This window comes from Liolophura sinensis, chromosome 13 (genome assembly GCF_032854445.1).
Source record: "Liolophura sinensis isolate JHLJ2023 chromosome 13, CUHK_Ljap_v2, whole genome shotgun sequence".
In the NCBI taxonomy this organism is placed as follows: domain Eukaryota; kingdom Metazoa; phylum Mollusca; class Polyplacophora; order Chitonida; family Chitonidae; genus Liolophura; species Liolophura sinensis.
This window is the reverse complement of record NC_088307.1, coordinates 9,340,457-9,443,943: the sequence shown is the minus strand read 5'-3', so window position 1 is coordinate 9,443,943 and position 103,487 is coordinate 9,340,457. Positions and strand designations below refer to the sequence as shown.

Genomic DNA, 103,487 nt, shown 5'->3' with positions numbered 1-103,487 from the left:
CGCACCTTGGGTAGAAAATGCGATTGGACTCTGCGCAGGACTGAGACAAACCACACCAGGTGCTTTGAGGGTTCTGAGTGTACGTGGACGTGGGCCTTCAAACAACAGCAACATACAGACTTCTCTCCGACAGCTTGACACTGGAGTACTTCACCATAGATAAAAATACTGTAAGAGGATATTAGTGAAATTTAATGTGTATTTATTTTTGTCATTTAAATTAACTCGATTTGTATGTGTGTTTTTTGTTGCATGTATTTCTTTTGATTCTTTTTGTTTCTTTTTGCTTTTTTGTGATTGTCTTTTTTTTTTTTTTTTTTTTCTAATTTTTGTCTGTTTTGAGCGATAAATTAGTACGCATGGGTAGAAACAGGTCAATGGGCCTACGTCAGATAAACAATCACCCTATTTAAACAGCCTCTGCAACCAATATTTCAAAACATTCTGAGAGCTATGTGGTGTAGAGAACAAATTTGCAAACAGTTTATGGAGGTTGCATATCATTAGTGACACAAACAAGTCATTTTAGCATCATTTGATAAGAATTTTGTACGAATTTTACTGAAAAAAAAAGTGCTATGGAGGTTGAAAATGTTCAAGATTTGCAAACATTAGCACATGGCAGATTATACTGTGTTATTTAGACAATGTGTACACACCAAATGCCCAGTATTTTTTGTGGAAGTTTTCGACTTGAAACTAGTGGCTCAAACTAATCAATGTAACATCTCTCCGGTGTCCTAAAGATTCACACGAAATGGCCTAAGTCTAGTACATTTTTCAGCCATCTGCATAACTGCTGAAACGGCAGCGCCCTCTACCTAGTGGAATGAATAACAATGTCCCCTTTGATTATTCATGATGACATAATTGTCATGTCATTTATTCAGATAGGCAGAGGGCATTGGTGTTTTATGAGTTGCCAGATGCTTCCGTTTATAGAGGACCATATGACCTCCATTGTATGTTGGAAGTGCTTTCATCATTGAGAAGGCTTTTAAACTTGGGAAGTGCTTTTAAACTTGGGAAGTGCTTTCAATCTTGAGAGGGCTTTCAAACTTGGGAAGTGCTTAATGTCATTGTAACTGCTATGATTGTTTTTTTGGTGTATTCTGAGTTCTTTAATTGGTCTTTTAATTTTCTTTTGTTGTTTTGTCTTGAATGGAGCTAGGTCTCATATCATTAATTCTCGTCTCTCTTTTTGACAGGGCGTCATTGCACTAAAGCCTAATAAAACCCTTGATAATGCGGCACAGAGCCTTTTCTCTCTGGTTGTGGAGTTGAAAATGCCCAATCAGCCCAGCTGTGTCAGACAGGTGATTATATCCAAAATTGTAAGACTAATGTACTGGTCGTCTGTGTGCTAAGGGACACAATGACCCAGGAGTCCCTCACTATGGCAGTCGGGGTGAATTCAATGCTTATGCTGACTTCCTTTCTGGCCATATGTGGAAATGTATCCACATCATAATTCTGGTCCCTGTTGTATAAGTGAAATATTCTTGAGATCAGCATAAAACATCAATGAAAAAAATAAATCTAATATACCAGTACTGTAAATGACCTAAATCTTCGCCCCAAAAAATGCATTTTAAATAAATGCCATAAAATATTACTTTTTGTGCTGAAACTTACATTTTTCAATACCAGCAACTTGCAGATACTCTTGGGTTTCCTCAGACTCTGCCCAGTTTCCCATCATCGATACAGCTCTGTTAGTGTAAGCAAAATATTTTTGAGTATGGTGTAATAACACCAATCAAATGAATAAAGAAGTTTTCCAGAAGCATGTTGTCCCAAGCAAACATCAAACTTTCGAGAACTTTTGAAAGAATTTCTCAGAATCAGACAAAAAACTTTATAATGCATTAAATTTTAGGTTATTCAAGGTTTTTTTTTCATTTCTAAAATCATTTACACAAAATCGATCCCAACGATACAATGCGTATATGTTAGTCCAGTGTGGCCATATCGTTCACTGGGAGGAATGTAACTATGGTTACAGTAAGATGGCAGTCAGTTTGATAAGTGAAGAAATCAGGAGTACTCGAATATTCATTTATTTATTTGATTTGAGTTTTAAGACAAACTCAAGAATACTTCACTTACATCACAATGGCCAGCACTGTGGGAGGAAACCAGGTAGAGCAGGTTGTAGGTCGGCCTTCTTACGTATGTCCGAAGAGGAAGCCAGCATACAGACAAACATTCCCACGTGTGATGTACAGATAAGGATGACATATATTGGTGGAAGACTAATGATCTTCACCAAATGTTATACGGAATGAGTGCCACTCTAAGATAACAGAGTCTATCTTTCCTATGGAGTCTGTCTTCTGTCCCTGAGCAGCATCTGTCTTATGTCCCCTGTTTATCTTACATTTATGTCCTCTGAATTATGTTTAGATGTTATGTTCCCGGAACAGTAAATATATTATGTTCACCCCTGAACAATGTTTACCTTCTGTCCGATGAACAATGTCAATGTTAATATGTTCCCTGAAGTGTGTCCACCTGTGTGCCCTGAACAGTGCCTATCTCATGTGCCCTGAACAGTGCCCATCTCATGTGCCCTGAACAATGTCCATCTTCTGTGACCTGAACAGTGTCCATCTCGTGTGCCCTGAACAGTGTCCATCCTGCGTGCCCTGAACATTGTCCATCCTGCGTGCCCTGAACAGTGTCCATCGTCTGTGCCCTGAACAGTGTCCATCTTCTGTGACCTGAACAATGTCCATCTTGTGTGCCCTGAACAATGTCCATCTCGTGTGCCCTGAACAGTGTCCATCTGATGTGCCCTGAACAGTGTCCATCTTCTGTGCCCTGAACAATGTCCATCTTCTGTGACCTGAACAATGTCCATCTCGTGTGCCCTGAACAGTGTCCATCCTGCGTGCCCTGAACAGTGTCCAGCTCATGTGCCCTGAAAAATGTCCATCTTCTGTGACCTGAACAGTGTCCATCTTCTGTGCTGTGAGCAATGTCCATCTTCTGTGACCTGAACAGTGTCCATCTTCTGTGACCTGAACAATGTCCATCTTCTGTGCCCTGAACAATGTCCATCTTCTGTGACCTGAACAATGTCCATCTCGTGTGCCCTGAACAGTGTCCATCCTGCGTGCCCTGAACAGTGTCCAGCTCATGTGCCCTGAACAATGTCCATCTTCTGTGACCTGAACAGTGTCCATCTTCTGTGCCCTGAACAGTGTCCATCCTGCGTGCCCTGAACAGTGTCCAGCTCATGTGCCCTGAACAATGTCCATCTTCTGTGCCCTGAACAATGTCCATCTTCTATGACCTGAACAATGTCCATCTTCTGTGACCTGAACAATGTCCATCTCGTGTGCCCTGAACAGTGTCCATCCTACGTGCCCTGAACAGTGTCCAGCTCATGTGCCCTGAACAATGTCCATCTTCTGTGACCTGAACAGTGTCCATCTTCTGTGCTGTGAGCAATGTCCATCTTCTGTGACCTGAACAGTGTCCCATCTTCTGTGCCCTGAACAGTATTCATCCTGCGTGCCCTGAACAATGTCCATCTTCTGTGCCCTGAAAAATGTCCATCTTCTGTGACCTGAACAATGTCCATCTTCTGTGACCTGAACAATGTCCATCTCGTGTGCCCTGAACAGTGTCCATCCTGCGTGCCCTGAACAGTGTCCAGCTCATGTGCCCTGAACAATGTCCATCTTCTGTGACCTGAACAGTGTCCAACTTCTGTCCTGTGAGCAATGTCCAACTTCTGTCCTGTGAGCAATGTCCATCTCGTGTGCCCTGAACAATGTTCATCTTCTGTGACCTGAACAGTGTCCATCTTCTGTGCTGTGAGCAATGTTCATCTTCTGTGACCTGAACAGTGTCCATCTTCTGTGACCTGAACAATGTCCATCTCGTGCCCTGAACAGTGTCCATCGTCTGTGCCCTGAACAGTGTCCATCCTGCGTGCCCTGAACAGTGTCCATCTTGCGTGCCTGAACAGTGTCCATCTTATGTTCCCTGAACAATGTCCATCTCCTGTGCCCTGTACTGTGCCCTAAACACTGTCTTTTGTCCCCTGAACACTGTCTTATGTCCCCTGAACACTGTCTTATGTCCCCTGCATACCGTCTTATGTCCCCTGAACACTGTCTTGTGTCCCCTGAACACTGGCGTATGTCCCTGAACACTGTCTTATGTCCCCTGCATACCGTCTTATGTCCCCTGAACACTGGTGTATGTCCCCTGAACACTGTCTTATGTCCCCTGAACACTGTCTCACGTCCCCTGAACACTGGCATATGTCCCCCGAACTCTGTCTCACATCCCCTGAACACTGTCTTATGTCCCCTGAACACTGACTTATGTCCCCTGAACACTGTCTTATGTCCCCTGAACACTGTCTTATGTCCCCTGCATACCGTCTTATGTCCCCTGAACACTGTCTTATGTCCCTGCATACCGTCTTATGTCCCCTGAACACTGTCTTGTGTTCCCTGAACACTGGCGTATGTCCCCTGAACACTGTCTTGTGTCCCCTGAACACTGGTGTATGTCCCCTGAACACTGTCTCACGTCCCCTGAACACTGTCTTATGTCCCCTGAACACTGTCTCACATCCCCTGAACACTGGCATATGTCCCCCGAACACTGTCTCACATCCCCTGAACACTGTCTTGTCCCCTGAACACTGACTTATGTCCCCTGAACACTGTCTTGTGTCCCCTGAACACTGTCTCACGTCCCCTGAACACTGTCTTATGTCCCCTGCATACCGTCTTATGTCCCCTGAACACTGTCTTGTGTCCCCTGAACACTGGCGTATGTCCCCTGAACACTGTCTTATGTCCCCTGCATACCGTCTTATGTCCCCTGAACACTGTCTTGTGTCCCCGAACACTGGTGTATGTCCCCTGAACACTGTCTTACGTCCCCTGAGCACCGTCTTATGTCCCCTGAACACTGTCTCACGTCCCCTGAACACTGGCATATGTCCCCAGAACACTGTCTCACATCCCCTGAACACTGTCTTATGTCCCCTGAACACTGACTTATGTCCCCTGAACACTGTCTTATGTCCCCTGAACACTGTCTTATGTCCCCTGAACACTGATTTATGTCCCTCGAACACTGTCTCACATCCCCTGAACACTGTCTTATGTCCCCTGAACACTGACTTATGTCCCCTGAACACTGTCTTATGTCCTCTGAACACTGTCTCACGTCCCCTGAACACTGTCTTATGTCCCCTGAACACTGTCTTGTGTCCCCTGAACACTGGCGTATGTCCCCTGAACACTGTCTTATGTCCCCTGCATACCGTCTTATGTCCCCTGAACACTGTCTTATGTACCCTGAAGACTGTTATGTCCCCTGAACACCGTCTTATGTCCCCTGAACACTGTCGTATGTCCCCTGAACACTGTCTTATGTACCCTGAACACTGTCTCACATCCCCTGAACACTGTCTTATGTACCCTGAAGGACTGTTATGTCCCCTGAACACCGTCTTATGTCCCCTGAACACTGTCGTATGTCCCCTTAACACTGTTGTAAGTCCCCTGAACACTGTGTACCCTGAACACTGTTGTATGTTCCCTGAATGCTGTCTTATGTCCCTGAACACTATGTTATGTCTCCTGAACACTGTCTTATGTCTCTTGAACACCGTCTTATGTCTTATGTCCCCTGACCACTGTTACACGAACAGTGTCTATCTTATGTTTCACAAACAGTGTCTATCCTATGTTGCCTGAACAGTGTCTATCTTACATTACACGAGCAGTGTCTATCCTATGTTGCATGAACAGTGTCTATCCTATGCTGCCTTATGTCCCCTGAATATGTCTGTCTTGATATATCCTGTGAAAAAAGTCTGTCTTGTGTCACCCGAACAGAGTATATCTTATGCCCCTGAATAACATCTACCTTATCTTCCCTCAACAATGTATATTATCTTCCCTGAACAGCGGGTCTATCTTGTGTCCCCTGAACAGTGTCTGCATGCCTTATGTCGTGAACAATATCTATCTTATCTTCCCTGAACAGTGTGTGTCTTATGTCCCTGAACAATGTCTATCTTATATCCCCTGAACATTGCATGTCTTATGTCATGAACAATATCTATCTTATGTTCCCTGAACAGTGTGTGTCGTATGTCCCTGAACAATGTCTATCTTATGTCCCCTGAACAGTGCATGTCTTATGTCATGAACAATATCTATATTATCTTCCCTGAACAGTGTGTGTCGTATATGTCCCTGAACAATGTCTATCTTATGTCCCCTGAACAGTGTCTGTCTTATGTCATGAACAATATCTATCTTATCTTCCCTGAACAGTGTGTGTCGTATATGTCCCTGAACAAGGTCTATCTTATGTCCCCTGAACAGTGCATGTCTTATGTCATGAACAATATCTATCTTATGTTCCCTAAACAGTGTCTGTCTTATGTCCCTGAACAAGGTCTATCTTATGTCCCCTGAACAGTGTCTGTCTTATGTCTCTGAACAGTGGATCTATCTTATGTCCCCCAAATAACGTCCATATTCTGTCCTTGTATATCTTATTCCCCGGAATAGTTTCTGTCTAATATTTGCTTGACAATGTCTATCTTCTGTCCCCTAAACATCGTCTATATTTTGTATCCCAGAACATTGTCTATGCTCACTGACCATGCAGTGTCTACCTTATTTTAACTTTGATATTATAAATAAATAAAAAATAAACGTAATAAAATGGGTTAATAAATGAATAGTTCTTGTGTTTAGGCTTTAAATTGAGAATATTGTATTAGGTTGGTAAATGAGTTAAAAGTAAGTTGAAAGGACAACCAAATTTGGAACAGAATTGTGTTTTAAGTTGTGTTTCAACTTCACGTTTGCAGGTGGTGATCACTGTGGAGCGTTCTTTGGGGTGTGCCGTGCCGTTGTTCACCTTTGGCGTTCAAGAGTCCATCAGTAGTGGCAGTTTGATAGGCAAGGTGGCCGCCGGGGATCCAATTCAGGGGAGTGGACTCAAGTACCGTTTAAGTAAGAAAATTGTTTATTCCCACTATCCCGCTTACTATCCACCCCCCCCCCCCCCACCACCCACCGCCTCTCAAATAAAGGAAACCAAAAAATTAAATTTCATATTAAATGATCCAGCCACCTCAGCCACACCTTTTTGTCACATTTCACAGTAAATGTTATTGTAATTCTTAGACCTTTTCGCATGTTTAAATGCAAGGTGTTTGCTAAGGCATATTCTAAAGGCATTATTCTGTGTTGACTGATATAATTGTATTTTTTTGTGATTTGTGATTAAAGGTCTGAATCTGGCCAAAGTCAACCAATGTAGTTGTGTTTCACGGCAAAATCAAATTGAAAATGTGCATAGATTGCGCTGAAGGTTGCTCTTTCATAGGCGAAAAGGTTGAGGAATTAGGGTACAGGGATTTCTAGTCTTCAGTATAACAACACTGCGCACAGTGACCGCTCAGTGCAGAACGATGCCGGTGTGCACTTCACTGCAGGGCAGTTACTTGCCACGTGGGAGTATTCACGTTTAGATAGAACTGCCGACAAAAATGATCATACAAGAAAGTATTTGCAGAACATTATTCTGATTATATTGAATCAGCTTTGTATAGCACATATTTTATGTTATGTGCCTCCTCATATATTCACAAAATTTTTTAAAATGTTATTTGACTGTTTGACATTACACTCAAAAACTTTTCACCAATACGATTATAGTTAGTTTTGACTGTTCCAGAGGCACAAATGACACGTCTTTCCTTTAAGAATTTTCTCAAGCTCAAAAACATTCAGCTCCTCAATTTTCTCCATCATTTGTCTTCTGGTTTTGGAAAACTTTGTTTAGACACCAGTGTAATAGTAAATGTGTGATGGCCTACCAGGTCACATGATAAAGTGGGACTTTCTTTACCTTTAGCCATAGAAGAGTTCAAACCTATTGACAATCTTTCCTTATATTATTTCTGAAGGTGTATATAATTACATAAACATTTTAGTTTGTTTTGTCCAGCAAAGAATTTATCTCAAGCAAGATATCCTGTTCAGTCACAAATCTCATTTCAGGATGTTGATGCTAACTTGTTTATAATATACTTTTGACTGATATCTTACAATTTTGTCATTTTGCATTTCTCAGGAAGTAAACTAGACCTCCCCTTTCAAATTGATCCTTACAAGGGGGACATTTACCTGCAGAGAGCTTTGAATTACGAACAGATACCCTTCATACCTGCTTAATGTTGAGGTAAGTAAACATATAGGCTAAATAGTTGTCAGTGTTTAGTATCGTCTCCAGTCATAGTTTATTGACATTAATAACCAACAGATCATTCTAGAAAGATCATGAAGATAATTGGAATTTTTTAGAATGAATTGGGCATAACTAGTATAGTATTTTTGTGGTTATCAATATCCCAGGGCCTTTTGACTGAGGTGGTTGTCACGCCCGTGCGGGGCAATAACCCAGGAGCCTCTTACCAATGCGGTCGCTGTGAGTTCAATTCAAGCTTTATGCTGGCTTCCTCTCTGACTGTACATTGGAATGTTTTTCAGCAACCTGCAGATGGTCATGGTATCTGCCGGGTTACTTCTCACCATAATGCTGGCCATCGTCGTATAAGTGAACTATTCTTGAGTACAGCACAAAACATAAATAAAATAAATAAATCTAAAGCCCAAGAAAATAAATCTAAAGCCCAAGAAAATAAATCTAAAGCCCAAGAAGCCCATTCAAAAGTGTTGATGTCCAGGCGCTTAGTTTACATGACTGAAACCAAGTAGTGACTAGCAGACACTAGGGTGAAGAGTAACCAACGTGATTATTTATTTAGTTATCTGATTGTAGTTTTATGTCATACTCAAGATTATTTCGCGGGGGGGAAAGTACTGCATTCGAGTCAACTGGATTTCATGGAGGACGGTTATATTTTATGTATTGATCTTTACAAGAATAATTATAATTCAAGTGAGAATTAGTCACATCAAGGCCTTCATGTTTTGTGTATTTTCCCGGGAAACAGAAAACAAGTACTGATATGATAAACATGCATTTGAAACAGAGGCGTTCTTTTTTTATTTCAAGGTGATGTCAGGTACTAGTTCTGTCACATGTGAGGTGAAGGTTATTGTACAAAATGAAGATGACGAACCTCCACAATTTACGAAGAGGACATTCAAGTTCCAAACATATGAGGAAATGGAACCGAGTACTATTGGTGTTGTCTCCGCATTCGATGAAGACACGATGCCCTCAGATCTCTCCTACATCATTGTTAATTCACATTCATTGGAAAAGTTCATTAGTGTCGAGAAAGGGGGCGTGGTTAAATCTAAATCACCGTTAATAAGATCTGATTTATCCTCTTTCAACTTTTACGCGCCGAATACAAACTCTATAGAGTTCGATGTCACTGTCACCGACGACAAGAAAAGCGACACAGCCAGGGTTGTCATCGAAGTGAAAAATCTGGTCGTAAGACGCGAAGACTCACAATATGTCTACGGAACTATTCTGGAAAACAGTGTTGCTAATTCCATTGTCAATATTTCTTTTCCCTCGGAGGACAAAGATGGGGTTCTCAAAATACAAACTGTGTCTGAGGATTTCTACTTTGATGAGATTACGGTGAGTTATATAGGAACTGGTGGGGCCTCTGTGGCCATAGGGGTTAGTATGCCAACACGGCGCAGTGACCCAGGAGGCTCTCACTAATGTGGTGGCTGCGCTCATGCTGGCTTCCTCTCTGGACGTATCTGCCAGCAGCTTGCAGATAGTTGTGGGTTATCCGCGGGTTCTGCCCTGTTTCCTCTCGCCAGTAATGCTAGTCGCCGTTGTATAAGTGAAATATTCTTTAGTACAGCTTAAAACATCAATCAAATAAATAAATGAATAAATATATTAACTAGTGCCCTGGCTGACTCTGATGGTTGAAGAGCTGGCTCACTGAAACTGCCAGGCCCTTGCCCAATGTGGTTGTATGTTGGGTTCCAGTCGTCAGTGCTTCCACTGGGCCTATAAAATTCAGGAGGTCAGACGAAGGATCGTGGTTTCCTCCGGCATTCCCGTTTCCTCCACACACAAAATGGACTCTCACCCTAAAACATTGTTAAGGCAAAAATCTTTGAACATGGTGTTAACAATAATCAGTCAGTCAATCATGCATATCTATATTTACATGGGTGTTTATTAATTATTAATTAAAATTTGAGTGGTTCACAGGTTCTGAGCCTTGAATAACTGATTGTTCCGTTTTGCCACGTTGAGAAAACAGGCCAGTTGTTTGCGCAGATTGGTTTCAGGAACTTGTGGCTATTCAGCAATAGAATATCTCCCACCACACACCACCTCCACCCCCGTGTTAGTTTTTTTTTTCTTTTATTTACCGTAACGTCAGCAAAGCCAACAATTTGCTCACATTGGCAAGGTCAAAGAATATCGAGTAGAGGTGAATGTGAATGAGGATGTCAGATGATAATCTGTGTTGTAGCCATACAGGTCAAGTGCTGCATTTGTGAGAACGTTAAAGAGGACAGATCAGTGCAACCGATTTATCTGTCACAATTACACTCCACGTAATCAACACAGGAATGACCGTTTGCTTGTGCCAAATTTCGTGGCCTGAATAGTAATTGGAGCAGCATTGCAGAGCTTGTAAAAGCAATGCTGTTGGTAGTTGTCGAACTCTGCTCGGTTCCTTTGACCTCACAGTTGCTGGCCACAGTCTTATAAGTGAAATAGGGGCCTCAGTGGCTCAGTTGGTTAGCGCGCTAGCGCAGCGTAATGACCCAGGAGCCTTTCACCAATGCGGTCGCTGTGCGTTCAAGTCCAGCTCATGCTGGCTTCCTCTCCGGCCGTATGTGGGAAGGTCTTCCAGCAACCTGTGGATGGTGGTGGGTTTCCTCCCACCATAATGCTGGCCGCCGTCGTATAGGTGGAATATTCTTGAGTACGGCGTAAAACACCAATCAAATAAATAAATGAGTAAATAAATATAAGTGAAATATTCTTGGCTACGCTGGCACGCTAACCGGCCTAAGCTACTAGGGCACCCTGTTAGCCTATATACCAGTATGTACAGTAATAAATATTATATTATAAAAAATTAAAAGTATATATATATATATATATTATATGTATACATATGTATGTGTATATATTCTCCTATATTGGTCTGCACAATTATACACCACATAACCGACCCGCGAATGACCTCGTATAAATATACATATGTAGAAAGCATGCAAAGTAAAACGTAAGTAAAATTGCATGAAGCCACTGCCTTAGTAAACTATCCTATATTATATTTTTGAGTGGGGGCCGTGGTCTAGTGGCTTATGGAGGTGCTTGCATTGAGTAAGGGCCGTGGTCTAGTGGTTTATGGAGGTGCTGGCATTGAGTAAGGGCCGTGGTTTAGTGGTTTATGGAGGTGCTGGCGTTGAGTGATGGCTGTGGTCTAGTGGTTTATGGAGGTATTTATCTTGAGTGGGGGGGGGGGGGGGGATCGTTGTCTAGTGGTCTATGGAGGTGCTTGTCTTGAGTGGGGGCCGTGATCTAGTGGTTTATGTGGGGTGTTTTGAGTGGGGTCCATGGCCTAGAGGTTTATGGAGATGCTTGCTTTGAGTGAGGGCTGTGGTCTAGTGGTTCATGGAGGATTTTGCATTGAATGAGGGCAGTGGTTTAGTGGTTTGTGGAGGTGCTTGCATTGTGGAGGCCATGGTCTAGTGGTTTATGGAGGTTGTCTTGAGTGGGGCCGTGGTCTAATGATTTATGGAGATGCTTGCCTTGTTAGGGCAGTGGTCTAGTGGTTGATGGAGGTGCTTGCCCCGACTAAAGGCCGTGGTCTAATAATTTATTTAGGTTCTAACCTTGAATGGGGGCTTTAGTCTAGTGGTTTATGGAGATGCTTGTCTTGTTGGCGTGGTGGTTTAGTGGTTTATGGAGGTGATTGCCTTGAGTGGGGGCCATGGTCTAGTGTTGTTTGGAGATGCTTACCTTGAAAGGGGGCCGTGGTGTAGTGGTTTATGGAGGTGCTTGTCTTGAGTTGGGCAGTGGTTTAGTGGTTTATGGAGGTGCTTGACTTGAGTTGGGGCCATGGTCTAGTGGTTTATGGAGGTGCTTGCGTGGAGTGGTGGACGTGATCTAGTGGTTTATGGAGGTGCTTGTCTGAGTGGGGGCCGTGGTCTAGTGGTTGTCTTGAGTAGGGGTCGTGGTGCAGTGGTTTATGGAGGTGCTTTTCTTGAGTTAGGACCATGGTCTAGTGGTTATTTTGAGTGGGGGTCGTGGTCTAGTGGTTTATGGAGGTGCTGGCCTTGAATAGGGACCATGGTCTAGTGGTTTATGGAGGTGCTTGCCCTGAGTGGGGGCCATGGTATAGTGTTTTATGGAGGTGCTTGCCTTGAGTAGGGGGCCATGGTCTAGTGGTTTATGGAGGTGCTTGCCTTGAGTGGGGCTCGTGGTCTAGTGGTTTATGGAGGTGCTTGCGTTGAGTGGGGGCCGTGGTCTAGTGGCTTATGGAGGTGCTTGCATTCAGTGGGGGTCATGGTCTAGTGGCGGTTGTCTTGAATGGGTACGTACGTTTGAAGGCTGTCATATAAGTGAAATATTTTAGATTACAGCATAAAACATAGTCATATAAATCAAGTAAAATTGAAATGCTAGGGAACACAAGATGCAGGTTCAAAACCAACCTTAGACAGGGAATTTGTAGATTGCCTTGCTTTCAATTCTTGTCAAGCATTGGTGACAAAAATTGGTCGTCAATGCTCTTGTGATCATTTTCACGGTCTAATGTTCGTTACAGACCAGATGTCTTCCATCAGTATGGTGTTTATATCTGTCTGTCACACGTGGGAAAGTTGGTTAGCAAATTGCTGAAAATTCAGCATTTAGGCCTGGGTCTCCGGTTTCCTCCATCTGAAAGATTGACCAGTTCACGATCATTTAACTGAACATTTCTTCAGTATGGCATTACACTAGAATCAAATAAATAAATAAATAAATAACAAGGATAGCAAATATCCAATTAATATAAGGTATGTTTCTTTTTATTTTCTTGAAGGGCGAACTGAAAACAAAGAGGTCGTTTGATCGTGAAGCCCAGGCAGCCCAGAGGTTAAATGTGGCACTAGTTGACAAGAAGAACCTGTGCAAGGAAGTGGTAAGGGATGAACACGTGATAATTCTGTACAGATCCATTTTAGTGTGGACCAACATGGACTGGATTTTTTTTTTAGCTAAAATCTCAGCCATGTCTATTGACAGTTACTCATTTTGTCAGATTCTGAGAGTTCTATTAATCTGGTATATAATGACAAAGTGTTTTGAAGTTTATTGTAGGTGGGAAACATGCCAGTATCCAAGCATCTTTTGTGATTACAGACACGCCAATATTCAAAGCACCCTGTTATGTCAAAAAGATAATTATCATATTGTAACTACCCTGATTCCCCAACCATTTTGCATAGGAAAGAGCAACTTTCAGCGAAATCTTTGCACATTTTCTATATGATTTTGGAGACAGAATTGCATTGGTTGGATTAACCATTTACAGGGCTTCACATAAAGTGTATTTATTTATTTATTTGATTGATGTTTCATCAATACTCAAAAATATCTCACTTATACGACACCAGCCAGCATTATGGTGGGAGGAAACTGGGTAGAACTCGGGGAAACTCACGACCATCCGCATGCTGCTGGCAGACCCTCAGAGGTATGACCGGAGAGGAAGCCAGCAAGAGCTGGACTTGAACCCATAGCTACCGCATTGGTGAGAGGTTCCTGAGTCGTTACGCCACTCTGGCAGACTAACACCCTCTGCCATGGTGGGACAAAAAAGTATAATTTTACTAGTCTGCACTAGTCTATTGCCTTCAGAATATGCTTGAATACCCTACAAACACACGAAAAGGTTGATGAATTACAGTAATAATTCTCATGACTCTAGAATCCACTGATTTTTTGTGACATGGAAGCTAATATCGCACTCACCTGTATTGTGACATGGGAGGTAATATATCCCACTCACCTATATTGTGACATGGAAGGTAATATATCCCACTCACCTATATTGTGACATGGAAGCTAACATATCTCACTCACCTCTATTGTGACACAAAAGCTAATATTGCACTCACCTATATTGTGACATGGAAGCTTATATAACCCCCTCACCTGTATTGTGACATGGAAGCTAACATATCTCACTCACCTCTATTGTGACACAAAAGCTAATATCGCACTCACCTATATTGTGACATGGAAGCTTATATAACCCCTTCACCTATATTGTGACATGGAAGCTAACATATCTCACTCACCTCTATTGTGACACGAAAGCTAATATTGCACTCACCTATATTGTGACATGAAAGCTTATATAACCCCCTCACCTGTATTGTGACATGGAAGCTAACATATCTCACTCACCTCTATTGTGACACGAAAGCTAATATCGCACTCACCTATATTGTGACATGGAAGGTAATATATCCCCCTCACCTGTATTGTGACATGGCAGCTAATATATCCCCCTCACCTGTATTGTGACATGGAAGCTAACATATCTCACCTGTATTGTGACATGTAAGCTAATATCGCACTCACCTGTATTGTGACAGGGAAGCTAATATCGCACTTACCTGTATTGTGACATGGAAGCTAATATATCCCCCTCACCTGTATTGTGACATGTAAGCTAATATCCCCCTCACCTGTATTGTGACATGTAAGCTAATATCGCACTCACCTGTATTGTGACAGGGAAGCTAATATCGCACTTACCTGTATTGTGACATGGAAGCTAATATATCCCCCTCACCTGTATTGTGACATGGAAGCTAACATATCTCACCTGTATTGTGACACGTAAGCTAATATCGCACTCACCTGTATTGTTGCAGGGAAGCTAATATCGCACTTACCTGTATTGTGACATGGAAGCTAATATATCCCCCTCACCTGTATTGTGACATGGAAGCTAACATATCTCACCTGTATTGTGACACGTAAGCTAATATCGCGCTCACCTGTATTGTGACAGGGAAGCTAATATCGCACTTACCTGTATTGTGACATGGAAGCTAATATATCCCCCTCACCTGTATTGTGACATGTAAGCTAATATCACACTCACCTGTATTGTGACATGGGAGCTAATATCGCACTCACCTGTATTGTGAAACGAAAGCTAATATCGCACTCACCTATATTGTGACATGGAAGCTTATATAACCCCTTCACCTATATTGTGACATGGAAGCTAACATATCTCACTCACCTCTATTGTGACACGAAAGCTAATATTGCACTCACCTATATTGTGACATGGAAGCTTATGTAACCCCCTCACCTGTATTGTGACATGGAAGCTAACATATCTCACTCACCTCTATTGTGACACAAAAGCTAATATTGCACTCACCTATATTGTGACATGGAAGCTAATATATCCCCCTCACCTGTATTGTGACATGGAAGCTAACATATCTCACCTGTATTGTGACATGTAAGCTAATATCGCACTCACCTGTATTGTGACAGGGAAGCTAATATCGCACTTACCTGTATTGTGACATGGAAGCTAATATATCCCCCTCACCTGTATTGTGACATGTAAGCTAATATCGCACTCACCTGTATTGTGATAGGGAAGCTAATATCGCACTTACCTGTATTGTGACATGGAAGCTAATATATCCCCCTCACCTGTATTGTGACATGTAAGCTAATATCGCACTCACCTGTATTGTGACAGGGAAGCTAATATCGCACTTACCTGTATTGTGACATGGAAGCTAATATATCCCCCTCACCTGTATTGTGACATGGAAGCTAACATCTCTCACCTGTATTGTGACACGTAAGCTAATATCCCCCTCACCTGTATTGTTGCAGGGAAGCTAATATCGCACTCACCTGTATTGTGGCATGGAGGCTGATATCGCACTCAGCTTTATTGTGACATGGGAGCTAATATCACACTCACCTGTATTGTGACATGGGAGCTAATATCACACTCACCTGTATTGTGACATGGGAGCTAATATCGCACTCACCTGTATTGTGACATGGAAGCTAATATCCCACTCAACTTTATTGTGACATGGGAGCTAATATCTCACTCACCTGTATTGTGATGCTATTCTGTTGACAGGCTGTGTATGTTGTAACCGTTTATATACTGGACGTGAATGACAACACACCTGAAACATCAGTTGCTGATTATCACCACATGTTGTCGGAGAACTTTATAGGGAGCACCTCACTGGTGAGTTGACTTTACTATTTTATTTAGTGAAGATGAAAAAACCGAGAAAATATCACTCAGCCTTCTGAGACAATGACTGTCAGTTTTTTCTCTTTTTTATTTGGTCTCTCTCCATAGCTCGAATATGAACACACTTAAGAACTAATCAACTGTGCATTTAATTATGCAGACAATCCAAGATCAGTGTGTATGTTTCATGCCTGATGCTGAATAAGCTGATTGTGTAACACAGTACGGTAACGTTTCATTGGGATATGAGCCCAACTTCCCCAAGGCTCGCTTCTGGAATACACTAATATATAATGTTCTGTCACTGGTGTTCAAGGGCTAAGGCAGTAAGGCTCGTGAGGCCAGACTGCAAGTGGGCGCTACCTTTGAGCTATTGCCTATGCTAGTTACAATCTCACAGGGCTGCAGAGAGTAGACAGGTTATGTTGTCTCCAAGCAGTCACGTAATTTGTCGCCTGATTTGGGGTCCTGCCCTCAGCAAATTTGAAGGCGATGGTTCTGGGATGATGGTTCAGTTTTCCTGAGAACTTAGAAGGGGTCTGATCGCCTTGATAGTTGAATAGAGAACATGGAGAGGGGCAGGAATACCGTGCCACAGGGTCAAACTTAAAGCTCCAGAGCCTGGGCAAAGGATAAGGAGAAGACTGACCATTGGTCACTTGGAATAAATGACCGTGCATTCTCCTGTAGCAGTGTGATGAGGACATATGGAAACACTTAACTCTGGTTCTGGGCAGTCCAGCTGATTCTCATTTGGAAATTTGTTAACGACCGCTCGTTTTTCACCAAAATGGTGGGCATGCTTGTACGCCACGTATGGAAAAGCTTTTCGGTATCTTACCAAATATCTGTGGTTTTACACTGGGCCCTCTAGTTTAATTCCTTTTCCCATAAAAATGAATGCCACCACTTGTGAAATCTCTTGGAGCTCCACTGAGTGTTTAGTGCCTCCAGTGGCACTGTTTAGTGACCTTGATAAACCCTCTAAGATTCAAGCCAATTTTAACAGTTCATTGTTGTCCCACCAACAATAGCCTTGGTAACTACACAGGTGCATGGAAATCAAAGATGTTGGGAATATTTCACTGTAATAGAGAACAAGTCGGATCCAGATGTGCATTAAAAACACAAACTCATTCTGGGCCGTTTTGCTGCAGTTGTGGTGCCGTTGTTTTGAAAAAGTGTTTTTTTTTATTTCGCACATATTTCTCCAGGCTTAATTATCATGTACTGGGGCCAATTCCACAAAGATATCTCTGACTTAAGTCAAAACGTTGTCGCAATGTTTAAGTTTCGGTAATGGAAGATGAAATTTTTTGACACGTTGTGTCTCAGCATAACACTGATGAGGTGGTAAGAATTTTAATTTACACGGCCCAAAAATAAGCTCTAAAATCATATTTCAAATTTTTGAACTAACTCAAAACTGGCTAAGTGGAATTGACCCCTGATACTTTAAAATAAGCCTCTCTTTCCCTCTACGTGGAAAGGTCTTCCAGCAACCTGTGGATGGTGAGGGTTTCCCCTGGGCTCTGCGCAGTTTCCTTCCACCATTATGCTGGACACCGTTGTATAAGTGAAATGTTCTGGAGTACAGAGTGAAACACCAATCAAATAATAAATAAATTTAAAATAAGCTCGGCACACACATGAGCTTAAGACTCAACTCACCTCAACTGTTGTGTTGATCATTAGCGCTCATGTGAGCAAAATAATGATTTGACTTAAATGAGTTGTACTAGCTCCATTCCGGACTTAATTCCCCAGGATGACTGAGCGATATTAGACTTTCAAGTCTAAATTTCAATCTGTACACTTGGAATCTTCCTGTCCGTGATTTTAGGTGAAAGTTGTTGTATAACTTTCCCAGCAATTACGTCATCAAGCAATATTTTGACCTTGTTACATAAGAAACAACAATTTGAAAGAAATTTTGTATGCCGTTCCGTCTTAAAGTCATATGGCAATCAGAGACAGGAACCAACTCCTTACGAAAAGTTGAGTCGAACTCTCATGTGTGCTAGACTTTACATGTAGCTTTGAAATGCAAGCATCAAAAATTGTACACAGTTGCAGCACATTTGCCAAGCATGTCGTGTATGATTTTATATTTACGTACTATGATGTGTATTAATCAATAAATCTATGTTTAACACAAAAGATAATTGTGAATTTTTATCCATTGTCTTATGCAGGTGATTACCGGAAGCGATGCTGATGAAGGTGTCAACAGCGAAGTTGTAGTCGAAATTAGCGGAACTTTCAGTGAGCATTTCGATTTAACGAAGTTGGCAAACAGTGCTACAGGGCTGTTCAGATACAAGTTAGTGGTCAAAAAGGAGTTTGACTACGAAAAGCTTCAAGAGAAATCTCTGAATTTTCTTCTCAGTGTAAGGGATAGTGGGAGACCGGCACTCTCCTCGACCTCTAAGCTTGTTGTCGATATTTTGGATGTCAATGACAATACACCAGCATTCAAGATGGTTCCATCGAGTCCTGTTATGGTGGAAGAAAATTATGCGTTAAAGAAGACAATCGTCACTGTCAGTGCCACTGATGAGGACAGCGGGTACAATGGTGCTGTGACATACACACTTGACCAGTTTCAGGAAGGTGGGTTCACTATCGGTGAGAGCACAGGGGACCTGTCCCTTGTGGGATCTTTGGATTATGAAGAACGCATTGAGTACTCCGTTGAAATAAGGGCAGTGGATGGTGGGATACCTAGCCGCACAGCCACGGCGATTGTTACCATTAAAGTGGTGGATGTAAACGACAATGCACCTGTGTTTACGTCTTCCCATTACACCATAGAAGTGAAAGAGAATCGAACGAACGTTCACTCAGAAGTGATGCGAGTGTCAGCTTTCGACAAGGACAGCGGTGATTTCGGGAAAGTCATCTACAGCCTGAGCAATTTTGTGCAGAATTTCAGGATTGACAGCGACACCGGCAATGTCTCCACCACTAACAGGTTGGATTTTGAGCAACTTGAGAACCCAAATATCGAGCTGCTTGTGGAAGCACATGACAACGATCCGAACTTTTCAAGTAGACGGACGAGCACAGCAACATTGCTGATTCGCTGTTTGAACGTAAACGACGTGCCACCAGTGTTTGATAAAAAGTATTACACGGCAAAGGTTAACGCAGGGCAGGACCCGTTGGTCACTGTTGTGAGAGCCACAGACCAGGACACACCCGCTGACCAGCTCACATACACTGTTTTATCACCCACAGACTTTACCATTGACAAAGATGGAGTGATCAAAGGGAAAGGATCCATTTCAGCACCCCCATCACTTCGAGAAATCACGGTTGAAGTTCGAGATGGTGTATTCAAGGCAACAGCCTTAGTACAGGTAGGGTTGCATGGGTGACATACAACACGGGTGGCTTCAATCCACCTTATGACATACCGGTAACAGGTTTTTATTTTAGCTTCGACTTTATAAAGCAGCTTGTTAAGTCTCTCCTGCCTATCTGTCTGTCATCTGTATGCTGGTTGAAGTTAGACACCTTATTTTTTTCTAACTTAACTATCTCAAAACTTGAGTGCAAGCTTATCTGATACAATCACTATGTGCTCAAAGAGCTTAGCTGATACAAAGCACTATGTGCTCAAAGGGCTTAGCTGATACAAAGCACTATGTGCTCAAAGGGCTTAGCTGATACAAAGCACTATGTGCTCAAAGGGCTTAGCTGATACAATCACTATGTGCTCAAAGGGCTTAGCTGATACAAAGCACTATACAGTGGTGTGACTTAATTTTTTTGGTGCCTGCCATCAGGGCAGCCTGCACCTGAAGTCAGCCTGCACTCACTGGAAAGGGCCAGGTAATAGCCGTCAGGACAGGTAATAATCTTACCTTCCGCAGCCAATGTTCGACAGCCAAGTATTACCAACTAAAATGCCTTCAAGGGAATGGATGACACAGTCACAAGCATAACATATTATATAAATTGATCATTCTCCTGTCTTGTTCATACAACATGTAGTGAAATTAAATTAAAATTTAACCGAGCCATGGTGGGCTTTATGAGCCATACTGACGGTATCTCAGAACACTGACGTCGTATCAACTTTTTGCCTGATGTTCACAAGAAGGAAGGAATTTTGGGAACATTATTTCAGTAATCTTTTACTCATGGGTAAAAGAGTTATTCCAACATTCAGTGTCGTGATTTAGAGTTTAAAAAAAGGTCCTAAACTCTGAAAGTATTGTCCATAAAGCCCACCCTAGAATTCAAATGTTAAAATGCCTTTAAAAAATGCCTCGCAAAAATCGAAAAAAATAAATGATAGTATAGTTATGCAAAGGTCTTTTCCTTTAAATTACCAAGGATGTTCTGTGGAGATGAATTATTACAGAGCAATGATGAAATTATTCCCATTTCTGTTAAAGCGACGATTTACATGCATTGAAAACCACACCTTGTAAACTCACGTGTGGAAAAGTTTGTCAGTAATTTGGCAAAGGTCAGTGGTTTAATTACCCTGAGCATTCCGATTTTCTCCACCCATTATACTTACCTCCGTTATACTGACCTCCATTGTACTAACCTCCATTATACTGACCTCCATTGTGTTAACCTCCATTGTACTGACCTCCATTATACTCACCTCCATTGTGCTAACCTCCATTGTACTGACCTCCATTGTGCTAACCCCCTTTGTACTGACCTCCATTGTGCTAACCTCCATTGTACTGACCTCCATTGTATTGACCTCCATTGTACTGACCTCCATTGTACTGACCTCCATTGTATTAACCTCCATTGTACTGACCTCCATTGTACTAACCTCCTTTGTACTGACCTCCATTGTGCTAACCTCCATTGTACTGACCTCCATTGTATTGACCTCCATTGTACTGACCTCCAATGTGCTAACCTCCTTTGTACTGACCTCCATTGTGCTAACCTCCATTGTACTGACCTCCATTGTACTGACCTCCATTGTACTAACCTCCATTGTACTGACCTCCATTGTACTGACCTCCATCTTGTAAGTGAAACATTCTTGAGTATGGCAAAAACATTGGGCACATGAGTAACAGTGCAGCTTCTGTGGGAATGAGTCAGTGGGAAGGGAGGTCTGCTAGCAACCTGTGGATTGTTGTGGGTTTCCCCCAGGCTCTGCCCGGTTTCCTTCCACCATAATGCTGGCTGCTGTCGTATAAGTGAAATATATTTCAGTATGGCGTAAAACACCAATCAAATAATTAAATCTTGAAAAGTGTGTCAGTGTGGAATTGAACAACAATCAGATATGTAGGTAAATAATATTTTCAGCTTCTTGAAAAATTCTTCAGATGTCCCGGTGTTAAACAACATTCAAGTAAATAGATAGTTGAATAAATAAATCTTTTCAGGTGAATATAACAACTGGAAAACATGGGCCAACTGTGAAAGACAACTATACAGAGTTCATCTTAGAAAACCGCCCTGCCGACTCCCTCCTCCTGACCACAGAGAATTTCACCACTGGCTATGACTTAACATTCCAATTTTTTGGGGCTGCACAGTTCTACGTCAATTCTTCTGGCAATACGGTAAGAAACCAAACACGTTGTCTTGAGTGGATGGGAAACGTATATCTTTTAATTTTTAAAACAATGAGGACCAAGTGGCTGAAGAGTACGTCTTTAATATACCACTGTTTCTGTTTAGCTGTGTTGTAAAGCCACATGATTAAAGCAAAATGTTATTTCACTTTGCTTTAATAACTATTTGTATCCAAAAACCAATATTAATTTAAGATAAAACATCTCAAATTGTGACAGACCTGCATTTTGAGTGGGAATGGTAGGTTGTTATTACAAGAATGCCTGCCAAAAGTCGATGTTTTTTTCTAGGCACTCAGATTTCCTCCACCCATGATACTGTCTGCCATCTTGCCATAAGTGAAAAACTAAAGGGCATTTTAACAAGAAGGACATAAATAAAATAGAATACACTCCTTGGATCAAAGTGATATAACTGTTTCTGAAACAGTTATGTTAGCATTTCTGGTTGACTTGATAATTTAGAGAAATTCATTACTGCATTTCACCTGAAGTTTAACTGGTTTGTGAAAATGCACTTTCAGAAGCACATAAAGGCCTGAAATTGATACTTTCGATGCCAAGTATTTCTGATAAGAAAATAAATAAACTTCACCGAAGCTCTTCGTTGGACCCAGCTACCTGTATGAAAAGGTGGATGAATCAACAGATGAAAAACCCTAAACTTTAGGTGAAATAAGGTGACATTGCTGCTTTAATGGTATATGGTATGCTATGTTTAGCGTTTAAATAATTCTAAAGATTAATTCAGCCCGCTTTATTAACAATTTTAAACAGTAACTGGTGATCACACACGCCTGATATGTTGTGAAAGGTAATTGTCTGGGCTAGTCTAAGGCAACAGTAGAAATTCGATTGGATTTGCCCTGATCGATTTTTGCCCAAAATCTCCAGTATATTTTGTTGAATTGTGTTGTATTTTCTAATTTTAGGGATATCTGTGGACAACGCATGAATTTGACCGAGAACACACTGACAGCTACACTGGCTACATCATGATCTCTAACTCCCTTGTTGAGGATCAGTTCTCAAATGTTAAGGTGTGCATACATTCTTCCTGTCTCATACAATCATTGCTATGTTGGTTTTGTCTCCTACATGTTGCTATTCCTCTCCAGCCGTATGTAGGAAGGCCTGCCAGTAACCTGCGGATGGTTGTGGGGTCCCCCCGGGTTCTGCGCAGTTTCCTCTCACCATATTGCTGGCCACCGTAATATAAGTGAAATGTTCTTGAGTATGGCGTAAAACACCAATCAAATAAATGACTAAATAAATAAACAAAAAAAATAAGTAAATACATGTCGCTATGCTGGTTTTCCCTGTATACATGACACTATGTTGGTTTTCCCTGTATACATGACACTATGTTGGTTTTCCCTGTATACATGACACTATGTTGGTTTTCCCTGTATACATGACACTATGTTGGTTTTCCCTGTATACATGTTGCTATGTTGGTTTTCCCTGTATACATGTCGCTATGTTGGTTTTCCCTGTATACATGTTGCTATGTTGGTTTTCCCTGTATACATGTTGCTATGTTGGTTTTATCTGTATAAACGTGGCGATGTTGGTTTTATCTTGTATATGTTGTACTGTTGGTTTTGTCTCTTACATTTTGCTATGTTGATTTTACCTCATACATGTTCATACATCAATTTTGTCACATGCTGATTTTTGTCTCATATATGTCGCTTTGTTGGTTTTGTCTCATGCATATCACTGTTTTGGCCCTGTTTATTTTGGCCTTATATATATCTTAATGTTACCTGAATTTATATTGCTTTCATTGTCAGGTGTTCATAACTGTTTTGGACGTCAATGATAATGCTCCGAGCTGTAGTCAGCCCTTGTATAAGCTGAACATCAAAGAAGGAGAGGCTATGAATAGCAGTATCGGTCACATAGAAGCCAGTGACCCAGATGTCGGACAAAATGGAACATTTGATTACATCATCAAAGGAGATGAAGGTATGTGGATGAAGAGTATTTTGCATTGACGTGTTTAGGGCTCGTCATTACACCTCTGCCCATAGCTTTGTATTATTTGGCCTTTGTGGCCGAGCGGTTAGTCTGGCAGTGCAGTGACTCTGAAGCCTCTCACCATTGCTGTGGCCGTGAGGCTGCGAGTTCAAGTCCAGGTCATGCTATCTTCCTCTCCGGTCGTACGTGGAAAGGTTTGCCAACAATTTGTTAATGCTTGTGGGTTTCCCCCGCGCTCTGTCGGGTTTCCTTCCACCACAATGCTGGCTGCTATAAGTGAAATATTCTTGAGTACAGCGTAAAACACCAATCAAATGAATAAATAAATCAATGGTCATCTTGCAAGAATTAATTTGTACACATTTTTTTTCTGCAGGTTAAAACTTCTAAGCTCAATAACATGTAGGGGTATTGATTTGGAGGTGCGAGACAAATCAATTAATAATGCTGTTTTAGAATAGTTCAGAAAGTATGAAATCAAACGATAATTGGGTAAGGTGCAAACTTGTGCGCTTCAAATTGAGGAATTCGACTTCAGCTCTGTTCCATTATGTGGTGAAAATGTAAACAGGAATACTACTCCGTTCATTATAACTGTGTCAGTGTAGAAGAAAAAGATTTTAGAGCTATCGTGGAACTTTTACGCAACGTATTAGTCCTATTAGAAAGGAATTCCCACCAAACAGTCTTTGTCGAACCACATTGAACTTTTCCCCCACATCAGACAGAATACTTTGCTTTTCATTGTACAGCTTGGGTCATGTGGGTGGCATGCATATTACTGTATCCTGCAACCAACGCTGTATGTAGCTGCTGACTAGGTTATCTCCTTTTGTTTGGTTGTGATATCAGTGGTCACATAAGTGAAGCGATTTGCCTATACATCAGTCTTTTAAACTGAATTGATAGGTCTCTTACAGGATAAATTCATTACATAATTACCCAGTGATAGGTTACAGAAATGCATGGTGACAGTAATCCTATCATTGACTATAACCATGCAACTAAGAGAATCTAATTTATCTACGTTAATCCGATTAATTAATTAATTCCGATTAAATAGTGAATTATTTGAATCGATGCAAATTAAATAACACTGTATTTGGTGTGTTAACAGCATAATTTAGTGTATAGTTTAAACACTGTGATACTGTTACTTGTACCACGTGCTGATGCCTCTGATTGTTGAATATTCCTTTGTGGTGTGTCACAAGTATTTGGTACTGTTTCTGGTTGGAGCCACGTACCAAATCATCAGCCTCTACACCTCTTGGCCACTATCAGCGGACATACGTCCGCACAAAGATACTTCGTAGTTAATTACAAGGTCAGGTACTAGATTGCCTGGTGTATGTACAGTCAGTGTTGTACCCAGAAGGTGTAAATCCCTGTTAAAATTCCTCTACTAGTCATACTACTTACCCTAAATGACTTGAACTTTCGTCTGCAAAAGTACATTTTTAGAGGCAAGCAAATGTCACAAAATATTATTTTTGGTGCTACTCGAAACTTACAATTTTCCAGTAGAATATCATCCCTTGTTCCATGCAAACCTCTAAACACCTTTCTAAAATCAACAGAACTCTGAGAATCTGGAAAAATGGGGAAGTTTATGGTAGGGTAATTATGCTCATACATTCTACGACTTGGTGAAAACATGTTCTTTTTTTATGAAGTTTTAAATCTAAAACAAATATCATAAACATGTATCTGAATATTTGATCCTCCATAGACTTCTCAGTCTGTTGATTAAATGAGCTGTTAAAATATTTAATTTGTTCCACAGGTAAACTGTTTGCAATAAGTGAGGATGGATGGCTGAGAACAATAGTTGTTCTTGATCGGGAGCAAAAAGATATGTATACAATTGATATAGAGGTGAGATGTGAAGAAAACTGATAAAAAACTAATAAAAAACTGAAAATAAAAAATTAATAAAACCAACTTCAGACAGTCCTTAAAAGAGAGTTCCGCACAGCAAGATTTATAAGGGTATTAAACTGAAAAGTGTTAAATTCAGGTATGGGAAACAAAAATATTGTTTTCTTTATTGTCGAAAAACAAGATAATGTGGATCAAATTTATTGAATGAATCAGGCTGATGTTATCTTGTCATCACAACTGTGGCTACACAACATTGCGACCATGCTGGCTTCCTCTTCGGCCGTTCGTGGGAAGGTCTGGCAGCAACCTGCAGATGGTCATGGGTTTCCACCGGGCTCTGTCGGGTTTCCTCCCACCATAACGCTGGCCGCCGTCGTATAAGTGAAATGTTCTTGAGTACGGCGTAAAACACCAATCAAATAAATTAGTATATCAACATTCAGACAAGCATGTGCATATGAGAAAGTTTATCAGTAACCTGTGGATGGCCGGCCGTGGGATTCTCTCGGGTTCTGCCTGGTTTCGTCCCACCACATTCACTGATAATGCTGGCCGTAATTTGTGTAAGTGAAATATTCTTGAGTACGGCGTAAATTATCAATCAAATAAATTAATAAATAAGTAATGATAATTTTGGAAACTGCGCACAAGTATGTAAATCAAACTTCTTGTTCCTTTCTTCCTAAATAACATCTGGGTTGTTGTGCTATGAAGTCTCGTGATTTATGAGATAAGTCAACAGAGTGCAAAGTTTTGTAAAATTGGGTCCCTGGGTCTTCAGATGATTGCATTTCTCCATAGTTAAACGATCATGGCAATCCTCCGTTGACTGGCAGCTGTAAGGTCTTCTTGAGGGTTCTTGATCGGGATGACACGCCCCCGGAGTTCAGCCGGTCTGAGTATGTGGAACAGATCCGTGAGAACACTGCACTAAACACTTCTGTAAGTAAAGCTCATGTTAACTGCATAAATGTACATATGGCCCCTTTAAAGACAAGTCAATATCGCACAATGACCCAGACGTCTGTCACCAGTGTGATCGCTTTGAGTTCAATCCAGATAAATATGCAATCCAATAAATAAATAAATTGAACATTTACCCATGTTTTCTATGCCTACTCCCACTGGTTGTTTTCCATGCCCTAATCCCACTGGTACATGCAGTTGTCCCATGCCTAATCCCACTGGTTGTTTTCTATGCCTAATCCCACTGGTTATTTTCTATGCCTAATCCCACTGGTTGTTTTCTATGCCTAATCCCACTGGTTGTTTTCTGTGCCTAATTCCACTGGTTGTTTTCTATGCCTAATCCCACTGGTTGTTTTCTTTGCCTAATCCCACTGGTTGTTTTCTATGCCTAATACCACTGGTTGTTTTCTATCCCTATTCCCACTGGTTGTTTTCTATGCCTAATCCCACTGGTTGTTTTCTATACCTAATCACACTGGTTGTTTTCTATGCCTAATCCCACTGGTTGTTTTCTATACCTAATCCCACTGGTTGTTTTCTTTGCCCAATACCATTGGTTGTTTTCTATGCCTAATCCCACTGGTTATTTTCTATGCCTAATCCCACTGGTTGTTTTCTATGCCTAATCCCACTGGTTATTTTCTATCCCTATTCCCACTGGTTATTTTCTATGCCTAATCCCACTGGTTGTTTTCTATACCTAATCCCACTGGTTGTTTTCTATGCCTAATCCCACTGGTTGTTTTCTATGCCTAATCCCACTGGTTATTTTCTATGCCTAATCACACTGGTTGTTTTCTATGCCTAATCCCACTGGTTATTTTCTATCCCTATTCCCACTGGTTATTTTCTATGCCTAATCCCACTGGTTGTTTTCTATACCTAATCCCACTGGTTGTTTTCTTTGCCCAATACCACTGGTTGTGTTATATGCCTAATCACACTGGTAGCTGTCCATCACTAATCCCACTGGTTGTGTTATATGCCTAATCCCACTGGTTGGTTTCTATGCATAATCCCACTGGTTGTTTTCTATCCCTTTCCCACTGGTTATTTTCTATGCCTAGTCCCACTGGTTATTTTCTATACCTAATCCCACTGGTTATTTTCTATGCCTAATCCCTATGGTTGTTTTCTTTGCCTAATCCCACTGGTTGTGTTATATGCCTAATCACACTGGTAGTTGTCCATCACTAATCCCACTGGTTATTTTCTATGCCTAATCCCACTGGTTGTTTTCTAGCCGTAATCCCACTGGTTGTTTTCTATGCCTAATCCCACTGGTTATTTTCTATGCCTAATCACACTGGTTATTTTCTATGCCTAATCCCACTGGTTGTTTTCTATGCCAAATCCCACTGGTTGTTTTCTATGCCTAATCACACTGGTTATTTTCTATGCCTAATCCCACTGGTTGTTTTCTATGCCTAATCACACTGGTTGTTTTCTATGCCTAATCACACTGGTTATTTTCTATGCCTAATCACACTGGTTGTTTTCTATGCCAAATCCCACTGGTTGTTTTTCTATGCCTAATCACACTGGTTGTTTTCTATACCTAATCACACTGGTTGTTTTCTATGCCTAATCCCACTGGTTGTTTTCTATACCTAATCCCACTGGTTGTTTTCTTTGCCCAATACCATTGGTTGTTTTCTATGCCTAATCCCACTGGTTATTTTCTATGCCTAATCCCACTGGTTGTTTTCTATGCCTAATCCCACTGGTTATTTTCTATCCCTATTCCCACTGGTTATTTTCTATGCCTAATCCCACTGGTTGTTTTCTATACCTAATCCCACTGGTTGTTTTCTATGCCTAATCCCACTGGTTGTTTTCTATGCCTAATCCCACTGGTTATTTTCTATGCCTAATCACACTGGTTGTTTTCTATGCCTAATCCCACTGGTTATTTTCTATCCCTATTCCCACTGGTTATTTTCTATGCCTAATCCCACTGGTTGTTTTCTATACCTAATCCCACTGGTTGTTTTCTTTGCCCAATACCACTGGTTGTGTTATATGCCTAATCACACTGGTAGCTGTCCATCACTAATCCCACTGGTTGTGTTATATGCCTAATCCCACTGGTTGGTTTCTATGCGTAATCCCACTGGTTGTTTTCTATCCCTTTCCCACTGGTTATTTTCTATGCCTAGTCCCACTGGTTATTTTCTATACCTAATCCCACTGGTTATTTTCTATGCCTAATCCCTATGGTTGTTTTCTTTGCCTAATCCCACTGGTTGTTTTCTATGCCTAATACCACTGGTTGTTTTCTATGCCTAATCCCACTGGTTGTTTTCTATGCCTAATCCCACTGGTTGTTTTCTATACCTAATCCCACTGGTTGTTTTCTTTGCCCAATACCATTGGTTGTTTTCTATGCCTAATCCCACTGGTTATTTTCTATGCCTAATCCCACTGGTTGTTTTCTATGCCTAATCCCACTGGTTATTTTCTATCCCTATTCCCACTGGTTATTTTCTATGCCTAATCCCACTGGTTGTTTTCTATACCTAATCCCACTGGTTGTTTTCTATGCCTAATCCCACTGGTTGTTTTCTATGCCTAATCCCACTGGTTATTTTCTATGCCTAATCACACTGGTTGTTTTCTATGCCTAATCCCACTGGTTATTTTCTATCCCTATTCCCACTGGTTATTTTCTATGCCTAATCCCACTGGTTGTTTTCTATACCTAATCCCACTGGTTGTTTTCTTTGCCCAATACCACTGGTTGTGTTATATGCCTAATCACACTGGTAGCTGTCCATCACTAATCCCACTGGTTGTGTTATATGCCTAATCCCACTGGTTGGTTTCTATGCGTAATCCCACTGGTTGTTTTCTATCCCTTTCCCACTGGTTATTTTCTATGCCTAGTCCCACTGGTTATTTTCTATACCTAATCCCACTGGTTATTTTCTATGCCTAATCCCTATGGTTGTTTTCTTTGCCTAATCCCACTGGTTGTGTTATATGCCTAATCACACTGGTAGTTGTCCATCACTAATCCCACTGGTTATTTTCTATGCCTAATCCCACTGGTTGTTTTCTAGCCGTAATCCCACTGGTTGTTTTCTATGCCTAATCCCACTGGTTGTTTTCTATGCCTAATCCCACTGGTTATTTTCTATGCCTAATCACACTGGTTATTTTCTATGCCTAATCCCACTGGTTGTTTTCTATGCCAAATCCCACTGGTTGTTTTCTATGCCTAATCCCACTGGTTATTTTCTATGCCTAATCCCACTGGTTGTTTTCTATGCCTAATCACACTGGTTGTTTTCTATGCCTAATCCCACTGGTTATTTTCTATACCTAATCCCACTGGTTGTTTTCTTTGCCTAATTCCACTGGTTGTTTTCTTTGCCTAATTCCACTGGTTGTTTTCCATGCCTAATCCCATTGGTTGTTTGTCATGTCTAATCCCTCTGGTTCTTTTGCATGCCTAATCCCACCGATAGCTGTCCATGCCCACATGTAATCCCACCGGTATCTGTCCATGCCTACATGTAATCCCACCGGTAGCTGTCCATGCCTACATGTAATCCCACTGGTTGTTTTCTATGCCTACATGTAATCCCACTGGTAGCTGTCCATGCCTACATGTAATCCCACTGGTAGCTGTCCATGCCTACATGTAATCCCACCGGTAGCTGTCTATGCCTACATGTAATCCCACTGGTAGCTGTCCATGCCTACATGTAATCCCACTGGTAGCTGTCCATGCCTACATGTAATCCCACTGGTAGCTGTCCATGCCTACATGTAATCCCACCGGTATCTGTCCATGCCTACATGTAATCCCACCGGTATCTGTCCATGCCTACATGTAATCCCACCGGTAGCTGTCCATGCCTACATGTAATCCCACTGGTAGCTGTCCATGCCTACATGTAATCCCACTGGTAGCTGTCCATGCCTACATGTAATCCCACCGGTAGCTGTCCATGCCTACATGTAATCCCACTGGTAGCTGTCCATGCCTACATGTAATCCCACTGGTAGCTGTCCATGCCTACATGTAATCCCACTGGTAGCTGTCCATGCCTACATGTAATCCCACTGGTAGCTGTCCATGCCTACATGTAATCCCACTGGTAGCTGTCCATGCCTACATGTGATCCCAGCGGTAGCTGTCCATGCCTACATGTAATCCCACCGGTAGCTGTCCATGCCTACATGTAATCCCACTGGTAGCTGTCCATGCCTACATGTAATCCCACTGGTAGCTGTCCATGCCTACATGTAATCCCACCGGTATCTGTCCATGCCTACATGTAATCCCACTGGTAGCTGTCCATGCCTACATGTAATCCCACTGGTAGCTGTCCATGCCTACATGTAATCCCACCGGTAGCTGTCTATGCCTACATGTAATCCCACCGGTAGCTGTCCATGCCTACATGTAATCCCACTGGTAGCTGTCCATGCCTACATGTAATCCCACTGGTAGCTGTCCATGCCTACATGTAATCCCACCGGTATCTGTCCATGCCTACATGTAATCCCACCGGTATCTGTCCATGCCTACATGTAATCCCACCGGTAGCTGTCCATGCCTACATGTAATCCCACTGGTAGCTGTCCATGCCTACATGTAATCCCACTGGTAGCTGTCCATGCCTACATGTAATCCCACCGGTAGCTGTCCATGCCTACATGTAATCCCACTGGTAGCTGTCCATGCCTACATGTAATCCCACTGGTAGCTGTCCATGCCTACATGTAATCCCACTGGTAGCTGTCCATGCCTACATGTAATCCCACTGGTAGCTGTCCATGCCTACATGTGATCCCAGTGGTAGCTGTCCATGCCTACATGTAATCCCACCGGTAGCTGTCCATGCCTACATGTAATCCCACTGGTAGCTGTCCATGCCTACATGTAATCCCACTGGTAGCTGTCCATGCCTACATGTAATCCCATTGGTAGCTGTCCATGCCTACATGTAATCCCACCGGTAGCTGTCCATGCCTGCATGTAATCCCACTGGAAGCTGTCCATGCCTACATGTAATCCCACTGGTAGCCGTCCATGCCTACTTGTAATCCGACCGGTAGCTGTCCATGCTTACATGTGATCCCACTGGTAGCTGTCCATGCCTACTTGTAATCCCACCGGTAGCTGTTCATGCCTACATGTAATCCCACTGGTAACTGTCCATGCCTACATGTAATCCCACTGGTAGCTGTCCATGCCTTCATGTAATCCCACTGGTATTCGTTTATATAGCTACATGTAATCCCACTGGTAGCTGTCTATACCTACATGTAATCTCACTGGTAGCTGTCCATGCCTACATGTAATCCCACTGGTAGTTGCCTATACCCACATTTGATCCAACTGGTAGCTGTCCATGTCTACATGTAACCCCACTGGTAGCTGTCCATGCCTACATGTAATCCCACTGGTAGCTGTCCATACCTACATGTAATCCCACTGGTAGCTGTCCATGCCTACATGTAATCCCACTGGTAGCTGTCCATGCCTACATGTAATCCCACCGGTAGCTGTCCATGCCTACATGTAATCCCACCGGTAGCTGTCCATGCCCACATGTAATCCCACCGGTAGCTGTCTATACCTACATGTGATCCCACTGGTAGCTGTCCATGTCTACATGTAACCCCACTGGTAGCTGTTCATGCCCACATGTAATCCCACTGGTAGCTGTCCATACCTACATGTAATCCCACTGGTAGCTCTCCATGCCTACATGTAATCCCACTGGTAGCTGTCCATGCCTACATGTAATCCCACTGGTAGCTGTCCATGCCTACATGTAATCCCACTGGTAGCCGTCCATGCCTACATGTAATCCCACCGGTAGCTGTCCATGCCTACATGTAATTCCACTGGTAGCTGTCCATGCCTACATGTAATTCCACTGGTAGTTGACCATGCCTACATGTAATTCCACTGGTAGTTGTCTATACCTACATGTAATCCCACTGGTAGCTGTCCATGCCTACATGTAATCCCACTGGTAGTTGTCTGTGCCTACATGTGATCTTACTGGTAGCTGTCTGTGCCTATATGTAATCCCACTGGTAGCTGTCCATGCCTACATGTAATCCCACTGGTACCTGTCCATGCCTACATGTAATCCCACTGGTAGCCGTCCATGCCTACATGTACATGTAATCCCACTGGTATTTGTCTATTTCTACCTGTAATCCCACTGGTAGCTGTCCATGCCTACATGTAATCCCACTGGTAGCTATCTGTGCCTACATGTAATCCCACTGGTAGGTGTCCATGCCTACATGTGATCCCACTGGTAGCTGTCCATGTCTACATGTAATCCCACCGATAGCTGTCCATGGGTACATGTAATCCCACCGGTAGCTGTCCATGCCTACATGTAATCCCACTGGTAGCTGTCCATGGGTACATGTAATCCCACCGGTAGCTGTCCATGCCTACATGTAATCCCACTGGTAGGTGTCCATGCCTACATGTGATCCCACTGGTAGCTGTCTATGCCTACATGTAATCCCACTGGTAGCTGTCCATGCCTACATGTAATCCCACTGGTAGTTGTCTATACCTACATGTAATCCCACTGGTAGCTGTCTATGCCTACATGTAATCCCACTGGTAGCTGTCCATGCCTACATGTAATCCCACCGGTAGCTGTCCATGCCTACATGTAATCCCACTGGTAGTTGTCTATACCTACCTGTTATCCCACTGGTAGTTGTCTATACCTACATGTAATCCCACTGGTAGCTGTCCGTGCGTACATGTAATCCCACTGGTAGCTGTCCATGCCTACTTGTAATCTCACTGGTAGCTGTCCATGCCTACATGTAATCCCACTGGTAGTTGTCTATGCCTGCATGTAATCCCACTGGTAGCTGTCCATGCCTACATGTAATCCCACTGGTAGCTGTCCATGCCTACATGTAATCCCACTGGTAGCTGTCCATGTCTACATGTGATCACACTGGTAGCTGTCCATGGGTACATGTAATCCCACTGGTAGTTGTCTATGCCTGCATGTAATCCCACTGGTAGCTGTCCATGCCTACATGTAATCCCACAGGTAGTGTTTGTGATTAATATGTGTGACCAATAGTTTAAATCTTTTGTATTTATCTCTCTACCTGTCACAGCAAAGATGCATGTGTGTCACAGGAAAGTTAAACTTTTATTCTGTGTTTTATTCTCTGTATTTTCTTTCCATTATTGAAATAATTGTGAGACGGCATACTTACAACCATTTCCATAAAACTGATCATCGTGTAAGTGAAAAATGGTGGAATGGAATGTTCAACGTTTGTTTTAATTTAAAAAATTAAATCACACTTTTCCAGAATGAATGGAACTGAAATATCATTGTTTTGTGATTTGACAGATTTTACTTCTGGAAACCAGTGACCCAGACTCGGATATAAACACCATCCGTTACAGTTTGGTGAAATCCATTCCCGAAATCGGCATACAAGGTATGTACAGTGTTACGACCCAAACTGTCTGTATTATAAAGAGATGGCTTGTTCGAAATACATGACAGTTTAGCTGCACAAAAAAGTAACCAAAACCAGCAGATTTTATTTTACAACAATTTATTAGGTTTAACAAGAACAGATAACAAGACTTTTACAAGTACTAAAGTACTTAAGTTTAACAAGAAAGGATAGCAGTATCTATACAAATACTAAAGTACTTACGTGTACAACGGTGTCAAGTCCAAACGGACGCATGTATTCCACAATGCGGAAAACCATACAGGTATAAATGCACAAATAAGAAGGAAAATCTATATAACTGAATCAACGGGAATACCTCACTGTGCTCCAGTTGGTTACGCCTGCTGATAGACGTAGGCTCATAATATCAGCGGGAATAACTCACTGTGCTCCAGTTGGTTACGCCTGCTGATAGATGTAGGCTCATAATATCAGCGAGAATACCTCACTGTGCTCCAGTTGGTTACGCCTGCTGATAGACATAGGCTCATAATACCAGCGGGAATACCTCACTGTGCTCCAGTTGGTTACGCCTGCTGATAGACGTAGGCTCATAATATCAGTGGGAATACCTCACTGTGCTCCAGTTGGTTACGCCTGCTGATAGACGTAGGCTCATAATATCAGCAGGAATACCTCACCGTGCTCCAGTTGTTTACGCCTGCTGATAGACATAGGCTCATAATATCAGCGGGAATACCTCACTGTGCTCCAGTTGGTTACGCCTGCTGATAGACGTAGGCTCATAATATCAGCGGGAATACCTCACTGTGCTCCAGTTGGTTACGCCTGCTGATAGACGTAGGCTCATAATATCAGTGGGAATACCTCACCGTGCTCCAGTTGGTTACGCCTGCTGATAGACGTAGGCTCATGATATCAGTGGGAATACCTCACTATGCTCCAATAGGTACGCCTGCTGATAGTTGTAGGCTCATAATATCAGTGGGAATACCTCACTGTGCTCCAGTTGGTTACGCCTGCTGATAGACGTAGGCTCATAATATCAGTGGGAATACCTCACCGTGCTCCAGTTGTTTACGCCTGCTGATAGACGCAGGCTCATAATATCAGCGAAAATACCTCACTGTGCTCCAGTTGGTTACGCCTGCTGATAGACGTAGGCTCATAATATCAGTGGGAATACCTCACTGTGCTCCAGTTGGTTACGCCTGCTGATAGACCTAGGCTCATAATATCAGTGGGAATACTTCACTGTGCTCCAGTTGGTTACGCCTGCTGATAGACGTAGGCTCATAATATCAGCAAAAATACCTCACTGTGCTCCAGTTGGTTACGCCTACTGATAGACGTAGGCTCATAATATCAGCGGGAATACCTCAACATGCTCCAGTTGTTTACGCCTGCTGATAGACGTAGGCTCATAATATCAGCGGGAATACCTCACTGTGCTCCAGTTGGTTACGCCTGCTGATAGACGTAGGCTCATAATATCAGTGGGAATACCTCACTGTGCTCCAGTTGGTTACGCCTGCTGATAGACGTAGGCTCATAATATCAGCGGGAATACTTCACCGTGCTTCAGTTGGTTACGCCTGCTGATAGACGTAGGCTCATAATATCAGTGGGAATACCTCACCGTGCTCCAGTTGGTTACGCCTGCTGATAGACGTAGGCTCATAATATCAGTGGGAATACCTCACTGTGCTCCAGTTGGTTACGCCTGCTGATAGACGTAGGCTCATAATATCAGCAAAAATACTTCACCGTGCTCCAGTTGGTTACGCCTGCTGATAGACGTAGGCTCATAATATCAGTGGGAATACCTCACTGTGCTCCAGTTGGTTACGCCTGCTGATAGACGTAGGCTCATAATATCAGCAGGAATACCTCACTGTGCTCCAGTTGGTTACGCCTGCTGATAGATGTAGGCTCATAATATCAGCGGGAATACCTCACTGTGCTCCAGTTGGTTACGCCTGCTGATAGATGTAGGCTCATAATATCAGTGGGAATACCTCACTGTGCTCCAGTTGGTTACGCCTGCTGATAGATGTAGGCTCATAATATCAGTGGGAATACCTCACTGTGCTCCAGTTGGTTACGCCTGCTGATAGACGTAGGCTCATAATATCAGCAGGAATACCTCACTGTGCTCCAGTTGGTGACGCCTGCTGATAGACGTAGGCTCATAATATCAGCAAAAATACCTCACTGTGCTCCAGTTGGTTACGCCTGCTGATAGATGTAGGCTCATAATATCAGCGAGAATACCTCACTGTGCTCCAGTTGTTTACGCCTGCTGATAGACGTAGGCTCATAATATCAGTGAGAATACCTCACTGTGCTCCAGTTGGTTACGCCTGCTGATGGATGTAGGCTCATAATATCAGCGAGAATACCTCACTGTGCTCCAGTTGGTTACGCCTGCTGATAGACGTAGGCTCATAATATCAGTGGGAATACCTGACTGTGCTCCAGTTGGTTACGCCTGCTGATAGACGTAGGCTCATAATATCAGTGGGAATACCTCACTGTGCTCCAGTTGGTTACGCCTGCTGATAGATGTAGGCTCATAATATCAACGAGAATACCTCACTGTGCTCCAGTTGGTTACGCCTGCTGATAGACGTAGGCTCATAATATCAGCGAGAATACCTCACTGTGCTCCAGTTGGTTACGCCTGCTGATAGACGTAGGCTCATAATATCAGTGGGAATACCTCACTGTGCTCCAGTTGGTTACGCCTGCTGATAGACGTAGGCTCATAATATCAGCGAGAATACCTCACTGTGCTCCAGTTGGTTACGCCTGCTGATAGACGTAGGCTCATAATATCAGTGGGAATACCTCACTGTGCTCCAGTTGGTTACGCCTGCTGATAGACGTAGGCTCATAATATCAGTGGGAATACCTCACTGTGCTCCAGTTGGTTACGCCTGCTGATAGATGTAGGCTCATAATATCAACGAGAATACCTCACTGTGCTCCAGTTGGTTACGCCTGCTGATAGACGTAGGCTCATAATATCAGTGGGAATACCTGACTGTGCTCCAGTTGGTTACGCCTGCTGATAGACGTAGGCTCATAATATCAGTGGGAATACCTGACTGTGCTCCAGTTGGTTACGCCTGCTGATAGACGTAGGCTCATAATATCAGCGAGAATACCTCACTGTGCTCCAGTTGGTTACGCCTGCTGATAGACGTAGGCTCATAATATCAACGAGAATACCTCGCTGTGCTCCAGTTGGTTACGCCTGCTGATAGACGTAGGCTCATAATATCAGCAGGAATACCTCACCGTGCTCCAGTTGGTTACGCCTGCTGATAGATGTAGGCTCATAATATCAGCGAGAATACCTCACTGTGCTCCAGTTGTTTACGCCTGCTGATAGACGTAGGCTCATAATATCAGCGAGAATACCTCACTGTGCTCCAGTTGGTTACGCCTGCTGATAGACGTAGGCTCATAATATCAGTGGGAATACCTCACTGTGCTCCAGTTGGTTACGCCTGCTGATAGATGTAGGCTCATAATATCAGCGAGAATACCTCACTGTGCTCCAGTTGGTTACGCCTGCTGATAGACGTAGGCTCATAATATCAACAAGAATACCTCACTGTGCTCCAGTTGGTTACGCCTGCTGATAGACGTAGGCTCATAATATCAGTGGGAATACCTCACTGTGCTCCAGTTGGTTACGCCTGCTGATAGATGTAGGCTCATAATATCAGCAAAAATACTTCACTGTGCTTCAGTTGGTTACGCCTGCTGATAGACGTAGGCTCATAATATCAGTGGGAATACCTCACTGTGCTCCAGTTGGTTACGCCTGCTGATAGACGTAGGCTCATAATATCAGTGGGAATACCTCACTGTGCTCCAGTTGGTTACGCCTGCTGATAGATGTAGGCTCATAATATCAGCGAGAATACCTCACTGTGCTCCAGTTGGTTACGCCTGCTGATAGACGTAGGCTCATAATATCAGCGAGAATACCTCACTGTGCTCCAGTTGGTTACGCCTGCTGATGGATGTAGGCTCATAATATCAGCAAAAATACTTCACCGTGCTTCAGTTGGTTACGCCTGCTGATAGATGTAGGCTCATAATATCAGTGGGAATACCTCACTGTGCTTCAGTTGGTTACGCCTGCTGATAGATGTAGGCTCTATCGCCGTTAAAACATCTTGGTGACCAAGTTATCGGAGAGCCAATGAAATGGTCGAAATACCTCAGATACATGGAAAAATCCATACACAAAATATTATTGGATGGTTTACATCACACGGTACAAATTAAAGATCTAAAACAACACAACAGACTCCAGGTGTGAGCTGGACGAGAGAAGTGTGAAGGAAATTAAAACAGAACTAAAAGCTTTTCAGCAAGCTGGTCTCGCAAATATGACGGCACTGGGGAAAAGATAGGCTGGTGTGTGTGTCGACCGGCATTAAAAATTTAATTGTGCTTCACACTGCTCGCATCGTTGATAATATTCTTGTTCTTAAGACATGTCAAAATACAAAAGCATAAACTTCCATTTAGTTTCAAGCCACTATAGGGTTATGGGAAACTTGGCCAGGCATGTCATTATCACTGTCATGGTAAATATTCTTTGAACAAAAAAAAAAAATACAATAAAATACATTTAATTATTTGATTCTCCCACAAAAATGGCATAAAGTTAATGCCTAAAATGACCTGTGGAACTTGCTCGCCTTTAAATCGCTATCTATCTGATCATCTGAGTACACAGAACCACAGGTCCGAAAAAGTTGAATTTTTGGGGGAGTGGCAAGCATACACCCACACGTATACACTTATAGCTAGATTTCAAATACATATTTGTCACTAATAGCAGAGTGATGTTTCATTATGGGAATTCCTCATTCGTTGCAGTGCAGACGGGCACACGTTAGTGAGGGAATTTGTAAACCAAATTGTAGCCTTTCTGGCTGATTTTCCGAGCTGTTCTCTCACTTTGTTCAAGCTATACATACCCTTGCATCTAAAAAGGTATTGGCTGATAGGCATCGTGCAGGATTTTGTGTTTTGAGATCCTGGTCTCATTTTGTTTTATACAGAAGATACAGGCCGACTTTTTACGAAGTCCAGCATTGACAGGGAGAAGGTGGAAGGCTTCAATATAACTGTACGCGCATCGGATCCAGCAGGAAACATCGGTACCACTGAAGTCAGGTGATCTGTTTACCAGGAATCATGAATTTTGATAAGTGTTTAATGCTGTACTCAAACATTTTTTGGGGCCTCCAAGTCTCAGATGATTAGCGTGTTATCGCAGCGTTATGACCCAGGAGCCCCTCACCCATGCGGTCACTGTGAGTGCAAGTCCAGCTCATGCTGGCTTCCTCTCTGGCCGTAAGTGGGATGATCTGTCAGCAACCTGCGGATGTTCCTGGGTTTTCCCCTAAGCTCTGCATGGTTTTCTCCCACCATAATGCTGGCCGCCGTCGTGTAAGTGAAATATTCTTGAGTACGGCGTAAAAACACCAATCAAATAAAGAAATAAACCAAACATTTTCACTGTTTTTATGAACAGAGGAAAACCAGGATGCTTATGAAAAACCAGTAACCTGCAGCAGTTACTGACAAACTTGCCAGCATGTGACGCATTTCACATATACTGTATTACGAGGGAAAGCACCAGGCAAAACTCTCCATAAAATTGTTTTCAACTACCTTTTTTTTTTGGAATTTTTTCTGCACCATAGAAAGTATTTAAGTAGTTATTATAAAAGTTAAGGTGACCTTGTCAATCTCATTAATAAAGTGATGTGATTTTTTTTCACAAGAACTTTCTTTATTTCTCAATGGAATGAAGTCAATTTCTGAAAATTATTCATGTACTTATTTACTTAATTACCGTACTTGTTTTTTAATGCTGTATTCAGGAATTATCTTCAATGATAGAGGTGTGCTAGCAAAAATTGTGACAAGGAATATGCAGGACTGAGGTTTCTGTTATTTTTCAGGATTGAAGTGCAGGACGAGAACGACAACGCGCCTAAGTTTGAGAGCGACACTTACCGCTTTCAACTATTCGACAACGTCACTGAGGGGCAGTCTGTGTTTAGCGTTCATGCCACTGATGCCGACGCAGAGTACAATCGTGTTAGGTACAAGCTACAATCAAGTGAGTATCAAAAAGGCCACACCATATATCTCTTGAACGGTTTACCTCAAACTCATCCTAAAACTTACACCACACTTACACTTTAATTCACAAGGAAGAGTCCTGTTCTGTAAGATTAGTTGGAAGTTGGGGGTCACGTGACCACCCTTTCATGTCAAAAACAAAATGGCTGCCCAAGGTTAAAGCATTGAGGAAAAGGTCACTTTTTGCCACTTTGATATCGACCAGTAAGGTATTACAAAATAGCATCACCAAAGCTCTGCAGAAATACTCAGACTATCTGGAAAGCTGAAAATTATACAAATCTGACGAATACAAGATCGCTGACAGTGATTCAAAAATAGGCATTTTCCTATGCAATAATGTTAAGAGGACGGTTTTCTTCACCCACGCTGTTTGTTACTAAGGAGATCACGTGGTCTCTAGCTTCCGATCCGTCTTACAGGATTGATTTTCAGGGACATGAATCTATTTTGTCAAGATGATTGGGGCGTTTAAAGGTAAAATTTTATGAAAGGCTTGTTAAAACTACATGTACCTCTCTTGAAGAGTTCACCCCAAACTCACCAAACTTACACTTTGTCATCACAAAGAACCCATTGATTTTCAGCGATCTTGACTTATTTTTTCAAGATCATTAAAGTTAACTTTTGTGAAAGTTTGTTCACATATCACTTCAAATTTGTAACCAGAGTTTGCTAAACACACATGACATGTAAACCTTGGCATGTAGATGCATAAACACTTCTTTATTTCAAAGTTCCATGACCTATCAGGTGAACTTTAACCAAGCTACATGTATGTCACACTTACACTTTGTCTTGAGGAAGAACCTATGGAGTTCATTGACCTTAATTTGTTGTATTTTTCCCATTCCTTTGTCCATTTCCTTGTATACTTTTGAACTTTAAAAGCCGTGGAGTGCTGAGTGCAATGCATGGTATTTTTTCATTTGCCTTCAAATTTTAGACTTTGGATATGACCTTGATCTTTGCTAGTTACCTTGGTTGTTCAAAAAGTACCAGAAACCTCTCACCAATGTGATAGCTATGAGTTCAAGTCCAGCTCTTGCTGGCTTGCTCTCTGGTTGTACATTTGTATGTGGGAAGGTTGTGGTTTCCCCCTGGCTCTGCCAAGTTTGCTCTCACCATCGGCTGACGCTTCGCCCGATATGAGGACTATAGAAACCATATCCTATGTATGTATCGTATCACTGAGTCACTATGTAACTAATATTATATCCAACTTCAAATTTCAGACTCTGGTTACGATTTTGAGGTCAACTCTGTAACTGGCAATATCACGTTAAAGCGCAGGATACAGGAGGATAGAAGTTCTGAGGTTTTTTACATTGTGGCAACGGACGACGGACATGATGGAGGGCGCTCAAATTCAGCCACAGCCACAGTAAGTAGTTTTGATTACAGTGTACATGTAGCCTTACCATACGATGTCTGTATATAGCGCAAAATAAGATATATAGCATGACACAATCTTGTCCCTCCCCCCAAATCTGTGGTATACTTCATGTTAGAAGGCTTGAATTGGAATGACAACAGCTACAACAGTGCACAAACAAATTACAAATCTGGAGGTGAGGGGTAAAGGGGGGGTGGGGGTGGAGGCTTTCAAATACCAGCATGTTGACATGTCTGAGTTTTTTGTGTTAATAGCTACTAGTAAAATAAGATCAGCATTGATGAAGCTGTAATAGTTTAAGGTCATAATCGTAACATGTAACATCAACCATAAATACTTAACCTTGAAACCTTGAAAACCCTGGAATTTGAAAATAACCTCCAGGCCTGGAAATGCCTGGAAAATTTGGGGTGGGGGGTTGTAGTTCAGTCTGGAAAAGCCTTCAGATTGAAACTATAGAAACCAACAACTGGCACTATTGTTGGCTACTTGTGTGCTGATATTGTGTTTAAGAAATATGTCTTTTCTATTTAAGAAATGTGTGTAGTACAATGTCTTGTGAAAGACAGTTTAACTTCATGTGCGTGTAAATAAGGTCCTTTTACATTGCCCTGAACCTGAAGTGCGGACTGTTTATTCCAGTTAGCCTTGAAAAAGTGAATTTTGGACATGGAAACCTTGAAAAAGCGAATTTTGAGCATGGAATAGCCGTGAAAAAACCTTTACTGTAATGGGTCTCATTTAGAATGTGTACAAAACACAGTGCTAGCGTATAGCTAATGTCACACTCAGAGCAGCTGGGTTGTCACTGAAAGAAGCTTTTTTTCCCTTTGGGTCATCGCTTTTTTTTCATGCTATACATCATTTCTGAAACACGATAGTCTTGTTCTTTTTTTTCGTTAGATCATAGCTGAAAGTGAGATATTGGGGTATTTTTTGTGGTAGGTAATTCATAGCCACATGTTATAGCAAAATCAGATCAGGTCATAACTGAAATAAGATAGTTTTTTGTTTACTGCTATTCACAGCTGAATTAAGATTTTTTTCTGCAGTTCACACAAGAAATAAGATATTTTTTCTGCTAGTTCACAGCTGAAGTAAGATATTTTTTCTGCTGGTTCACAGCTGAAATAAGATGTTTTTTTGCTGGTTCACAACTGAAATAATATATTTTTTACTGGTTTACTACGGAAATAAGATATTTTTTGCTAGTTTACAGCTGAAGTAAGATGTTTTTTTGCTAGTTTACAGCTGAAGTAAGATATTTTTCTGCTAGTTCACTGCTGAAATAAGATATTTTTATGTATGTTAGCTGGTTTTTAGCTAAAAATAGGACAGAATCATAAGGTCATAAAGAAGATACATGTAGTTATTTTTTTTTAACTTTTACTGTGTTATTTTTAAAAATAAAAATAAGAAGTCAGATACCATAATTCTTTTTCTGTTTCTTTCCCAACAGGTGATAGCTGATATAAGGTACAACGTGTACGCACCTGCGTTTGATTCCATGTATTACGATGCGACCGTGGTGGAGGAACAGTATGGAGGGGACATTATTGTGATCAGTCTGGAGGCGACTGACAAAGATGAATTTGGACGAATCTCCAAATATTCCATAGAGCCGAATCTGTATTCAGGTAAATGGAGAAATGACCGGGTGTAATTAAATGCAGGCAGCTTTAATTGTGGCAGAGGAATGGCGGAAAACAACACAAAAGAAATCTCCACTATGTGCATAAAAATAATAATACTGCTGATATGGAGAAGGCCAATCACACGGGATTCCCTGTTTCCCATTGGAATATTTTGGGAAATTCCTGCAGGTGGCAGAACATTTTTCATTATTAATATTTTCGGCTATCATTTTATGACAATGTCATGTTTTTCTAGCAAAAAACAAAATAATGAGTTCCAGTATGGGTGATATAAGGGCTTGTGAACAGTGACTGGAACTAAGAATCTAGTGTGATTCAGCTCAGGTAGTTTTGAACGTTGGGTAATATAATAAGCAAACAGCAGATGGAATGGTTGGGAAATTCTGATACAGGATGGAAAAGGTTAGCTGAACAAATACACCTTGCCCTTGCCTTGTTGGCAATGGAGTGTGTTCCTGTCAGATAGGAGGGGACACATTTCAGGTGACCTTTGACACCGTGATCATGAATCCATCTTAGACTTAAGTCAAAATTTCAAATCGTTTTGAAATAGTTGTTTTTTTTTTGTGTAACAGGGTGAAAATATTTTTTGACGTCGTAAATTCTGAGGAGTTTATTATAAAACAAATTTCAGCTAAAATCATGGAAAGGGACATACCAAGTTTAAATCATTGAAATTTTGCCTTGCATATAAGATTGCTTTTTTGACCCTGAAGCCTGCTGGCTCAGTGCAGTGAACATTTGTCCTCCTAGACAGACTAAAGTAAAAGAACGCTAAAACATGAAGAAAGTTTCATCATACATAATGCTGAAAACTATGCGTAAAAATAGCTTCATTTATATTTTCAAATTTTTTAAAGAGTCTTGAAAGGCATTCAATTGTTTGAATACTATGGTGGGCTTTCTGAGTGGTATCTAGGACCTTTGACATCATATCATCTTCTTTCCTGATGTTCAACAGATGGAAGGAATTTTTGGAAATCTTCTATCAGTATTTTTTTTACTCATGGGTTAAAAAGTTATTCCAACATTCAGTGTCGTGATCGGACTTGGAAAAACTTCCTGTGACGTCTGAGTTCCGAAACTCTAATAGTATGATCCATAAAGCCCATCTGATACTGTGGTCCATCAAGCCCATCTGATAGTATGATCCATAAAGCCCACCTGATAGTATGATCCATAAAGCCCATCTGATAGTATGGTCCATAAAGCCCATCTGATAGTATGGTCCATAAAGCCCATCTGATAGTATGGTCCTTAAAGGCGATCTGACATTATGGTCCATAAAGCCCATCTGATAGTATGGTCCATAAAGGTGATCTGATAGTATGATCCATAAAGCCCGTCTGATAGTATGGTCCATAAAGCCCATCTGATAGTATGGTCCAAAAAGCCCAGCTGATAGTATGGCCCATAAAGCCCACCTGATAGTATGGTCCATAAAGCCCATCTGATACTGTGGTCAATAAAGCCCTCCGATAGTATGGTCAATAAAGCCCTCTGATAGTATGGTCCATAAAGGCGATCTGATAGTATGATCCATAAAGCCCATCTGATAGTGTGGTCCCTAAAGCCCATCTGATAGTATGATCCATAAAGCTTGTCTGATAGTATGATCCGTAAAAGCCCATCTGATAGTATGATCCATAAAGCCCATCTGATAGTATGATCCATAAAGCCCACCTGATAGTATAATCCATAAAGCCCACCTGATAGTATAGTCCATAAGGCCGATCTGATAGTATGATCTATAAAGCCCATCTGATAGTATGGTCCATAAAGCCCATCTGATAGTATGGTATATAAAACCCATCTGATAGTATGTTCCATAACGCCCATCTGATAGTATGGTCCATAAAACCCATCTGATAGTATGATCCATAAAGCCCATCTGATAGTATGATCCATAAAGCCCATCTGACAGTATGGTCCATAAAACCCATCTGATAGTATGGTCCATAAAGCCCACCAGATAGTTTGAGCCATGAAGCCCATCTGATAGTATGGTCCATAAAGCCGATCTGATAGTATGATCTATAAAATCCATCTGATAGTATGGTCTATAAAGGCAATCTGATAGTATGGTCCATAAAGCCCATCTTATAGCATCATCATGAAGCCCATCTGATAGTATGGTCCATAAAGCCCATCTGATACTATGGTCCATAAAGCCCATCTGATACTATGATCCATAAAGCCCATCTGATAGTATGATCCATAAAGCCCATCTGATAGTATGATCCATCAAGCCCATATGATAGTATGGTCCATAAAGCCCATCTGATAGTATGATCCATAAAGCCCATCTGATAGTGTGGTCCATAAAGCCCATCTGATAGTATGGTCCATAAAGCCCATCTGATAGTATGATCCATAAAGCCCATCTAATAGTATGATCCATGAAGCCCATCTGATAGTATGATCCATAAAGCCCATCTGATAGTATGGTCCATAAAGTCCATCTGATAGTATGGTCCATAAAAACCATTTGATAGTATGATCCATAAAGCCCATCTGATAATATGATCCATAAAGACCATCTGATAGTATGGTCCATAAAGCCCACCTGATAGTATTGTCCAAAAAGCCCTCTGATAGTATGATCCATCAAGCCCATGTGATAGTATGGTTCATAAAGCCCATCTGATAGTATGATCCATAAAGCCCATATGATACTGTGGTCCATAAAGCCCACCAGATAGTATGGTCCAGAAAGCCCATCTGATAGTATGGTCCATAAAGCCCATCTGAGAGTATGGTCCATAAAGCCCATATGATAGTATGATCCATAAAGATCATCTGATAGTATGGTCCATAAAGCTCATCTGATTGTATGATCCGTAAAGCCCATCTGATAGTATGGTGCATAAAGCCCACCTGATATTATGATCCATAAAGCCCATCTGATAGTATGGTCCATAAAGACCATCTGATAGTATGATCCATAAAGCCCATCTGATAGTATGATCCGTAAAGCCCATCTGATAGTATGGTCCATAAAGACCATCTGATAGTATGGTCCATAAAGCCCATCTGACAGTATGATCCATAAAGCCCATCTGATAGTATGGTCCATAAAGACCATCTGATAGTATGATCCATAAAGCCCACCTGATAGTATGGTCCAAAAAGCCCACCTGATACTATGGTCCACAAAGACCATCTGATAGCATGGTCCATAAGGCCGATCTGATAGTATGATCTATAAAGATCATATGATAGTATGATCCATAAAGCCCATCTGATACTGTGGTCCATAAAGCCCACCTGATAGTATGATCCATAAAGCCCATCTGATAGTATGGTCCATAAAGACCATCTGATAGTATGATCCATGAAGCTCGCCTGATAGTATGATCCGTAAAGCCCATCTGATAGTATGATCCATAAAGCCCATCTGATAGTATGATCCGTAAAGCTCATTTGATAGTATGATCCATAAAGACCACCTGATAGTATGGTCCATAAAGCCCATCTGATAGTATGATCCATAAAGCTCACCTGATAGTATGGTCCGTAAAGCCCATCTGATAGTATGGTCCATAAAGCCCATGTGATAGTATGATCCATAAAGCCCACCTGATAGTATGGTCCGTAAAGACCATCTGATAGTATGGTCCAAAAAGTCCATCTGATAGTATGATCCATAAAGCCCATCTGATAGTATGGTTCATAAAGCCCACCTGATAGCATGGTCCATAAAGCCCACCAGATAGTATGATCCATAAAGCCCACCAGATAGTATGATCCATAAAGACCATCTGATAGTATGATCCATAAAGCCCATCTGATAGTATGGTCCATAAAGCCCATCTGATACTGTGGTCCATAAAACCCATCTGATAGTATGGTCAATAAAGCCCATCTGATAGTATGGTCCATAAAGCCCATCTGATAGTATGATCCATAAAGCCCATCTGATAGTTTGATCCATAAAGCCCACCTGATAGTATGATCCATAAAGACCATCTGATAGTATGATCCATAAAGCCCATCTGATAGTATGATCCATAAAGCTCATCTGATAGTATGATCCATAAAGCCCACCAGATAGTATGATCCATAAAGCCCACCAGATAGTATGATCCATAAAGACCATCTGATAGTATGATCCATAAAGCCCATCTGATAGTATGGTCCATAAAGCCCATCTGATACTGTGGTCCATAAAACCCATCTGATAGTATGGTCAATAAAGCCCATCTGATAGTATGGTCCATAAAGCCCATCTGATAGTATGATCCATAAAGCCCATCTGATAGTTTGATCCATAAAGCCCACCTGATAGTATGATCCATAAAGACCATCTGATAGTATGATCCATAAAGCCCATCTGATAGTATGATCCATAAAGCTCATCTGATAGTATGATCCATAAAGCCCACCTGATAGTATGGTCCAAAAAGCCAAACTGATAGTATGATCCATAAAGCCCATCTGATAGTATGATCCATAAAGCCCACCTGATAGTATGATCCGTAAAGCCCATCTGATAGTATGATCCATAAAGCCCAGCTGATAGTATGGTCCCTAAAGCCCATCTGATAGTATGGTCCATAAAGCCCACCTGATAGTATGATTCATGAAGTCCATCTGATAGTATGGTCCATAAAGCCCATCTGATAGTATGATCCATAAAGCCCATCTGATAGTATGATCCATAAAGCCCATCTGATACTGTGGTCCATAAAGCCCATCTGATAGTATGGTCAATAAAGCCCACCTGATAGTATGGTCCATAAAGCCCATCTGATAGTATGATCCATAAAGCCCATCTGATAGTTTGATCCATAAAGCCCACCTGATAGTATGATCCATAAAGACCATCTGGTAGTATGATCCATAAAGCCCATCTGATAGTATGATCCATAAAGCTCATCTGATAGTATGATCCATAAAGCCCATCTGATAGTATGGTCCAAAAAGCCAAACTGATAGTATGATCCATAAAGCCCATCTGATAGTATGATCCATAAAGCCCATCTGATAGTATGATCCGTAAAGCCCATCTGATAGTATGATCCATAAAGCCCATCTGATAGTATGGTCCATAAAGCCCATCTGATAGTATGGTCCATAAAGCCCACCTGATAGTATGATCCATGAAGCCCATCTGATAGTATGGTCCATAGAACCCACCTGATACTATGGTATATAAAACCCATCTTATAGTATGATCCATAAAGCCCATCTGATAGTATGGTCCATAAAGCCCATCTGATAGTATGATCCATAAAGCCCACCTGATAGTATGGTCCATAGAACCCACCTGATAGTATGGTATATAAAACCCATCTGATAGTATGATCCATAAAGCCCATCTGATAGTATGGTCCATAAAGCCCATCTGATAGTATGATCATAAAGACCATCTGATAATGTGGTCCATAAAGCCCACCTGATAGTATGATCCATAAAGCCCATCTGATAGTATGATCCATAAAGCCCATCTGACAGTATGGTCCATAAAACCCATCTGATAGTATGGTCCATAAAGCCCACCAGATAGTATGAGCCATGAAGCCCATCTGATAGTATGGTCCATAAAGCCGATCTGATAGTATGATCTATAAAATCCATCTGATAGTATGGTCTATAAAGGCGATCTGATAGTATTATCCATAAAGCCCATCTGATAGTATGATCTATAAAATCCATCTGATAGTATGGTCCATAAAGCCCATCTTATAGCATCATCATGAAGCCCATCTGATAGTATGGTCCATAAAGCCCATCTGATAGTATGGTTCATAAAGCCCATCTGATAGTATGATCCATAAAACCCATCTGATAGTATGATCCATAAAGCCCATCTGATAGTGTGGTCCATAAAGCCCATCTGATAGTATGGTCCATAAAGCCCACCTGATAGTATGATCCATAAAGCCCATCTGATAGTATGGTCCATAAAGCCCATCTGATACTATGATCCATAAAGCCCATCTGATAGTATGATCCATAAAGCCCATCTGATAGTATGATCCATAAAGCCCATCTGATAGTATGGTCCATAAAGCCCATCTGATAGTATGGTCCATAAAAACCATTTGATTGTATGATCCATAAAGCCCATCTGATAATATGATCCATAAAGACCATCTGATAGTATGGTCCATAAAGCCCACCTGATAGTATGATCCATAAAGCCCATCTGATAGTATGGTCCAAAAAGCCCATCTGATAGTATGATCCATAAAGCCCATCTGATAGTATGGTCCATAAAGACCATCTGATAGTATGGTCCATAAAGCCCATCTGATAGTATGATCCATAAAGCCCATCTGATAGTATGGTCCATAAAGACCATCTGATAGTATGATCCGTGAAGCTCGCCTGATAGTATGATCCGTAAAGCCCATCTGATAGTATGATCCATAAAGCCCATCTGATAGTATGATCCATAAAGCCCATTTGATAGTATGATCCATAAAGACCACCTGATAGTATGGTCCATAAAGCCCATCTGATAGTATGATCCGTAAAGCCCATCTGATAGTATGATCCATAAAGCCCACCTGATAATATAGTCCGTAAAGACCATCTGATAGTATGGTCCAAAAAGTCCATCTGATAGTATGATCCATAAAGCCCACCTGATAGTATGGTCCATAAAGCCCACCTGATAGTATGATCCATAAAGACCACCTGATAGTATGGTCCATAAGGCCGATCTGATAGTATGATCCATAAAGACCATCTGATAGTATGGTCCATAAAGCCCACCTGATAGTATGATCCATAAAGCCCATCTGATAGTATGGTCCATAAAGCCCACCTGATAGTATGGTCCATAAAGACCATCTGATAGTATGATCCATAAAGCCCATCTGATAGTATGATCCGTAAAGCCCATCTGATAGTATGATTCATAAAGCCCAGCTGATAGTATGGTCCCTAAAGCCCATCTGATAGTATGGTCCATAAAGCCCACCTGATAGTATGATCCATAAAGCCCATCTGATAGTATGGTCCATAGAACCCACCTGATAGTATGGTATATAAAACCCATCTGATAGTATGATCCATAAAGCCCATCTGATAGTATGGTCCATAAAGACCATCTGATAGTATGATCCATAAAGACCATCTGATAGTATGATCCATAAAGCCCATCTGATAGTATGGTTCATAAAGCCCACCTGATAGTATGGTCCATAAAGACCATCTGATAGTATGATCCATAAAGCCCATCTGATAGTATGATCTATAAAGACCATCTGATAGTATGATCCATAAAGCCAATCTGATAGTATGATCCATAAAGCCGATCTGATAGTATGATCCATAAAGCCCATCTGATAGTATGGTCCATAAAGACCATCTGATAGTATGATCCATAAAGCCCACCTGATAGTATGGTCCATAAGGCCAACCTGATAGTATGATCCATAAAGACCATCTGATAGTATGGTCCATAAAGCTCATCTGATAGTATGATCCGTAAAGCCCATCTGATAGTATGGTCCATAAAGCCCACCTGATAGTATGATCCATAAAGCCCATCTGATAGTATGGTCCATAAAGCCCACCTAATAGTATTGTCTATAAACCCTACCTTAGAATTCAAATGTTTGAAAGCCATTCACACCCCGCGCAAAAATCTAAAAAAAAAAAAAAAAAGTACATTTATGCATAGTTTTAAGTGGTCTATTTAGTGATGCCTACTTCAGTTTTTAGAGGTATTTTCCATTAACGTCCTATTAACTTTGGAAGCAGTGATTCTCAGTGTCCCGTCACGATACCTGAGGGTTCGCGGGCTGCCCAGAGCCTGGACACTCTATAGTCTGTGAGATAGCCAGGGTCATGTTGAAGTATTTCTGATGGCTAAAAGATTACAACATGAATGGAGTCTTGGGTGAATGTTAATTATGGTGTTTTTGCCTACAACTAATCAATGATTAATGCGTTTTGTAAGCCGATAACAATGGGTGATGAATGCCTGCGGAAAGAAAAATTATTGGTCTACCACGTGGAACTCTTCAAGGGGAAGCCCTCCCGCTCCCCCGCCCTCCCTTTTGGCACCTTACAACACTATCAGGTTTTGAGGTATGAAATTTAAGGTCATTTCCAATAATTTTTTTGCTCTTTTTCAGATTATTTCCAAATTTCTTCTTTGGGTAACATCACAGTATCCAAAAAGCTTGATAGAGAGGCCTTACCAGTACAGCACTTCATTTTGAAAGTCATAGCCACTGATGATGGTGTCCCAGCGAAGCAAAACTTCACGATTGTAAACGTTACTCTACTTGACATCAACGACAACGCCCCAAGCTTCCCCCAGGGTCAATACAGTGTCACACTAAGTCAGGTGAGGATCAAGTGTAAGGGATGGTGTTTAATAAAATAAGCTCCTTTTAAGTTTTATTTGTTTATTTATTTATTTATTTATTCAACAAAAAGTAATGCAGTGTCACACTAAATCAGGTAGGGATCAAGTTAAGGGACATTGTTTAATTAAGTAAGCTGGTGTGAAGTTTTATTTATTTATTGATTTATTGGCAGTCAGTGTTATGTTGGAGGACACCAGCATGCACTGACAAACTTCCCACATGCGACATACAGATAATACACTATAAATAGTTTTCAACCAACATTAGACTGCACACATGACTACACACAAGAGTCATTGACCGTGTCATAGTTTCCCTGTCCAAGGTTGGGTATGTCTTCCTCACAATGGGAAACTGCACACAAGAGTCATTGACCACGTCATGGTTTCCCTGTCCAAGGTTGGGTGTGTCCTCACAACAAGGAACTGCACAAAAGAGTCATTGACCGCGTCATAAGTTTCCTTCTCCACGTTTGGGTGTGTCTTCCTCACAATGGGGAACTGCACACAAGAGTCATTGGCCGCGTCATAAGTTTCCTTGTCCAAGGTTGGGTGTGTCTTCCTCACAATGGGGAACTGCACACAAGAGTCATTGACTGCGTAATAGCTTCCCTGTCCAAGATTGGGTGTGTCTTCCTCACAGTGGAAAACTGCACACAAGAGTCATTGACCACGTCATAGTTTCCCTGTCCAAGGTTGGGTGTGTCTTCCTCACAATGGGGAACTGCACACAAGAGTCATTGACCACGTCATAGTTTCCTTGTCCAAGGTTGGGTGTGTCATCCTCACAATGGGGAACTGCACACAAGAGTCATTGACCGCGTCATAGTTTCTGTGTCCAAGGTTGGGTGTGTCTTCCTCACAATGGGGAACTGCACACAAGAGTCATTGACCACGTCATAGTTTCTCTGTCCAAGATTGGGTGTGTCATCCTCACAATGGAGAACTGCACACAAGAGTCATTGACCACGTCATAGTTTACTTGTCCAAGGTTGGGTGTGTCATCCTCACAATGGCGAACTGCACACAAGAGTCATTGACCACGTCATAGTTTCCTTGTCCAAGGTTGGGTGTGTCATCCTCACAATGAGGAATTGCACACAAGAGTCATTGACCACGTCATAGTTTCCTTGTCCAAGATTGGGTGTGTCATCCTCACAATGGGGAACTGCACACAAGAGTCATTGACCGCGTAATAGTTTCCCTGTCCAAGATTGGGTGTGTCATCCTCACAATGGGGAACTGTACACGAGTCATTGACCACGTCATAGTTTCCTTGTCCAGGGTTGGGTGTGTCATCCTCACAAAGGGGAACTGCACACAAGAGTCATTGACCACGTCATAGTTTCCTTGTCCAAGATTGGGTGTGTCATCCTCACAATGGGGAACTGCACACAAGAGTCATTGACCACGTCATAGTTTCCTTGTCCAAGATTGGGTGTGTCATCCTCACAGTGGGGAACTGCACACAAGAGTCATTGACCGCGTAATAGTTTCCCTGTCCAAGATTGGATGTGTCTTCCTCACAATGGGGAACTGCACACAAGAGTCATTGACCACGTCATACTTTCCCTGTCCAAGGTTGGATGTGTCTTCCTCACAATGGGGAACTGCACACAAGAGTCATTGACCGCGTCATAGTTTCCTTGTCCAGGGTTGGGTGTGTCATCGTCACAAAGGGGAACTGCACACAAGAGTCATTGACCGTGTCATAGTTTCCTTGTCCAAGGTTGGGTGTGTCATCCTCACAATGGGGAACAGCACACAAGAGTCATTGACCACGTCATAGTTTCCTTGTCCAAGGTTGGGTGTGTCATCCTCACAATGGGGAACTGCACACAAGAGTCATTGACCACGTTATAGTTTCTTGGCCAAGATTGGGTGTGTCTTCCTCACAATGGGGAACTGCACACAAGAGTCATTGACCACGTCATAGTTTACTTGTCCAAGATTGGGTGTGTCATCATCACAATGGGGAACTGCACACAAGAGTCATTGAACACGTCATAGTTTCCTTGTCCAAGATTGGGTGTGTCTTCCTCACAATGGGGAACTGCACACAAGAGTCATTGACCACGTCATAGTTTACTTGTCCAAGGTTGGGTGTGTCATCCTCACAATGGGGAACTGCACACAAGAGTCATTGACCACGTCATAGTTTCCTTGTCCAAGGTTGGGTGTGTCATCCTCACAATGGGGAACTGCACACAAGAGTCATTGACCGTGTAATAGTTTCCCTGTCCAAGGTTGGATGTGTCTTCCTCACAATGGGGAACTGCACACAAGAGTCATTGACCACGTCATAGTTTACTTGTCCAAGGTTGGGTGTGTTATCCTCACAATGGGGAACTGCACACAAGAGTCATTGACCGCGTCATAGTTTCCTGGTCCAAGATTGGGTGTGTCTTCCTCACAATGGGGAACTGCACACAAGAGTCATTGACCACGTCATAGTTTACTTGTCCAAGATTGGGTGTGTCATCCTCACAATGGGGAACTGCACACAAGAGTCATTGACCACGTCATAGTTTACTTGTCCAAGGTTGGGTGTGTCATCCTCACAATGGGGAACTGCACACAAGAGTCATTGACCGCGTCATAGTTTCCTGGTCCAAGATTGGGTGTGTCTTCCTCACAATGGGGAACTGCACACAAGAGTCATTGACCACGTCATAGTTTACTTGTCCAAGGTTGGGTGTGTCATCCTCACAATGGGGAACTGCACACAAGAGTCATTGAACACGTCATAGTTTCCTTGTCCAAGATTGGGTGTGTCATCCTCACAATGGGGAACTGCACACAAGAGTCATTGACCACGTCATAGTTTCCTTTTCCAAGATTGGGTGTGTCATCCTCACAGTGGCGAACTGCACACAAGAGTCATTGAGCGTGTCATAGTTTCCTTGTCCAAGATTGGGTGTGTCATCCTCACAATGGGGAACTGCACACAAGAGTCATTGACCACGTCATAGTTTACTTGTCCAAGGTTGGGTGTGTCATCCTCACAATGGGGAACTGCACACAAGAGTCATTGAATACATCATAGTTTCCTGGTCCAATATTGGGTGTGTCTTCCTCACAATGGGGAACTGCACACAAGTCATTGACCACGTCATAGTTTACTTGTCCAAGGTTGGGTGTGTCATCCTCACAATGGGGAACTGCATACAAGAGTCATTGAACACGTCATAGTTTCCTTGTCCAAGATTGGGTGTGTCATCCTCACAATGGGGAACTGCACACAAGAGTCATTGACCACGTCATAGTTTCTCTATCCAAGATTGGGTGTGTCATCCTCACAGTGGCGAACTGCACACAAGAGTCATTGAGCGTGTCATAGTTTCCTTGTCCAAGATTGGGTGTGTCATCCTCACAATGGGAAACTGCACACAAGAGTCATTGACCGCGTCATAGTTTCCCTGTCCAAGGTTGGATGTGTCTTCCTCACAATGGGAAACTGCACACAAGAGTCATTGACTGCGTCATAGTTTCTCTGTCCAAGGTTGGGTGTGTCATCCTCACAATGGGAAACTGCACACAAGAGTCATTGACCGCGTAATAGTTTCCCTGTCCAAGATTGGGTGTGTCATCCTCACAAAGGGGAACTGCACACAAGAGTCATTGGCCACGTCATAGTTTCCCTGTCCAAGGTTGGATGTGTCTTCCTCACAATGGGAAACTGCACACAAGAGTCATTGACCGCGTCATAGTTTCCCTGTCCAAGATTGGGTGTGTCATCCTCACAATGGGAAACTGCACACAAGAGTCATTGACCGTGTCATAGTTTCTCTGTCCAAGGTTGGGTGTGTCATCCTCACAATGGGGAACTGCACACAAGAGTCATTGACCACGTCATAGTTTCCCTGTCCAAGGTTGGATGTGTCTTCCTCACAATGGGAAACTGCACACAAGAGTCATTGACCACGTCCTAGTTTCCCTGTCCAAGATTGGGTGTGTCATCCTCACAATGGGAAACTGCACACAAGAGTCATTGACCACGTTATAGTTTCCTTGTCCAAGATTGGGTGTGTCTTCCTCACAATGGGGAACTGCACACAAGAGTCATTGACCACGTCATAGTTTACTTGTCCAAGGTTGGGTGTGTCATCATCACAATGGGGAACTGCACACAAGAGTCATTGAACACATCATAGTTTCCTTGTCCAAGATTGGGTGTGTCATCCTCACAATGGGGAACTGCACACAAGAGTCATTGACCGCGTCATAGTTTCTCTGTCCAAGGTTGGGTGTGTCATCCTCACAATGGGGAACTGCACACAAGAATCATTGACCACGTCATAGTTTCCCTGTCCAAGGTTGGATGTGTCTTCCTCACAATGGGAAACTGCACACAAGAGTCATTGACCACGTCATAGTTTACTTGTCCAAGGTTGGGTGTGTCATCCTCACAATGGGGAACTGCATACAAGAGTCATTGAACACGTCATAGTTTCCTTGTCCAAGATTGGGTGTGTCATCCTCACAATGGGGAACTGCACACAAGAGTCATTGACCACGTCATAGTTTCTCTATCCAAGATTGGGTGTGTCATCCTCACAGTGGCGAACTGCACACAAGAGTCATTGAGCGTGTCATAGTTTCCTTGTCCAAGATTGGGTGTGTCATCCTCACAATGGGAAACTGCACACAAGAGTCATTGACCGCGTCATAGTTTCCCTGTCCAAGGTTGGATGTGTCTTCCTCACAATGGGAAACTGCACACAAGAGTCATTGACTGCGTCATAGTTTCTCTGTCCAAGGTTGGGTGTGTCATCCTCACAATGGGAAACTGCACACAAGAGTCATTGACCGCGTAATAGTTTCCCTGTCCAAGATTGGGTGTGTCATCCTCACAAAGGGGAACTGCACACAAGAGTCATTGACCACGTCATAGTTTCCCTGTCCAAGGTTGGACTGCACACAAGAGTCATTGACCGTGTCATAGTTTCCTTGTCCAAGGTTGGGTGTGTCATCCTCACAATGGGGAACTGCACACAAGAGTCATTGACCGCGTCATAGTTTCTCTGTCCAAGGTTGGGTGTGTCATCCTCACAATGGGGAACTGCACACAAGAATCATTGACCACGTCATAGTTTCCCTGTCCAAGGTTGGATGTGTCTTCCTCACAATGGGAAACTGCACACAAGAGTCATTGACCACGTCATACTTTCCCTGTCCAAGATTGGGTGTGTCATCCTCACAATGGGAAACTGCACACAAGAGTCATTGACCGCGTCATAGTTTCTCTGTCCCAGGTTGGGTGTGTCATCCTCACAGTGGGAAACTGCACACAAGAGTCATTGACCGCGTAATAGTTTCCCTGTCCAAGATTGGGTGTGTCATCCTCACAATGGGAAACTGCACACAAGAGTCATTGACTGCGTCATAGTTTCTCTGTCCAAGGTTGGGTGTGTCCTCACAGTGGGGAACTGCACACAAAAGTCATTGACCGCATATTTTTTTTTATTCCCGTGAGGTGGCTCTAGTGTGAAGCAGGACCTCAAGCCATTGTTATGTAAAAAAAACAATCCTAGTGCATCATCTATTATGTTACAGCTTGTGACTTCAGTGACTTCTGCATTTTTGTGACATTATCATGATGAGCTGGGAATCAAATGTTTGACATCAATAAAATGGTGTCAAGGTCCGACTACAGGACGCTTGACAAGTCACCATTGAAAGACAAGAGCCTCTAACGATATGTAACCTGGGACAAAATGTATATAAAATACTTGTTAATGTGCGTCAATATTTAACGTTTGTAAGTTCTGATATGCTTATAATGACAAATTTCTTACGGATGGACACAGTGTAAATGGTGTATGTTTGTATCCATACAAAGTGAGTAACACTGTTTCTGCTTTGAGTGTACTATTGATGAGTACTTGAACACCACCTGCCGGTGCATCCATAAGACAGGTTGGTGTGGGAAACAAGAGATGCTGTGTATGGCCCCTAACAGGTAGCCTAATGACAAAATTATCATTGGTGTTGAACTGCGCGCTTAAGAATTTTTAATTCAGTTAGTGTCTGATTTTAACCATGCAGTGGCCTTTGGTAGGTAAGGTATATGCATGTGAAAAGTTACATGTATACTGCTGTGGAGGACAAAGCTCAACAGAAGCAGGACATTGCGGTGAGCATACAGAATTGTGGTTACAAACCATAGACATATTACAAGGCATCCAAATCATCCATTCCAACCACACATAGAACTGATCATAAATCCAGTCTCCATCCCTTACATTCATGGACTGTCAGAAAGACTGAAACGCATCTATCAACAATGTGAGATGCTGGCCTTATGCAAACAAGGTTTGGAGAAATGGTGGCCTGTGCTTTAGGCTTTCTCCCACATTTAACAAAAACATCAAAAAACTAAACAATAGTCAGAAAACAGAAAACAAATAGTTTCACCTTGAACTCTAGACCATCACCACAATAGGCCCCGTTTTACAAGTTTATGCTCTTGTTATGATTTTTACTTACTGATCGATAGTATACATACATGTATCTACACTGTGTCTGTACTTTCACCCCATTCTCACTTTGGTGAGTGTGGCAATGTAAGAAATTATTTAAATATATATCCGTTTGAGCAGTTTCTGTTTCTTTGTTTAACTTTCTCCGTCTGAATGTCTCAGTATTCTTAAGTATTCTTTCCTGCACATTACATGTGTATGCACTTTTCCGCTTGTGACATACAGGTTTTACTGTAGTCAGTAAGCTCAGTGCTCAGTCCAGGAATTGCCAAAGAACTTCGTGTAACACCACGTTAACAGCTTTTTTCTTTTTGCAATCCATGCCAAAACGACAGAGAAGCCAGAACAATGAGATTGAAACATTCATGTTGTGTATCTGAGCGAATAAGTACCCAGGTTTTTATAATAATATCTTTATTTATTGAAGGTAGATCGGTTAATTTTAAAATGAAACTGTTCTTCACCAAGGCCTTCGCAGAGAAAGCGAATATATAGGAAATATGTACACGAGTCCGATCAAAAAATACATCAATATACATGTATATAAAACAAGATAAAGCATCATGTACTTTGAAAAGTGAAACTACATACATACAAAAAGCAACGACACAACCAGTTGTGCTGTCCTCGCAATTGTCCCAACCTGCAGGAGCAGTACATGCTTTTTGAGGAGCAAGGTTATGACAACATACATAGAGACGTCCCTTGACAAGGATGTAACATTTCCATTTTGCAGGATTATATGCCAAGAGTACGTATCTCGTGATTGCTGCTTTTCTAATTATATTAAAGAACTTTATGAGAGTATAATTTTTTCCTCTTTTTTTCCCCAGACTTACAAATCAGGAAGACTCATACCTATCCCAACTGCTGATGACCCTGATGAAGGGGAAAATGCAACGGTCGAGTACACTTTGTTTCGAAACAATTATAACTTTACGATCGATAAAAACAGCGGAGTAATAAGGGCTACATCTGACTGTCACGGTTGTGTCAGGCCTGAGAATTACACATTAAATGTGCCTGGAGGGGTAAGACATGTTTGTAATGTACATGAAATCAATCTTTACTACTGTGTGTCTCAAATAAAAGGCTGACATGTATTGGGGATTGTTCTTAGAAATACTTTAAATTCAACAGAAGTAACGTTTTTTCTAAGGTAGGATTTTGAGGCCATAATTTCCAAGTGTTTTGGTTAAAACCCAGTTGCAATTTGTTGAAATGAATTGATTTTACAGAAAATAACTTTGCTCTTCAAAATGGTTTGTAGATAAATAGGGGAAATTATAATAAATTATAATAAATTGATGTGACATGGTCCAAATAGATCAACATATTTTATCTTTTTTTAACTACTTTTCACAATGCATTGAAAATTTTGTAAATGAATGAAAAATACTTTCAGTTAGTTTGCCCCGGCAGTATGAATGCAACTGTTACGTCGTTCATGTTCACTTTAAAAAAAAAAGACATCTAGATTTGAAACTAGAATCTCTATGGTACATGTCCTTACAAAGTAAACAAAGTAAATAACCCGGCCACGACAAGGAGGTTTTATTCTGTGTCTGTCATCATGTTTATTTTCTCTGTCTGTCTGGACATGGCTATTGATGTGCCCAAGTTGACTTTCTTACATGTATGAAGGCCAAGTTTGATGGTGTAAATGAGGGTGTGGGAGTTCAAAACCTGGAAAATCATGGGGTTTTGTGGTTGGGCCTGCAAAAGCCTTGAAAATGAGAAACAGGTTGGCACATGAACTGTGGCATGATCTATATGCACTTGACTACAGAACCAACCTGAGTACATATGTATTGTGCTGACTTTCTCGTGGAGAAATTTGCTGTGTTCGCAAGAAAGGCTCAACTAATAAAATTGAAGCTTGTATACCTTAGAATATTAAGTTTTAACTGGAAAATGTGACTTTTTTGGACTGGAAACATCTGGAAATATGAAATCAGTAAGGTGTACAAAAATGTGAGCAAAACCTTTGGCTTATAGTGTCAGCATTTTCAACAACAAACTTACTCTGTGTCAGAGCCAAACTGTACAACTGTCTGAATATATCACAGTTAAGTCAGTTTGATATCCATTGAGTGACTTTTGTTTAACTTTTTCAGCTGTTTGTCATGGCGCGGAACCCTAATGACATCAATTTCGAAGTTGACCAAGGTCTCAGAGTAAACATTGTTCTTAATTACGATGATCCCAACAAACATGCACCAAAATTCACCACACGTGAGTTTTCATTTTATTCCTTCCTTTATAGCACCCACTGCTTGGGGTCTCTCCACCACTCAATCAGTGCGTGCTATAAACACCTTAAGCATTCCTTCAGTGGAAAATCACCCGAGCCTCTGTTTGCTAGGAGAAATAAATTTATGTAGAATTATGATTAGAATCAGTGTTAAAGAAGAAAACATAAAAGTGTTGTAAACTTCAGTGGAGTTGCTGATTGATGCCCGGTTTGCATGATAATAGGGTTGCACAGAATTACCTCCCTTTTTAGGCGTAAGCTGTGGTTGGGTGGGACTTCAGAAAATGGCTAATGACAAATTTCGGGGATTAAATTAATACTACATGCTTGTACGGCTGAGGCCCCATTTTTAGTAGTTTCAAGCGTAAAAAATTAACCGTGTAACAAGAGGGTAATTCAGATAAGATCTATAACTGTTAATTACAAAATTTATCACTTTGTCCCTTGTCCATATTGAGGTAAAAGTTTACGTGGGCGGTATATCTGTTAAAAAGTACAGAATGTACTTAATGAAAACAACTAAACTGGATAGTACACCTGTGTGTCTTTTTGTCTGGTCTGTCTGTCTGGTATGCATGACCTCAACTTGTCTGCAAGATATCTTTTTTAAAAATTATACTGGGTGGAATTTAATCTAAATTTGTTTCAAACTAGCTTCCTTGTGGTGACCTTCAAGACTTTGTCCGCTTGTTTACATAGTAGCCATTTTGGGAGGCTTCCGTGGCTCAGTCGGTTAGCGCGCTAGCGCAGTGTAATGACCCAGGAGCCTCTCACCAATGCGGTCGCTGTGAGTTCAAGTCATGCTGGCTTCCTCTCCGGCCGTAAATGGGAAGGTCTGGCAGCAACCAGCGGATGGTCGTGGGTTTCCCCTGGGCTGTGCCCGGCTTCCACCCACCATAATGCTGGCTGCCATCGTATAAGTGAAATATTCTTGAGTACAGCGTAAAACACTAATCAAATCAAATAAAGTAGCCATTTTGAAGGTTGCTTGTCTATAACATGTCCCCTGAACTACTTGACAGTTTTAATCAGATTTGGTTTCAGGCTTTGTTATGAGGAAGTTAGCAATTGGAAAGATTTTGGTGCCTTTGCCCACTGCTTGTGGGACCTTGGTGACAATAAGCGATCAACGATGTCCGCTAGGTTCTTTGCACATCCCATTAAACTATGTTGAAAACCTCTTGTTTCACGCCAATAGTAAATAAATAACGTCACACGTAGGAAAGTTCGTTAACTTTGCCAGAGATTGGTGGGGCTCTCCGGTCCCCTCCATCCATTAGACTGACCACCATCATACCAGTGAAACATTTATTTCAGTTTGGAGTTACAAAAACATTCAAATAAATAAATAAGCTGAAAGTAACCTCCATTCAACAATTTGGAATGACTTTTGGTTTCAGCTCTGGATGAGTTTCCTATTGACATGAGTGAACAGAAAGTCAAGAGTGAAATACAGGGGCTGAGAATTCATGCTGAAGATGAAGATGGAGACAATGTCACATACTCCGTGAATGTTAGCGATGTCAGGGTAAGTTCTTGTCCTACTCGAATTCCTCAGTGATTTGACATGTGAATGAGTATGCAACTTTCACCGTGATTTTATTATGTACTTAAATTTGATCTTGGAAAAAGAAGTACAATTTTAGGGATCAATCAGAAATAGTATAATAGTATCAGTGAACAGAGAATAATGCTATCATACTATACATGTACTTAAAGGAAAAACTGCAAACATACAAAATGGTGAAAGAATTACAGTTGTTCTAGTCAGTATAAAGCCATGTACTTTGTCTGCAGGGTTATGAATAAGTCACTTTTCTCTTCATGGTGCTTTTTAAGGGAAATTTGTTCACCCGTCTGCTCCCCGTTCTTCTAAAGTAAAAGTATATAGGGAATGAAACTAGAGCAGTTACACTGTGATAGTTGGCTAATGATCATATGGAAACCGGTGAAATATGGCCCACAGTTAGGGTTTTAGCTCTGCCTGTATGAAGTACATGTATTGTGAGAGGGGGCAAAAGTGGCGGTGTTGTTGTTGGGGTTGGTGTCTAGTTAACCCTTGTTTTTTTCACATCCTGTATGATGGGCTGTCATACATGGATGGAGGGGTTAAGCTTTTTCTTTTAGCTCCTGTACATGTATAATGGGCTCTCATTCATTGATTGAAGGTTAAGCTTTTTGTTTAGCTCTCTAGTCTAAAGTATGGTGTGTAAATGCACATACATGGGTGGAGGGGTTAAGCTTTTTTTTTTTTTTTAGCTTTTGTATATTGTGCTATCATACATAGATTGAAGGTTAGGCTTTTTTTTGCTCCCTAGTTTAAGGTATGCTGTGTAAATGCACATTCTCAGATAGCAGGTTAAGCCTGCAAATGTTTTTTAACAATTTTAATTGATAGACTTTCAATTCAAAAATTTAAAATTTATGTAAATTTCAATGTGTTTTCAGTTGTAAACAGGTTCTCTAGAAATTAAGTGTCCATGCAGGGCAACAGTTTCTTGTATACAGGGTTTCTGTGACTTTATTGCTTATGAGAATTATGAGATTTACCATTTGTGTAATCAAGAAAGTTTCATGTAGGGCAACAACTTTTATGCACGGCCATTTGTGGGAAGGTCTCTCAACAACCTGCGGATGGTTGTGGGTATCCCCCAGGCTGTGCCCGGTTTCCACCCACCATAATGCAGGCCGCAGTCATATAAGTGAAATATTCGCTTATTTATATATATATATATATATAGGATATTCGCTTGCTCTGGCGATTTTTAATACCATTTTCCTGTTTTGTGGACACGCATTCAGATTGACTTCATTCAGCCAATCAGAGGGCTGGGAAGCAATTTGCATATCAAAGACCACTCCAGGGAGTTAGTACTCGAACACCCCACAATGAAGTTTTTTTTTACTACCATAGGTCAACATTTGCTCAGACATTCACAGCGTTAAAATTGTTCACGGATTGCCGTATGGCTTATGTTTAACACTGTTATTCCACAGTTGCTCCTTAACGATCCAGACAGTTTTCATATTTAATTCGTCCGGATAAAAAAAAAGGTTTGGCACATTTTGTTTCTACTCCACAGACAAGATCAATCTTCATGATTGATAAGAATTCGGGCGTAATTAAATTAATGTTTGCCCCTGACCCAAACATTGTTAGTTACAACCTAACAGTGATAGCCACGGACAACGCTCTGTTGCCTAAGACAGCGTGAGTATATTTTACTTATTAATATTTACTTGATTTTGACTGGCATTTGATTTATTTATTTATTTGATTAGTGTTTTACGCCATTCTCAAGAATATTTCACTTATATGAGGGCTTCCTACATTATGTTCGGTGGAAACCGGGCAGAGCCCGGGAGAAACGCACAACCACTCACAGGTTGCTGGCAGACCTTCCCACATAGAGAGGAGGCCAGCATGAGCTAAACTTGAACTCACAGCAACTGCTTTGGTGAGAGGCTCTTGGGTCATTGTGCTGCGCTAGAGTTCTACCCCCCTTGCAATTCCTAATGCAATTTTTTCAAAAGATTTTTGTAAACAAGTATTGATCTTCACTAAAACAATACATAAAAACATCAAAGGGCTGCCATGTTGCTTTCCATCAATTTTGCATCTGCATTTAATTTCTCTCTATACTTTCAGCTCTATTTATTTCAAGCTGATCATCACGCATGGCAGTACTAGCAGTGCGGGTAAGTGGACATTTGCTAATATGGCTATAACTCTTTGAATAATTCTTTGTTTCACTGGTCAGTATCAGTAATGAACCAGTGCTCTTTGGGTTTCGAGTCCACTATCGTACCATTGGACTAAAGAGAAAGGGTTTTAAGTCCACTCTCGTACCACTGGACTGAAGAGAAAGGGTTTCAAGTTCACTTTCCTACTACCAGACTAAAGAGAAAGGGTTTCGAGTCCACTCTCGTACCAGTGGACTAAAGAGAAAGGGTTTCAAGTCCACTCTCGTACCACTGGACTAAAGAGAAAGGGTTTCAAGTCTACTCTCGTACCACTGGACTAAAGAGAAAGGGTTTCAAGTTCACTCTTCTACTTCTGGACTAAAGAGAAAGGGTTTCAAGCCCACTCTCGTACCAGTGGACTAAAGAGAAAGGGTTTCGAGTCCACTCTCCTTCCACTGGACTAAAGAGAAATTTCCACCAGCTTCCATGATCTTGTACATTTATTTCACTGTAGTTATCTCCCTTTATGTCTAACTCTCACATCTACTTACTTGTAAAGGAATCAGCAGAAATGAGGGCTTGCTCTGCTATCAAAATACATGAACAAGTTAATAAGCAATATTAAAATTTCAGCTGAACATGTATACGTTTTGTATAATAAAACATATAGTGCATGCAGTGCGATGATTTTATCCTTTCTTTTCAAGTTCTGTCAGATGTGTATGTCTTATATTTTGCAGTTCGAAGCGCTCTGATAGCTGTCAGTGTAATAACCGTGGCGACAATAAGCGTCCTTGCTGCCCTCCTCTTCTGGCAGTGGAAAGGGTAAGTTTTCTCGGAAGTCGTATTTAATATCTGCAGAACGTGGCAATGTATTTATTTACTATGTATTTTGCAGTGTTTTACGCTGTACTGATATTGAAGAATATTTCGCTGATACGATGGTGGCCACCATTATGGTGGGAGTAAAACGGGTTCTAAACCCATGGAGGCAAATCCATATTCCATTACAAAAACTTAAAAACGATGCATAATTTTGTCATCTTTGGCTGGCGATTAGCACCGATCATTTTTTATTTTGATCTCTGTTTGCAAAAGATTTAATATTACCCTCCCTATGGAGGTTATGTTTTGGCCAGAGTTCTATATTTGCTTGTGTGTTGGCAGCTTCACAAGAAAATTTGTGCACAGGAAGAGATATATGTTTAAAATAATTTATAAGAAAGAAGTTGATTGTTCTATATATAATAAGAATATCTTTATTTATGAAAGGTAGCTCGGTCAATTTACAAAGAAATTGTTCTTCCCCAAGGCCTTCACAGGGAAAACTATGTATCTGTGTGTCACTCTGCCATCTGTCTGTATGCCTATCTGTCAGCTTGTCTGTCTCTGTCTGTCAGCTTGTCTGTCTGTCTGCCCATCTGTCAGCTCATCTGTCTCATTGCCCATCTGTCTGTATACCTATCTGTCAGCTTGTCTGTCTCTCTGTCCGTCGGCTTGTCTGTCTGTCTGCCCATCTGCCAGCTTGCCTGTCTGTCTGCCCATCTTGTCAGCTCATCTGTCTGATTGCCCATCTGTCTGTATACCTGTCTGTCAGCTTGTCTGTCTCTCTGTCTGTCAGCTTGTCTGTTTGTCTGCTGATCTGCTCGCTTGCCTGTCTGTCTGCCCATCTGTCAGCTCATCTGTCTGATTGCCCGTCTGTCTGTCTGCCCGCCCATCTGTCAGTTTGTCTCTCTGTCTGTTCATCCGTCCAGCTTTGGTTTCCATGCAGGTTCCCTTTATATAACGTTTGCTAAAGTTTTCAAAGCAACATGGTTTGTGGATAATGAAAACGGTTAAGTTTTAGGTGAATAACAGTACTGTGTGCAAATTTATTTGGGGCCCTTTTAGATCAAGATTAAAAACCAGCTAATTGACAATCTAATTCTAACTTGTAATTGTCTGGGGCTCTGCCCAGTTCCCTCCCACTACAACACTGTCCACTATTTTACATCTGAAATACTCTTTGAGTACATTCTGAAACAACAGATAATCAACTAAATAAATAAATAAATACATGCATACCTATTAAGGATGTTAGGGGATGTCTGTATATCTTTTGATCTCTGTTTTGTACACTTCCAGACGTTTGGTAGCTCAGCGTGAGCTGGAGAGAGTGAGAAAGGGTGCATACATGAAAGCAGATAATCGATCACATCACAGTAACAAGGAGCCTAATTGGTAAGGGCGTGGGGTTGGTGGCGTACAGGAGATGGTACAACGCTATCTACCGATTTACTGGTAAAAACTGTAAACATGTCAAAGCTGGCGTCGATAAGCCATCTTTCAACCGTAATCCAGCCGTTTAAACTTTCAATTGAGCAAAACCAAACTAATCAAACTAACATTATCTCGTTATCGTTATGACATTATCATTCTGTTTCCCGATGTCGGCTTTGTTTACAGTTTGCTCGTATCAGGGAATTGGTGGAAGGCAAAAATTAGGCATGGTTCGAGCCGGGTTTTTTTAGACAACTTGTCCGTGTGGAAGTCCATATGGTCGAAGCTGGGTGTTGCGATAAGAATGTCCGTCTTAGCTTTTGGCTAGTACAAACTGTCCCATGTATAGTCTGTCCCACGACAGTGGTAACAAGGGAACAGAGTCACAATGGTAATGGGGGTGAGGGTGTACATTAGATTGGACAATCTGTCCCTTGGCAGTAGTGACAAGGGAACAGTCACAGAGCTAAGGGGGTGAGGGTGTACATGAGGTTGGACAATCTGTCCCTTGGCAGTAGTGACAAGGGAACAGAGTCACAGAGGTAAGGGGGTGAGGGTGTACATGAGGTTGGACAATCTGTCCCATGGCAGTAGTGACAAGGGAACAGTCACAGAGCTAAGGGGGTGAGGGTGTACATGAGGTTGGACAATCTGTCCCTTGGCAGTAGTGACAAGGGAACAGAGTCACAGAGGTAAGGGGGTGAGGGTGTACATGAGGTTGGACAATCTGTCCCATGGCAGTAGTGACAAGGGAACAGAGTCACAGAGGTAAGGGGGTGAGGGTGTACATGAGGTTGGACAATCTGTCCCTTGGCAGTAGTGACAAGGGAACAGAGTCGCATAGGTAAGATGGTGGGGGTGCACGAGGTTGGACAATCTGTCCCATGGCAGTAGTGACAAGGGAACAGTCGCATAGGTAAGATGGTGGGGGTGCACGAGGTTGGACAATCTGTCCCATGGCAGTAGTGACAAGGGAACAGAGTCACAGTGGTAATGGAGGTGAGGGTGTACATGAGGTTGGACAGTCTGTCTCATGGCAGTAGTAATAAGGGAACAGAGTCACAGGGGTAAGGGGGTGAGGGTGTACATGAGATTGGACAATCTGTCCCATGGCAGTAGTAACAAGGGAACAGAGTCGCATAGGTAAGGTGGTGGGGGTACACAAGGTTGGAATATCTGTCCCATGGCAGTAGTGACAAGGGAACAGTCACAGAGGTAAGGGGGTGAGAGTGTACATGAGATAGGACAATCTGTCCCATGGCAGTAGTGACACGGGAACAGAGTCGCAGAGGTAAGGGGGTGAGGGTGTACATGAGGTTGGACAATCTGTCCCTTGGCAGTAGTGACAAGGGAACACAGTCACAGAGGTAAGGGGGTGAGGGTGTACATGAGGTTGGACAATCTGTCCCTTGGCAGTAGTGACAAGGGAACAGAGTCGCATAGGTAAGATGGTGGGGGTGCACGAGGTTGGACAATCTGTCCCATGGCAGTAGTGACAAGGGAACAGAGTCGCATAGGTAAGATGGTGGGGGTACACGAGGTTGGACAATCTGTCCCATGGCAGTAGTGACAAGGGAACAGAGTCACAGTGGTAATGGAGGTGAGGATGTACATGAGGTTGGACAATCTGTCCCATGGCAGTCGTGACAAGGGAACAGTCACAGAGGTAAGGGGGTGAGGGTGTACATGAGGTTGGACAATCTGTCCCATGGCAGTAGTGACAAGGGAACAGAGTCACAGAGGTAAGGGGGTGAGGGTGTACATGAGGTTGGACAGTCTGTCTCATGGCAGTAGTAACAAGGGAACAGAGTCGCATAGGTAAGGTGGTGGGGGTACACGAGGTTGGACAATCTGTCCCATGGCAGTAGTGACAAGGGAACAGAGTCACAGTGGTAATGGAGGTGAGGATGTACATGAGGTTGGACAATCTGTCCCATGGCAGTCGTGACAAGGGAACAGTCACAGAGGTAAGGCGGTGGGGGTGTACATGAGGTTGGACAATCTGTCCCTTGGCAGTAGTGACAAGGGAACACAGTCACAGAGGTAAGGGGGTGAGGGTGTACATGAGGTTGGACAATCTGTCCCTTGGCAGTAGTGACAAGGGAACACAGTCACAGAGGTAAGGGGGTGAGGGTGTACATGAGGTTGGACAATCTGTCCCTTGGCAGTAGTGACAAGGGAACAGAGTCGCATAGGTAAGATGGTGGGGGTGCACGAGGTTGGACAATCTGTCCCATGGCAGTAGTGACAAGGGAACAGAGTCGCATAGGTAAGATGGTGGGGGTACACGAGGTTGGACAATCTATCCCATGGCATTAGTGACAAGGGAACAGAGTCACAGTGGTAATGGAGGTGAGGATGTACATGAGGTTGGACAATCTGTCCCATGGCAGTCGTGACAAGGGAACAGTCATAGAGGTAAGGGGGTGAGGGTGTACATGAGGTTGGACAATCTGTCCCATGGCAGTCGTGACAAGGGAACAGTCACAGAGGTAAGGGGGTGAGGGTGTACATGAGGTTGGACAATCTGTCCCTTGGCAGTAGTGACAAGGGAACAGAGTCACAGAGGTAAGGGGGTGAGGGTGTACATGAGGTTGGACAGTCTGTCTCATGGCAGTAGTAACAAGGGAACAGAGTCGCATAGGTAAGGTGGTGGGGGTACACGAGGTTGGACAATCTGTCCCATGGCAGTAGTGACAAGGGAACAGTCACAGAGGTAAGGGGGTGAGGGTGTACATGAGGTTGGACAATCTGTCCCATGGCAGTAGTGACAAGGGAACAGAGTCACAGAGGTAAGGGGGTGAGGGTGTACATGAGGTTGGACAATCTGTCCCTTGGCAGTAGTGACAAGGGAACACAGTCACAGAGGTAAGGGGGTGAGGGTGTACATGAGGTTGGACAATTTGTCCCTTGGCAGTAGTGACAAGGGAACAGAATCACAGAGATAAGGGTGGTGGGGTGTACATGAGGTTGGACAATCTGTCCCATGGCAGTAGTGACAAGGGAACACAGTCACAGAGGTAAGGGGGTGAGGGTGTACATGAGGTTGGACAATCTGTCCCTTGGCAGTAGTGACAAGGGAACACAGTCACAGAGGTAAGGGTGGTGGGGTGTGCATGAGGCTGGACAATCTGTCCCTTGGCAGTAGTGACAAGGGAACAGAGTCACAGAGATAAGGGTGGTGGGGTGTACATGAGGTTGGACAATCTGTCCCTTGGCAGTAGTGACAAGGGAACACAGTCACAGAGGTAATGGAGGTGGAGGTGTACATGAGGTTGGACAATCTGTCCCATGGCAGCTAACAGTAACAAGGTCACAGAGTCACAGTGGTAATGGAGGTGAGGGTGTACATGAGGTTGGACAATCTGTCCCATGGCAGCGGTGACAAGGGAACAGAGTCACAGAGGTAAAGGGGTGAGGGTGTACATGAGGTTGGACAATCTGTCTCATGGCAGTAGTGACAAGGGAACAGAGTCACAGAGGTAAGGCTGTGGGGGTGTGCACGAGGTTGGACAATCTGTCCCATGGCAGTAGTGACAAGGGAACAGAGTCACAGAGGTAAGGGTGGTGGGGTGTACATGAGGTTGGACAATCTGTCCCTTGGCAGTAGTGACAAGGGAACACAGTCACAGAGGTAAGGGGGTGAGGGTGTACATGAGGTTGGACAATCTGTCCCATGGCAGTAGTGACAAGGGAACAGAGTCACAGAGGTAAGGGTGGTGGGGTGTACATGAGGTTGGACAATCTGTCCCTTGGCAGTAGTGACAAGGGAACACAGTCACAGAGGTAAGGGGGTGAGGGTGTACATGAGGTTGGACAATCTGTCCCATGGCAGTAGTGACAAGGGAACAGAGTCACAGAGGTAAGGGTGGTGGGGTGTACATGAGGTTGGACAATCTGTCCCTTGGCAGTAGTGACAAGGGAACAGAGTCACAGAGGTAAGGGTGGTGGAGGTGTACATGAGGTTGGACAATCTGTCCCATGGCAGCTAACAGTAACAAGGTCACAGAGTCACAGAGGTAAGGGGGTGAGGGTGTACATGAGGTTGGACAATCTGTCCCATGGCAGTAGTGACAAGGGAACAGAGTCACAGAGGTAAGGGTGGTGGGGTGTACATGAGGTTGGACAATCTGTCCCTTGGCAGTAGTGACAAGGGAACAGAGTCACAGAGGTAAGGGTGGTGGAGGTGTACATGAGGTTGGACAATCTGTCCCATGGCAGCTAACAGTAACAAGGTCACAGAGTCACAGGAATCGGGGGGGGGGGGGGGGGGGGGACAGTGTACATAAGAGTGAATAGTCTGTCCCATGGCAGTAATAACAAAGAAACAAAGTCACAGAGGCACTTGTAAAGCAGGGTGAGGATGTACCAGAAATTGAACTGTCTTGCCCATGATCTCATATGCACAGACTTGTAATAATTGTAAAAATAGGCATGTAAAAAAGTAAAAACCAGTCACATTAACATTTCATGCTGAATTCGTTTTAATGTGTTTTACACCTGTGTCAGTTTTGTCCATCTTTGTTGTACTAGATCATAGCACACATGTGAAACTTAAAATAGTTACATATATCTATGATTACAGGGCTGGAGAATACCATGAGTTGACAGTAAAAGATGAATACATTACCCCAGCAGGGGAGTCACCATATTACATCACCCCTGCAGAAACCAACAACCAGGATTCCAACTCACCTGTAGCTGTAGAGAACATCAACTATCAGGTAAACCCCATCTCCTGTCCAGAGTACCTGACCCCTGAAGAAGAAAACAATTCTGATTTTTACTTAACTGCACAGAACCCCTACTGTCAGGTAAACCCCATCTCGTGTCCAGAGTACCTGACCCCTGAAGAAGAAAACAATTCTGATTTTTACTTAACTGCACAGAACCCCTACTGTCAGGTAAACCCCAACTCTTGTCCAGAGTACCCGACCCCTGAAGAAGAAAACAATTCTGATTTTTACTTAACTGCACAGAACCCCAACTGTCAGGTAAACCCCAACTCCTGTCCAGAGAACCTGACCCCTGAAGAAGAAAACAATTCTGATTTTTACTTAACTGCACAGAACCCCACCTGTCAGGTAAACCCCAACTTCTGCCCAGAGTACCTGACCCCTGAAGAAGAAAACAATTCTGATTTTTACTTAACTGCACAGAACCCCTACTGTCAGGTAAACCCCAACTCTGGTCCAGAGTACTTGACCCCTGAAGAAGAAAACAATTCTGATTTTTACTTAACTGCACAGAACCCCAACTGTCAGGTAAACCCCAACTTCTGTCAAGAGTACCTGACCCCTGAAGAAGAAAACAATTCTGATTTTTACTTAACTGCACAGAACCCCTACTGTCAGGTAAACCCCATCTCCTGTCCAGAGAACCTGACCCCTAAAGAAGAAAACAATTCTGAAAACTTAACTGCACAGAACCCCTACTGTCAGGTAAACCCCAACTCCTGTCCAGAGAACCTGACCCCTGAAGAAGAAAACAATTCTGATTTTTACTTAACTGCACAGAACCCCAACTGTCAGGTAAACCCCAACTCCTGTCCAGAGAACCTGACCCCTGAAGAAGAAAACAATTCTGATTTTTACTTAACTGCGCAGAACCCCAACTGTCAGGTAAACCCCAACTCCTGTCCAGAGAACCTGACCCCTGAAGAAGAAAACAATTCTGATTTTTACTTAACTGCACAGAACCCCTACTGTCAGGTAAACCCCAACTCCTGTCCAGAGAACCTGACCCCTGAAGAAGAAAACAATTCTGATTTTTACTTAACTGCACAGAACCCCAACTGTCAGGTAAACCCCAACTCCTGTCCAGAGAACCTGAGCGCTGAAGAAGAAAACAATTCTGATTTTTACTTAACTGCACAGAACCCCAACTGTCAGGTAAACCCCATCTCCTGTCCAGAGTACCTGACCCCTGAAGAAGAAAACAATTCTGATTTTTACTTAACTGCACAGAACCCCAACTATCAGGTAAACCCCAACTCCTGTCCAGAGTACCTGACCCCTGAAGAAGAAAACAATTCTGATTTTTACTTAACTGCACAGAACCCCAACTGTCAGGTAAACCCCATCTCCTGTCCAGAGAACCTGACCCCTGAAGAAGAAAACAATTCTGATTTTTACTTAACTGCACAGAACCCCAACTGTCAGGTAAACCCCATCTCCTGTCCAGAGAACCTGACCCCTGAACAAGAAAACAATTCTGATTTTTACTTAACTGCACAGAACCCCAACTATCAGGTAAACCCCAACTCCTGTCCAGAGAACCTGACCCCTGAAGAAGAAAACAATTCTGATTTTTACTTAACTGCACAGAACCCCAACTGTCAGGTAAACCCCATCTCCTGTCCAGAAAACTTGACCCCTGAAGAAGAAAACAATTCTGATTTTTACTTAACTGCACAGAACCCCAGCTGTCAGGTAAACACCAACTCCTGTCCAGAGTACCTGACCCCTTAAGAAGAAAACAATTCTGATTTTTACTTAACTGCACAGAACCCCAACTGTCAGGTAAACCCCAACTCTGGTCCAGAGTACCTGACCCCTGAAGAAGAAAACAATTCTGATTTTTACTTAACTGCACAGAACCCCAACTGTCAGGTAAACCCCATCTCGTGTCCAGAGTACTTGACCCCTGAAGAAGAAAACAATTCTGATTTTTACTTAACTGCACAGAACCCCAACTCCTGTCCAGAGTACCTGACCCCTGAAGAAGAAAACAATTCTGATTTTTACTTAACTGCAAAGAACCCCAACTGTCAGGTAAACCCCATCTCCTGTCCAGAGTACTTGACCCCTGAAGAAGAAAACAATTTTGATTTTTAGTTAACTGCACAGGACGCCAACTATCAGGTCAATCTCAACTCCTGTCCAGTGTACCTGACCCCTAAAGAAGAAAACAATTTTGGTTTTTACTTAACTGCACAGAACCCCTACTGTCAGGTAAACCCCATCTCCTGTCCAGAGAACCTGACCCCTGAAGAAGAAAACAATTCTGATTTTTAGTTAACTGCACAGGACCCCAACTATCAGGTCAATCTCAACTCCTGTCCAGTGTACCTGACCCCTAAAGAAGAAAACAATTCTGATTTTTACTTAACTGCACAGAACCCCTACTGTCAGGTAAACCCCAACTCCTGTCCAGAGAACCTGACCCCTGAAGAAGAAAACAATTCTGATTTTTACTTTACTGCACAGAACCCCTACTGTCAGGTAAACCCCAACTCCTGTCCAGAGTACCTGACCCCTGAACAAGAAAACAATTCTGATTTTTACTTAACTGCACAGAACCCCAACTGTCAGGTAAACGCCAACTCCTGTCCAGAGAACCTGACCCCTGAAGAAGAAAACAATTCTGATTTTTACTTAACTGCACAGAACCCCTACTGTCAGGTAAACCCCAACTCCTGTGCAGAGAACCTGACCCCTGAAGAAGAAAACAATTCTGATTTTTACTTAACTGCACAGAACCCCAACTGTCAGGTAAACCCCAACTCCTGTCCAGAGAACCTGACCCCTGAAGAAGAAAACAATTCTGATTTTTACTTAACTGCACAGAACCCCAACTGTCAGATAAACCCCAACTCCTGTGCAGAGAACCTGACCCCTGAAGAAGAAAACAATTCTGATTTTTACTTAACTGCACAGAACCCCAACTGTCAGGTAAACCCCAACTCCTGTCCAGAGAACCTGACCCCTGAAGAAGAAAACAATTCTGATTTTTACTTAACTGCAAAGAACCCCAACTGTCAGGTAAACGCCATCTCGTGTCCAGAGAACTTGACCCCTGAAGAAGAAAACAATTCTGATTTTTACTTAACTGCACAGAACCCCAACTATCAGGTAAACCCCAACTCCTGTCCAGAGTACCTGACCCCTGAAGAAGAAAACAATTCTGATTTTTACTTAACTGCAAAGAACCCCAACTGTCAGGTAAACGCCATCTCGTGTCCAGAGTACCTGACCCCTGAAGAACACATTAACCCTAATTCGCACAGAACCCCAAATATGAGATAAACCTCCAAATCTTGCCCAGAGTAGGTGACTGCTGAACATGCACTTAGATGTACCTGAAGTATCAGGTAAATCCCCTCTCATATCCAGAGCACCTAACCCCTGAAGAAAACAGCAACCGTGGTTCCTAATTAGATGTATAGAACCTCAACTATCGGGTAAAACCCATCTGAGTACCTGACAGCAGCAGTACACAGCAACCGTGATCTCTACTAAACTGCACAGAACCCCAACTAATAGATAAACCTCCAACTCTGGTCTAGAGTACCTGACCGATGAAGATGCAGCAACCGTGTATCAGAACTCCTGTCCAGAGTAGGTGACTGGTGAAGATGCAGCAACCATGGTTCCCACATAGCTGTACAGACCCCCAACTATCAGATAAACTCCAACTCCTGTCCACAGTAGGTGACCGCTGATGATACAGTAACCATGATTCCTACATAGCCGTACAGAACCTAACTGTCAGGCAGCCACCTCCCCCCACCCCGACCCCTGAAAGATCATAAATTTCGTCCATGACTAACTTGATCCATATTTCCTGATTCTGACAGTTCTGATGATTTCAGAAAATGTGTTTTGCTGTTTGCTTAGAACATCGGATGATATTCTATTGGAAAATTATAAGTTTCATCAACAAAAATGCTATTTTGCCTTCTAAAAATGTACTTTTGTTGATGAAATTTGAGGTCATTTAGGGCTTTCCTTTCCCTCTGCCCCACTCACAGTTAATCCTTTGCGATGAGGTAAATATCAACAGTTTGACACCTCTGAATTACTCGTTAACCAAGACTCCTTCTAGAATGAACAGTATCCTTGAGTGGTGTTGACCTTTTTAATTCATTGATTAATTTGAATGATACCTCCATGTTTAAATGCAATTAAAATTCAATTTTGAGGTCTAATGGCAGTGCCCTTGGCATTGGTAGCTGTGTGCTCTGCGAGGGCTCTTTTCAGAAGTTATATTAGATCAGAATATCGTTTAATTTTTTTTTCAGGCTTCAGACGAATAAATCAGCGCGTATTTGTGTATGGAAATATCAAACCGGAAATGGAGATGAATATCCCTCTGGCGGTGATAAGTGGAGAGGCCAGACTACCTACAACACTTGCGCAACTCCCTACGTTTTCTTTATATCGCCGTACATAAGGGAAGAATTCGAACGACAGGATGTATGTTGACGGATACAGTACGTACAGTTATTCCGAGTATTCACCAATGGACGACGACGACGACGACGACGATGGTGATGTCGAAGACGATGACGACATTCTTATTGTCATTTTACTAGATTGTTTTCATTGGATTTAAGACAATTGACTCAAACAGAATTAATGAAATAGAATCCAAAATGAAACTTTGGAAAAATGAAACAAAATTAAAACTTTTTAATGAAACAAAAGCAGTAGCATATGCACGCAGTTTTTACTATACCGATACTACAGCCGAAACTGTATTGTCTATTGAAATTGAAACTATAATATGTCCTGGAAATATTTTCTTATTTGTTTATAGCGCATAAGCTCATGTTTATAAGTACACGCACGTGTGCAGTCATATAAGTCTATACAGCATAAGCCTATTAAATATTTGTACAAATTGTAATACATTACTCCATTTCTATTTTATGACACAGCAAATATATGCAAGGTGAAATCATATCAACTGTTGTTGGAATATAGTAAATATCGATTTGTATTATTCTTGGGTCTATCTATATTATACATCCTTCATTGTTATACTGGAGAAAGAATTTCGAAGAAAATATAAGTACCGGTATTATGTTTTCACCCTGTGCACCCTTTGCACCTAACCATATTTTGTTCAGTACAACTATCAACCTCTAATACACACACATTTCTAATGTCGAGCTTTGAACATTGACAGTTATTGCAGTTGTTCAATTCCTTGAAATGTTTGTAAGGTGTTTATTCAAGCATATTCTGAAGGCATTATTCTGCGTTGATTGATAAAATTATACTTTTGGTGAAGCGGTGAAACTGGAATATTCAACCTATGTTGTTTTGTCTCCAAAATCAAATTAAAAATATGCATGAATTGCAGTGACAGTTGCTCTTTATATTCGAAAAGCTTGGGGAATTAGGATAGGTTGGAAATTTACAATCCCTTATAACAGTTTATTAATAATGTAACAAACCTCCTTAAAACGTACGTCAAATATGGCCAATGAAAATACGTCTTTTTGTGCAAATGGAAACCGCTTCAGCCAATGGGTGCATAAAAGGTTTGTATAAGGAGAGTTTTTTTAGATACGATTCGTCGCAAACTAACTCAAGCAGGATATAATAAATCTGTTTTAAAGAAAGGCATCTTTTTTTTTGTTGCATTGTGAGAAGAGGTATCATCTGTTATTAGTCGTGGGCTGTTTTTTTTTATTATTTAACGAATGTGTACGCTTCATACATTGTTTCAGTTATGCGTAATGTCATATCCGCCATGTACAGAGTCCTTGTATAACCATTAAAGTACAGTATGAGAAAGCATTTCGTTTTGTTTGTCGTAAACATGCTTTTATCTATACACAGATCATTATTTATGTACTTATTCAGTCAGTCAACACATATAAACAGAAAAGAAATGAAGTCTCTTATCCAGGTATATCCAGGAGGATGACTTGTGCTAGTGAAGCGTACGATGAACGAAAACTCTGGTGACTGATATAACATCATACTTGTATTTAAACCATTGACGCGTTTCGCCTCTTTTAAGACTTTTCAAAATGGCACGGTAAATTATCACAAAGAAAATATATGCAGACACAGAAATAAGCTTACAGGGAGTTAGGCCTGTATACAAATAGAGCTTAATTAAACAAAATAAGCAACAAAATAAGCTGTTCAGTTCGTATTTGAATTTCCGAACAAAGTGCTGTTCGTTATGAACACATTTCATATTATTCTCCGAAAATAATTTTAAAAAGGGTAGCAGAGTATCTCTAGTTTCTGCGCTGTAATATTTTTGACATCTGTTACAGACTAAGACGTAAATCAACTTCCTGGAGTTACAGTTCATACCTGCATTTATGACAAAGGGCTTGTCAGCATTTCTGAACTGAAATTTGGACTCAATTATTACATGATTACAATATTTACATCGTTTATCATGGCATTTGCTGACAGCAAAAAACTCTCCGTAGTGTTTGAACTGAATTTGGCCTTTGTTAATAGTTGTTTCAAGTTCTTAGCTTGTCTGTTTGCTTTTAGAAATTTTGCAATCTCAAATGCAGTACGAAGTCGTTCCCGGGTCGAGTCACACCTAAGACCTTAAAAGAGGAAGTTGTAATTTCCTCGCTTGGCGTTCAGCATGAGGGGGATAGTGCAACGAGTGGTTGATTCCTTCGTCGTCATATGATTGAAAAATTAAGTACGACATGAAACTTTAAGCACTCACTCTCTCACTCAGCATACTGATTGAATATTGAAAAATGTGTATACATGAGAGAATTAAGCTGATGTTATTACAAAATTCAACACAAGTGGGCGTGTGTTAACTACACTCAAAAAATTAATCTGTTACAACGAACAGAAAGTCTGTTCGTTGATAGAATGTATTCTGTTATTATAATATAGTACTGTGTCACAGTTACCATAACATCCTATTAGTCTAATAGAATCTCTGTGTTGAACTGACAGAATATCTCAGCTATATCTAACAGAATAATCTTTTGCAATAGTGGAATTAATTATATATCATCACACAGACAGCAAACTTTCAATTAAATTTAACATACTAATGATTTGAGTGTACGAGGCTTACAAAGTACCGTCACATATACAAACTTAATTCGACAGTCTTCATGATTAATCCAATTTTTGGGGTTAACGATGATTAACTCTTTCTTGGTTAGTTGGGCCTAGGGTGACACTAAAGTGGTCGTCGTCGCTCGATCGCATGGCAGTTTGCGCAATGCTCTTGTCCACCACTTGTCTTCTGTCAAAACACGATGTTCATGTCTACGTCACAGATATAGAAAAGTTCGTCAGTAATTGATGGATCAGACTCGTCGGAAGCAATTCATAAACGATATCACAAAACATGACAAACTGAGGATCGCTTGAATGAATCCGCCTTCGTTGAACGTTTGCATGAGAAAATTTCGCTGCGGAGAAGCATGGGATGGCCTTTGCATGAGGGAATTTCGCTGTAGAGAAGCATGGGATGGCCTTTCTTATGCATTGTACCTGGGATCAAATATGTATGAACTCCAGCGATGCATAACGACGCTAATGATGGTTTTGTTCACGCTCGCGATTGCTTCTGTCATCTGTGTGGGTATGTTCGGCTATTTTTATTTGTTAGCTTCATTTTGCTCCATCACCTTGAATTTTAATAGGTAAAAAAATGTTGTCGGTGTCGTATCACGCTGAGGTCTCGTCGTTAGGTAAATAAATAACATAAATAACTCTTAGTCATATGTATTTCATTACCGAGATATATTAAAAAAAAAACAAGTTGTTTTGACAGAGGTGTTCTCAGAAGGCTTTAGGCACCATGCGTTTGTCTCAAGGCTGGCAGGCAGCTTAGCCTTGCACCACATCACAGAATGGAAGACGGGAAGGTCTTATCCGGCTTCCATACCACGACACTGTCCTTCACTCATAAGAAAAGGGGTTCTATATGGAACTCAAAAAAGGGTTCTTTGGCTTATTTCGCCTGCAGAACCCTATTTAATGCTGCAACGAACCCTTTTGAAAAAGTTCAATATAGAACCCTTTAGATATGGTTCTTGACAATGTATGCTGGATATGAACAGTGTTCAATACAGAACCCACGGGAGTGGCAAAGAACCCCTTTTGAACCCTTTTTGTTAAGAGTGTTGGTACATAATGATGAGGAGTAAGGAAACCGTAGGCTGGTTTCATTGACTCTTCCTTAAATAACAGTATGTAATGCGTACTGTATTCACGATGGTGAAGAAACTAACAGGTGGCTGTGCGGTTGACGTGATGAAGGACACAGAATGTTTGAACACCAAATATCTGCTGCTTTGATTGCTTGAGTGGAGCCTATATTATAGTCAGATAAAAGCGATGGCGTTTAACCTTGTATATAACCCTCACTACCTAAGAATGCTGTGATAACAGGACAAAAAAAAGTCGGCAATAAATTATCTTTCACACAATCGGGTAAATCACATTTAAGCTTAGTGTGGCTGTTAATGGTTATGTCTCATTTGAAATGTATGTAGCATGGCTGCCGCTGGTAAATTACGTCACGTTGGTGCTAGAAATGGCTGTCGCTGGTTACGTCATATGGACCGGAGCACTTTCATGTGCTGGCCTGACGCTTCCACGTGTTAAGACAACAGTAGGTCTCGCCTGTTGCTTCTCTCACGAGTGGCTTAACATTCTTTTCGAGTCAGCTCCGTTCACTCGGAGGTGGTTTAAAGCTAGTGTAACGATACTAGTATAACGATACTAAAACGGCAGAGAACTTCGTCGCGATCCAGATTTGTAGCACACTAAAAGTCGGATAAATTTATTCTCAAGATTTCTGTGACTAGTTACATCACATGTGAACTCAACATGGCTGCCGCTAGTTATTTCGGCAATCGATCATAACGGTGTCACGCATAGGTAAGCGTTGAAAAGGATATAGAAAAAATTTTGAAAATAGTCGTTGGTTACGTCACATGGATGTGAAGCACTTTCATGTGCTGGTCTGACGCTTCCACGTGTTAAGACAACAGTAGGTCTCGTCTGTTGCTTCTCTCACGAGTGGCTTAACATTCTTTTCGAGTCAGCTCCGTTCACTCGGAGGTGGATTAAAGCTAGTGTAACGGTACTAGTATAACGATACTAAAACGGCAGAGAACTTCGTCGCGATCCAGATTTGTAGCACACTAGAAGTCGGATAAATTTATTCTCAAGATTTCTGTGACTAGTTACGTCACATGTGAACTCAACATGGCTGCCGCTAGTTATTTCGGCAATCGATCATAATGGTGTCACGCATAGGTAAGCGTTGAAAATGATATAGAAAAAATTTTGAAAATAGTCGCTGGTTACGTCACATGGGTGTGAAGCACTTTCATGTGCTGGCCTGACGCTTCCACGTGTCAAGACAACAGTAGGTCACGTCTGTTGCTTCTCTCACGAGTAGCTTAACATTCTTTTCGAGTCAGCTCCGTTCACTCGGAGGTGGATTAAAGCTAGTCTAACGATACTAGTATAACGATACTAAAACGGCAGAGAACTTCGTCGCGAGCCAGATTTGTAGCACACTAAAAGTCGGATAAATTTATTCTCAAAATGTCTGTGACTAGTTACGTCACATGTGAACTCAACATGGCTGCCGCTAGTTATTTCGGCAATCGATCATAACGGTGTCACGCATAGGTAAGCGTTGAAAATGATATAGAAAAATTTTGAAAATAGTGTATATTAAAAGTGGTACATTTCTCTCATCTTAATGTCTGTATATGTACGTATATGTATTATATACAATGTGCAGTCTGCTCGTCTTTCTTCTGACTCTTGTGGGTGGTATATGTGTGACGTCATACATATGTGAGCCTTATACGTCACCAGTGTATTTATTACATGCGTTCATTTCGACAAAAGACGACGACTGGGAGAGGTAATGAGTTCTCGATGAATATTTAATTTACCTTTTCCTCCCCTAGTTGACCACCTTAAAAGCGATACGCACTGTGCATTGAAATTCCATATTTGTGTAGGGTTGATTTCGTTCACTTCACCTTTGATACTTAAGTAAAGCCCGAGGTGATCGCACGGAGATTGGTGTGCGAGCAAATAAACCGTCATTTCAGTGAAAAGGCCTTTTCCAACAAACCAACCTTGTTGTGGTTTTCCTAGTAGCAAAACTAAGCCAAGCTGCTGCTTCGTTACTAAATTTTTACTGTCTTAAATTGGACTAATACCTACACAACACACGCTGCTACGTCATATTTTAGCTTAATATGCCTGCCGCTGGCGACATCATATGTGAGTCCAATATTCATACCAATAAATGGAACGCGCGGGCCTGTGACTTTATTATAAGTAGAAAATTGACATAATAGTGAAAGAATCCCTCCTGCTATATTGGCGATTGAGAGATAGACAGACGTGTAAGGACGGGGCCTCCGTGGCTCAGTTGGTTAGCGCGCTAGCGCAGCGTAAAGACCCAGGAGCACCTCACCAATGCGGTCGCTGTGAGTTCAAATCTAGCTCACGCTGGCTTCTTCTTCGGCCCGTTCGTGGGAAGGTCTGTGAGCAACCTGTGGATGGTCGTGGGTTCCCCCGGGCTCTGTCCGGTTTCCACCCACCATAATGCCGGCCGCCGTCGTATAAGTGAAATATTCTCGGGTCAGGCGTAAAACACCAATCAAATAAATAAATAAATAAACGTGTAAGGAGGAGTACAATGTGAATTCCAATGGAGTATTCCCCTCCTCTAAGCGAAAAAAGGAGCGTCAACAAAGAGCGTAGAAATCGAAATTAAATAGTGATTATATGGTCCGTATTACAGGTGAACTGTGTCCGTCCAGAGGTCTTTGGTTAAAAGCAGGTCGGTGAGGAATGGGGCCTCAGTGGTTAGTTGAATGGCATTTTCAATCAAAATATGCATTTGTTAATTTCACTTTACGGTATGTCACAAAAACCTAACAATCTACTTGAATAAATGGCCTGAATGAATCCAGCTTTGTTGACTGTTTGATGTTGGCGAGCCTCTCTCATTTGTTCCATCTCATGAAGGTGTCATACATGCATAAACGCCAGTCTAGCATAACTGAGCTAATGATGGTTTTGGTCACGTTCGCGTGCTTTGTCCTCACCCTGCACTCTAACGGGAACATCAATGGATGCGCTGATCTTTTCTTTCCTCATAGCTTCATTAATAAATAATGTCACCTCATAGCTAACCATTTTCCTTGCCTTCCTTTCATATTTTTAAAAGCTATGAAATTATACTTCAGAATCAGTAGATTGGACAGGAGCATTCTCGGAGATCTATGGACACCATGAGCTTGTCTTTAGCATTCTTGTTTCTAATGTTTACAGCTCTGTTCCCTGTATTGCGGACGGAAATGTGTAACAGCTTTATCCGGAGACCTGGTAATGATGTTTCTGCCAGCCCGTACAGGACTGTCCCAGACACACCCAGCTTTGTAACATCCCTGACCCACTGTCTCAAAGATCTGAAATGTCTGTCCGTCTCTTACAGCTACGAGAGACGGGAAGCCCAGCTGTTTGACAACTGGAATGAGGACACAGGCGGGGAATTTGAGTTGAGAACGAGATGTCCACGAAAACCCAATCATCACTACAGCCGAGCTCTAGATCTGTGCTTCTCACTGGAAGTCAGCACTCGCATGAGGTGGTCTGACGCTTCCGCATGGTGTCAAGACAACGGCAGGTCTCGTCTGCTGGTTCTCGACACTCTGGAAAAGTTGAACTTCCTGTTACAGTCAGCCCCGCGTCGTAACCGGAGGTGGTTTAACCTTGGTGATATCTTTTACTGGATTGGCGCCACCTACAACGGTACTAACTACATGTGGATAAACGGCGCCGAACTTCTTCCCGGTTCGGATTTGTGGCACTCTGGAAGACCGATAAAGAACGTGAATTACGATGGAATGGTTTTGGATATCGATCCCAGTGATGGCATATTCGACCAAATCTCTTCGGTTAAGCATTACTTTTTATGTGAATATTAAGTCAAAGACATCAATCATTTCATCGACCCATTATCTGTTATGTTGGAACAACAGCAGGCAAATTCTGATGTTTACAATCTTCAACCTTTTCAACCACTAAAGTACTTTATCAGTGGAATTTATGCTTGAAATTATACCTAAAACTGATGGTTTGTTGGTGTCACGAAAATTGCTGGCTTCATCAAAGCGTACAAATTACTGCTCTACACCCCATTAGTTCTCTTAGAATTTCTCTTAGAAAACAGTGTTCGCAGAGGTGGTTGAAAGCTTTGAAGAATTAGGGTATGCCATTTTCTGACAGTCGGATTTCATTTTGCAAACTGCATTCAGGTTTCAACTCTGCACAGGGGACTCACTACTGGTAACGTTTTAACTTTGTGCAAGTCCAAACTGATTGCCTGATTTTACACGTCTGTTTGAGTGACATTTGGTGTGAATATATTTACTACCCTTAACTTTGAAGTTTTTCCTGGGTGGTGGACTAGAACTGGCCGATGTGAGCGTAACAGGAGCCGATAAAAGTCCATCAAAAGTGCGCTCCAGTTGGTTAAGGACTGGTGATTAAGAAAATGTCAGGTAGGAAAGGTAGGCTGGGTTGTGGACAGGAACATACCCAGTCATGTTACCCTCAAGTGATTTGTACTACACTTATGAGATATGTGTAAAAGCTGTCAGACAAACCTGCTTTGCCAAGAGAGTTTCTCAAAGATCTGCGAGTGCCATACATGAATGCGTGTCTGTCCTCGGTGTTTCTGGTACCCACAGCTATATTCCCTCTTTTTCCAGACGCCAGTCTGTAGTAGTTTCAATTCCTCCTTGAGCGGATCTAGTTTCCAATACCATTCCAAGAACCTCACATGACGTGTTTTTATAGGATACATTGGGCGTTTGTGTGCTTGTAAACCTTCTTTTTTCTGTGGCGGTTTGTGTTGAACGTTGTTTTCGACATTTGACTTGATTATTGATTAAGGATTATTGATCCTTAATTGATCCGTTATGATTGACAATTGTTACACGAATGTCTGTCACGACGCCTTGCATGATATATAGCATTCTTTTAAATTTATTTTTGTATCGGGTTTGTCTTCTTTTCTGAAAATGATGGCGTTTGTCATAACTACTAAACTCACAAGTCCTCATTACAAAATAACGGCATTTAAAAAATACGGTAACAGTTAACTCGTATACAAGTGAGTTATATATCAGATGGCTTTGGAGACTTCTGCACGTTGAGTGGTTGTTACTGTATACGGTGGTTGGTCTGTGTGGGCGTGGAGAACGGGCGCTAATTGCTCAGTTGTTCTTGCCGCCCTCAATGGCCCCCTGGCAAACGTAGGCGTTGATTGGTGTCTATTCATTTCACTGGTTCACATTTAGTTGATCATGTAGCTGACATAGAGCGGTGGTTCAACCTGGGCGCTCCGGTTCCCTCCACCCAGAAAAGAAAAATAACCACCGATGTATAAGCGACAAAATTTCTTGGTAAGGGCGTAAGACAACAGTGAAACAGATGGATTGCATTTGAGGATTTTTTCACTGAGGTTTAACGCCGTACTCAAGAATATTTCACCAGTACGACTACGATACTGCTATATTTATGTTTGAAAGGGTAAAGGAGTATATGGTGTGTATAAAACCACCATCCTTTGTCAAGTAACTGAAGAACTTTGTCGCTTGTGAGGAATACGGTAGCCTACACATGTATGAAATAATGAGATAAAGTTATCTGTCAATGGTTTATGGATCCACGACTATGTACTGTCAACAAGACTTCGTGAACTCTTGACACAGAGGCTGATACGGATTTATGTTTTACACCATTTGCAACCATATTTCTTTGTTTATTAGTTACTAGCAATGGCCTATGTCAGAGAACAACTATGAATAAAAAACTTGGAACGTCCTTTGGACGGTTATTTTGCCCCCGTTCTGCCAACATACTTAGTTTAATGCTAATAAAGTTTATGAACGCCATTAACACTACACCATTAGGCAACTTCGCGTCGGTTTTTTTTTTGACAACCGTGTGTATATATATTTTGCTACAACGTAGTAACTTATCACCAACGTTTCTTACACACAGGTGAAGGTTCCTTTTCACCAACGTATCTTGCACACGGGTGAATGTACCTTATCACTAACGTATCTTACAGGTGAATGTACCTTATCACCAGCGTATCTTACACACGGCTGAATGTACCTCATCGCCAGGGTATTTTTCACACGGTTGAATGTGCCTTATCTGCAGCATATTTTACACACGGTTGAATGTGCCTTATGTCGAGCATATCTTACACATGATTGAATGTACCTTGTCACTAGCGTATCCCACACGCGTGAATGTGCCTTATCACCAGCATATCTTACACACGGGTGAATGTAACTTACCACTAGCGTATCTCACACACGCGTGAATGTGCCTTATCACCAGCGTATCTTGCAAACAGTTAAATGTGCCATATCATCAGCATATGTTACACACGGTTGAGGGGGCCTCCGTGGCTCAGTTGTAACACACTGTTACAAACACAATGCCCTTTTTCCCACATTGCGGGGCTTTTCTGTTTCCTGCCTCCCACGGCAGGGGTTTTCAGTTTGGTAACACGCTGTTACAAACAGAATGCCAGATTTCGTCTGTGGGTCTTCTATTTTCAGCCTTTCTGCACAGGGCTTTTCCGCTCATTGACACTCAGTTACAAACCCGATGTCTATTTCCACACATTAGGCCTTTTCTATTTTCTGCCTTTCTTCACAGGACTTTTCCGCTCAGTGACACTCTGTTATAAACCCGATGTCTATTTCCCCACATTGGGCCTTTTCTGTTTTATTCCTTCCTGCACAGGGACTTTTCCGCTCATTGACACTCTGTTATAAACCCGATGTCCATATCCCCACATTGGGCCTTTTCTATTTTCTGCCTTTCTGCACAGGACTTTTCCGCTCATTGACACTCTGTTACAAACCAGATGTCTATTTCCCCACATTAGGCCTTTTCTGTGTTCTGCCTTTCTGCATAGGGCTATTCCGTTCATTGACACACTGTTACAAACCCGATGTCTCTTGTTCCTCTTTGCGCCAAATTTCCCTTTTCTGCCTCGGCAGAGCTTTTTCATTCAGTGACATAGCGTTACAAATGCAATGCTCCTAATAATATATTTGCCCTCAAGAATTATCAGGTTCTTGTAGAGAAGCTTAATATCGCTACAGCTGCAACAACATCAACGTATTGGACAACGACGCATACTCGGGATTAACTATTTAAAAAAAAAACAATCAAATAAATAAAAAATGCAGACTTTAATTGGCACGTCCACTATTCGTTTTTTTTCCTGATATACGTGTATACTAAATCTGTACAATAAGTTTTTCTTTTTACTTTTGTTTTGAACATGGGCACGTCGTCAAGGAACATCGAAATCGGCGATTCCCGTTGCTTATCTGTCGTGTTAACCTGTGTCCCTTTGGGGTTTCTTTAAAAAAGGATAGCTGGAGACAAATGCTTGAGTGCCTACATGTAGCTGAATGTGTTTTTTTTTTCTTCCGAAAGGCGTGTATAATGATCTCACGTAAAGTATATCACAAAACATGACAAACTGAGGATCGCCTGAATGACTCCGCCCTCGTTAAACGTTTACATGAGGGAATTTCGCTGTAGAGAAGCATGGGATGGCCTCTCTTATGCATTGTACCTGGGATCAAATATGTATGAACACCAGCGATGCATAACGACGCTAATTACGGTTTTGTTCACGCTCGCGATTGCTTCTGTCATCACCTGTTGTTTTTATTTGTTAGCTTCATTTTTAATGGGTAAAAAAATGTTGTTGGTGTCGTACCACCTTGGGGTCTCGTCGTTAAGTGAATAAATAACGTCAATAACTCTTTGTCATATGTATTTCATTACCGAGATATATTAAAAAAAACAAGTTGTTTTGACAGAGGTGTTCTCAGAAGGCCTTAGGCACCATGCGTTTGTCTCAAGGCTGGCAGGCACCTTAGCAAGGTCTTATCCGGCTTCCATACCACAACACTGTCCTTCACTCTTAAGAAAAGTGGCTCTATATGAAACTCAAAAAGGGTTCTTTGGCTTATTTCGCCTGCAGAACCCTATTTAATGCTGTAACGAACCCTTTTGAAAAGGTTCAATATAGAACCCTTTAGATATGGTTCGCGACAATGAAATCGATTGGGCGTTTCAGAGCTTCGTATGCTGGATATGAACAGTGTTCAATACAGAACCCACGGGAGTGGTAAAGAACCCCTTTTGAACCCTTTTTGTTAAGAGTGCTGGTACATAATGTTGAGGAGTAAGGAAACCGTAGGCTGATTTCATTGACTCTTCCTCAAATAACTGTATTTGATGCGTGCTGTATACACGATGGTGAAGAAACTAACAGGTGGCTGTGCGGTTGACGTGATGAAGTACACAGAATGTTTGAACACCAAATGTCTGCTGCTTTGAGGGATTGCTAGAGTGGAGCCTATACTATAGTCAGATAAAAGCGATGGCGTTTAACCTTGTATCTAACCCTGAGTACCTAAGAATGCTGTGATAACATGACAAAAAAAAGTCGGCAATAAATTATCTTTCACACAATCGGGTAAATCACATTTAAGCTTAGTGTGGCTGTTAATGGTTATGTCTCATTTGAAATGTATGCAGCATGGCTGCCGCTGGTAAAATTACGTCACGTTGGTGCTCGAAATGGCCGTCGCTGGTTACGTCACATGGATCGGAGCACTTTCATGTGCTGGTCAGACGCTTCCACGTGTGAAGACAACAGTAGGTCTCGCCTGTTGCTTCTCTCACGAGAAGCTTAACGTTCTTTTCGAGTCAGCTCCGTTCACTCGGAGGTGGTTTAAAGCTGGTGCAGTCTTTTTCTGGATTGGCGAGACCTATAACGACACTAAAACGGCGGAGAACTTCGTCGCGATCCAGATTTGTAGCACACTAGAAGTCGGATAAATTTATTCTCAAAATTTCTGTGACTAGTTACGTCACATGTGAACTCAACATAGCTGCCGCTAGTTATTTCGGCAATCGATCATAACGGTGTCACGCATAGGTAAGCGTTGAAAAGGATATAGAAACAATTTTGAAAATAGTCGCTGGTTACGTCACATGGATGTAAAGCACTTTCATGTGCTGATCTGACGCTTCCACGTGTCAAGACAACAGTAGGTCTCGTCTGTTGCTTCTCTCACGAGTAGCTTAACATTCTTTTCGAGTCAGCTCCGTTCACTCGGAGGTGGTTTAAAGCTAGTGTAACGATACTAGTATAACGATACTAAAACGGCAGAGAACTTCGTCGCGAGCCAGATTTGTAGCACACTAGAAGTGGGATAAATTTATTCTCAAAATGTCTATGACTAGTTACGTCACATGTGAACTCAACATAGCTGCCGCTAGTTATTTCGGCAATCGATCATAATGGTGTCACGCATAGGTAAGCGTTGAAAATGATATAGAAAATTTTTTGAAAATAGTGTATATTAACAGTGGTACATTTCTCTCGTCTTAATGTCTGTATATGTACGTATATGTATTATATACAATGTGCAGTCTGCTCGTCTTTCTTCTGACTCTTGTGGGTGATATATGTGTGACGTCATACATATGTGAGCTTTATACGTCACCAGTGTATTACATGCGTTCATTTCGACAAAAGACGACGACTGGGAGCGGTAATGAGTTCTCGATGAATATTTAATTTACCTTTTCCTCCCCTAGTTGACCACCTTAAAAGCGATACGCACTGTGCATTGAAATTCCATATTTGTGTAGGGTTGATTTCGTTCACTTCACCTTTGATACTTAAGTAAAGCCCGAGGTGATCGCACGGAGATTGGTGTGCGAGCAAATAAACAGTCATTTCAGTGAAAAGGCCTTTTCCAACAAACCAACCTTGTTGTGGTTTTCCTAGTAGCAAAACTAAGCCAAGCTGCTGCTTCGTTACTAAATTTTTACTGTCTTAAATTGGACTAATACCTACACAACACACGCTGCTACGTCATATTTTAGCTTAATATGCCTGCCGCTGGCGACATCATATGTGAGTTCAATATTCATACCAAGAAATGGAACGCGCGGGCCTGTGACTTTATTGTAAGTAGAAAATTGACATAATAGTGAAAGAATCCCTCCTGCTATATTGGCGATTGAGAGATAGACGGACGTGTAAGGACGGGGCCTCCGTGGCTCAGTTGGTTAGCGCGCTAGCGCAGCGTAAAGACTCAGGAGCACCTCACCAATGCGGTCGCTCTGAGTTCAAGTCTAGCTCACGATGGCTTCTTCTTCGGCCCGTTCGTGGGAAGGTCTGTGAGCAACCTGTGGATGGTCGTGGGTTCCCCCGGGCTCTGTCCGGTTTTCACCCACCATAATGCCGGCCGCCGTCGTATAAGTGAAATATTCTTGGGTAAGGCGTAAAACACCAATCAAATAAATAAATAAATAAATAAATAAACGTGTAAGGAGGAGTACAATGCAGTATTCCCCTCCTCTAAGCGAAAAAAGGAGCGTCAACAAAGAGCGTAGAAATCGAAATTAAATAGTGATTATATGGTCCGTATTACAGGTGAACTGTGTCCGTCCATAGGTCTTTGTTTAAAAGTAGGTAAGTGAGGAATGGGGCCTCAGTGGTTAGTTGAATGGCATTTTCAATTAAAATATGCATTTGTTAATTTCCTTTTACGGTATGTCACAAAAACCTGACAATCTACTTGAATAAATGGCCTGAATGAATCCAGCTTTGTTGACTGTTTGATGTTGGCGAGCCTCTCTCATTTGCTCCATCTCATGAAGGTGTCATACATGCATAAACGCCAGTCTAGCATAACTCAGCTAATGATGGTTTTGGTCACGTTCGCGTGCTTTGTCCTCACCCTGCACTTTCATAGCTTCATTAATAAATAATGTGACCTCATAGCTGACAATTTTCCTTGCCTTCCTTTCATATTTTTAAAAGCTATGAAATTATACTTCAGAATCAGTAGATTGGACAGGAGCATTCTCGGAGATCTATGGACACAATGAGCTTGTCTTTGGCATTCTTGTTTCTAATGTTCACAGCTCTGTTCCCTGTATTGCGGACGGAAATGTGTAACAGCTTTATCCGGAGACCTGGTAATGATGTTTCTGCCAGCCCGTACAGGACTGTGCCAGACACACCCAGCTTTGTAACATCCCTGACACACTGTCTCGAAGACCTGAAATGTTTGTCCGTCTCTTACAGCTACGAGAGACGGGAAGCCCAGCTGTTTGACAACTGGAATGAGGACACAGGCGGGGAATTTGAGTTGAGAACGAGATGTCCACGAAAACCCAATCATCACTACAGCCGAGCTCTAGATCTGTGCTTCTCACTGGAAGTCAGCACTCGCATGAGGTGGTCTGACGCTTCCGCATGGTGTCAAGACAACGGCAGGTCTCGTCTGCTGGTTCTCGACACTCTGGAAAAGTTGAACTTCCTTTTACAGTCAGCCCCGGGCGATCGGAGGTGGTTTAACAGTGGTGATCACTTTTACTGGATTGGTGCCACCTACAACGGTACTAACTACATGTGGATAAACGGCTCCGAACTTCTTCCCGGTTCGGATTTGTGGCACTCTGGAAGACCGAAAAAGAACGTGAATTACGATGGAATGGTTTTGGATATCAATTCCAGTGATGGAATCTTTGACCAAAACTCTTCGAATAGGCGTTACTTTTTATGTGAATATTAAGTCAAAGACATCAATCATTTCATCGACTCATTAGCTGTTATGTTGGAACTCCAGTTGGTTAAGGACTGGTGATTAAGAAAATGTCAGGTAGGAAAGGTAGGCTGGGTCGTGGACAGGAACATACCCAGTCATGTTACCCTCAAGTGATTTGTACTACACTTATGAGATATGTGTAAAAGCTGTCAGACAAATCTGTTTTGCCAAGAGAGTTTCTCAAAGATCTGCGAGTGCCATACATGAGTGTGTGTCTGTCCTCGATGTTTCTGGTAGCCACAGCTATATTCCCTCTTTTTCCAGACGCCAATCTGTAGTAGTTTCAATTCCTCCTTGAGCGGATCTAGTTTCCAATACCATTCCAAGAACCTCACATGACGTGTTTTTTTTATAGGATACATTGGGCGTTTGTGTGCTTGTAAACCTTTTTTCTGTGGCGGTTTGTGTTGAACGTTGTTTTCGACATTTGACTTGATTATTAAGGATTATTGATCCTTAATTGATCCGTTATGATTGACAATTGTTATACGAATGTCTGTCACGACGCCTTGCGTGATATATAGCATTCTTTTAAATTTATTTTTGTATCGGGTTTGTCTTCTTTTCTGAAAATGATGGCGTTTGTCATAACTACTAAACTCACGAGTCCTCATTACAAAATAACGGCATTTAAAAAATACGGTAACAGTTAACTCATATACAAGTGAGTTATATATCAAATGGCTTTGGAGACTTCTGCACGTTGAGTGGTTGCTACTGTATACGGTGGTTGGTCTGTGTGGGCGTGGAGAACGGGCGCTAATTGCTCAGTTGTTCTTGCCGCCCTCAATGGCCCCCTGGCAAACGTAGGCGCTGATTGGTGTCTATTCATTTCACTGGTTCACATTTAGTTGATCATGTAGCTGACATAGAGCGGTGGTTCAACCTGGGCGCTCCGGTTCCCTCCACCCAGAAAAGAAAAATAACCACCGATGTATAAGCGACAAAATTTCTTGGTAAGGGCGTAAGACAACAGTGAAACAGATGGATTGCATTTGAGGATTTTTTCACTGAGGTTTAACGCCGTACTCAAGAATATTTCACCAGTACGACTACGATACTGCTATATTTATGTTTGAAAGGGTAAAGGAGTATATGGTGTGTATAAAACCACCATCCTTTGTCAAGTAACTGAAGAACTTTGTCGCTTGTGAGGAATACGGTAGCCTTCATATGTATGAAATAATGAGATAAAATTATCTGTCAGTGGTTTATGGAACCACGACTACGTCCTGTCAACAAGACTTCGTGAACTCTTGACACAGAGGCTGATACGGATTTATGTTTTACACCATTTGCAACCATATTTCTTTGTATACTAGTTACTAGCAATGGCCTATGTCAGAGAACAACTATGAATAAAAAACTTGGAACGTCCTTTGGACGGTTATTTTGCCCCCGTTCTGCCAACATACTTAGTTTAATGCTAATAAAGTTTATGAACGCCATTAACACTACACCATTAGGCAACTTCGCGTCGGTTTTTTTTTTTGACAACCGTGTGTATATATATATTGCTACAACGTAGTAACTTATCACCAACGTTTCTTACACACAGGTGAAGGTGCCTTTTCACCAACGTATCTTGCACACGGGTGAATGTACCTTATCACTAACGTATTTTACAGGTGAATGTACCTTATCACCAGCGTATCTTACACATGGCTGAATGTACCTCATCGCCAGGGTATTTTTCACACGGTTGAATGTGCCTTATCTGCAGCATATTTTACACACGGTTGAATGTGCCTTATGTCGAGCATATCTTACACATGATTGAATGTACCTTGTCACTAGCGTATCCCACACGCGTGAATGTGCCTTATCACCAGCATATCTTACACACGGGTGAATGTAACTTACCACTAGCGTATCTCACACACGCGTGAATGTGCCTTATCACCAGCGTATCTTACAAACAGTTAAATGTGCCTTATCATCAGCATATGTTACACACGGTTGAGGGGGCCTCCGTGGCTCAGTTGTAACACACTGTTACAAACACAATGCCCTTTTTCCCACATTGCGGGGCTTTTCTGTTTCCTGCCTCCCACGGCAGGGGGAATTCAGTTTGGTAACACGCTGTTACAAACAGAATGCAGATTTCGTCTGTGGGTCTTCTATTTTCAGCCTTTCTGCACAGGGCTTTTCCGCTCATTGACACTCAGTTACAAACCCGATGTCTATTTCCACACATTAGGCCTTTTCTATTTTCTGCCTTTCTTCACAGGACTTTTCCGCTCATTGACACTCTGTTACAAACCCGATGTCTATTTCCCCACATTGGGCCTTTTCTGTTTTATTCCTTCCTGCACAGGAACTTTTCGGCTCATTGACACTCTTGTTATCAATCCGATGTCTATATCCCCACATTGGGCTTTTCTATTTTCTGCCTTTCTGCACAGGACTTTTCCGCTCATTGACACTCTGTTACAAACCCGATGTCTATTGTTCCTCTTTGCGCCAAATTTCCCTTTTCTGCCTCGGCAGAGCTTTTTCATTCAGTGACATAGTGTTACAAATGCAATGCTCCTAATAATATATTTGCCCTCAAGAATTATCAGGTTCTTGTAGAGAAGCTTAATATCGCTACAGCTGCAACAACATCAACGTATTCGACAACGACGTATACTCGGGATTAACTATTTAAAAAAAAAACAAACAATCAAATAAAAAAAAAATGCAGACTTTAATTGGCACGTCCACTATTCGTTTTTTTTTCCTGATATACGTGTATACTAAATCTGTACAAAAAGTTTTTCTTTTTACTTTTGTTTTGGACATGGGCACGTCGTCAAGGAACATCGAAATCGGCGATTCCCGTTGCTTATCTGTCGTGTTAACCTGTGTCCCTTTGTGGTTTCTTTAAAAAAGGATAGCTGGAGACAAATGCTTGAGTGCCTACATGTAGCTGAATGTGTTTTTTTTTTCTTCCGAAAGGCGTGTATAATGATCTCACGTAAAGTATATCATAAAAAAAAGACAAACTGAGGATCGCCTGAATGACTCCGCCCTCGTTAAACGTTTGCATGAGGGAATTCCGCTGTAGAGAAGCATGGGGTGGCCTCTCTTATGCATTGTACCTGGGATCAAATATGTATGAACACCAGCGATGCATAACGACGCTAATGACGGTTTCGTTCACGCTTGCGATTGCTTCTGTCATCACCTGTTGTTTTTATTTGTTACCTTCATTTTTAATGGGTAAAAAAATGTTGTTGGTGTCGTACCACCTTGGGGTCTCGTCGTTAAGTGAATAAATAACATCAATAACTCTTTGTCATATGTATTTCATTACCGAGATATATTAAAAAAAAACAAGTTGTTTTGACAGAGGTGTTCTCAGAAGGCTTTAGGTACCATGCGTTTGTCTCAAGGCTGGCAGGCACCTTAGCAAGGTCTTATCCGGCTTCCATACCACGACACTGTCCTTCACTCTTAAGAAAAGTGGTTCTATATGAAACTCAAAAAGGGTTCTTTGGCTTATTTCGCCTGCAGAACCCTATTTAATGCTGTAACGAACCCTTTTGAAAAGGTTCAATATAGAACACTTTAGATATGGTTCGTGACAATGAAATCGATTGGGCGTTTCAGAGCTTCGTATGCTGGATATGAACAGTGTTCAATACAGAACCCACGGGAGTGGCAAAGAACCCCTTTTGAACCCTTTTTGTTAAGAGTGTTGGTACATAATGTTGAGGAGTAAGGAAACCGTTGGCTGATTTCATTGACTCTTCCTTAAATAACTGTATTTGATGCGTGCTGTATACACGATGGTGAAGAAACTAACAGGTGGCTGTGCGGTTGACGTGATGAAGTACACAGAATGTTTGAACACCAAATATCTGCTGCTTTGAGGGATTGCTTGAGTGGAGCCTATACTATAGTCAGATAAAAGCGATGGCGTTTAACCTTGTATCTAACCCTGAGTACCTAAGAATGCTGTGATAACAGGACAAAAAAAGTCGGCAATAAATTATCTTTCACACAATCGGGTAAATCACATTTAAGCTTAGTGTAGCTGTTAATGGTTATGCCTCATTTGAAATGAATGCAGCATGGCTGCCGCTGGTAAATTACGTCACGTTGGTGCTCGAAATGGCCGTCGCTGGTTACGTCACATGGATCGGAGCACTTTCATGTGCTGGTCAGACGCTTCCACGTGTCAAGACAACAGAAGGTCTCGTCTGTTGCTTCTCTCACGAGAAGCTTAACGTTCTTTTCGAGTCAGCTCCGCTCACTCGGAGGTGGTTTAAAGCTGGTGCAGTCTTTTTCTGGATTGGCGCGACCTATAACGATACTAAAACGGCAGAGAACTTCGTCGCGATCCAGATTTGTAGCACACTAGGAGTCGGATAAATTTATTCTCAAGATTTCTGTGACTAGTTACGTCACATGTGAACTCAACATGGCTGCCGCTAGTTATTTCGGCAATCGATCATAACGGTGTCACGCATAGGTAAGCGTTGAAAAGGATATAGAAAAAATTTTGAAAATAGTCGCTGGTTACGTCACATGGATGTGAAGCACTTTCATGTGTTGGTCTGACGCTTCCACGTGTCAAGACAACAGTAGGTCTCGTCTGTTGCTTCTCTCACGAGTAGCTTAACATTCTTTTCGAGTCAGCTCCGTTCACTCGGAGGTGGTTTAAAGCTAGTGTATCGATACTAGTATAACGATACTAAAACGGCAGAGAACTTCGTCGCGATCCAGATTTGTAGCACACTAAAAGTCGGATAAATTTATTCTCAAAATGTCTGTGACTAGTTACGTCACATGTGAACTCAACATGGCTGCCGCTAGTTATTTCGGCAATCGATCATAACGGTGTCACGCATAGGTAAGCGTTGAAAAGGATATAGAAAAAATTTTGAAAATAGTCGCTGGTTACGTCACATGGATGTGAAGCACTTTCATGTGCTGGTCTGACGCTTCCACGTGTCAAGACAACAGTAGGTCTCGTCTGTTGCTTCTCTCACGAGTAGCTTAACATTCTTTTCGAGTCAGCTCCGTTCACTCGGAGGTGGTTTAAAGCTAGTGTATCGATACTAGTATAACGATACTAAAACGGCAGAGAACTTCGTCGGGAGCCAGATTTGTAGCACACTAAAAGTCGGATAAATTTATTCTCAAAATGTCTGTGACTAGTTACGTCACATGTGAACTCAACATGGCTGCCGCTAGTTATTTCGGCAATCGATCATAACGGTGTCACGCATAGGTAAGCGTTGAAAATGATATAGAAAAATTTTTGAAAATAGTGTATATTAACAGTGGTACATTTCTCTCGTCTTAATGTCTGTATATGTACGTATATGTAATATATACAATGTGCAGTCTGCTCGTCTTTCTTCTGACTCTTGTGGGTGGTATATGTGTGACGTCATACATATGTGAGCTTTATACGTCGCCAGTGTATTACATGCGTTCATTTCGACAAAAGACGGCGACTGGGAGCGGTAATGAGTTCTCGATGAATATTTAATTTACCTTTTCCTCCCCTAGTTCACCACCTTAAAAGCTATACACACTGTGCATTGAAATTCCATATTTGTGTAGGGTTGATTTCGTTCACTTCACCTTTGATACTTAAGTAAAGCCCGAGGTGATCGCACGGAGATTGGTGTGCGAGCAAATAAACCGTCATTTCAGTGAAAAGGCCTTTTCCAACAAACCAACCTTGTTGTGGTTTTCCTAGTAGCAAAACTAAGCCAAGCTGCTGCTTCGTTACTAAATATTTACTGTCTTAAATTGGACTAATACCTACACAACACACGCTGCTACGTCATATTTTAGCTAAATATGCCTGCCGCTGGCGACATCATCTGTGAGTCCAATATTCATACCAAGAAATGGAACGCGCGGGCCTGTGACTTTATTATAAGTAGAAAATTGACATAATAGTGAAAGAATCCCTCCTGCTATATTGGCGATTGAGAGATAGACGGACGTGTAAGGACGGGGCCTCCGTAGCTCAGTTGGATAGCGCGCTAGCGCAGCGTAAAGACCCAGGAGCACCTCACCAATGCGGTCGCTGTGAGTTCAAATCTAGCTCACGCTGGCTACTTCTTCGGCCCGTTCGTGGGAAGGTCTGTGAGCAACCTGTGGATGGTCGTGGGTTCCCCCGGGCTCTGTCCGGTTTTCACCCACCATAATGCCGGCCGCCGTCGTATAAGTGAAATATTCTTGGGTAAGGCGTAAAACACCAATCAAATAAATAAATAAATAAATTAATAAACGTGTAAGGAGGAGTACAATGTGAATTCCAATGGAGTATTCCCCTCCTCTAAGCGAAAAAAGGAGCGTCAACAAAGAGCGTAGAAATCGAAATTAAATAGTGATTATATGGTCCGTATTACAGGTGAACTGTGTCCGTCCAGAGGTCTTTGTTTAAAAGTAGGTCAGTGAGGAATGGGGCCTCAGTGGTTAGTTGAATGGCATTTTCAATTAAAATATGCATTTGTTAATTTCCTTTTACGCTATGTCACAAAAACCTGACAATCTACTTGATTAAATGGCCTGAATGAATCCAGCTTTGTTGACTGTTTGATGTTGGCGAGCCTCTCTCATTTGTTCCATCTCATGAAGGTGTCATACATGCATAAACGCCAGTCTAGCATAACACAGCTAATGATGGCTTTGGTCACGTTCGCGTGCTTTGTCCTCACCCTGCACTTTCATAGCTTCATTAATAAATAATGTGACCTCATAGCTGACAATTTTCCTTGCCTTCCTTTCATATTTTTAAAAGCTATGAAATTATACTTCAGAATCAGTAGATTGGACAGGAGCATTCTCGGAGATCTATGGACACAATGAGCTTGTCTTTGGCATTCTTGTTTCTAATGTTCACAGCTCTGTTCCCTGTATTGCGGACGGAAATGTGTAACAGCTTTATCCGGAGACCTGGTAATGATGTTTCTGCCAGCCCGTACAGGACCGTGCCAGACACACCCAGCTTTGTAACATCCCTGACACACTGTCTCGAAGACCTGAAATGTTTGTCCGTCTCTTACAGCTACGAGAGACGGGAAGCCCAGCTGTTTGACAACTGGAATGAGGACACAGGCGGGGAATTTGAGTTGAGAACGAGATGTCCACGAAAACCCAATCATCACTACAGCCGAGCTCTAGATCTGTGCTTCTCACTGGAAGTCAGCACTCGCATGAGGTGGTCTGACGCTTCCGCATGGTGTCAAGACAACGGCAGGTCTCGTCTGCTGGTTCTCGACACTCTGGAAAAGTTGAACTTCCTTTTACAGTCAGCCCCGGGCGATCGGAGGTGGTTTAACAGTGGTGATCACTTTTACTGGATTGGCGCCACCTACAACGGTACTAACTACATGTGGATAAACGGCTCCGAACTTCTTCCCGGTTCGGATTTGTGGCACTCTGGAAGACCGAAAAAGAACGTGAATTATGATGGAATGGTTTTGGATATCAATTCCAGTGATGGAATCTTTGACCAAAACTCTTCGAATAGGCGTTACTTTTTATGTGAATATTAAGTCAAAGACATCAATCATTTCATCGACTCATTAGCTGTTATGTTGGAACTCCAGTTGGTTAAGGACTGGTGATTAAGAAAATGTCAGGTAGGAAAGGTAGGCTGGGTCGTGGACAGGAACATACCCAGTCATGTTACCCTCAAGTGATTTGTACTACACTTATGAGATATGTGTAAAAGCTGTCAGACAAATCTGTTTTGCCAAGAGAGTTTCTCAAAGATCTGCGAGTGCCATACATGAGTGTGTGTCTGTCCTCGATGTTTCTGGTAGCCACAGCTATATTCCCTCTTTTTCCAGACGCCAATCTGTAGTAGTTTCAATTCCTCCTTGAGCGGATCTAGTTTCCAATACCATTCCAAGAACCTCACATGACGTGTTTTTTTTATAGGATACATTGGGCGTTTGTGTGCTTGTAAACCTTTTTTCTGTGGCGGTTTTGTGTTGAACGTTGTTTTCGACATTTGACTTGATTATTACGGATTATTGATCCTTAATTGATCCGTTATGATTGACAATTGTTATACGAATGTCTGTCACGACGCCTTGCGTGATATATAGCATTCTTTTAAATTTATTTTTGTATCGGGTTTGTCTTCTTTTCTGAAAATGATGGCGTTTGTCATAACTACTAAACTCACGAGTCCTCATTACAAAATAACGGCATTTAAAAAATACGGTAACAGTTAACTCATATACAAGTGAGTTATATATCAAAATGGCTTTGGAGACTTCTGCACGTTGAGTGGTTGCTACTGTATACGGTGGTTGGTCTGTGTGGGCGTGGAGAACGGGCGCTAATTGCTCAGTTGTTCTTGCCGCCCTCAATGGCCCCCTGACAAACGTAGGCGCTGATTGGTGTCTATTCATTTCACTGGTTCACATTTAGTTGATCATGTAGCTGACATAGAGCGGTGGTTCAACCTGGGCGCTCCGGTTCCCTCCACCCAGAAAAGAAAAATAACCACCGATGTATAAGCGACAAAATTTCTTGGTAAGGGCGTAAGACAACGGTGAAGCAGATTGATTGCTTTTTCTTGGTAAGGACGTAAGACAGCGGTGAAACAGATTGATTGCTTTTTCTTGGTAAGGGCGTAAGACAACGGTGAAACAGATTGATTACTTTTTCTTGGTAAGGACGTAAGACAACAGTGAAACAGATGGATTGCATTTGAGGATTTTTTCACTGAGGTTTAACGCCGTACTCAAGAATATTTCACTAGTACGACTACGATACTGCTATATTTATGTTTGAAAGGGTAAAGGAGTATATGGTGTATAAAACCACCATCCTTTGTCAAGTAACTGAAGAACTTTGTCGCCTTTGAGGAATACGGTAGCCTTCATATGTATGAAATAATAAGATAAAATTATCTGTCAGTGGTTTATGGATCCACGACTACGTCCTGTCAACAAGACTTCGTGAACTCTTGACACAGAGGCTGATACGGATTTATGTTTTACACCATTTGCAACCATATTTCTTTGTTTATTAGTTACTACCAATGGCCTATGTCAGAAAACAACTATGAATACAGAACTTGGAACGTCCTTTGGACGGTTATTTTGCCCAGTTCTGCCAACATACTTAGCTTAATGCTAATAAAGTTTATGAACGCCATTAACACTACACCATTAGGCAACTTTGCGTCGGTTTTTTTTTTTTTTTGATAACCGTGTGTATATATATTTTGCCACAACGTAGTAACTTATCACCAACGTTTCTTACACACAGGTGAATGTACCTTATTACTAACGTATCTTACAGGTGAGTGTACCTTATCGCCAGGGTATTTTACACACGGTTGAATGTGCCTTATCTGCAGCATATTTTTCACACGCGTGAATGTGCCTTGTGTCCAGCATATTTTACACATGATTGAATGTACCATGTCACTAGCGTATCCCACACGCGTGAATGTGCCTTATCACCAGCACATCTTACACACGGGTGAATGTATCTTACCACTAGCGTATCTCACACACGCGTGAATGTGCCTGATCACCAGCGTGTCTTACAAACAGTTAAATGTGGCTTATCACCAGCATTAGTTACACACGGTTGAGGGGCCTCCGTTGCTCAGTTGATTTGTGCGCGAACGCAGCGTAAAGACCCAGAAGCCTCTCAACAATGCGGTCGCTGTAAGTTCAGATCCACCTCATGCTAGATTCCTTCCGGATTCCTCCCACCATTATGCTGGCCGCCGTCATATAAGTGAAATATTCCTGAGTACGGCGTAAAGCACCAAGATATATAATATATATATATAATATATATATATATATATATATATATATATATATATATATATATATATATATCTTGGTGTTTTACGCCGTACTCAGGAATATTAAAAATTAAATACATGCAGGTGAATGTGCCTTATCAACAGCGTGCCTTACACACAGCTGAATGTACCTTTTCACCAGCGTATCTTACAAGGTAGTTGAATGTACGATATCACTAACGTGTCTCACACACAGCTGAATGTACCTTATCACCAGCGTATATTACACACAGCTGAATGTACCTTATCACCAGCGTATATTACACACAGTTGAATGTACCCTATCCCCAGCGTTTATTACACACAGTTGAATGAACCTTATCACCACTGTATCTTGCACACAGTTGAATGAACCTTATCACCACTGTATCTTGCACACAGTTGAATGCACAGTTGAGCGTATATTTCACACGGGTAAATGTGCCTTATCACCAACATCTCTTACACACGGCTGAATGTACCTTATCACTAACGTATCGTACACAGAGTTGAAAATGCCTTATCACCAGTGTATCTTACACACGGTGGAATGTACTTTATCCCTGACGTATCTTACACAAGGGTGAATGTGCCTTTCACCAGCGTATCTTACACACGGTGGAATGTACTTTATCCCTGACGTATCTTACACAAGGGTGAATGTGCCTTTCACCAGCGTATCTTACACACGGTGGAATGTACTTTATCCCTGACGTATCTTACACAAGGGTGAATGTGCCTTTCACCAGCGTATCACACAAGTTGAATGTGCCTTATCACCAGCGTATCTTACAGACAGTTTGAAAGTACCTTATCACCATCGTATCTTACACACAGTTGGATGTACCTTATCACCAGCGTATCGTACACAGGGCTGAGTGTACCTGATCATCAGCGTATCTTACACGCAGTTGGATGTGCCTTATCATCAGCGTATCGTACACAGGGCTGAGTGTACCTGATCATCAGCGTATCTTACACACAGTTGAATGTACCTTAACACCAGCGTATCCTACACACAGTTTGAAGGTGCCTTATCACCAGCGTATATTACAACCAGTTTAATGTTCCCTATTACCAACGTATTCTACACAGGTGAACGTACCTTATCACCGGCGTATCTTACACACAGCTGAATCTACCTGATCACCAGCGTATTTTACACACAGCTGAATGTACCTTATCATCAGCGTATCTTACACAAAGTTGAATGTACCTTACCACCCGCGTATCATACACACAGTTGAAGGTGCCTTATCACCAGCGTATCTTACACAGAGTTCAATGTACCTTATTACCAACGTATTCTACACAGGTGAACGTACCTTATCACCAGCGTATCTTACACACAGCTGAATGTACCTAATCACCAGCGTATCTTACACACAGTTTAATGTACCTTATTACCAACGTATTCTACACAGGTGAACTTACCTTATCACCAGCGTATCTTACACACAGTTTAATGTACCTTATTACCAACGTATTCTACACAGGTGATCGTACCTTATCACCAGCGTATCTTACACACAGTTGAATGTGCCTTATCATCAGCGTATATTACACACAGTTGAATGTACCTTATCACCAGCGTATCTTACATATGATTGAATGTGCCTCATCACCAGCGTATCTTACACACGGGTGAATGTACCTTATCACCAATGTGTTTTACACATGGTTGAATACGCCTTATCAACAGCGCATCTAACACACAGTTGAATACGCCTTATCACCAGCGCATCTAACACACGGTTGAATGTTTGATGTTGAACGTAGTGCTTTGAAATGTTCACTTTAAAATACAACGGTCGTTAACTTTATGGATGGAGCTAAACCGAGTGTCCGTGGCAAACCACTGACTTTTGGGAAGTTACCGCCAGACTTTTCCTCCTGTGGTGTACAGGTATGCAAATCATACTGGTGTTAAGGCTGCACAAAAGGAATTTTCAGCATTGTCCCAGGAATGGTCAGCAATGCCTCATGAATTGCCAGCAATGCCCCTCGAATTGTCACCAAGGCCCCAAGAATTGTGTGCAAGGCCCCATGAAGCCTCTCACCATTGTGGTCAGTGTGAGTTCAAGTCCAGCCCATTCTGGCTTCCTCTCCGGCCGTGCGTGGGAAGATCTACCAGCAACCTACGGTCGTGTGTTTCCCCCGGTTTTCTCCCACCATAACGCTGGTTGTCGTTGTATAAGTGACATATTCTTGAGTACGGCGTAAAACACCAATCAAATAAATAAATAAATCAAATAGGCCCATGAATTGTCAGCAGCAAGATCTATTAAATCATCAGCAAAGCCCTCTGACTTGTCACCAAGGCCCTATGAATTGTCAGTAAGGCCTCATGAATTGTCAGCAAAGCCCCCTGAATTGTCGGCAAGGCCCCATGAATTGTCAGCAAGGCCCCATGGATTGTCAGCAAGGTCCACTGGATTGTCAGCAAGGTCCCATGAATTGTCAGCAGCCAGATCTATTAAATCATCAGCAAAGCCCTCTGACTTGTCACCAAGGCCCTATGAATTGTCAGTAAGGCCTCATGAATTGTCAGCAAAGCCCCCTGAATTGTCGGCAAGGCCCCATGAATTGTCAGCAAGGCCCCATGGATTGTCAGCAAGGTCCACTGGATTGTCAGCAAGGTCCCATGAATTGTCAGCAGCCAGATCTATTAAATCATCAGCAAAGCCCTCTGACTTGTCACCAAGGCCGTATGAATTGTCAGTAAGCCCCTTGAGTTGTCAGCAAGGCCCCTTGAATTGTCAGCAAGGCCCCATGGATTGTCAGCAAGGCCCAATGGATTGTCAGCAAGGTCCCTTGAATTGTCAGCAAAGCCCCTTGAATTGTCAGCAAGGTCCCATGAATTGTCAGCAAAGCCCCTTGAATTGTCA

The 103,487-nt window shown here is 42.1% G+C and overlaps 1 protein-coding gene across 1 annotated transcript; it reads left to right on the top strand.

Moving 5' to 3' along the window:
* Positions 1-6,833: 6,833 nt before the first annotated feature.
* LOC135480831 (protocadherin Fat 4-like) lies at positions 6,834-74,391 on the top strand. Its single transcript, XM_064760759.1, has 27 exons — positions 6,834-7,007; positions 8,134-8,241; positions 9,079-9,621; positions 13,055-13,153; positions 16,151-16,264; positions 18,469-19,635; positions 21,649-21,828; positions 22,773-22,880; positions 23,637-23,811; positions 25,610-25,701; positions 26,509-26,649; positions 34,047-34,137; positions 39,213-39,327; positions 40,122-40,282; positions 41,541-41,689; positions 43,161-43,338; positions 51,450-51,664; positions 59,001-59,198; positions 60,285-60,402; positions 61,822-61,949; positions 63,505-63,632; positions 64,071-64,120; positions 64,846-64,930; positions 66,230-66,325; positions 70,950-72,795; positions 72,886-73,137; positions 73,381-74,391. Exons 3-27 carry the CDS (start codon positions 9,082-9,084, stop codon positions 74,389-74,391), a joined length of 7,437 nt encoding a protein of 2,478 aa, XP_064616829.1. The 5' UTR covers positions 6,834-7,007; positions 8,134-8,241; positions 9,079-9,081.
* Positions 74,392-103,487: the final 29,096 nt, after the last annotated feature.

Excerpts from the sequence above, each read along its gene's own strand:
- LOC135480831 (XM_064760759.1), top strand. The coding sequence starts at position 9,082 with ATGTCAGGTACTAGTTCTGTCACATGTGAGGTGAAGGTTATTGTACAA. Across the intron at positions 61,950-63,504 it reads TGAATGTTAGCGATGTCAGG|ACAAGATCAATCTTCATGAT; the intron begins GTAAGTTCTTGT and ends TCTACTCCACAG. Across the intron at positions 72,796-72,885 it reads CACAGAACCCCAGCTGTCAG|GTAAACCCCAACTCTGGTCC; the intron begins GTAAACACCAAC and ends CCCAACTGTCAG.